We start from the raw sequence: 144,179 nt of genomic DNA, 5'->3' as shown, positions 1-144,179 counted from the left end.
GTGGACCACAACTAAGATTTCCATCCGTGCCCGGGTCGGTCCCCACCCTACCCACAGCTTTGATGCAAACGCCATATGGAGGAGGATGTTTGTGTGGCAGTGAAGACAGCCAAGCCTAGCAATGTGTGTGTGTGTGTGTGTGTGTGTGTGTGTGTGTGTGTGTGTGTCAGAACTCTAGATAAACATCTTAATTGGGTTTCGATGGCCTTCGCCCTCTGCTTCTGTGCTCTCCTCAGGATCGGCGTATTGAAGAGCTCACTCTGCTGCTGAAGCAGTGCAGACAGTTCAGAGAGGTCACTCACCCCAGGCCAGGTAATCAGATTACTCCTCAGCACAGCCCCCCCCCGCTACAGTGGTTCCACGGTCCTCGTGGACGTAAGCAGCTGCACTTCCTGTCTTCCTGACTTCTTCCTCTTTGTTGCTGCAGCGCCACCTGCTGTTGGCACGGTGTCCAACGGCAGGACTCCATCCACCAGCAGCGAGGAGGAACTGCAGGAGCCGATGAAGAGGAGCGACTCTGCCGGTGCCAAATCCGAGGATTTAAAGTCTGAAGTGGGTACAGATGGCCCAGCTCCCATCCAGTTTCACTTTGATCTTTGAAGCAGGAGAAACTTGCTGTCTTTCGCCGTCGCAGGTGTCGCATGCTTCCACATCCAGTTCTTCCTCTCCACACACGTCTTCATCAGCACAGAAAGACGGCGACTTCAGGTGAGGAAGCAGCTGGTTCCGATAGATCGTCGCTGTCATCGGGGGATTTTGGGGAGATAACTGATGTTTATTTACAGGATAGAAACACCGACGTCACCACACCTGAGCAACGGAACTTCACAGAAGGTACTTTCCTAATCAGGAAGAGAAAAGTTGCATTTCTCTGGACATTGTTCCTCTTTTATGACGTTCTTGAATAAATTAGTTGCAAAAACCAAATCTGGTTAGTTGAAGTTTAAGGCCGTTCGGCCTTTGATATTTACATCTCTTGATATAATTCACTGACCCCTGATCCTCACCGGAGCAGCACAGTTCCCTCTTTTGTGCAGGATTTGGCAAAGATACGATTCTCCCTCTGGGTTGTTTGTGTCTGTGTGGTTTGTGCAGAGTTGCCCGAGCGACAGCAAACATCAGACGCTGCCCAGAAATTCATCTCCGAGCGAACAAAACGGGAGCAGCAGCAGTGAGAGCCGGAGTCAAAGGTCTCCAGAGGGGAGCGAAGACGGAGACTCCAGCCAGAGTAAATCAGCTCAGGCTCTTAGTGAAGGCAGATCCATGCTACAGGCCACCCCGTAGCATGGAGGGGCCCCCTCATGCTACAGGTGTGGCCCCTCCATGCTACAGGTGTGGCCCCCTCATGCTACGGGCCTGGCCCCCTCCATGCTACGGGCGTGGCCCCTCCATGCTACAGGCCTGGCCCCCTCCATGCTACAGGCGTGGCCCCTCCATGCTACAGGTGTGGCCCCCTCATGCTACGGGCCTGGCCCCCCCATGCTACAGGTGTGGCCCCCTCATGCTACAGGTGTGGCCCCTCCATGCTACAGGTGTGGCCCCCTCATGCTTCGGGCCCGGCCCCCTCCATGCTACAGGCGTGGCCCCCTCATGCTACAGGCGTGGCCCCCTCATGCTACAGGCGTGGCCCCCTCATGCTAAAAGGCGCGGCCCCCCTCCATGCTACGGGCCCGCCCCCTCATGCTACAGGGCTGGCCCCCTCATGCTACGGTGCCCAGGCCCCCTCCATGCTACACGGCCCGGCCCCCTCATGCTACCTTGCGTGCCCCCTCATGCTACGTGCCCGGCCCCCTCCATGCTACTGGCCCGTCCCCCTCATGCTACAGGCGTGGCCCCCACCCTCCCCCCCCCCTCCATCTACGCAGCTGGCCCCCTCATGCTACTTCCTGGCCCCCCTCCATGCTTACAGGCCTGGCCCCCTCATGCTACGGGCCCTTCCCCCTCCCTTCTGTCGGGCGTGGCCCCTCCATGCTACGGGCGTTGGCCCTCCATGCTACAGGCTTGGCCCCTCCATGCTACGGCCGGCCCCTCATGCCTACAGGCGTGGCCCCCTCTGTACGGGCCGGCCCCCTCCATGCTACGGGCCCGCCCCCTCCATGCTACAGGCCTGGCCCCCTCATGCTAAGGCGTGGCCACCCTCATGCTACGGCGTGGCCCCCTCATGCTTACGGGCGTGCCCCCTCATGCTACGGGCCTGGCCCCCTCCATGCTACAGGCCTGGACCCCTCATGCTACGGCCTGGCCCCCTCCATGCTACGGCCCGGCCCCCTCCATGCTACGGGCGTGGCCCCCTCATGCTACGGGCCCGGCCCCCTCCATGCTACGCTGGCCCCTCCATGCTACGGGCCCGGCCCCCTCATGCTACTGCCTGCCCCTCCATGTTAAAGGCGTGCCCCCCCCCTCCTGTGGAGCAGCGTCCCATCAGCAAAGCTCTCGTGTTTGAGCTTTGATCACAGCTGTAATTGCTGAGAGTTGAGGGAGAGCAGCTGGATGAGCTCTGGAAACACACCCTGTCTGGTCTGCTGGACCACATCCCTCCCCCAGCCTCCCCCAGCCTCTCTTAGTCTCACCCAGCCTCTCAGCCCCCCCCAGCCTCTCTTAGCCTCCCCCAGCCTCCCCCAGCCTCCCCCAGCCTCTCTTAGTCTCCCCCAGCCTCCCCCAGCCTCTCTTAGCCTCCCCCAGCCTCTCCCAGCCTCCCCCAGCCTCCCCCAGCCTCTCTTAGCCTCCCCCAGCCTCTCAACCTCACCCAGCCCCCCCCAGCCTCTCTTAGTCTCACCCAGCCCCCCCCAGCCCCCCCCAGCCTCCCCCAGCCTCACCACTCTCAGCCTCCATTTCAGCAACGTTCTCTGAAAGGTAAATTTGAGCTGTCTGAAGCTGCTTTTTTCTCCTTTTGAAGAAGCTGATGAGGCCAGGTCCAGCAGCAGCTCCCCGCTTCACTGTGAGCCCAACGTGCACAGTGGTCCCAGATCTGTGGGGTCGCCTGAGTACATGAAGACCAACAGCAGCTTCAGGAGACTCTGGGGAAAGTGAGCGAAGCATCAGCACGTCATTACGTCATTTCCTGCCGTGTTTCGCTGATACCGACTATTCCAGACTCCGGAGAACCCAGTCTGGAGGATTCCAGTCTGCAGATCCAGAGGCTGCTCCGTTCAAAAGAGGGGGACTCCGAGCAACAGCAGGACCCAGACTGACCCGGACTCCTGAAGCCTCTGCATCCTCACGGTACAACCGTGCTTCCCTTTACGTGGACGGATTATTTATTAGGGTGAATATTTTGATTACTAACACAAATGTCTGTGTTTCTTCTCAGTGACATGAGCGTTCCGTTCAGTCAGTGGACCAAGGAGCAGGTGTGTGGCTGGCTGGAGGACTTTGGACTGGGCCAGTATGTCAATCTGACCAGACAGTGGGTGGAGAGCGGGCAGACGCTGCTGTCGGCCACGCCTCAGGATTTGGAAAAGGTCAGAGAGTAAAATCCATAAAATAATACGGAGGTGGAGGATTCAAAAGCTTCACTGGGTCGGGAGAGTCTGAGACCGAGACAGACGTGCAGCCTTTTCTGACCCCAGGAGATGAGGATGAGGAACCCGCTGCACAGGAAGAAGCTGCAACTGGCTCTGAGAGCGTTTTCCACCAAGACGGTGGAGAAGTCCTCCGAGCTGGACTACATCTGGGTCGCCCGTGAGGCTCTTTCTTATTGTTTCTTTCTATAATTGTGCAAATTCATCCATGTGAATGTTTTCTCTTGCAGCATTTGAACTTTCAATACAAATCAACAGGTAAACTGAATTTATTTCTGATTTCAGGTTGGTTAGATGACATTGGGCTGCCACAGTATAAAGACCAGTTCCATGAAGCCCGAGTAGACGGCCGAATGATCCAGTACCTCACAGTGGTGAGGACCCCCCCCCCCCCCCACCCCCCACCCCATTCAACGCCTACCCTACTGCTATTTTTCTTCCTGTGCTTTCAGAATGACCTGTTGAGTCTAAAGGTCACCAGTCAGCTCCATCATCTCAGCATTAAATGTGCCATCCACGTCCTTCATGCCAACAAGTTCAACCCAAACTGTCTCCGCCGCAGACCAGGGGAGGAGGTACTTCCGGCGTTCTGTTCTGTTACGTTGTGATTACACCTTTTAGCCACAAGATGGCGACAGACGCACATTATTTTTTCCAAATTCTTGTGTAAAGAGCATTAATATCTTTTTTTTTAAGTGAATATGTGTCTTCCATGTTTTTATAGATGGGATTTGAAACGTTACATAACAAAATTCCTCCAATTATATTGTCTAAAGTCTTTAGTCTGACTTTTACTCCACCAAAATGCAAACATCAAAATATATAAAGAAATAAAATAACATTATGGTCAGGGTGGGGTTGCAAAATTTCAGTCCAAATTGTCCTTCAAAAGATCAGTTACATCACAGGCAGATCCTCTTAAATCAGGTCAGAGTCTTACCCTAAAAAATTAGGAAAAGGCTCTTGGGCCAAAAAAATAAAAAATAAAAATAAGCAGAAAGATGAGCTTAAAAACAGTTCATCATGGAAATGTTTCACAACACAAAGTTTTTGGGTGTTGAACTGATATTCCGTGTGAATACTGTTCTCCTCTCTCCTCCAGAGGAACCCCTCCCCTTCAGAGGTGGTGCAGTGGTCCAACCACCGTGTGATGGAGTGGCTCAGGTCGGTGGATCTGGCAGAATTCGCTCCTAACCTGCGGGGCAGCGGCGTTCATGGCGGCCTGATTGTAAGCGCTGAACACGGAGAGACTTTCTTCTTTTAAACGTGTCTGGAAACCCGTTGGCCACCAGCACCCCCCTTTGCTCCTCCACAGATCCTGGAACCCCGGTTCAGCTCGGAGACTTTGGCCCTGCTGTTAAATATTCCTCCCCAGAAGACGCTCTTACGCCGTCACCTCGCCACAGCCTTTTCTGCCCTGGTGGGAGCTCAGGCAGCGCAGGAGAAGAGAGAGTACGCCAACGCCACGGGTCATATACCCCTCACCACCACCGCCAAAGTAAAGGTAAAGCCCCCACCTGAGACTGCAGATCTTCGGCTTTTGTCTTGATTGATGTTTGAATATCTTTCGCTTCCAGCCAAAGAAGCTGGGCTTCACTCAGTTCAGCCACCTGAGGAAGAGGAAACAGGACGATTCTCTGGATTACATCTGCCCCATGGACACTGGAGCTGTGGCGGTGAACGGCGGCTCTCCTCCCCCCTCCGCAGCTCTCAAAGGCCTCAGCCCCCCCAGACAGGCGGACCAGCAGGAGGACGAGGTGGAGACAGGAGCTCAAACAGGCTCCAAACATTAAGGGATCCACATCTGCAGTGACGTGATGGATGGTGACGTCATGAACGCTGCTCCCTGCATTCCTGATGAGAGCTTTAATCCAGCCTGTTTAATTTCATGTTTTATATCTAAGACCCTGGTTGGGATATGGATGACCTTGTGTTTTGGTTCTGGAATGACTGGACACTATCAACCCTCTGCAACATTCTCTTGGAAAACGTGTCTCTCTTTCTTTAAGCTGGACTGGAAAAAGAATTCTGATGAATAAATAATGTCGAAGCCGCTGGTGTTATTATGGTGGTAAATGTGCCTGCGACTCTCTCAGATATGCTAATTTAAAGCTAAGGTCAGTCTTTTTAAAAGAAAACAGTTACAGAAATGCATACAACTGTGTTGATTTAAACACCCTGTTTTCATCCAAGAGTTTGCCACATAGAAGATGGAGCTAAATTCTCCTTTGTTGAAATTGTTGAATTTTATTCCTCATATTTCCACATAGTGACTGTAAGAGTAAAATGAAACATGCATGTTTTATATCTCACGTTTATTTTATAGTTGCTGTGATTTGCCATCGAAATTCTACTTTTACAAGCTTGAATTATAAATGGTTTGGGGATAAAAAAGTTGTATTCCTGGACGTTTAAATTACGTGTAGTTACCACTTTCACCAGCAGGCGTCAGTGTTGACCAGCGATCGATGGGGTTGAAGCTTCACGAGGAAAAATGATTATTTACCAAACAGTTCGTGTTTCAGCTTTAACAAATGTCATTTCATTTGGACCTTGTGGGTCTGTAGATTTAGACTTGGGGGTGAGAATGCAGTTTCCAGTCAGTGACGCCATGTGGGCAGCTGGATATCATTCTAACCGGTCTTTCAGCTGGACAGTTGAGACCGTGGGTATCAGGCCAGCACAAAACACACAATTTGTATCACCTCATCCATCACAGTAAAACTCTACTTCCAAATGAGCCCTCAAGAGTTGGAGAGTTTACAATGAATGAAGTAGGATCCAGTTTTTTGTTAGTCAGACCAGGAAAAATGTAACAAACAACTCAAACATGGCTGAAAATACTTAGTGTTGCTCACAGCTAATGAGCTCACAGAGATTCAAGCACCTTCGATAATTCCTGTAATGTTATTCACTTACTAATGGCTGACATGTTGAGACCTATTATTTGTGTCAACCTCTCTCATTATACGTTAGTAAATTGTAAATTGCTCCATCGGCAAATGTGGTATAACTGACATCTTACCTTGAATTATAATCTCAGTTCCCTTAATTAAGTGAAAATGACTCTGACAGTTATTGCTTCCCGGCTACTTGCTATTGGCGGTGTGAGAAACAAAAATGCAGGATATTACAGTTTATACTGGATAAATCACTGTTTAAAGAAAGGTTTTGCCAACAGTAGCACGTTATTAGCCCGCAAGGACACTCGGTTTGGATGCATCACGCTGAAATGGTGGCGGACGTCAGGTTTTAATGCGTCCAGGGTTGAAACTTCCGGAGACTTTTCTGCTGTCGCTGAGACCACAGCAGTGAGTGTGTCCGTGCCTGATCTGTGGACCCCCCCGGGCCCCTCTGGAGCGCCCCTCCTGCTTGTATACAGCGCCACTGCTCGTCGGGGTCATCAACCGGACACCAGCTTGCCTCCCAAAGCTGCCTCTAAAGCCGCGTCCGTCCCAGCCTGTCCCGACAAGGCCCGCCACAACGATGACCACGTCACCCAGCAATGGCGGAGCGGCCGGCGAGGCCACCCTCAAGAGGAGCATTCAGCCGTCCGCTTCTGCTCCGTCAAACCTCAGAACCCGCCGACGACCAGGCTGCGTTCGTCCGTTCGCTTCAGCAACAGTTTGATGCTCTTTGAGGGTCTTTCACAGCCATTTTGGAGGAGCTGAGGACCCATTTCCTGTAGCACGTAGCATCACTGTCCAATGTCAAACTCCAACAGAGAAACAAGTCTTCAGTCATGTTTGAGTGTTCGGATCCAACGAGGCTTGAGCGCTTGTGTCAAAGCTGCCGTCTCTGCTTCGCTTTCAACGATTTTTCAAAGGATCTGAGAGACGCTGGAGAGTTGCAGCTTTGTTTCTGTCCAGACTGACAGGAGACGCTTTACTGGGGACTTCAGCAGTCCTCCATGTCTGATGGGTGGCACCACGACAGGACAGAAGCAGGTTCTGTTCCCCCGGGTCATCGTCACAGCTGACCCAGAATGACACCCATCCCATCATATCTGAGCAGAACACCTCTGCTGGGGGGGGCACCCTGCCATTAAAGCATGTTAGCATCGTGGACCAGGGCAGAAGAAATACAGAAAATGATGTAAATGAATCTTCAATCGCAAAATTAAACTTGAAATAAATTCATACATTAAAAAATGACCTCACAAGCTGAAACTCCTGGATTTCATTTAGCTTTATTAATATCTGTAGCCTCTCTTGGACTAATCTCCAGCTCAGAGAGAAGCTGGGTGTCGACTGGGATGAAGCCAGCAGATATTTTGCTTAGACGTCTTCAAGAAGGTAAATACGCTGCAGTGTGAAATCCAGCCACTAGATGTCAGCAGATCTTTGATTGTAGCGCTTAAAAAAATCACAAGCATGTGCTTCTAAAGAAATATAAACCCCCCCCAAAGTGTGCAAAAATGTAGCTTTACAAGGCAAATAATACAAAGCTGCAGTGATGACAATCTAAGGTGAAAATAATTATGTTCTGGCTGCGCGGCCCTCGCTGGCGCTGGACTGGATCTGCTGGATTGCTCCCAGCCGACACCAACGCCAGAGATTTCTGGCAACAAAACTGTGGACAGAGTAACTGTTGGTTCCGTGTCCACCAGAGTCCACCGAAACCACATGAGCCCCGGTTCTATGCTCGCCCACGAGAGGGGACAAGAGGAGACGCAGGCAGGAGCAAGCGCAAGGTTGAGACCGAGCAAATCAACGTGGCCTTCCCCTTTAAAAAGGTTGTGTTATCATTATGAATTAATTAGGACTCTGGTTAGGTCGTGTCTTCCCTTCTGAACACCAGAACCCCTTCATGGTGTCATTGGAAACACAAACAGACGCAGATTAGCTGCAACTTTCCTCGTACATGATTAATGAAGTGGGCTCATATGTTTCAAGGCAGCCTTTAAATTCATGAATTCATTATATGATGACCTCATGGTGTAATTACAATGAATGTGTTGGGAGAGACACAACCCAAACGCTGTTTAGAGCAACCAAAGCATCCCATTTGGACAATATTGTAAAAAGAAATATTAAAGGAAAAAACCAAACAAACCCAACCACCGCGCTTCATTTTCATTGCTGACAAAAATGGTCTCTGATGAATTGGCACTTAATTACTGCTTGATTAGCATAATTATGCATGTTAATAGCATCTCAAATGAATTGCAGTTGTCAGGAGGGAGGAAGCATCTGCAGCGGTGGCAGCCTGATACATATTTTCTCCTCTCCAACAGCGTTGTCTAACTCTTCCCCTTAAGTGTTCGCCATTAATCACAACCAACTTCGTTTCCTTTGGAGTGAAATTTGGCATTTTGGGATAATTGGGCCATTATGGCACACTTGTCAAATCTGTAATAGGAGGCTAACGAGGCCCCGTGTGTAGCGTTCACAGATGACGGCGGAACGCTTGCATTGAATAGCATGGCGGCTACAGATACGGACACGTGAGGACTGTGCACGCTCCAAATGGACATATGTTTCTTTCATGTTATTGCTGTGCAATGCAGACTGACGGCTGTTGTCTGTTGTTGGGAAGTTGTTGTGTGAGGTGGAATCTGTCGATGTCCACTTCATCAAGCCTGGGCCAAGCAAGGAACCAAGAAGGCACCCGTTAGCGATGTCAGGTGACTGAGAAGATGATACCAAAGACTGATACCGAAGGACCTCAGCGGTGCTCTGAAGGCGTCCTGGCAGCTCCCACCACCACCAGAGCACCTTCCCTGTGTCGTCCACACTGGGAATTAAACCCTCGGCTTCCCCTACAAACTGAGCTGAACAACCTACTGCTGGGTAAAATAGCCAGCCTAGCTTTAAGATCACATCAAAGAAAAATGCCTGGCCAGAGACGGGAAGGATGAATAAGAGCTGCACTGGGTCACATGGGCACCCCCTGGAACACCCAAGAACTGTCTGAATAACCTTTAGGGTGCGGATTTGAGTTCCTTATCCTGCAGGAATCGATAGCGTGATGGATTGCATGGGAACCCTCCGGTGTGGTTTGCATGGCAGATTCTAAAGATGACACAACCAATTTGGTGGCGAACATTTCCTCCACTGTCACCTCATCTGGCTCCTTGTTATTGGCAGCTGGGCAGAAGGTCGCAGGGGACGTGGGGAGAGGGAAGGAGGAGGCTCAAGGTTACAGGTGGCAGTTGGTAGATCATATAGATTGGGAGAAGGAGCTGATCTGAACCAACTCTGACATGTTTGACTTGGAACTCTCCTCATCACAGCAGTGTTATTTTCCAAATGATCCTCTCTTGTGCTCCTGAAAGCAGCTGCTATCTCAAAGAGGTTCCAATCAGCCCATCAATTGACACATTTGGCCTTCTGTTAATATTTAACTGAACGTGTTTAAAGGGGAGCGATACTGGCTCGCCCTCATTTGTGCCTGTAATCAGCCTGACCACTGGCCTGTGTGACAGGCGCTGCTGTATTGGATATTAACTCAGTGACGCATGGCGCTCTGTCATTCCCTCAGACAGCCTCTTAATACCCTAATGGATCATTTACATTATTGATGAGCCAACCCCGCGCCGCCTCCAAAACAGACTATTTAAAGGGAATAATTTCATGCAAACTACATATCGATGCCCTCGTGATCAATCGGCCCTTGTTTTGTGTGGTAATAATATGCAGCTACTTCAGTGGGACATACGTCTTGCTGGTGGGGGGTCAGGCTCTGGGGTTCTGCAGAGACGGAAGAGGTTGGCCTGTTGGGCTCCATGACCTGGTGTGGTGACGTCTTGTTTGGTACCATCAAGCATCTTTTGTCTGAATGAACTTGGACTTTGATTTGTTTTGTCTGGCTCACCCCGCTGTGGGGCTCTACGGGTGCAACGATCCTCCACAGCCTCCCAACCAGGACAGGTGTGTGCCCACCTGTACAGGTGTGACACCTAGAAGAAGGTACTGCAGACGACACAAGCGTGTGGGCTCCAGGGCATCCTCCCGTGGAACTCTGGGCCACCTCCTCAGGGCACAGATCTTGTCCAGGTCTGGCCTGTGCTCAACACATTGTAGGAATTATAGGGAAGGATTTGGAATCTAGAGCTGAACTGTGTGAGCGACCGAGCGCCCATCCCAGGATGGATCCACAGAGCAGGACCCTGTCCTCCACACTGTATGCTGGGGTTCATGCTGGGCCACAGGAGATGGTAGCCATCGCCCCCGCCTGGACGAGCTGGCTTTAAGACCGTGTTATGGTCCTTTTTACGCCTCCACCAGCAGCTGTTGTGTCTCCCACCACCGCTGACATCTGGCAGATGAGGTATCCTGGCACACACTTTGAATCTTTTTTTCTTCTGGGGGTTCATCCTCTGCATCGGTGCTGTGGAATGCAGACTGCAGGGGCTGGGACCAAACAACCCTCCCTCAGTTCACTGGAGCAACTGCTCCATTGTGCTCCCTTTCATCCCAAAGCCTCTCTGCTTCCATCTTTGCAGCTGCAGCACGAAAGGAAAAAGAGGAATTAATGCAGCTAAGTGGGCGTTTCGCTCACCTGAAGGAAAAGGATGAAGGATGGAGGAGTCACAGCAGGCCTTCGTCCATCTAGCACCTGCATCTGGTGACGGAGAGAGCTGAATGGTGAGGAGAACAAATCCCACTCAGACACACGGAGGTGTCCACACGCCTGACGACACACCTGACGACACACCTCCGTGTGCTCCACACACCTGACGACACACCTGACGACACGCCTGACGACACGCCTGACGACACGCCTGACGACACACCTGACGACACACCTGACGACACGCCTGACGACACACCTCCGTGTGCTCCACACACCTGACGACACACCTGACGACACACCTCCGTGTGCTCCACACACCTGACGACACACCTGACGACACACCTCCGTGTGCTCCACACACCTGACGACACACCTCCATGTGCTCCACACACCTGACGACACACCTCCGTGTGCTCCACACACCTGACGACACACCTCTGTGTGCTCCACACACCTGACGACACACCTCCATGTGCTCCACACACCTGACGACACACCTGACGACACACCTCCGTGTGCTCCACACACCTGACGACACACCTCTGTGTGCTCCACACACCTGACGACACACCTGACGACACACCTCCGTGTGCTCCACACACCTGACGACACACCTCTGTGTGCTCCACACACCTGACGACACACCTGACGACACACCTCCGTGTGTTCCACACACCTGACGACACACCTCTGTGTGCTCCACACACCTGACGACACGCCTGACGACACACCTGACGACACGCCTGACGACACGCCTGACGACACGCCTGACGACACCTCTGTGCTCCCCGTGTTGTCATTGTGTGGCCGTGTTTCTGCGTTGTTGCTGTTGTCTTTAATGACGGACACTGATTAGTGGAGCGGATCCATACGTTGCAGCTGAATGGAAACAATAAGCATTGTGTCACTCATTGATGTTTTGTTCACACCTTATTTTTCACTTGAACATAAAAAATGGGTTTAAGAACATAACCGGACTTTTGCGTCATTCCCAGTGGCAGCAGCGCAGCATGGAGCACAGCCAGGCACAGTCCAGAACTTTCGGAGATTACGCAATTCACATTATTTATTAGTAACCGATTTCCCTCTTGGTTTAGGACTTGTGTGATAAGATAAAAGGACAACAACAGCAGGTTAGTGGAATTAAAACCACTGTATTACTGAATGGACCTTTTATTTTCTATAAATCCTCCCCCCCCGAAAAAAAATTTGCATTATCTAATGTTATTTCAGGAATATTTTGGACACCTTCAGAAGGTTTAAGAAGATAAATGAAAGGAATAAACATTGGACCTTCCAGAAATGGTCATGAGGGACATCCCTCTTTTCCATGATGCAATAATCAATATTTTCATCAATTGCATTTGTTGTGGGCCGAGTGATGCAAATGGGGTCTGCCAGCGACGTTATTGTGCTCTGACAAATTGGGGAGGGTGTTAGCGTGCGAGGAGAATGCCTGTCTCCGGCAGAATAGCAGGCAGCAGCCAGCCACACAGAGGATTTGTCTTTCTGATTGACCGGCGTCATGCTTAAATGGTTATCAATCTCGTGATTTCTAAGAGCCATTCCTAAAGAATCAACTCCTCAGAGACCCACTGTTCGGAGCACCGAGGTGGGGCTCTTAACCCCCAACAAAAGCCTTGTTTTCTGGAGAGGCCGTGGCACGGAGATTGATTATTATTCCCTGTATGGTCTGTGAGGAGACACTGGGGACATGCTTGTCTGCGTATCATCATTTATATCTACAATATGACCTACAAGCTACGTGGATGTCACCACTTCCTATTCAGTCCAAGACGGATGACCAATATAAATCATTTAAGACAGAATACACCTGCGTGGTTCCTGGTTCCTCAGCCTGGTACCAGCTAATGTCCCTTTGTACCACTCAGGAAAATGCACCTCTCAGGTCTTTTGGCTGAAGGTATGCAGACGGACACGTGCTTCCTCAGATCATTTGGTTTGTCTTTAATTAAAGTCCTCTGTAGAGGTCGGCCTCTGGACTGAGCACTTCTCACTGGTAGCTACTTCAGACCCCAGTCAGAGTCCGTCCTCCATCTGACCCGTCCTGAACACTTCAGACCAAACTACAACGTCAGAAATGTCCCACATTTGGCATAAAAACTACAAATGCTGTCTAAAAATTGCCAGTGTTGGGGTAGAATGGTGCTCCTGCCAGTTGGGAAAGGAGCCCAGAGCCATGGAGAAATGACAGACCCAGGTTTATACAAGACGACCCTGCTCACAGGTGTAAGAGCTCCTTCTGCCCACATCGTCAGGGGCGACCAGGTTGATGGTCTCTCTCTGCTGCTTTGTGTTGTCATCACGATCTAAAGTTCTGACTGTCGGCCTCCACAAGCGGACGCCGTTCGCCTGGAAGGATCGATGTAGCCAATTCAAGATGGGACAGAGAGTCTCAGCAGGATGAGGAGTCAGGATGAGGGTGAACAAGGCAGAAAGAGCCACGACAGTTGTGGTCGGTGGGAAAATGGCGTCCGGCGTGTATTCCGAGGTCGTTCGGCAAACGGCAGCGGAGGCCAGACGGCTGCTCTGATGGCTGAGGAGAAAAAAGGGGCACGCTGTAAATGGAAAATTAGCAGCGAGCGTCGTCAACATTAATTAGCGCCCCTCCTCACCACTGTCCATTAGCCTGACATGATGACAGGAGGAGGGAGAAGCAGCCATGGCGACGCTGGCAGCCGTCGCCTCTGATCAGATAAACCCGGTTTTCCTTTTGTTTTGATGCCTGATTACAAAATGATTAGCCAGCGTGTCTGTCTCCTCCGTACCCTTCACCCCCGCCGCTTGACTGACAGCTGAAGTGATACGATGGTGGCTGTTTAAGCTGTGTACCGCCCTAAAACACACACACATGCACGCACACATACACACACAGACACACACGCACACAGAAAAACACACACACAGGCAAACACACACACACACACACACACAGAAACACGCACACAGGCAAACACACACACACGCACACACAGAAACACACACACACACACACGCACAGACACACACGCACACACAGAAAACACACACACACACCACACACACACACACAGAACACACACACACACACAGACACACACACACACGCAAACACACACACACACAGCATCTCTGTGCTGCTGTGATGCTTTTGCACTATTGTTTCACATCTCAGGTGTTTTCTGGATCCTCACCGAAACATTAAATCAGGAACTGAACCAACAACGTTCCACAGTTTATGACAGTAACCACGAGGACGACGTGCACGGTCTGATTGTGTAGATTGTGCACGTTCCCTAAATGAGGTTAAATAAGAAGAATTGCATTCGTGATCTCTTCTCATATAAAGTAACGCACAACCGCTCGGCTCCCAACAGCAGCGTGGAGGGAGGCTGTCAGTGATCCAGTGGGTTCCCCCGGTGATCCGGAGAGATCCCGAGAGGCTGTGGGTGTGTGACAGGGTGAACAGTCCTGTCACGCTGCTGGGGTTGATCATTCACCATCAGCCTGCAACTGACACCAGTTTTACACCGCTGAGATAAGACACACAGCTCTTCTCCACACAGCAAACGTCACCCAGGCGTTAGCATCATGCGGCCTGCTCTGGGAGCCACGGGGGGCGTATGGAGCCGTGCACGTGTTTGATCATCGCCACGCTGATGAGACTGTGTGTGTGTGTGTGTGGGAGTGGGAGCAGATCTAACGAACACATTTGATCCCCAGAGCTGATGAAATAATGGATGGTGGCCGTGCGATTACCTGTTCAGATAAGAGCAGGTGGAGCAGAGGATGCCCTTGTGTTGGTGTCAGTAGCAGCAGGAATGTCCATTGATCTCCCCTGAGGCTGGAGCCGCTCATATTTTGATAAGGACCTGATAAAAGCACGATAAAGGCTTAATCTTCAATCTTTGCCTGTATTGATTTACTGCCTGTGTGTGCAAATGGCATGTTGCCACCTTCTCCCGTCCCAAATCACTTCTTGGAAGGTTCGAGGATTCTCAGCATTGTTGTTCGACACAAAGACACGAGCGCCCGTATTAATGCAGACGTGCACGTTGACACTCGCTGTGTTTGGATCAGACCAGTTAAATACTAAAATATGCAGATTGGAGCAAGGCAGGAAGGTAATTTGCACATTAGTGAGTGTGTGTGTGGATGGTGTACGTGTGTGTGTGTGTGTGTGTGTGTGTGTGTGTTGGTGTGAGTGGATGGTGTACATGGGTGTGTGTGTGTGATAGTGTGTGTGTGGTGTGTGTGTGTGTGTGTGATAGTGTGTGTGTGTGTGTGTGATAGTGTGTGTGTGTGTGTGTGTGTGTGTGGTGTGTGTGTGTGTGATAGTGTGTGTGTGTTTGTGTGTGTGTGATAGTGTGTGTTTGTGTGATAGTGTGTGTGTGTTTGTGTGATAGTGTGTGTGTGTGTGTGAGAGTGTGTGTTTGTGTGTGTGTGTGATAGTGTGTGTGTGTGTGTGTGAGTGTGTGTTTGTGTGATAGTGTGTGTGTGTGTGTGTGTGAGGACTGCACAGCCTCTCCGTCCCTGATTAATCAGGTCCGGGCAAAAGAAGATGGAATTTTTTAAACAGGTATGAAAGTGTGTTTGCGGCTCTTTACGGCTGCGTTTTAGTGCCTTGCTCATAATGACTCATCATAAACCTGATGATGTTTAGTGTCAGTCCATATAAAACAAAATTTGACAGTACATCATAAAATCAGGACAATTACTGCCTGCTCCCGCTTTTATTTTGCCCACTTAACGTCATAAAGTTGGAATGTTTAACCTGGTTGTTGAGGAGCAGATAAATGTGCTGCAACACAGCGACGGATGCACGTTGAGGCAAAAAGCCCAAATCCGCCCCCACGCATCACCACGCCATAATCTGTGATAACTGGTGGGCACATGATAACTGCGTGTTGACCTCTGGGAGGCTCGGCAGCAGCACTCACAGCGCGTCAGGTCCCGCCGAAAACCACCATTAACCCCATCGTTACTGGACGAAATCGAAGGGCGACGGCGGCAGCGGCGGCTGACGCCGCGCAACTTCGTCCCTGGAACTTTCAGCCTTGGAGAAGCTGATTAAAAGACCAAAGAATGTGTATTTTGTCAGATTCTCCGAGCTTTTCTAATGTGATGCTCTAAATCCGAGACCATATTCCTGCCTTATAAATCACCTTTGAAACCGGCCCTGATGTAAAATCCATAATATGAACATCATGCTTAGAACCATATTTAAACATTCAGGAGCAGCGCCACAATTGCCTGTTAGCATGCATTTTGCATTTATTTACCAATTAAAAATGCATTTGGTATGGATTTGAAAGTCCTGTGCAAAGCTGCAGTGCTCCTGTAAACAGATTACACTCCTGTGGGACAGCGTGGTATTGAATGACTAAATAGGCCTTCTATGATTTATGATAATACACAAGAGAAACAAGCCCTTGGCAACTCCGACTGGGGACGGAGATATTAGCATACTGCCGCTATCGATGCTTTTGACGTTAAAAGTTAACACAGCTTAAGATTTGGGTGAGATGTTTTGTCATTTAACCACAAAAATTGCATTATTGTGCTGATTAGAGGTGCACAGAGCTGAGAGCACACACTCACACACACACACACACACCCACCCACACACACACACACACACACACACACACACACACACACACACACACACACACAAGAGGGTTAAAATACTGCAAGTTTGTCTTTTCTTTAAAGGGAGATGAGAACCGACTTTAACATGCGCCCCGATGGGCCCTGATCTCCATCTGCAACACGGGGCCCCGTCACTGAGAGGCGGCGAGGTGTTCTTTAACGCCTCTTTCATTTCAGCTGACGGGCTGAACGCTCCTCTGAGCGGGGGGAGATTTGGGGCATCACTATATGTGACAGAGGAGATTACGGAGATAATCCGCTGGGTCCACTGGGGAATCATCTGGTCTTCATCTTGCTCTTATTAGCTGCTTCACACTCAGTCGGTGTAATTAAGCAATTTAAACCTTTGTGATTTAGTTTCTGTATTCAGTTGAGCAGTTGGACTAAATATCTCTTATTCTGCAGCGGGGCTATGCTTCGCTCTAAGACCGAGCTATTATCCGTTTAGCTGTGGGGTTCCCAGACTTTAGAATCACTAGTCGTGTAGTTTTGTAATACTACAGACCTCTCTAATTACCAGGGTTCTGGCTGATGCAGAGCAGGTTTCTGTTCTTTAGTTCTGTTCACTTGGTCTAAAGCTACACTGTTTCTGTGAGTTCTCTCTGTCGGCACCTCCTACCTGCCTTTAAAGCTTCACTGCAGCAGGAATTCATTGAGAAATCCTCCCTGGATGCCATTAAGGCCGGCAGGAAGGCAGCAGCACATCCTAACGTGATTAGAACCAGGGCGTTTCCTCCAGGTGGCCCTCCTCTGAGAACCTTTGAAATCTAATTTGATTTTATCAGACAGTAAAAACTCTTGTACAGGTCAGTAAGTGTAAGTCGCATGATTACGACGCTGTACTCTGATAAGCTATGAATGATCATGTGACCTTTGCCCTCAAATGATCGTGTGTTTATGGCACAAACGTTAGATTCCTCCCACCAACAGCTTTAAAAGCAGGCGACATCTCAGACCCTCCTCCTCCATTTATGCTTTGAATAAATCAAAAGTATCAAAGAAATGATCCTCCATTAAACAGGATCTGTTTACAGTCGGCTTTTGTTTTCCAGATTTTTTCCTCTAAGGTGAGAAAGTAACCTCGGCTCCTCGGCACCTTCGGGCATTTTGGTGAAATTCAGACTTGCAGAAATGTGCACGGAGCTCTGTAAATAAAGCTTGAACAGAAAACAGATTTAAAGCCAAACGCAGATGCACCCAGTTGGTCAGAGGAGCCGAGCAGCTGGGACGGGACGGGTCCGATGGTTCGGCGGTGGCAGGACCAATACCCCTCTCTGATTGGATCAGAGCCGCTCCGGCCCGCTGCCAGCTCCTGAAGGAAGCCCAGCTGCCGAGGCCTGATGGACGCGAGCGTTTCTAAGCACGGCCGTAGGAACAGAAGATTTCCATGTACATATGAGGACAACATTAGCAACAAGCACACGAGAATATTGCCAGATTAATAACGTTCCAATTATACTGGAAGTGATATTGATTGGCTACACAGAAATGAATGTTTTCCAGCCAAAGTGAACGTGGGACGGAGCTGAGATTGGATTCGCCGTCAGACTCGGAGCGTTTTTTTCCCTGCTGGAATAACAATATTTGCCCAAATCAATAACGCGGGTTTGGGGAAACGAATGCAGACCACCTGAGAGAAATGAGACGAGACGCGAGGAGGGAAGACAGAAGAAGCAAATAAGGTCGTTTGTATTGAAGAGCAGGTTTTTCATCAAGAACGAGCCCACGTTGGCGCTGCTTCTTCACAGGGATAAACGAAACGCTCCGTACTCGCTCATGCTTCCAGGCCTTTTCTCCTGCTCCCCCCTCCAGGTCCGTATCTCTCCTCTGTTCATCAACATTATTGTTCCCTTTTCAGATCTTAATTAAAGCACACCACCCCCACCCCACAAGTTCTAAGGCTCCTGTGCAGCGGGATTATGGGATTACACAGTTTGGGGCCGGGCCTGTGAAAGCCTCTGTAGCAACCAGCGGGCAGCCGAGGAGGCCGGTGGCGCACAGGAATTCGACCCGGAATTTGTCAGGGAGACCGACGGAGCCGAGGCCTTTTGTGAGCAGCGCAGGAGGTTCCTGATGTACAGCAAAAAAAATGATTATCCGCGTAGTCCCTGAAAGAATTCCATTAAGTTGGAATGCCGATACCGCGCGTGTGTTTGTGTGAGTTCCTGCTCGCGTCCTTAAGAGTGGCAGAATTAATAAGACTATTACCTCAACAATTACCGCTCGCGCAGCCACCTGGATTCATTTCTGTGGAAATCCAATGCCACTAATTAAAACAGTTGCCATCGTTCCGCCGTGAGAGCGATTATCTCCGAAGATACATTCCCCATCGAACTGCAGAGGCAATTTTACGAGTTGGAAAACTGAGAGCAATTATTTTAACAAGCGTAAAGCGTTTTCAATCGAGCAGCGGCCTCGGCTGATCTAATATTAGCGCTCGTCCTGCGAGCACAAAAGTGGTTGGAGAAAACGAGGCTCCCTCGTCAGCGGCTGTAAAGCCGGAGGTGTCGGCCTCCCGCTGCAGCTCTCTGTGTGGCCACAGACTGTCTGACCACAGCCCATGTAGCAACCATTCCACAGGACACACACTAAGCCACACACACCAGAGCGCAGCAGCGTGTGCCGCGGCAGCGCTCGCTATGCTAATGACTCACCGACACACAATCTGTTACGCTTTTGGTTTGACTTTAGTCTTTCAGAGCTGACGAACCTCCAGAAACTCTGCAGAAAGTCGTGAATGGAAAGTGATGAAACGAAGATGGAAGCCACCCCCCCCACCTCAATCCCCTTTTACCATCACACGAAAGGGTTTTTAACGACCCGAGTTTTTGGGGTTTGGGTTCTTGTTCAGTAAAATTTAATACACACTGTAAAAAGTTCTGAGCACAAAAACTTGTGCGTTTTTTGCTTGAATGGGTTTTACAATTGACCACACTGTAGCAGAGTATAATGCAGGATTCCCGATCACAATAAACCGATTCAGGCTGAGCAATTTTCCAAACTTGTGCAATAGGAACACACACAGACTTACACATTCCCTCTCCCTCTGTCACCAACTCACATCAACCTCTCTCTAGACAGTCTTTGTAGGACCTTATACAACCACAGATGCTAATTTTACCTCTATTTGAAAGGGTAACAGTATGACAAATGTGTAACATGTGTTTTTATTTCTTAAATCCGTTAAATGCAACACTGTTTCCTGTCCTTCTGACCTATGACCTATGGGCCAGCGTTCCATCCAGCCACTTGTGATTGTGATTGATCGAGATTCTTGTGCCGCACACATATGGAAAAGAAATACGTAACAGGCTGTTTATCTGACTGTTTCTACAGTCTCCCGCACATCTGGGCCTTAAATTACAGCTGCTGGAAATGAACAGAAATTTACAGTGAACTTGACAGGATTTTAGCCTGGGCGTGCAGCCCAGTCCCAGCGCCTCACACAGCCATGGAGCCCTGAACACACATGGGGGCCATTATTGGTAAAGTAGCTGTGGTGGCACCAGGGAATCATTTTGAAAAGTGTGTGCGTGTGTCTGTGTGCATTGTGGAACATGCGGCATGCGTGTGTACATTTACTGGCCATTATCGTCCCCTCCCGTCTCAAGTGAGCGGCGGTGAGAAAGTGTGCTGTGGCGAGGAGGAGATGCCGGGAGATTATTGTGCCGGTTAAATCCCAAACTCTCCCACCCACTCACTGCTCCTTGAAAAAGGATTATCTTTTCAAGGCACTCGTGTAAAACACACACACACGCACTCACACACACACACACACACACACACACACACACACACACAACACACACACACACACACACACACACACAGTGTGTCTCAGCTGTGATTTGGCAGTCAAACACGACCACATGTGTTTATTGTGGCGGCAGATCATAATGGAACTTAGCACGTTTGTGTAGTCGTCTGAAAGTGCTTGAACGATCGGCTAAAAGTCTAAGAACAATGTTAAATGAGGCTCTGACCTGAAAACCCGCATTCGCAAATCCCCAAAAGTCAACACATAACGCTAAAAAGCAACCAGATGTGAAGGGGTGACAGCCGCCTGGGCTCTGGCGCTGGCGTGCAGCCCCGCTCCTTCGCCGCCGCTTGCTCGTGGCTCTGGGCTGCAGACGGGACGACTCCTTGCAGAGTTGGAGGAATTAGGCTGCGGTTCCGCAGCGAACCTCGGCCGGCCCCGGTCATGTGCTAAACCCAGACTTGACTTATGGCTCCAGACCAGAGCTCGGCTCTACGGACTGGAGAGAAGAACCACCATTTAGAAACGCTCCCTCACACACACGGCAGGAGATCACGTGTCCATGCGTTCATCTCCCTCCACCAGTTTTAGACGGGACACGGTCCAGTCCCGTCCTGTCCAGTCTGCCGTCTGCACTTTTGTGGTCAAGCCGCAGATATTCTCCTGACGTCTCCAGCCCATAACGCTCAGGGAGACTCCCAAGTAGCACAGCGATGAGTGGGCTGGTTGGAGAACACACTCTCACACTCTCCCTGTCAAATCTTGCAGCCTGTTTTTTCATAATTTGCTGCGGAACAGTGAAAATAATCATTGGCAGCATAGTGGAAACAAATTTCATTTTATTTCCTCTGGAGGCTGAAGGTCTTAATGAAGTCAGGACATAAAGAGTCAAACCTCGACGTTGGCGCTGCCCTCTGCACACCCGCAGCACTGGTTTAATGTTCGCTCCTCGTTACGTCTTCGCATGGCTCCCGTCAGAGTTTTTGATGAAAGAGTCCAGGATCTGATGGGCTTTCAGGCTAACTTACGGTTAGCACTCAATAATAACGTGCTATGAATTTAGCTGTATTCTGCAGACAGTGAAGGCGTTTGTTTGTCTCGATGCACGACAGAGAATCACTCACCATCTCTGATAAGATTTACTGTTTAATTTGCAGTGTACAGTCATTTATTGATCCGGGGAAGCTTATTAAACATCCCTTCCACATCCCAGCACTGCGTATCCATCATCTCTCACAAGAGCAGCAGGTTCCTTTGAGAAATCTATGATTTTGTCAGTTACGCTGTGGGACTTAAAGAATGCCCTGCCTCCGTACACAGCTGCGGTGTGTAATAAACAGCGAAAGTTCTCGAGGCTTGAGGACATTCTCCTGCTTGTATATGCAGGATCTCCTTCACTGGGCTGGTTCTTTCAGGCTAGTCTGAATAAAGCGTCCTTTAAGGCGTCGTCGAGCGTTTGCTGTGATCGTAGAATAAACTGGGGCCGAACTGGGAACGCTCGACAGGAGCTAAGGTCAAGATTCTGAGGCGCCGCTTCAGATGTGTGTAATGCAATCTGGAAGGAGCATCAAGGTAGTAAAGTTGATAAATCTGTGAATATGATGAATCCCACCGCAGGGATCCCACTCGTCACGGCTGATTCAGCATTTAGCACTTAAACCAATCTACTGGAGTTAAAGAACGCATCCTATCGTTGGCTTCAGGCCATCACTGACTCATCCTCGCCGCCCATTTTTTTGGATTTCCCAACACCCACAGCGCCGTTCTACGGCTTCATTCCAACACTTTTATTGACCATCATCTGTCTTGTTTAAAGCGGGCACGCATTAGAGACGGGGGCCGCTGCTGGAAAATTGCCCCAGTTTGATAATGGGGCGAGCACGAATAAGGCTGACAGGGGCGGGTGGGTGGGCTCGGGTAAAAAAGACCCAGTAATTAAACCGTACAGGTGATTCATTCCAGACTGACGCGGCGCACGAGAACCTGACAACGCGGGCAGAGGAGATGGAGCCTAATTGCAAATGCTGACGGGAGCCCAAATGGATTGTTCTGGCCGGGGTGTCCGCCGTTGCAGGGGTCTTGCTGGGACGATGAGTTTGTCTATGAGAGCTTTTAGCGCCTTTACTTTATGCCTTTCTGCATGTGTAAATACAAATATGTCAACATCGTTTACCTCCCGTTCGTTACACACGACTAATAGTTCTCTTCTCTTGACCTTCTGGTCACACACTTTTATGGGCAAAAACCTCGATATACAAGAATAAAACCAGATAGATGCAGGTTCACGTTCAGCCAACCCATAATGTCCAAGCAGAAGCGATGGAGCGGTCAGGTCATGAGGGAAGTTCTGGTAAATATCTCTGCGAGGCAGGTTAATGTCTTGCACGCTGCCATCATGACTGCGTGATTCAGTGGGTATTGAACCTTGATCTGAAATGGCCTAATATCATTAACTCGGCTGCTCGTTGTGTTTACAACCTGACAGTGGCGATCTTGTGACCAGCGTGAGGAGATGCCATTGTAAACAGTTAATGACTCCACATTTCTAGTGCGTGGAGACATTTGTCCCAAGTTTTCAGCCTTTTTTCCCTGCAGGAAGTGATGCATTAATCCATTATTCCTGAATAGTTCATATTTAGGTAAATGCTCACAGACCTTTTTATTCCTGCTCACCCTGCTGCTCCCAACGATGAATTCATGCCATTTCAGCTGTGAGCTACAGCGACTAAACAGCATATTGATAAAAGTTAAAGGCCAAAACACAAAAAGCCGTTACAGAATAAGTGCTTTCAGATGCAGAGGACAACTCATACATGGAGTCCCATTAAAAGTGAAGGATTTACGTTAATCCCTCATCATACAGACTATACGATGACGCTAGGCCCTAATCAGTGGAATCCATCGTCCATTTCCAGTGTTTGTGGATCGGCAGGGGTGTCCTGGAATTCCGCTGCTGTAACCTTGGGTGCGTATCCGTGTGCGCTGCACCTCTTATTACCAGGAAATACATCTGCACTCATTTCACGCTCAGGTGAAACCGTCTCACATGAAATCTGTCAGATTAGTTTGTTCTTCAGACTGACAGCGTCTGAGGACGGACGACGCGGTTCTTTGAACAGCAGACTGGAGGGGAATATTGGATTTCAAACTTCTGCCCCGTGGAAGCTTTTTCCAGACCTTTAAATCCACATAACCAGTAAAAGTGATTTCAGCCCCATTTTGTGTTGTGCCACTCCAGGTTCTTCTTGCAGACATTAATCATTCCCAGGAAAAAAAGAAAGCCTAACTGGAAAATGTCTTCCGAATTCAGCAACAACTTTAGACCGGATAGAGAAGCGTGCTGAGATGTGCGAATCCCTTTTATTTGGCAAATAATTAATTCAATAGACTGATTTCTTTACCTTTTAGGTATTTATGACCTTGATAGTGGGCAGATTAAAGAGAGGAGTATCTGTTAAATGTGAAATTATATGCTAGTGGAGCGGCGTAGCTACATCGCCAGTCACCCCAGAGTAAACAAACGAGTTCAGCAAGCAGAGGAGGGATTACCATATCTCCACTTAACTTATTTTATCCTGTGAGAATCATCAATATTAAAGGGTAAGGAGAGGGAGAGAAACTGCTGAGGTGGGCTTTTAGCAGCAGGGTGAACCACTGTGTTTAAGGAGAGAGATAAATGAGAGATCTCTCCGGAATCTACAAAGAGAGTAAACAGTCTTTTTATCTTTTCTCCACACAAGGTCTCCTCATTTCAGATGTTTCCTGTCACCACCATTCCCCCCGTTCTCGCCCTCTCCTCTGGTTCCAGAGCTACCAGAGTCACCTCAAGGGTCACTTTGCTGGGTTTTCATTTTCCCTCCACAGATATGGTGCAAATATTTACCCTTCTGATCATTTGCAGCTTATGCTCTTATTGAATGTTTCTGATTATTGTTGTTATTAATTGCGTGGTGGCGGTGCTTTGCAGCTCGCTGCACTTTCCACACTTAACGAGGGCGGCTGCATCGGAGCGCTGACCTGTGTTTGTGTGCCTTTGGGCTAAACGCCACTGATTATGCTGCGTCCGCCTGTCATCCCAAGCGTGCGCAGTGAAATGCCGCCTCGGGGTCGGCAGAATCAGCAGGGTGCCGCTGACAGGTAGCTGACCGTCCGGAGGAGGAAGCAGACTGCTGATCCACAGAATTAACTTGTGTTTACTTCACCTGTCAGTCAACCAATCTTTGGAATCTTGTTTTTGATATAAGGCTCACATGCACATCCCCAACTTGTGTGTGTGTGTGTGTGTGTGTGAGATGTCTCCTCTCCTGTAAACACGTGCACGCTCTCGGGCTCCTGAGCGCTGAAGGTGGCCCCAGCTACCCTCTGTGAACTCAGCTCCAGTCTCCAGCTGATATTACTTATCAATACGTTACTGGCGGCCATTAAAACTTTAAGGGTTCATGATTAGATGCAAGAAAAGCCCCAAAAAACAAAGGAGGTTCTTCATCAGGTAAAAGCCTGTGATGTTGTAAAAACCGACTTTAAAGGGCTTTATTTGGCGATATAAAAGTCCTCCTGGTGTGCGTCTCTGTGGGGTCTTAAAGCTGTGAGGAAGCAGCTTCTGTGCTGCGGTGTTCTGCCAGCTCGAACAGCCTTAAGCCACAAACATTACAATTGTGGTGAGCCCTGTTTGCAGCCCAGAAAACATCAAGGGAAGCTTAATGCCTCATCCTGCATTAAGTGGATGATTATGCCAGTGAATGAATTTAGATTTTAAGCCTCAAATATCAGGAAAATACACAGAGTGCCTGAACTTATCTCAAGTAGGGCTGTGATGCATGTGGAGAGCCATGTTCATGTGCTCATGTGAACCAGACTTCTGTGTGGCTACATGGAAACTTGACAGTAGGGCGTAGCTGCATGGTGAACACCAAAAGATCAAAGGCACACTTGATCCTGGAACCATTCATGTCGGGTTTACCGTTGGAACCAGGAACAATGAGAGCCTCCACAAAGTGTTTGGCCATTTCACGCAGCGGCCATCTTGGTTTTTTCCCAGCGGTGGGTGTGTTTGCATATTCAATCAATGGTCAAAATGTTGGATCCCTCAACCAGGGGTCAAGTTAGCAACTGCGTGCGCAGACTTCCTAATCCTGAGAATGCCAGCTTGTGTCGGCGGTGCATGTTTATGGACGTCTGTGTATAGATGTTGCTAACAGTGCTAAGAGTGGGGTTGACATGGGCCATGTGGAGTAGACTGTGTCTTCTGGCATCATCTCCATGTCTTCTGACCACTGTCATGACAGAGAAGCCACAATGATGAGAGATTTTAGCATTGTGGTTACGGTAACAAGAGTAGACCACAAACAACGCCCTCCATCCCTCCCTGTCCAAGCCTCCTTCTTGTTTTTCCCATTATATGTTCTCTTACTCACTTAATATACTTTCCTTCCCCTTGACTTTTGGTGTCTGCTTCCTCTGAAACAACCACTGAAGCCCTTGAGGCTCTGGTCAGTCAGGGGCCATGCGAGGTTGAGCTAAAGGATGAGCTACGTACACTAAAAGCGCATGAGAAAGCCGTTTGTGGTGGCCTGGAAACAATGACTTCATATAAACCTCTGCGGCAGCGCTGACATCATGGTCTGAATACACACAAAACTGACATAACTGTAGGTCTGAAATCTCAGTCTAAGTACTAATTCTTAGGATTAGGAATCACTTTGAGCAGCAAGAAAAAGATGTGCCGTGTGTTTTATGTGAGCATACACAGCTGACTGCAGCAACTAATGGTTAACTACCTTGAAAAAGGTACTTTTTGGACATTTCTTGGACATGTAATATACCATGAGGGTTTGTACCCTAATAAGTTTATTCATTTTACATTATACTGCATGCTAACATAATTGTGCAGGTACATTTATCAGTTTATGTCCCTCAGTATGTCCCTTGTCTTCTTGTCCTTATTATTTGTGGACCATGCTTGAGGGAAGTTCCACTTTGGCCCAGCATCATGTCCCATTTGGCCTGGTTATGATGGAAAAGCCTAGTGGCGACCACATAATGACCACTGTCTGAGGGCCTTGCTAATTTTTCATGTTCAAACACGTCCCGAACTAGAGCTAATGCACGGTTTGTCCGAGGCCTTTGAGGCTCGTAAAACGACTTCAGCGGTGCTCCACTGTAGCACAATCAACATTAGCTGTGGTGTTTGTCTACCAGGCTGCTTTTCTCAGAGGAAGTCTTGTAACGAGAACGAGAAAGTTCTTACCCGAAATGCCTTTGTTGTGGTTTTGCTGTCTGACAAGAAAGGGCTGTTCTCTTCTCCTCTATGAACCTGGACTTTTTTGGGTCTTCTTATGAAAACCTGTTCCTGCCTTTCAGAATGCAGAATTTTGATGGTATTCATAACCCCAAAGGAAATAACTTGAGGCATGGTGGCATGTCAACTGTTGAGCTCTACAGTCAATTTAAAATACATTTTTCAAGTAAAGGACTTTAGAGTTTCTTTACTAAAAGCAGTGTAAAAAGTTGCTAAATGTCCTCATGCTGTAGGTTAAGTTTACTGGATGTATTTGCCTGAATGGAATGTGTGAGTTCCTAAAAAGGAAAGGCTGCCTCTCGGAGTCGCGCCTCAATTCAGTAAATAAAGTAAAAACAAAAAAAGATCCAACCAGAAGTAAACAGTGATGGATTTTTGTTACTCTGGTGGCTGGAAATCTAATGCAAACATGACGCAAAAGAGGGCAATCTAAAAAGACCGTTGGAAAAAGCAGGGATAGCTGACACCGCTCCGAGGGTTGTGGCTTCCTGGTAGCTGCCAGAGTGGAGACAAACCTAGTAATTCGCCCAAATTTCACTCTGTTAATTCCTGGCATACAGTTTATAACAGACAGACGTAACACACAAACAAGCAGCAGCAAATTCACGCGTGTAAGCATGATTTACATTACAATTTATGTTCCTTTTTTTGTTGCCCCTTTATAAATCAGCTTACATGTGACCCAAAAGGTTGGGTTTGGAGTTGTAACACGTAAAATGTAACACGTGGCTTATTTGGCAGATGTAGATCTACATCTATGCTCGTTTGTGTAGTTGTTAGCAGTATAAACTCAAAAGTTGTGAACAAGTTTGCGTGACATAGAGAACATTTCTTGGGTTTGACCTCAGATACTTTGATGGATCACCATGTATCCCATGGTGCTAAGATAGGTGGGACACTTCCTCTGGTTGGAACTGACCACATATTTGAATTTCTTTAAAATATCCCTGGTTGTTGGTGCCATTGTCGTGGTCCCCGATGGGTCCACTCACTGGGACTCGAGGGCCAAAAAAATGTGTAGAGCAAACAAATATTGAACTAATATTGAGCCCACACTGGTCAGATGATTCTAACCAGGCTGGCACTAACTCCACCATCTGACGTTCTGCATTATAGGAAAAATAAACTATGATAATGCCTGAAAGGCACTTCCTCCCTTCATTTGAGCGATGTCAGCGGCGTGTAATGTGGTGTAATTTTATGAATGGCCAGTGGAGGAAGCGGAGCTGTCAGTGCCCTGTCTCCTGCACAGGCGGCTCCTGCATTTGTCAGAGCTTAAGTAGTTTTCCAACAGTACATTGACCTTGAGTGCCCGGTATCGATTTCCTGTGGTGTCGCGCTGAGGGGTCATTACTGCGCGGGCCCCTGCCATGTGGTGTGATCGGGAACAGATTCCTGAAATCCCGTTGCAATGGTGATGGATCGCCGGCCTCTGAAGACCATCAATCCTCACACAGCGTAACCAGGGTGACAACCGCACTGAATTTATCCTCATACAAGCCGCAGACGTGACAAAGACGGGCGACGCACTTAATGTTGTGAAGGAAACTTCGACACAGCTGGAAACAAACCCACTCGGTCACGCGGCCCGCTACGTCTGACCTTAGCGGGCCGTCGTATCAACGTCTCGCCTCCTTTAACTCATCCCTGACAGCCCTTCTTCCTATTTACAGGGCACTTGCGATTAGAAGGAGGATAAAATTTAGATTGCTGCTGTGACAAGATGATGTATGAGTGGATAAGAGTGTGTCCACATATAGTTGTTTAGCTCCATACAATCGTCCCCACAGTAGCAGCATTACGTATAAATGTCCTCTCTCTCACACTCTGACATTGGGAGGATGGCCTCATGGTTTTAGACCTAAGCACACCTCATCTTTCAACATGACTGGTCTATCTAGCAGCATCAGCTTTGTCTAAGCAGGCTACTGGTGCGCAGCTAATGTGGGTGCCTGGAAGGCTTTTAAAACACATGTATTCCATATGTGAGGCGAGCTCACCTCCGGGTCTTTGCATGTGGACTTTGAGTGTTCTCCCATTGCCTGTGTGGGTGTTGTCGAGTTTCCTCCTACAACCCAGACATGAACATGACCCTGATCAGGACTGAGGCCACTTTCACATCAGGGTAGGCAAGAGGACTTGTTTCGATAGGGAATGAACAATTCAACACCTTCAGTCACTCTTGGTTCTTTTTTAAACCCTCATGTGAGGGCAGTACTGAGCTTGGTGAACTATCCAAGGAAAGGAGGTCTGATCCCAACAAACAGCTCCGATGTGAGCGCACGCTACGTTGTGGTTGGTGCAACACGGGCAAATGAATATAGCAGCAAATGCCAAAACTGAATGACAAACTCAACCGGTCGCAGATGACAGGAAGTCATGTGATGCCCCAAACTTTGCAAAGTGGACACAACATAAAATGCCAGAGGAAATGAGCTGCTGGTTAGACAAACATGGCTGGTTAAGGAAAAAAGTATCTTTTGACAAGATTCATAAACAAGTTCATGACTAGCTCCATTTAATTTGTAGGGATAAATTCGATTTAGCAATACCATCATCAAATAAAACAAGAGACAGCTACAGTGCCTTACACCTTTCCACGGCTCCACCCCTCTGTAATTAATAAAAGATCAAAGTTATTATTTCTACCTAGAATGTTTTATGTCTCTGTTCATTGTTGCTTTTTAAAAAAATCCTTCTCTTTTTAATCATGTCGCATATTTGCTATAACGGTCATATTCTCCCCGGGTAACAAGTGTAATTTTCTTCTGCTATTGTCTCAGATGGAGTAATCTCTGGTGCCTTCTAGACCGGCTCAGGTCCTCCTGTGAAGGCCCCATGTGGAGGAGAGGGGCTTACGAGCTTTAGCCACCAGGGAAACAGCACTCCCTCTGCACAATGCTCCTTTTCACAGAGTTCCTTCAGAGACGTCACAGAAACACACCGAGAGGCAGAGCCAGAGGTTTAACACACACACACACACGCACACTTACACACACAGACACACACACACACAGACAGACCATCCACTCACACACACACACACACACACACACACACACACACACACACACACCACACACACACACACACAAAAGTAGCAACTAGAGCCCCAAACTTCTCCGTATGCAGATGCTTTACTTCCAACATCCTCACACTAAGACTCGGATTAGGTGGCATCAAAGGATCAAGACTGTAATCAATCGATTGCTCGTTTTAATCTCGGTTTTTGCAGTAAAAGTAAAACTTGAAACTCTCGTGGTGCAGTAAAGATGCTATAACATTCATGCTTCCAATACTTGTAAATATTAATAGCTCTTTTTAATTTCCTCATTAAAACAGTTGTCTACAGTATGGTATTGAAAACAGTTGGAGAGCATTAAAGCTGTGATTGTATGTCCTTTTAAATGCAAATGCACACATTTTCACTCTTATTTGAGAGGTTCTCCTTTGATCTGATCAGTTGGACGCTGAACTCGCCTCCTCTCCACAGTTTGATGGAGAGCCAAGGAAGACAGGACTAATCTATCCAGGCACAAACGATGGTCCAGGCTGTGCCCCAGAGCAGCGAGCTTTGATAAGAAATGTCTCTGAGTGATCGCTTAAACTATTGATTGGCTCTTGGATGACGTTCCACGGTCGGAAAAATAAGGACAAATGAGTGAGCTGAACATATTACTACCCATTCTGTGCAGGGGCCCATCTTCTCACGTAGCACTTAAACAATGCAGCTGTAGTGGCACCGAGTTTGCATAATTGTGTTCATTTTGTGGTTTTAGCATGGTACAGTAACTACATAAATAAAGACGAGGGACTGGAGGGTTGCAGTGGTTCTTCCTGTTTCCAGTTGTGGTGTCCTTGTCTGTGGTCTGGTTCTGGCTGCACTGGCCGTTGAGCATAACTTAGCCTGGGAGGTGCAGATCATCCAGAAAGAAATAGAACTGAGAACTATTCGCTATTTTAACATTTTCATTTGAAACGTTGGCCGCAAACCCATGTTGCTCTCCACCGATTTCATGCTCCCTCCTGCCCTCAACAATGACAGTGCCACTGTTTGCACTACTTCTTCCCGGGGGTGTAATCGTTTACTTCCTGCAGGTATAGATTAGTTATCAGACTCTAATTGGGGGTGGGAGTGGGGGCTGGGGGAGATTTCTGCAGCCATCAGATGTTCAAAGCCATGATGGAAAAGGCAGAGGGTAAATGAGGGACGAGCTTTAGCACTGAGTGTTTGCCGTCTACATGCTCCCTCTGACAGAGCGGTGAAATAAGAGACCTTGTCTCTGGGACCCTTATTTAAAAGAGCAGAGGGGCAACATTAGATTGGGAGCACCATCTGTTTATTCCATCTCCTAGGTTCTCTCTGACCTACATGTCTTCCACTGCGAGGGAGACTTTCCTGCTTTCTGTCTCTCAGGATTCCAGCTCTGTCTGCACGGCCTCCACGGAATAACGTGGGCAGCTCGGCCGCAGCTCCCTCTGTGCCGGAGCGTGGAACAGAACCCGGATGGAAAGGGAACCGACAGTTAATGGGCACTTGGAGAATGATAAAAAAAATGTTCCTCTGGAGAGGCAGTGGTTTGGAAATCTCTCAGCGGGACTCGGCCTTGTGAGCGCCCCGTAGTTTCTGTTTCTTTGTGTTTTCACTTGTGAGCTCAGTGGACTGTTGAGACGGTCCAATAACAGCTGAAAGAATGAATGTAAATATACCTTCCTGCCGCACCTGCGACTCTTTCAGGGTTTTCTCATCCTCATCACCTCCGTGCTGGTTGTTTTCACACTAAGGTTTGCCCACTCGGTCTTCTTTAAGTTCTCCGATGGGTTCTGGCCGGGCCCCAGGGCTCATACTTTGAGAGTGGAGTCTGCCACCAAAGAAACTGATCAAGTGAACAATTCTCTGTTTCTGAGCATGTGAATATCTGCTGGAACACGCGAGTGTCGACACAGCTGATGACGCCTGACCTCTCAGCCCGTGTTCGCCGTGCTTCCTGCCACAGAGGACAGCGGGAGGTGTTGGTGCTGTTGCTCAGGGGGAAAGACATGTGCGCCGGTGGGAGGGAGGAAATTTGCAGCGGGAGGCAGAAGTGTCCGATGCGACCCCCTCAGCAGAAGCCTCCGACTCTAAAGACTATCAGATTGACTGGCCACTGCGTCCCTGTGGGTAGCCATCAGCACGTCCCTAATCAGGGTCCAACACTAATGAGAATACAACTAATGACCAAATAATGTGTGTGTATGCAGTCATTGGTTACTGGGTCAGGATGGCAGAAATCCATCTGAAAGGAAAGTAAACTTAGCCGCAGAAAGCAGGCGAATGCAGCTTTCAAGACGCATTAGGAGCCAATTTAAAGAGGAATATCGAAAAATAATGTGGTCATTTGTTTGCATGTTTTTTTCCTCCATGAGTTTTCACATTAAAAAATTGCTTCAGGTTTATTTATTTTATTTCCTTAAACTATGTGATTATTCAAAAAAAGTAAAATAAAGACAGCAATCGAAACACACCGACTGTGACCTCAGGCTGTGGTCGTCAGGGTTTGGTGCTATCTGGGCCTAATTTCCACTTTAGTGATGCTCAAGCAATTAATTAGGCAAAATACAAAAATAAATGCATGATACTATGTAACTAAAAGTAAAACCTATTAATCTGTTTTATCTAGAAGACTGCAGTCTGAATCTGCTGCCAAAATAAGCAGCACCGGGTACTGAAACTATAGATATCCAGAATCTCACCATCATCACCATCTTCATCTCATCCTCTGAGGATTTCTTTAGACCAGTTAAAAATTAGAAATGTTTGGTCTTAAATAGACCACCAGGAACAACCTTCTCTAGTATGTCTGATGTCCCCCTGGTAGGACCAGACACCCATTAAGAAAGGCCCCGGATGGCCGTTTGGCAGCCTCCGATACACATCTAAGAGCAGCGGATGGTGCTCGAAATGGGCTCTTTCCTCACTGATTGCATGTCATCTGCGGAGTAGATTAGACAGCGGGCAGCAGGGTCTTCGGAGGAGCAGCATGCTGACTTCTGCCACGGAGGAGAGCAGGAGGCGAGGAAGAGGAGAGCAGGAGGAGAGGAGGAGGCGAGGAGGAGGAGAGGAGTCATCCATCACTGCGTCTTGTGAAAGCCCTCTGCATTGGGAGCGGGTAATGACTGCTTTGCTAAGTCTTTGGATGGAACACTGGGGTGGATCTGGTCTTTCTCCTGGGGAAAACGCCAAGATTTGCGAGTGGACATGATTTTTCTTTTTTTTAGTGGCGTGATTAGAAAAACGGCCAAATGTAAAATGCGTCAAAACTTTGGGGGGTGGCGGGTGAGAGGAGTTAGCACTGGATGAATGATGAGGTCCTCAAGTTTTAGTGAGTGCTGCGCTCTTGTTCAGCTGGATTGTATTTGCCTGCACTTGCAGGGGCCAGTAGGGGGAAGGGAAACAGAAGATTTATGTCCTCCTGTGACACACGCTGCTCTGGGTCTCATGTTAATGGAAAATGAGATGTTTAAGAGTCTGGCAGAGGAATAGAGCTCTCTTTAAATCCTCCACTTGTCAGCCAGTGTAACAGCATTATAAGTATAGTCCAGCAGGATAATGCTATTAATGACAGCGATATGTCATGTTTTCGGCAGACTTTCACGCTTCTTTTACTTTGCGACTATGCAGCCGTCAGCCGGTTCAAGCACAGCTTACAGGACGCCGCGGATACTCGTGTCAGACCAAAGGCTTCACGTATCACACGGGAAACAAATTTGATATGGCCTGAAGGAGCCCAAGAAGTGAAAGAAAAAGTGTTTCCCCGCATGTCAACTGATGACTATTCAGCAAGCTGCGCTTGGTTGACATCGCCACGTCTTCCCACTCCCCACATCTACACTGAAACGAGTCTGAGACCCACAGACTCACAATGCTTTTACCAAAGCTCTGTGGGAAAGTGCATTTGGCCATAACTTCCCAAACAAGCATGGACAATTCCAGACTTTTCAGCCATCACAGTTACCCTTTGTCTGACATTCCCACAATGCCCACATGTTTCAGATGCCTCCCTCTTGCTGGTTTCTTAGATTCTAAAGAGACTCGATGCCCTCTGTTGTGAGCTCGGCTTCTTGAGGGAAGATTAGAGGACGACACAGAGCTGAGAACAATTATACCTTCAGTCCCTTTACCTTCTTAAGTAAACCAATAAATAAAGAATGGACCTGAAGACAGAACCACAAAGGAAACCTGCTGTTATACATGTTTTTGTTGATTCCCAATAATTTCCTTATTCAGAATAAAGAGTGTTCATGTTATCTCATCAGCAACGGCCTCGGTACCATCATCAAGTTTGCAATTGACTGCCTAGAGATGCTTATCACCACCGGACGTCCCCTTTTGACACTTCGACCCCGATCCAGACACGACCACCAGCCCATCCCTAAAAACAACAGCAGAGAGGATGAAAGCAGAGCTGGGTAAACCCACAGAAGCCTCTCTTCCTCTTGAGCCCCCCCCCCCCCCCAGCCATGCTTCCCGGCTGAGAGACTGCAGCAGGATTTAGTCCGGGACAGGACGGACGTTCTCTAATCTGAGCTCCGGCACCTCGTTGGGATGAGCCAGAGGCACAGAAAGAAACGTGAAATGACAACATGAAAAATCATTCAGCTGATTTAGCTCGTGTCATATTTTCCTGATTTTGGCACAATCATCATTTATTTTGGAGGGGTTGTGAGAGCAAGTGAAGCCTGACGGAACGATGTTTTTCACATGGCTCTTATCTGGTGATTTGTAACATAATAGCCTTCAGATTACGCTGTTTGTACACCACACAAAGCTTCCCCATTAAATCTCATCAAACATAACAGCCCATATCATGTCGTCTCTGCCGCACGCTCCTCAGAGATACGCGCCGCCTCTCCTCGCCTCTCCGGTCTGGACCTGCTCCAGAATCCTCCAGAAAAGCTAAATTTGCGTAACAAGATCTGGACCCTCAGACGCGCGCCTGCCACAGCAAATTGGCTTCACAGTGAGAAGAGAGTGGAGGGGATGGGGGGTGGCTGCAAAGCTAGCACGTGGAGGTAATCCTAGCCCTCATGGCCTGGAGGGACCGGACCCCCCCATGCTCAACTTTTGGCTCCAGCCCAGATTGTGTAGACAAACAACAAGTCTTCTTCAGTTAGACACTTTTCTCTCTGGGGAGGCAGAGCGTGGTGCTCGGTGGGGTGGTTTCTTTGAATATTTGTCAAGGCGTTTACTCAACTGTGACATGGAATTATTTCTTAACCTAGTGAACCTCAGCAGGAGACGTGCCTTCTAAAACCGGGAGTACCGGCAGAAGCTTCCCTGATTTATCAGCTCCAAGCAACAGAAGCCAGCTCCAAGTCCTTTAGCTTCTGTTAGCATGGATTGGACGGGGTTGTCTGAGACACTGTTCAGTGTCTGTGAATTGAGCAACATTTCAAAGGGCCAAGCACGCTCTTTCCAGTCATGAATTTTCAGAGAGGCTGTTGGAACAGTCGAATACGCTCTCACAATTCCGACTTCTCTGCAATCGAGCGCCTCTGTCCGCCGCCTGCCTTTCTTGCTGTTTCTGTCTGGCAGCAGGTGGAGGGGTGAGGAGAACGTCTCCCAGAGGTGTGAATCTCGGCTGGCTGCACATTTCATGCACGTCCTCCAAAATCAGAACTTCCAATTCACCTCTACAGGATTACACGTCTCTGTCCGTGTTTTTCTGCTCAGCAGAGGTGAAAATGAACTCAGTTTTCCAACTGCCAACAACAAAAAAACACACAAACAAACAAATCAACAAACTGGAAATCGCTCTGCAGTAGTGATCAAGAAGGGAAACACCCCACTGCTGTCAGAGGAGATGTTGCGTGACCGACGACATGTTGATGAGCCCGTAGTTGTCCACTGGCCTGCCGGTCCCGGCCGGTTTACCTCTGCATCTACAGTACAACACATTTACATGTCTGATGCAACAGGCGGCACTTTCTCCCACCCTCCTCCCCCTTTCTCCTCCTCCTTTTCCATCAGCAGGAGGGTCCCCCTGCATGAGCTTGGTCCTGCTTGATTTCTTCTTTTTCTTGATGTTTTCGTCTTAGTCAGGCTCGGAGCTCCTCTAAAACAGAATTTAACAGATGCTATATGAATAAAGTTGACTTGAAATGAACAGAGTGAGGTAAGAACGGACCAGTTGCATTCGCCGGGATAATATGGATTAAATCAAGACTTAATTTTGCTCCTTTAATCACTTGAGACAGTTTCAACCCTGAGTCTTTTTCCATAGATGGAGGCACTCAGGGTCAGTAGGGAGGGAGACCAGGTTGTGTGAGCGGGGGGGGATTGGGGGGCTGAGTGCAGTGTTCAGACGACCTCTGTCGCCTTGATGCTGATTGGTTTTATTTGTGGGTTGCAAATCGCACTGTTGTTTCACACCCGCTCCATTTACACTTGCAACATGTGTGAAGCCTCACTGCGACAGAGACTGGATCCAGTTATTGCCACCAGCTGCAGAGAGCAAAGAAACACGAGCTGAGAGGTTGCAGCCGTTACTGTAAAGTTAACCCTTCCCGTCCCCGCTAGAAATATGGTTCTGAGATCCAACCTTGATGAAGAGTTTCTCCCCAGAACAGAACACAACGAGTTAAGGCAGAGACTTCCTGTGTTGGCTGTGCTCCCAGAAGAGGACATGCCTCTGCATGCAGGGATGCAGGCTGTGAAACATCTGTGCAGCAGTGTAGACACACACACGCACACACTCTCACACACACGCACACACACACTCTCACACACACACACACACACACACACACACACACACACACACAGCCACACATAGAGCTATATAACATGAACAGAAACAGCCCCACACATTTGCTTTCTAATACTTTAGGATAACAGCCTGTATAGATGTTTGTATTCCTCCCAGCTGCAGACTCCAGGGGTTGTGGATGCTGTTGGGGACTCTTATTGTCTGTAAATGAGAGTTTAGAGTGTCAATTGAATAGATCCTACAGTCCAATAAAACATGGTCTGATTATAATTGGTAAGCTATTGATTTTAATATTAAAGCTGTTACAGCACTGAGAAGGTAATCAGATTACGACCAGATGATATCTGCATCTGACTTTGTGTTCTTCTGATCCATACGAATATAATTTTCTTATTAAAATTGTTAGTCTAGTGATTCTCAAACAAAGGCAATGTGGCCCACAGAGGTCCACAGAGGCCCACAGAGGTCCACGGTGGCCCACAGAGGTCCACAGTGGCCCACAGAGGTCCACAGAGGTCCACAGTGGCCCACAGAGGTCCATCATGTCTTCCTTGACGCTCAGGTTTAAAATAGTGCAGAAACATCTCCAATCTCAGAAAAGGAATATTGCCACGACTCCCCCAAAGCACCGCACAATACAATCTGAAGCAAACTTTCCTGGTGGAGGCATTTAAAAAAGTGGGAATCTCTAAGACTAATCCTCATGTTTGCGTGGCTTTGGATGATATTTTTAAGAGACGACTGAAAGATGAACCCCCTTTAGACTGCAGGCTGAGCCGTTCTGCCTCTCTGCTCTCCAAATGTGAGTGATGTGTTGCAGGGTGCAACAAGGGCCCTTTGTTTGTGCAAGAGCCGCCGTGCCAGACAGGCTGCATGGCACGAGAGCAGAGCCGTGCCCTGGAGGAGCCGGCGAAATGAAAATCAGGACACTTGAAAGCGGCGGCGTGAGACAGCTGTTATGCAGACATGGAGTGAAACTGAGAAACCTGAGCGGCGGCGGTTTTACAGCATGAGTGCGTTTCTTTCACCCTTTCATTTAAATGAATTAGCAACTACAGGTCAGCTCAGGCTGTCCACTCTTCCTTTCTTATTTAGTTGACTTTGAATCCCTCCTTTGTTTCTCCGCTGATGACATAGTTCACTTGTGCCCACAGGCTGTGCGTGGAATTACCACCCCAACGCCGCCACTCGCTCACCTCCTACTGCAGGTGTGTCTGACAGAGTCAGCGCTCTTTTGTTTTTTGTTCTCTTCACCCATTATTTTACTCTTCCAGGAAAGGTACGCCTGGAACTGCCAGTAAAGCATCAAACGCAGATGTCACCCCTCCCTCGTGCCGCTCAACAGACGGACGTTACGGGTTCACACAGCCAAAGAGGATGTCTCTAGGTCAGACAAGCGCAGCCCAGAGGCTGCGGCATCATTTACGGATCCTCACAACTTCCTTTCGGCAGAAACGTCGCGCTGCAAGTGAGAAAAAACCAACAATGTGGTTCCCCGACAGCACGAGCTGCTGTGTGTTGAGCTCCACGGCCTGCCTTCCTCTCACTCCTTCGCCACAATGAGTGAATTCACACGCGCACACACACACACACACACTCTAACATTGCTATCTTTCATAGACACAATGCATTAGCCAGCTCCTCATCCTAACCCTCTCAGAAACTCCCCAACCTCGAGCCTAACATGAAATGTAACCTCAACCTTAAAACCACGTCTTAACCCTGAAAACACTCCTATGACGTTGTGGAGCCCAGCAGAACGGTCCATACGTGAGCAGAATCAGGATTGTGGTCTTCAAAATGAAGTACAGACACACACTGAAACACACACCATTGCTTTCCATGCTGATATGTGATGTTTTGCTTGGGTTTCAGTTTCACCTGCTTTCTCATAGCAGCTTTTGCTTCACTGAGTGTTTGTCTGATCTTACTGACCTCTTTCTGAATCTGTGGTGGACAATGTAGCTCAAGACCTCCGTTGCAAGTCTAAACTGAGTGTTTGTGTAGCAGCCAAAGCTATAAAGATGTTGTTCTGGAAGCAAAGCTTAGGGGAAAAAGACACGTTTTGTTTGGATCTATGTGACTGTGATGGTAAGTGAACATGGCAGTGATCAGTGGAGTAAGCTATCAGACCTTCCGTGCACCCCTCCTCACCCCGACTGACAAGCGTAATTTGATGGCACTCGTAACAGGGTTAGAAAGCAATTAGCATCGCAGCCCGTCGCTACAACAAGCGCAGAGAGTCCACCTGTGGGTCACTTTTTAATTTGGAGAAGTGCTCAGTGCTCAGCGCAGGACCCTGACTTTAATATACTCAGTCGATGGTAAATCCTGTTAACGCCAGCTCCACAGACTGCCCCACTGGCCAATATCCATCTAATCCACTGGTTAGAAGCTTGCCAAGCAACACAACAAATTATTAGACTGTTATCTGGCCTAGGATTAAAATCCCAGGTCACTCACATAAAAAAGAGGTAAAGAGAAAGACGTGGGAGGGCCTATCGGAGAGGGACGAGGCGGTGATGGGGGAGGGTGTTTAATTAAAGCGACTGAGCCGTGCTGTTTGTTGAAGGACTAATTGTGTTTCCCCCCGAGGACGCTGTTTCCTTTAGGATCTTCTCCAAATTGCACTGGATGGTAAAGCCTTCAGAAAAGAATAAATATGCACTGAGAAAATTTTCTCTGTATCCTTGTTTCTTAGAAGGTGTGTTTGTTTTAATTAGACCAGCATTCTTGCCTCGCTCGGCCACACCGCTGTCCCCTCTTTCCCCGGGGAGTGTGCTAATCATGTAAATGACAGCAGAGTACTTGACCCAGAATGATCTTTGACCTCTCATTAAAGCAGCCTTGGTTCCTTTTCCTGGCTGTGGCTCCTTTAGCCCAGATTTCAGACTTTGCAGGCGGTGACAGTAACTGTGCCCTTGAGCTAAGGCCCCTGACCCAGTACCCAGGAAGTGCCTGTGAGAACTCAGGGTGAGAGGTTCAGTACTTGATTTTCATTTAAATGTGCAGTTTGCATCCTTGAAAAAGAAAGAAACACTTTTTGTCATATTTGTTAAAACTGCCTCTATGAACAGAGAGTAGCAAAAGAGTAAATGATCTGTGTAAAAAAAACAAAACACCCCTCTCTTGCCCTGTTTTACACCTCAAAACAAAGCAAAAACAACCAATCAGGGACCGAAAGTGTGACTGACGCGTCACTTATTTCTCATGTACTCAGACTTCAAACTTAACATTTAGCTAGCAGTCCATTACGGATACTTCCTGCTGGCTTGTATTCAGTGATGCTAGCTCAGTATTGCTAGCACTGCTGGGTATGCTGTCTCTGGGAAGACTACTGTAACGCTAACACTTTCCTAATCGCTTACCTTGAGCAACACAAGACAGAGGTGGCAGGTTTTTGAGGATGACCATGGTATATCCGGAAACCAGCTAGCATTGGTTGGGAAACATGTTCGTGCACGCAACCATCTCTCTCACGAGGGGCACGGCTTCGGTCAGAGACTCGAGGGGGGTGGGGGTTGATCAGTGAAGTGAGGCTACATTTAAATCTTGCGAGCAGTTTTAAAACTGCAACCTGCACCTCTAAAGTGCAGGCGTGCTTTTTCAGGAAACTTGTTGAAAGGTTAAATCCATAAAATGTGTTTAGAAATCTCACCTCGCATAGCTGAGCGCTATAAATCTCAAACCAACAAACTCATGGCGCCTGTTTTAGGACTTCATATAGCATCTGCATGAAGGTTTAGTCAATAAAAAAACAAATAGCAAAGATTGAAACACTAAACATGAAAAGTTTGCCCCAAAAACCGGAGCGCACCAAGGCAGCGTGTTCTGTTTATTGTATAAAACTACTAATATTAATAAAGTCTGTAACAAAGACCAATGATCATTCATTCATTCATTCATTCATTCATTCATTCATTAAAGGCTAAACCTACCAGAGAGGAACGATACTGAGTAACGCGTTCGGATGGTGAAATCATATATGAATACTGTTGTCACTTTTTCCAGACTAAATAAACATGTAAATAAGATTTCTCACTGCCATAGAATCAATACATTGACCTGTGAGAGAACTTTGCTTTGTGTGAAATGACAAAACAGTCCGAAATGTCGAAGAAAGTAAATAAACTAGGGAAGGAAAATCGAAAATGGAGTTCTGTAATGTCTCAGAAGTGAATGATGACACAGGATAACAACTTGTGTTATACCGGAGGGCGTGCTCGCTCCCAGCCCAGCAGCCAATCAGCACACACCAAGCTGTCGCTAGGCAGCTTAGACCAGTCGGGTTTGCAAAAGTCCAGGGACAAAACTAAACCTCTGGCCCCAGCCTAACCAAACAAAGGAGCAGAGGCACCGTCCCACACTGGACAATGACGCAGTGTATTTCGGACATGTGCGAATGTGAGACAGAAAGCTAATCGAGATGTCCAAATTAGCTCTTTGTGCTGAGGATGCCACGTTATCCATTTGCAAGTCACGCTCCTGGCCTCAGGCCAACAGTTACTAGCTGTGATGAGCTCGTCAAAGAGCCCAAATGTCAGCTTTTTCTTTAGTTACATTTAAATGTTCCTTTTGCAAAGGCAGCATTTGAACCAAGCAGCATTTATTCTATCCTGCGATTAAAACCCCGACCGTGCACAATCATGCAGAAATCGAATGTACAAGTAAGCAAAAAACGTACAAAAGCAGAAACGGCCCGAGCGTGTTTGGACAGCTAACCATAAATCTTTGCATTAAAAGTTCCTCCTGTTGTACGTTGAGGTTGGCCTCTCTCCGGGTCCACCTAGCAGCCAGGCTGCCCGGAATTCCGCCTTTCCCAGGACCCTGAAGGGGCCGTGAGGAAGCTGTCGCCAGCCCGCTCTCCCAGCAGGGGGTCGCACATCAAAAAGTGCCGGTTATCTTTTCATCGTCGCCGACTTGAAGTGAAGTTAAAGAAAAAGCCGTCACCGCCTGGTATCCAGGAAAGGGAGCAGCAGACACAGACGGCACACAAATGTTCTTCTGAAGGAGGGCTCACGAGGACGGGTCCGATTCCTACAGAACTTCCTGCCGACGGCTTCAGTGCAGGAAACATTTCAGTTTGTTGTTCTGCTGGTGGGTTCAGAAGGGTTCTGTTGACAAAAGTGCCGCACAGGCCATTATGACATTATGGGATGTGATTCGGACTGGTGTTCCAAAGAAACTGGTGTCTTAAAGAGACTGAAAAGATGAATGGAACATTGAGGGTTCCATCAAAGACAACGTCATTTCCTTTGATAAAATGCTGTTTTCTAACAGCACGTCGGGTCTCCGTGATTCCAAAGATGGATCGAATCATCCGGGTCGAAAATATTCTGATGAAAAAAATCACAAGAATGCTGAGAAAAAATCAAATGAAAATTCCAAGACCTGACTCATTTTTTGTACATTTACGATTCCCTGAAGGTTAAAGATCAACGGGACCGAACCTGAAGCAGAACCAGAGGGACGGAGGAACGAAGAGGCTCCAAAGAGGCTCGCCCTTGTGTGCGAACACTGGAGCCCATTGTCTTCGAGAGTAGGTGTTTCGGTCTGGATTGGTGGGCCCGGTGCCCTAATTGCTGCTCGGAATGTCAGCCTGGCCAGAGGATGTGCCCCGACAACTGGGCATCATTGTCCCGGCTCGCTCCGACACCACAGCGCCGGAGTCACGAACCAAATTAAGAAGATGAGCTTTTATTAGCCGAGATAGGCCCCGTGTCTCCATGGGAACAGAGGGCTGTTTGACCAACTGCGCTGACTGCTTGCATGTGATGTCTGCAGCCAACATTAAGTTACTCCTCCAGCGTACGTGCACAGTGCGCCTGTGTGTCCGCGCACGGATCCGAGTGTGAACTGGCAGCACAATGAGGAGCGTTCACACGCTAATAACCGCACATGACTGCGCTTTATGATATTCCTCACTTATCGATGCTGCCTGATGATGCTGCCTCGCTGCTCGGTTTCAGACCCGAGCGAGTCCTCGGTGCTGTGACGCAGCGTTGGGAACCCGCCCGGCGCCGCAGCAGAACTGTAGCAGAGCTGTGAGGTGGCTTCACACGAGGTCTCCCACTTTCTGCTCTCTCTCCCTCTGTCTCCCCTGTGTCTGTCTGCGTCTCTGTCAGACACGCCGGGAGACTCATTGTTCAGCAGGAAATGCTCTCCCCATACAGCCCGCTGGCGTGTATACTCTAGATTTAACCTTATAATAGCGTCACCAGCATTTAACCAACCAGCATCCGCTTGCTTTATGTTGAGGCCCCGCTGCCAACACAAAATAGACTTTGACACGGCCGGCTAAGCTCCCTCAGAAAAGCTCCACAGAAACACAGGATGAGATCGAGCGTTTTCTTTTAAACGTTCTCTCCGCGTCTTTATTTTGACAGTTGGATTTAAGCCTGCAAGACACCCAAGAGGAGATTTGCTTTGGGCTGGGAACGGCGTGAGGCCCGCCGGAGGAGCGGCGGCGTGCTCATAAAGACGAACACGTATTTACGCCGATACACACACACGCGTCGGCTGCCTCTGAAACGCTCCGTCAGAGAGCGGCACCATGGACGGTGCAGGTGTGGCAGAATGTGGAGGGACTTTCCCAAAGCTGTGAACGGTGCCGGCTGTAATGGCGGCGACGTGTTGAGAGGAAGGGGCTTTACTGGCCGAGCAGCACACCTGCCCCATAAATACGGCTTCAATTCGTCCTCAGCGGCTCCCTCCTCATCATTCTCTACTCTTAATATCTTTTAGCTAAACAGACTAGCTAACCCCCCTCGCAGGCCCCCCTTGACTGGCCTTTGGTCTGAGAACGGGTCGGATCCCCCCAGTAACTCCCCTTTCATCAGGAGTCGCTCTGCACTTCACTCAATTAAGCCGGTAATTAAATGTTCTTCAAATGACTTCATTTAATCATCTTCATTTGGGACTTGTGAAGAGCTTCCGTTTTTCTTTTATTAAGCCGGTTGCTCCGTTCAACACGGAGCACCTCGCGGTCCCAGTCAGATTACATGTTCAGCAGGTTAGAAGCAGAACAACAGCAAAATCAGTATTATTATTATCGGTGTCATCATCATCATCATCACCATCATCACCACCATCATCATCATCACCATCACCATCATCACCACCATCATCACCATCACCATCATCATCATCACCACCACACCATCATCACCATCATCATCACCATCACCATCAGCACCATCACCATCATCATCACCATCACCACCATCACCACCATCATCACCACCATCATCACCATCATCATCATCACCATCACCATCAAATCATCAACCATCATCATCACCATCATCATCAACATCATCATCACCATCATCCCCACCACCATCATCACCATCATCACCATCACCATCATCCCCACCACCATCATCACCACCACCACCATCATCAACCATCACCATCATCACCACCCTCATCATCCACCATCACAAACCATCACCATCATCACCACCATCATCATCACCATCACCATCACCATCATCATCACCCTCACCCTCACCATCATCACCATCATCACCACCACCATCATCATCATCATCACCATCATCATCACCACCATCATCATCACCATCACCATCATCATCACCCTCACCCTCACCATCATCACCATCATCACCACCATCATCATCACATCACCACCACCATCACCATCATCACCATCATCACCACCACCACCATCATCATCATCATCACCATCATCATCATCATCATCAGGTCAGGCCTGACGCCGGTCATGGTCGCTCCATCACCCGGACCTTTGATTTGCCATTCCAGAGCTCACAGTCATGGACTCGGTCTGATCGGACACGGAGGATCCGAATCATCTGCCAGGGGCCCGGACTCACCCTCAGGGCTCCAAGGTCGTCCTGGCAGAGGTGTCGACGGTGCGACGAATGCCTCAAATATCATCGCAAATCCTGCAATTGGAAATGGCGCAGAGATTTAAGGTGGCGGGACACTGCGGCGAGAGAGAAGCAGCGCTGGTGTGCACAGTCCCACGTGCACAGTCCCACGTAATAAATGTAATAATCACGTGTTGGTGAAATAACTGTAAATCATTGATGACCCTACAAGGCAAGAGTTATTTTTAAAAGGGGATTCATCAATATTCTCCAGGGGTTCATGAGGAAAGGTCAGAAACTCTCTCATTGAGCATGCGCACGCACGTCCCCGTGCACAGGTTTGCAGGGCTCCGTTTCTGTCCTCAGATCTGTTTTGTGATCCTCTGAACTTCCCGTTGTGATTTGTGCTTCGATACAGAGCAACTCCGGAGGCGTCATCAGCTGAATCGAAGCTTTATTTTGGGGTTGTAGCTCCTCTCTGCTCAGGCGGCGCTTGTCGACCCTGCAGCTGTTATCAGAGCGGTCAGACGGCCGCGGCTCCTGTGTATCACCCCGTCAATGGGGCCTATCGGCATATTTGACAAAGACTGTGTTGGACACAATAAGGAGGCGGTCTCATTAAGTTCAGCGTAACGGCCGCCGAGCAGATGAGGAACGAGTCGGGAAACATCGTAGATTACACCCATGAGTTAATTAACAACAAAAGCAAAACGATCAGAGCGGCGCGGCGCGGCGGCCTGCTGGTGGACGACACACACGTCCTCATGTGAAGCCTTTCAGCCCCCAGCAGCCTGTTTCATGTCCCCAACAATGGGGGGGGGTCACGAGACAGAACAAACTCTCTGAATGTGAAATCATACTGTGGTGAGGGTGTCGGGTTCAGAGGGCGGGGGAGGGGGGCAAGGGAGTCCACACACAGCCCAGCCAGAGGGTGTCTCTCCATGCACAATAAGTTACTCAGGTTTGTGCACATGCGAGTGTGCACGTGTTTGCAAGGGTCATAGGCTGAGTGGTGTGAAAGCGTGGAGGACATCTGCAGGAGATAAGGGCGAAGCTATGCAACAGTTAAACTGCTCTACACATTAACCACGCACATGACAGTTCACCCATACATTATGTTGGTGTGGAGGTGATTATGGCTGATTACAAACGCCGCCTCCGCTGCCATCCCGCTCTCAGCGCGCCGTGCACGGCGACCACAGCGCCCGTTTGGGTTTCATTAGTGACCCTCGTGGCAATTCCATTCAAGCCGCACCAGGGGGGCAAATGATGACAGTGATGACGAAATCAAAACTGTCACCGGGGCAACGGCTGATAGCAGCAGGGCGTGTTTGCCCTGTTCGCTGCACGGCTGCGTCTTAGCAACCGCCATCTTCGACGGCTAGCAGCTGTCCAAAGGCCTTTGCCTTCAACAGCAGGACGCAGCAGAAGTTAGAGCGCTCCGGTGAGAAGCGCTGGTATGCATGGAGGCTGGTCAGGTGGCGCACACATGCACGCGCACACATGCACGCGCACACATGCACACGCACGGTCTGACACACAGCCAACAACTCAGTGACCTGTGATCCCTCCACTCGGGCTCCTCTGCCACTTTGGGCCAACGCTCCGTGTCTCCTGTGTCACTAATGAAATGGTTACACGTGTTTATCGGTCCACAAAAGTCATCTCTGGAGAAGGTTGCTGTGATGGAATTTAAATGTAAAAGTTATGAAGAACTTTATGCTAAATTTTGTTCGGTTAACTTCCTGTTCCTTCCTTTTATCCAGGACAGAGAGGACAAGTGCTACTGATGTCATTCAGTAATCATATTCAGTCATGTCTCATCATTCAATCAGTAAATCGTTGCATATTTAACATGCATCCGGTTGAACCGTCCCCCCCGTGCCGCCGCATCGATGAGGACCACGGCTAAACAATTCTACTGCCTTTGATATTTTAATAACTCGCTGCTTTGCATTGTATCTTCTGCCCCGAAGCAAAGACGATGGACTTATGGGAAGCGAGCGATAAAGAGATGAAAGCCTCTAACTCACCATTTTACAGCTGCAGATGCATCAGGACGCAGGAGCAACGTGTAAAGCAACAACTGGACTGAAGACGCCTTCTGGATAGAAGGTGAAACGTCTTCAAAGGAGAAGAAAAACAGTCCAGTTGACACAGAAAACTAACTTGGATATAAGGCGAAAACTGATATCAAGGAAAAAAGTTGTTGTTGCTTTTGAAATTCATCAGACACCTGGTGTCAAGTCTGGAAGGTTCCACAACAAAGCAAATAAAACACCTGAAAGTCTGGACACACACACACACACACACACACACACACACACACACACACACACACACACACACACACACACACCCATCCCCAGCCCGTTGTATCACACTACGGGCTGCATGTGGACACCATGTAGATCTCTGGAAGCTGGGTGTCATCAATAACTTCAGAGGCACAAAACCAGCTAAATTAGGTGCAACCACTTCCCTCTGTCATGACTAATGAGCTCGCCTTCATTTGAGTATTAATCTCGCTCGGCTGTGGCCGTCTTCTGGGGAACAGACTGCTGCTGAGCCTTCCTGGGGGCGGGTACGCCCCAGCAGGAGAGGAGCACAAACACCGGTCCTGCTGGACCTGAGCTGGAGCCGCAGAAGAAGCCTGCATTTACCTGGAGATATTCAAATCTAGCTTATCAGGCCACACGATAAGAATGACACTGTGTATTTTATCAGCATGAGTGTATATGTTTTTTTAAGATACCACATTCAGTTGGGCTGATACGATATCGCAGCCACACGTAAGAGTTTAAGGACATAGAAATATCCAGATCGTCCGTTGCAACTTTTGCAACAAATGGGCCTCGAATGTGCACATTGGCAGTCCAGGAGTGCAAAATAGTCCCAATAGTGAAATCATACACTCTCTCTCTCTCTCTCTCTCTCTCTCTCTCTCTCACACACACACACACACACACACAGAAAGAGAGAGGGAGAGCGGAGAGAGAGAGAGACTGTAATTGTAGGTTTTGTCCCAGGAAAACCATGGCTACTTTTTCAGCAGCGTGTCAAAAAGACCACAGAAATCATCGCCCCCTGAATGCAGCGCAGCTCCAGGAGAGTTCACTCTGTCAACACAACACTACACTTATATTTAATGGGATGTTTTTTGTGCTTTATGGCTGAAAAAAATGTTAGTGTTCCAACAAAATTCAGTTAAACTATGTTAAAAAGTCATCTGCAATGGTACAGTCTGTATTAATGAACTCTCAATGCCTGATGTTTCTCTTATATGAGTCCGTTTAGACCTCTGACCTGAGATAACGTGCATTATGGGCTGTTTCAGTGTGCAGATAGAGTGTGTTTTCTAATGGCTGTTAGACATATATCAGTTGGAACACCGGGTTCACTGACACCCACTGTCAAGTCTTCTTCCTCGCAAAATAATTATCTAACAGTTTCGACCTTCACATGCCGAAAGAAGCAAAATCAAACGTGTTTACTCACTCCCGGGGAGCGCGTGACAAAGGAACCGCATGCACAGGCGCGTCCAAAAGGTGGCAGTGTTGAGTTTTATAATGGTGCGCGGAGGCCGGACGAAAATCTGTTCATCCAATTCGAATTACAGGTCTGTTTTACCGCTATTTGTCCGGAGGAATCGCACAAACGTCACACAATGAGCGCTAACTGACATTTTTAACACTTAAAATTCTTCAAGATGCTTTAAACGCTAATTTAAAAAAGTGTTCTTGTGCAAAGAAAAGCTTTCCACACATGTGCTGCTTTAAAACAAACTTGTCATCCGTGTTTCGGACTGTGCTTGTTTGATGTTCAGTACAGGTATTGGGTCGAGGAAACTGTTAAAAAGCACAAGTGTGCCGAGTGTGAATCCCAGCTGACAGTCAGCTGACGGCCTGTGACAGTTGCGAAAAGTTTGGCTTCCGCGGCCTGCTGATATGTTAATTAGTTCTCGCTGTGCGCGACCCTATTGGCTCACCGTCCGAGTCCGTGACGTCAGGGCCGCTCTACTCTTTAAACTCATCCGCCGTGTTCGCTGGAAAAAAGCGGCCCAGCAGTCAGCGGCGTGTGACGCGCGAAGCTGCACGACGCTCTCGCTCTCGCTCTCCTTCTCCTGCTTCTTCTGCTCTCCGCCTGCGCAATGTGCTCACGAAGACCCCGTAAAGTGTTAAATGTTTGAAATCCAAAAGCGCCGAATTGCACATGCTGAGAGAGGACCCCGCTGCTGGTACGCGCGGCACCGCTGCGTCTGTGCGCTAGAGTCTGAGGAGAAAAAAAACTCTTCTGCAAGTCCGCGGCTGCGAGAAGGACGCTGAGTTTTTTTTTCTTTCTTATTCTTTTTTTTTTTTTTCAAACAGTGTCAAGACAAACGGTTCAAAACATCAAACTGGCTCACGTTTGTCCCAGTCAACCCAGTTTGACAGCTGCGCTTCACCCAGTTTGGAGGACTGTCAGCAGCAAGAGGATGGCATCAGAGCTGGCAATGAGCAACTCCGACCTGCCCACCAGTCCCCTGGCCATGGAATATGTTAATGACTTCGATCTGATGAAGTTTGAAGTGAAAAAGGAGCCGGTGGAGCCCGATCGCAACATCAGCCAGTGCAGTCGCCTTATCGCCGGGGGATCCTTGTCTTCCACCCCGATGAGCACGCCGTGCAGCTCAGTGCCCCCTTCCCCAAGCTTCTCAGCACCCAGTCCGGGCTCGGGGAGCGAGCAGAAGACACACATAGAGGATTTCTACTGGATGTCCGGTTACCAACAGCAGTTGAATCCAGAAGCGCTGGGCTTCAGCCCTGAAGACGCGGTCGAGGCGCTGATCAACAGCAGTCACCCGCTCCAGTCGTTCGATGGCTACGCCCGGGGCCAGCAGTTCTCCGGAGCAGCCGGTGCTGGAGGCGCCATGGCCGGCGAAGAGATGGGGTCCGCAGCGGCGGTAGTGTCGGCAGTCATCGCCGCGGCGGCGGCTCAGAACGGAGGGCAGCACCACCATCACCATCACCACCACCACGGCAACGGCCACCACCAGGTACCCGGCGTCCAGTCCAACGGCACTTCTGGGACAGTTCACCCACACATGCGCATGGACGACCGGTTCTCCGACGAGCAGCTGGTCACCATGTCCGTGCGGGAGCTCAACCGGCAGCTGCGGGGGGTCAACAAGGAAGAGGTGATTCGGTTGAAACAGAAAAGGAGGACCCTAAAGAACAGAGGCTACGCTCAGTCCTGCCGGTACAAGCGGGTCCAGCAGCGGCACATCCTGGAGGGAGAGAAGACGCAGCTCATCCAGCAGGTCGATCACCTCAAACAGGAGATCTCCAGGCTGGTCCGGGAGAGAGACGCGTACAAAGAAAAGTATGAGAAGCTGATCAGCAACGGTTTCAGAGAAAACGGATCGAGCAGCGACAACAACCCCTCATCCCCGGAGTTTTTCATGTGAGTCCTCGGCATTATCGTGACAGATCGCAGCTCATTTACTCACCCAACATCGCGACGCTTCTCATTCTAAAACTTTTTTTTTTTTCATTTGGCGAAAACGCCTTTGACCAAGTTAATCAGCTCTTTTTTCCCCCCATTTTATTTTATTTTTCCCCGAAAACGAGTTTGACCAAGTCTGTGACTTTTATATCCTTTGAGGGTTTTGTCCTTTTCATTTTAGAACATTTTCAGGTAAAAAGCCGCATTTCCTTCGTAGCCACGAGCTTTTCCCCGGTAGATTTGCAGTGTTTGATCAAAGTTGATCCAACTTTTGTGCCGCTGTAGCCGAAGCATGCGACAGAAATAACTCCACAAGTCGCGGTTGTGTCCCCCGACTGTCCCCCGGACACTGTACAGCCCCCACCCGCCGGACCCGCAACCACCCTGTCTTTCTAAAACTTTTTTTTTTTTTTTTTTTGAACTTGGAACCTACCCTTTCAGCGCCACCTCATCTCGTGCGTTCTGCGTGTTATTTGAACAAGGAGAAAAAAAGAATGCATCACAACCTCCTCGTCGTTCTTAAAGCACGTGTTTGAGCGGCCTGCATGCTGGACATGCACGGTTCATTTCAGCCTTTCTTTCCCTTCATGTGCTTGAAGAGCTCGGGTGACTCCAGCATTCATACTTCATTTACGAACTCCTCACTTTTTTGGGACGCAACAAAAAAGTGACAGGATCCCCCCCCCCCCCCCCCCCCCCCCACCCCCCATGCAAGTTGGTTTCAGCTGCGTTCAAGTGCGCCGCCGTCGCCGCCTTCGCGCCGCAGTAAACGCGCTGCATGTGCGTTCCTGGTGGTTGATCTTCGGGGGATCCTGGGGGAGGGAAGGGGGGGAGGGGGGGGAGGAGAAAACACACCTGACTGTTTAAGAAGCCTTCAGTCGCCCCCCCGGAACTTTAGTCTGTTGCTTAAACCCTCTGTTGTTATTTAAAAGATGTTTCCTTGAAACTTTTGAAAACGTTTGAATGACATTTTTACCCCTTTATTTTTTTATTATTTTTTTTGAAGGGGGGGGGGGGGGTAATTTAAGTTTTGTGATGCATCCCCCACTCAAATATTAAATTACAGGTAATTTTCTAAAGGATGATGCAGCCAAAAAAGCATTTTGTGAATCATTTCCATCAGGTTTTAGTGCGTCCAGAACAGAGCTCTGACTTGGTTACACAGCTTTTGGAATTTCATTTTCATTTCCAAGTTTGGGTCACAGATCAAAGGATTCCTCACTGAAATGATCCACACAAAAAGAAACATGATGTGGCCTTTTTACCAGGTGGGAGTCTGTGTTCTCCGCTCTCCGCGTCCTCCTCGCAACATTTTCATACTTTATCATCACTTCACCGCAGAGTTTCCCTGTTTTTGTCTGAAACATTTTCAATATTTACGTGGCAATAACCATTAATATAATCAATAATGTCTGGACATTGTTAGACTGCCAGGGATTGACACCCTGCATGTACAGTAATGAGAGCTACATTTGCCAATGAATCTGGAATATATGTTAATTAACCTTCTATCTTATATATAGTATATATAAATATATATATTTTGCTGTGCAAAATTATTTCACTCACTAACCATATGTGATGTTCATATGTGCTCATTTTGTTTTTTCCATTTCATACAATTAAATGATATGCAATAAATGTATGTAACTGTCTTCAGTGAGTCATTTTTCTTTTTGCTTTATTCTGACAGTTTTAAAAAACAAACAAACAAAATGACGGAATCATCTCCTGGAGTTCATATTGAAGCCTAAAGAGCGGTAACGTGCACGGCCAAGCGCTCGTTTCTGAACGATCGGATCATTTTCGGCCGTCTGGTGCTCGTGACACCAGACAGGCCTGATAACGCCACGCGGCTGCTGTTGAACGTGCGTTTCTACTCTGGGCGTGCGAGAGCAGCCGCTCGGGAGAGATTTCACTTTATCATTTCACTTTATCATTCAATCAAATTCATTGTGGTGAAATTTGATTTTTGCATCTTCTGTTTCATCACATCTTTGTGATTATGGAGCCCAGAATGAGTCAAACACCAGCTCTAATTATATCCTATTATATAGAATTTGACCTCTAGAGTGTGTGTGTGTGTGTGTGTGTGTGTGTGTGTGTGTGTGTGTGTGTGTAAATCTCCCTGCATGCCTCTGAATTTCAATTAGGCATGAATGTAAATTTGTGTCTTTGACTGACATTTTGACCTCCTGACACCCCCCCCCCCCCCCCCCCCACCCCCCGCTCCACGTGACCTCCTCCATCCGTCCGTTTTGTGTTTCCTGCTCCGTGTTTGTGATATTTCGTCTGTTCGGTTTGTCTCGTTTCACCCTGCTGTTGTCTTCAGCAGGCCTGGACGTTGTCCTGGAGCGGACATGTCCTGGGGGGGGGGGGGGGGGGGGTTGTGGAGAGTTATGTGAGGCATGTGAGGGGGCGCTGTGGAAGGTGCCAGCGTGCTGCAGCGAGGCCGCCGTCACATCTGGATCTCTCGCTTTGACTCCTCCTCGACGTCTCTGAACGGGACGTTTACTTTGTAAGTTTCTGGGACGAGGTGTAACCTCGCGGGCTCTCGGTCTCCGTCCCGGAACCGTTTGTTTGTTGAAAGAGGGAGAGAAAGGTGCCAGAATACACTGTGAAGGTTTCTGAGAACAGGTTCAGTCTGGATTTGTCAGCTCTTTCTGCAACTTAGCTACACTTTAGAGCACAAAGGGCGCCTTTGACAAAGCAGAGCCACACAATCCGCCAACCAAGCACTGGCTGATACTGTGTTATTACTGTGTTATTACACAGTTTTACATTCCAGCAGACATAACAATTATACATTTGACACTCAACGTACGCGCGTGCACGCAGCATCTGCCCGCGATGACGTGCTCCAGAGCTTGAGAAAGCGCTGTTACCGGAGGTGTGACTTCCTCTGACTGGCCCAGAGTGAGGTGAGAGACTGAGACAATAGTCGCGGCTCGGGCGGAATTAAACGATTTTGCCGATGATTAATAGTCGCGCGGGCCAGCGGCGAGCGCGGCTGCACAGATGATAAATCGCGAGCGCGGCTGCAGTCAGCTGGGCCAGTTCTGGGTCTCAGCACGCGCACAGCACACAATTTAGAGCGAAACCACTTTCTGTCTTCCTCAATTCATCTAATTACAACTATTTGACGGAAGCAGGGGTTTTATTCGTGCAATCTTTCATTTTAACTACAACAATGTGTCGAATCACTTCAGGTGGAAAGTAACCCCCCCCCCCCCCCCCACACACACACACACACACACACACACACACCACACACACACGAAAGCATTTCTATGTTTGTCCTGATTCGGAGGCTGTTTCATCTGAGCCGTGTGTGTTGGGCTGGTGCCACTTTATTTAATGTGTTCAGTGGTCAAGGTGTCCATTTCGATTTCAAACACACACACACACACACACACACACACACACACACACACACACACACACAGTGTTGTGACATTTACATGACTCCAATACTCGTCTGCGAGAGATAAATGACATTTGTGCGGAGACAGATCTGATTTCCAAAATGCATTTGCTGTTCCATCCACCAGTGCTCAGCTCATGGAAGTGTTAAATGTATTGATTTTCCATTGATGCGCTCATATGGAATAGAGGTGCGATGCATGCTGACAGCGTGGTGGAGGATGCCGTTCACTGTGTGTGTGTGTGTGTGTGTGTGCTGTTAACTTTTGAGGGAGAGGTCATATTATAATGCACGCTGCTCCTCTCAAAGTCACCAGAGTAATCCCTGCCCTGGGGAGTCCATGTTCATTTCCTCTGCCCACAACACTCTGAATAAGTCGCACACGTACATCCGACCCTGAACACCACACGCAAACATTTTCCCTTCTTCATCGTGTATTTTCACGCTGTCTGTCGCTGCATCTTGTCCATGTGCATCAAATCGTGGCTGGAACAGCTGTCGAATTCCCCGGAAATGGAACCCGTGTCTCCGCAGGAGCAGCAGCGCTCGGCTGGCAGTTTTCCCGCTCGCACACTTTGCTTCATCGTCCTGTTTCACAGCCGCCGCCTCATCATCACGCTCAGATGGAAGCTCGGAGAGGAGAATAGAGGCAGGCCCGAGCAGAGGATCTTCCTCTCCTGTTGATTTTTACATTCTCTTTTATTTTTAGGCCTTTTTTGCATCGCATGCGACACAACAGGAAGTTCAGAGAACGTTTGTGCTCGTTGGCCTCAGAACAGGAAGGTCAGGACAGACGCCGATAGCATTTTAAAAAGATGTCGTCTCCTATTTTACATTGACTTTTAACTGCTCTAATCTTAAAGTTTGCTTTAGTGTTTTGAGTCTGGAGGCTTTTGTGGCAAATTCCAGGGTCTAGATAATCAAACGACACAGATAATTGGCTGGCAGCAGAGCGGCAGCAGGTCACAAATACAGGAACCCCTCTCACCTTCCAGAAAAGGCGAGAGAAGAAGCATCAACCAGACATCAGGGATCAGTTAGATGCCCCTTTCATCAGAGAACACCTTGCTCTTTCTATACGTTTCCGTCTTTCTCGGCGGCAGAAAGTCACAGCAGGCTTCAAATAGACGTTAAGCGGATGTGCGCGGTGTCATTAGAGAGTTGTCCTTGAAAGACTGGCTGCAGGATATGTTGGTAATGAGGTGCTTGGGACTTGCTGGGTAATTTTATATGTCTGTAAATGGACCCAAACTAAAGAGGCTGTGACTTAAATAAATGCAGCGCCAACTTCCGAGGTAAGCTGTGACAAAGAGGAAAGGCTTGGGGAGAGGCAGGTGGATTTCCAGTTTAGGAATTCCACGTGGGAAATGACGGATTCTGCTGCTCCCGGAACGTCGAGGGGATAAAACACACACGGCGACTTGAATGAAACGTTTTTCCGTCCACGCTTTGTCACACTGTTACGCTCCAGGAATTTCCGACATGCGTTTGTCTCTTTTTCCACCCTGCCGTTAAGATCCGCCCTGGTTGTCACTCGCATGTCGCCACGCCGTCCCGCCTGTTGTGGCGAGGTGCCTGCCTCGCAGATGTTTTCCCCTCAGCTCGCCATTGACGGCCGGAGTTGTGTGGCATTTGTTCGAAACCCCGGTGATTGGAAGTTTCCTTCGCTGCAGTACGTGCGGGTGAAATGTTTCCGCGATTGTCATTTTCCGTGGTGGTTTCAGGCCCCGGCGTGGCCCAAATGCTACGCTAGGTTTTCATGTGCGACGCGACTCGTGAATCTTTGATGTGACTTCATAAAAAGTAAAGGTTTTTGCCGTGTTTTCGGGGCGCGGCGCTCCACGGTAATGGGCAGCGTTCGAGTTTCGTCTGCTGTGGTTACACTGTTTTGATGCATGACTCTGCTGTAGAAGCCATTTGCATGCAAATTTTTTACATTTCCTTGTGCGTCAGACGCTCACTATGATACATATACCGCCTTCTCCCCAACAGTCAAGGTGAGAGCGAATCTCTCAGGATGGATCTACTTGTATCTTTACGACTCTTTGTGCACGGGCGTGTGTCTGACGGGCTGGTAGCGAGTGCCGCGTCCGAGAGAGAGAGACAGAGGAAGCGGCGACGGGGACGACATCTGTTTATGCCTCCCTGCTCATTTATCTCCTCTCACGCTCTTGTGTCCAATCCTGTGTTTTCTCCTTTAGGTCATCGAGAAAATTCCTCCATCTGTGAGTCCTGGCGCCGCTCTTCCGTGCCCACGGCTCCGTGAGGTAAAGCACTTTTCCTTCCCCTTTGTAACGCCATCCCAAACATAAACATCGCTGGCCTTGTTTTTATTTTCCATTATGTACCTGGACGATGAAAACCACATTAATTATTCATTAATATTCATTTAATGCTTCGATTAAATCAGAGCGGATGCAGTAAAGACTTGTACAGCACATTGCGAGACTTCCGTAATGGCGCTCCGATTATTATTCCTGTTTCTTGCTCTGTCATCGTGAGCACGGCGTCGTGTTTTGTTCAGGGAGAGTAACAAACGCACAAAGACAGAACCCTCTTCCTGCAGAACGGACAGTTGACTCCTCTCCTGGTTGTGGGCGATGCTATTCTCCCCACCTGAACCCTCACCCAGTCCTAGATCTGCCGACCGGCTCCACCTGCAGAGGAAGAGCCGTCGCACGACAAGGACAAATCATCTTTAGATGAAGTGCTTTAAGTGCTCTCATCCTCCTCCCACCTCGTCCCTGCCAACGAGATGCCCTCTGCTCAGTGCCGAGGGGCGTCGAGCAGAAACAACGGCGAGTGACTGATGTCGTAGGATCGACAGTAGAAAACCACGGGGGGTGGGGGCGCTATCCATCACCCCCTCGTCATGTCGCAGCGTGACAACTCGCCGGCAGGTGCTCGGCGACGGTGTGGCCGGGTCAGTTTGAGTCGCGGCACGGTTGCAGGCGGAGTCTTTGTTCTATTCAAATCCACACATAAGGTGGGACGTGTGTGTGTGTGTGTGTGTGTGTGTGTGTTGTGTGTGTGTGGTGGGGGGGGGGGGGGGGGTGCAGATGAGCAGTCTGGCCACGTAGCTCCAGGAGGACAGGCTGAATGATGGAGAAGGAGAGCCAGGTCTAAGCGTCCTTGCCTGGGGAGTGTCCCGATGTGGCTGGGACTGCCGAGGCACCAGAGCCTGGTGGCTCCTGCGCTAAAGCGGGAGAGAAGAAGAACAGACGTGGCGTTAATGTCGTGTCGGCAGAGCCAGAGTGTGTCGCCCGCGACCTGTGGCCCCTCGGGGGCTCCCCGTGTAAAAAGACACCCAAGTTCAGAGCCCAGCTGGAGGCTGAAGGACCTCAGGAAGATAGAGCATCAGGTGCGTGCATGTGGAAGCGTAAATATAGACCGCGGAATGTGTGTGACCGAGTGTGTCATCACATCAGCGTGCTATAACAGCTAGGAAAGGCCACCGACCATGAGGGCGCTGCGTGGAAGGGTACGGATGGAAACGGGCTGAGAAAGGTCACCCACCCCCCCACCCAGAGCAATCCTCATCACACCGGTCCTGTTTCTCTCCGCTCTTTCAGCGCTACATGCTAACAGTGGGGGTTAATGTTCTTCTTATCACAGAGTGCTCTATTCCTGGGTGCCAGGATGTGGGAGTCGGCCATAGAGGGCAGATGTAATCGATCCAAATTGACCTGTCGTGCGGAGGAGAAAATGAATGTGACAGCGGAGGCCATAAAGGGAGATGGGGCATCAAAGAAGTGCTCCGTGTGGGTCAGAAGTGGAGGGATGAGTTATTCAAAAACACGCCTCGCCTTCTCCTTCGCCCTGCTCCACTCGTCTCTTAGAAAGGAGTGAGAAACTAGAGACTGCGTCAGAGCGGCAGACTTTATTTAGCTGCAGCGTCCAAAGACGCTGTGGTGTAAAAATACAGATCTCCATGTACAGCAAGAGATGAGCAAGGCAAGAAAGAAAGAAAGAAGGAAAGAAAGGAAGGAAGAAAGGAAGGATTTATGGCTGCTTGTTTGTGAAATGAGCTAGCTTTAGCCCACTTTGCTAATTATTTTCCTGTGGCAGAGTTCTCAGCACAGCCTGAACAGATGCTCAGCGGTAAACGCTTAGTCAGCCCGACTCCGGGTTTGAGACGGTAACGGCCTCTGGTGGACTGTTGGGAAGGCGGTGCAACACGGGGGCAAATCACTGTTGGGGCGAAAGTGCGGAGAAACGGGCAAGTCAATCATCTCCGATCAGTCAAAGGTTGAGGTGAAAAGTCCCACTGTTGAGGGCGGGTCGTCAACATAGCACTGCTGGAGAAGAGTGGTTGAGCCATGTCAAATAAAGATATGTCAGGAAGCGTGTGTGTGTGTGTGTGTGTGTGTGTGTGTGTGTGTGTGTGTGTGTGTGTGTGTGTGTGTGTGTGTGATGGAGAGAGAGATGGAGAGAGAGATTTGGACTGCGAGTGATTCATTCTTCAGCTCTTCCTCCTTTCTCTTCCCTGCTCTTCCTTCCATACAAACGGAGCCTCCTTCCCCTTCACCCCTGCTCCCGAGCTCGCCTTCCCCCTCTGCCGCTCTCCGCACCTGCTTCCCTCCTGCTCTCTGCTCCCTCTCCAAACGTCACCCCCCTCCACTCCTCCATGCCTATTCTCCCCCTCGTTAGCTTGATGAATGGCTTCACTGCAGGGAAAGTGCTGATTTTCATCCCTCTGTCTGATTTTTGCTGGCTGTTATTAATTTCAAACACTCAGAGAAAAGCGAGCGAGTCAATAAATAAGGAAATGAACACACTTCATGGTGCCACGCCGCCGATCCCGCAGTCACTCACCCGAGATACGGGTCTTTGAGGAGGCTAGGTCTGCATTTATCCAGATATTCCACCCTTTTATGGATTCGTAACTCACTTTGCTGTTTTCTCAGCTATGGTTGAGTCATGTTGTGTTCGGGGGTGTCGGACTCTCAGCAGGGGGTGTCCACTCTCAGCCTTTCACCTTTCACCTTGTTCAAGAGGTTCGGTCATGACACAAGGGACAGGTTTCTTATATTTAACTCATATTTAAGGGCACATTATTTTCCCTTTTAGCTCCTCTTGCTCCACCTCATCATGAATGGAATCCAGGCCAGTTGATTCCCATGATGATCCCACTGACAGACCAATTACAGCTCCAGACATCATCTTATTCACAAACTATTAAGATAAGCAGTCTGCAGGGGTCTGTTCATGCATCTGAGACACCCACGTATGCACCCAGGGGTGGGGGGTGCTGGCATGTGGGTGCATCTGAATTTTTGTAATAGTTCACAAAACATTTTGAGTTTTATAAAAGAAACCCCTCCAAAAAAATAAAAATAAAAATGGGCTGCATATCACTCAGCAGCAGGATCAGCAGGATCAGCAGCAGCAGGATCAGCAGCAGGGTCAGCAGCAGCAGGGTCATCAGCAGGATCACAGCAGCAGCGCAGGATCAGCAGCAGGAGCAGGATCAGCAGCAGGGTCAGCAGCAGGATCAGCAGCAGGATCAGCAGCAGCAGCAGCACAGATCAGATCAGCAGGAGCAGGATCAGGATCAGCAGGAGCAGGATCAGGATCAGCAGGAGCAGGATCAGCAGCAGGAGCAGGATCAGCAGCAGCAGGATCAGCAGCAGCAGCAGATCAGCAGCAGCAGGATCAGCAGCAGCAGGGTCAGCAGCAGCAGCAGGGTCAGCAGAGCAGAATCAGCAGCAGGATCAGGAGCAGGATCAGCAGCAGGAGCAGGATCAGCAGCAGCAGGATCAGCAGCAGCAGGATCAGCAGCAGCAGGATCAGCAGCAGCAGGTCAGCAGCAGCAGCAGGGTCAGCAGCAGGATCAGCAGCAGCAGAAGGAGCAGGATCAGCAGCAGGAGCAGGATCAGCAGCAGGATCAGGATCAGCAGCAGCAGGATCAGCAGCAGGAGCCAGCAGGGTCAGCAGCAGGATCAGCAGCAGGATCAGGAGCAGGATCAGGATCAGCAGCAGGATCAGGATCAGGATCAGCAGCAGGATCAGGAGCAGGATCAGCAGCAGGATCAGCAGCAGGATCAGGATCAGCAGCAGGATCAGCAGCAGGATCAGCATCAGCAGCAGGATCAGGATCAGCAGCAGGATCAGCAGCAGGATCAGGATCAGCAGCAGGATCAGCAGCAGGATCAGCAGCAGATCAGGATCAGCAGCAGGATCAGCAGCAGCAGGATCAGCAGCAGGATCAGCAGCAGGATCAGCAGCAGGATCAGGATCAGCAGCAGGATCAGGATCAGCAGCAGGTCAGCAGGATCAGCAGCAGGATCAGGATCAGCACAGGGATCAGGATCAGCAGCAGGATCAGCAGCAGGATCAGCAGTGGATCCCCTGCATCTGCGTCATGGCATCAGACTGTTGTGTTACCGTTAGATCATCGGAGTGAATATTCGAGGTCACCAGACCAGGAATGCTGCTTCCATTGGGAAGCTCGGCTCCACCGATCACATGATCGTCCCTCAGACTGGTGACGTCATCACTGTGGCACAGACGACTCACGATGATGCTCTGCTTCTGGTTTCTGTATCGAACAAACACCTCCGGCTCCGCGGAGCTCCGGTTCCTGGTTCCCGGTTCCTGCTCGGGCTGTGACCTGGCGGCCAGAGTGGAGCGGCGAGGCCACAGACGACGGGCTCTGGTTGCGAGCAGCGCCCAGCAGTGTAGGGTGACATTATGGGAAGCGCCGCCACACAGACGCAATAGCCAGAAAGAGAACCTTCGCCAGCTTCAACTTCTGCCTGCTTGAGTTACACTGATGACCCCTGACAGAAGCCATGATAGGACCAGGGCGTCCCAGTGGACACCAACCATGTCCACAGGAGCGGCCCCGTGTTTACTTTCCGCTCTGAGGTCGCGCGGCGTTTGACTCCGCTCAGCCAAGGCTGCAAACATGTTTCCTGTTATGTCCTGAAAAGCAGCAGGTCACAGCAGGGGGACAACAAACCAATTCAGATGAAGCTGCCTCATCGTGCGCGAGCGTGGGAGGCGCCGGGACGGGAGGGGGGAGGGAGGGAGGGGGGGGAGGGAGGGTCACTGCCGTCTCCCCGACCTTTGACCCCCTGACACACGGTGACGCTCCAGGTAACAAATCCGTGTTGTAACCGTTCGTCTCTCAAGCCTCCAGTCGGTCCGTTACCGTTATGATTCAGACAATAAGTCTCAAGTCCTGCCCCCCCCCCCCCCACCCGTCGTGTCCCCGGGTCCAAATTAGACATGCGTCAAGCACAGGAGCCCTGCTGGAATGAGACAGGGCGGAGCGACTCTCATTCCCCTTCCCTGTCTCTTGATAGTATCCCTAATGGACCTCTCTCCCGGTGGCAGGTCGCCGTGGCAACATTCACCTACTATTGCTTTAATGAGACGTGTGTGTGTGTGTGTGTGTGTTGTGTGTGTGTGTGTGTGTGTGTGTCTCTGAAGAGAGCTGTTAGCGATCCTCGTGGCCCTGTTTATCTCCACACTAGTGTTGGAGCAGAGGCAGGTCAGAGGCAGGGCGGCTCGTATCCGTCTCCATTCCCACGGCTGCTGTCTCCCAGGCACAGTGGTCACAGCGGGATGAAAAGACTATGGATTTTTTTCCTCCTCCTGTTCCTCCTCCTGTTCGTCCTCCACCTCCTCCTCCACCTCCTCCTCCTCTTGTTCCTCTTCCTCCTCTTGTTCCGTTCCTCCTCCTCCTCTTGTTCCGGTTCCTCCTCCTGTTCCTCCTGTTCCTCCTCCTCCTCCTTCCTCCTCCTCCTCCTCCTCCTGTTCCTCCTCCTCCTTTTCCTCCTCCTCCTCCTCCTCCTCCTGTTCCTCCTCCTCCTGTTCCTCCTGTTCCTCCTCCTCCTGTTCCTCCTCCTCTTCCTCCTCCTCCTCCTGTTCCTCCTCCTCCTCCTGTTCCTCCTCCTCCTCCTCCCTGCACCCGCCAGAGTGGGAAGATTAGACAGGAGATGAGCTCAGACTTGCCCATTCAAAGCGGCTCTAAGCCGACACCAGAAGCAGCCGACCCATGTGTGCAGCTTCACGCAAACTGAGCACACACACACACACACCACACACACACACCACACACACACACACACACACCACACACACACACACACACACACACACAGGAATTAGAAGTGTAACAATCCAGCTTTATTGGATTTGATACAATTTTTGGGATGTTTTCATGAACATGAAAACTTGAAAAAACATTATCTCAAATATTTAATCATTTTACTCAAATTAATGATGGAAATGTTAACAAAGAAGAGGAGATGTGGGCGAGCTGGGGAGCGTAATTAGCCAGAGATCCAAAGTTGATGGTGTATGTGACTATTTACTTTGACGCGCTCCGGTGGAGGGACGGCACCAAGAACCCGACTGTGTAAATTACAGGACGGCTGAGTCCCATCAGAACCTGGTCGTGGGGAGGTGTCAGAACAGTGAAGACAGACGTGAAGAGGGAGGAAACATTCAGCCAACGTGCTAGAATAATGATACAGAAATGGAAATGTGGGTTTGACTCCTGCTGAGGAGCGCACGTGTGGATCATAGTGATACAAGGAGTTTTATTTGTTGTAAATTATTATTTAAACAGCATAAAATTTGATTTTTGGAGTCAAAGCCACCGCTAACAGGTGCCCTATAGGTGAAATTAAACTTGTCTCTATCATCCATAAAAGCTTCTAAAATAATGTTTTTAACGGTCTCTGCATCAGAAATGTTCAGCTTGACATGAAATCAGGTTTCCAGGCAGAACTCTCCTCTCAGTCTAACGGCCTGAACAGACTCGCTGTCGTGAGAATCCTCGGGTCTGTGGCCCATCGGGGGGGTTTGGGGGCTCTGGAAGTGCAAAGGTTGTGCAACTGCTGCTCACACACACACATGAACCCATCATCCCCTGAGATGAAGCTATTTCCCCAAGACGGCTCTTAGTTCCTCAATGCGCCGTCAGTGGTGGACTCCTCGGTCAAACCGTCAACACTCTTCGTGCTAATTGAAGCTAAGTGACAACTGACTCACGACTTTCTGCTGCTTTTCTCAAAACAAGCTGGGTGGCAGTTACAACGTGACGAGCCGCCTCGTGGTTCTGATGACTGCGAAGTTCTGCGTGGCGGCTCGCCTCCAGGGCGGCGGATGCTGCGGACGGTTGGTCGACTGCGGCTTCTCGCAAATCCTCCCCAAACTGCTGCCGTCAGCAAGCAGAAAAAAATCAAAAAGAAGAACGCATGGGGGCAAAAGTTGAGACCGAGCGCACGTCTGCTGCCCTGGATTGGCCCCCGTGACGCCTCGCTCCGTGCACGCCGTCAGTCTGAAGGCGGGGTCACGCGTCTGCACGTGCAGGTTTGCTGAAAAACACAAAAGAAACGATACAAAGTAACAAATGTGTCGCGAATCCCGAATAATCTGTCCTCGCCTCTGTCCTGCTCACCTTCGGAATGTGGAGCGTTTGGGCCGATACTGTGGTTGCCATGGACACACTGAGGGCAACAATCCAGTAAACAGGAGGTGGATGCAATGACAGAAGCAGGACGCCACACCAATGGCGTCCCCAACACACACGACCCGACTGGGCAGCATTTAATGTTTCGCTGAACACTTGATGATGAACCCGTCTTCGTGGGCCGTTCCGGTTCTGTTTTCCCGCTCTCGTCGCGTGTGTGTTTTGGGAACGCATCATTCCTGTGGACTCAGAGCAGAAACAGTGCAGCACAGAGAGGTTTCGTACGCTTGGCACGGCGCCGCGCACACACTGCGTTAGCGCTGTAAATAGCCGGAGTGTGTCGTGCTTCTCCGCTGTGTTTGGACCTATTTTAGAGCTGACACAGGAAATAGGGCCATTCTGACAGCCCCCTGCCAGCCGGTACTGCACACAGCAGCCCCGGAACCTTCTGTTCCACACACATGCACGCACAAACATGCGTCTGCTTGTACACACACACACACACACACACACACACACACACAGCTGACTTCCTACATTAGACTTTTGCTCATCCCTCTTTTCTTCCAGTTTTTGCTCCAGTTTGACTGGAAAGACCTTGAACAAAAGTCCCGACCCAGCTTCTCTCCTGCACTCCAGCCCCCCTGATGGGGGGGGGCTGAGGGTCTTTCAACTCCACCATTGAGCTGGAGACCTGCAGCAGAAAGCAGAGTTTAGATTTAATTCTGCCCCCTCCCCCCCGGTTTATTTTTTAGTATCACGTACAGCGTAATTTAATTCGGGGGCTTTGTTACTCATTAATTTGCTGAATATTCTGTGGGGCTGGGAGATAAGGGAGAATGGACCAGGAGAGCCCGATGAAGCTGCGCCTCTATGACGTGACAGTTAGCTCATTTAGAGGCTGTTAGCATGCAGACATAAATACCTCTTCAAAGGCTGTTGCAGAGTCCCACTCAACATCCTCTCATTTTGGGCCGGGAAGATAAATTCTGCAGCCTTCCTGCGTAATTATGTGCGCGGCCATGTGCCTTTACAGCTTGCCTAACAGTTGGAAATTATCTCCCGGAAATGAAGTCCAATTAATCGTGGCACTTTGCAGGCTCGCACGTGTGCAGAAGCGCTGTATTGAAACTTAGCAGGAAATTGACTGCTGTTGGAATATTTATTAAATTAAGTCGCTGGGCGAGAGAAGGCCGTGCAATCCACCGCCGGCTCGGCTGGAGGAGCGCACCTACGGTCGGATCTAAAAAGCTGCGGCTATTATTGGAAACAACGGTATTTTTAGGGTCACCGCACAGAACGTGTCGCGCCACGTGTAGCTGCACGATGCGGCCTGCTGAGTCAGCGCTGTAACAGAATAGCACCTTTTGTGTTTGTCCCCGGGTGTCTGGGTGTTCTGCCCACATCTACTGCCCACAAATAACCCATTCATCACTGTTTCTATTTTATTTTTGAAAATTACCTTAACATCCACTAAATAACGTGTTTGGCACCTGCTGGGATTTCGGACGCTGACGCTGGGAGGCCTAAAGGACACAGAGAGCTGCATTTGTCAGGAGGTGAGAGGACACGAGGATGTCTGAAAGGTCGTTTCACCGCGCCCACAGCTCAGGTTAGCGTTAGCATCGGACCCGAGCTGCCATCATAAACGGCCGGCACCTCCGCCCTCATCCTCCAGCTAAATGAACATAATCCACCTGCTGTTTCGGACCCATGGAATATTTAAAAGTAGCAGGTTGTCCGTTTTCTCCCAGTGAAATGGTGTTTTCACTGTTCTGGACATTTGACAGCAGAGTTGCGGCTGAATTTAGTGCAGATTTAGGGACGGGGCCTTCAAATAAAGGCAGAGTTCAGCCCCTCTTCAGCGGTTCAGATGTGTGTGGGGCCCTCTGCCTGCATGTGGAGGCCCACTTGTTCGTTCCATGGGGTCATTTTGTTCTGCTTGGCTACCTGTAACAGCCTGCGTCTGTGTGCGTGTCTGTCGCCCGCCGGCCTCCCCGCGTTACGGCCGACAGTAGAGCCATTCGCCACACAAATGGCAGCCGAGTGGCGTGAGCGTCAGCTGGAACGTGCGCTCGTCAGACAGCGGCTATGCTATTAGCGAGCGCTAACAGTTTTGTTATTAGAAAATAAACGGTGCGCTGCAAAAGCCTGAGCGTTAGCAGCGCCGAGCCATCTGGGCCCGACAGCTGTGTGCAGCCACCATCATGGCCGAGCGGCTAACGGCCATATCTGAAATCGCCACATTTAACTGCAGCATTTCGGCGCTCATTGTGTCTCCGTCAGCATCTCCTCCACTGCTTCTCACTCCCTCTTTCACACACTTGCACACACACGTGCGCACTCATGTCAGCGGCTGCGCACCTTTTCGAGAGGCTAATTCTGCTTCATTTTGCTGAAGAAAGCTTATTTATTCTCTCACACTAATATTTGGTAACTTGCTTTTGAACAACAGAAGAGGAAAGTCTGAGCAGCATCTGCAGATAGGAAGCAGCGAGTTTCAGTAGCTCAGGAAGAACGTGCACGCGGCTTCGTCTGCGTCTGCAGAGATAATTTCAGCTTTCTGCGTGTGTGTTTTTGCTCCTCCATCACACAGCTTTGCGGGGCTTTATTTAAACAGATAACCTGCTACCAGAAGCCCCCAGCTACCCCAGAATCTTCTCACTCTTCTTCTTGCCTCTCGGGTTTTTGCAACAAACCCCAATGTAAGGACCCCCCCCCCCCCCAGAAATGAATACTCTTAGTGCAGACGCTGCAGAAAAACACAGCCTGCAGAAAGAAACCCCCCCCCCCGATTCAAACAGGCCACCTCCTTCAAGGGGTGCGTCTCTGCTCAGCCTAATCTCCGTGCACACTTATCTCCCTTATATTTAGGGCTGTCGCTACCAAGTGGCGTGAAGGACTCTGGAATCTATTTCACATATAGATGCACAGGGATGGCGTCCAGGAGGAGGAGAGAACCACGGCTCCGGTTCCTCTTTCACTGACCTTTTTGTTGCCGCGCCGTTATTACCCGCTGCCAATTTCCCCCGGTAATGAACCATTTGAAAGTTGTTTTTTCAGAAAAGAACATAATAAATAAAGATAAAAATGTCAACATCAGTGGAGCACGTGTTGGCCAAAGTGGACGCAGAAACCCTGGTTCACCTGGTCAACTAGGGTTAACCTGGTTCAGGGTTGGAACCGCAGGGTTGGTGGTTCACATCCTGGGACGGCTGGTGGGCTAGGGTGCCCCTGAGCAAGGCACCCAATCCCCATTGGTCCCTGGGAGAGTGTTGCCCACAGCTGTGTGTTCTCTACTGGTGTGTGTTGGCAGGGTTAAACACAGAGGTCACGTTCATTATCACCAACATACTTCACATTCTATTCAACATCGCTGCAGACCCAACGTTCGCTGTGCTAATGTGGCCGCGATTCTACACGTGCGCAGATTTAAAAGAACAAAACGAATCAGATTCACCGAGCATTGAGAGAAAAGTGTGATAACAATCGTGGTTGGAAGAATATCGATCATCTCGTGATGATCAGGTGAATCATTTGATCTTTTATTGTAAACAGAACCTTGCTTTCATCGTGAAACGTTTCCACGTGTCGTCGCATGGAGGAAGGCGTCGTGAGGACGCTGTTATCAGCAGCCCAACAGCGTTGAGGAGTTTCGCTGCCCCTGAGGTTTTTCAAAGGCATCCTTTCTATTTGATGGTGATGTTTTCATGTAAAGAACGTCTGACGCACGTGTGTTTGTTTGTGTGCGCGGTTGCTGCTTTTGGCTCCAGATTGACCACAAATCAAAGGTGCAGGTTCACGAGTACCACATAAGAGCGCAGAAATAAAGCTGCCAATCAGTCTTGAGATCAAACAGCCCACCCCCTCCCTCTGAAAGCGCCCCTCCGGGGGGGCCGGGGGGGCTCTGTGGCCCAGCGTGGCGTACGTCTCAGAGCAAACGCATCACGATTTCTCTTCTGAAGGACCAGAAACAGAGGTTGAGTGATTTCAGCACACGGGTGGACGTATTTGACGGTCTCCACGGAGACCAGAGCTAAAGTGCTGCAAAGACAACAGATAATGAGGCTGGGAGGACGCTGAGAAACGGCGATGATGAGAGATCTGTGTCACCGGGCTGGCTGTGGGCCAGGAGCTAATGCAGACTGTGAACCTTCAGGCTGAGACGGGCCGGCGTGCTGCTAATCTGACAGCCAGATTACAGCTGGGAATCTGCCACCAGATCGGATCCAGAACACTTCAGCTTCCGCGTATTGTAGCGCTGCACGGACGCTCGTTTCCTCCTTTTCCTCACGGCAAAGGTCGCGACACCTAAAGCAGCCAGCCGTTAAAAGGTGTGTCACATTTTTATGGAGGTGGAACTGTGTGTCTTTTAGGTCGATGGTCCGATAATGAAATAAATGGGTTCCTGTCTGTCTCAGGTCCAGATGATCTGAGGCCCAGCAGCACCAACGTAAAGGTTCCTCTTCATGTTCTGTGCTTCAGAAGCAGAACTGCCTGCACTTTTCTCTGCACCTTTTATTCTTCAACTCAATCCCACCAGGAACACCTTCTTTTTTTACACAATTAATAATAGTGGCAGAATAAAAGACGGTGTTATTTATAGCAGCCGTGACAGTAATTCCTTATTTCCCCGCAGCCAAATTGATCTGAGAGGGAAATGTTGGCTCATCTTCACCATTGTTCCCTCAGTACAAACTCACCCGCAAAGACAAAAGCACCTCTCCGCTTGTGTTACGTCAGGATAATTCTCCAAAGTTGTTCAAGTTCTCAAAGACGATGGACCCGATAAACGTGCAGAGAGCGCGCATGTGGGCATGGAAAGGTGAGGGGTGTGTGTGTGTGTGTGTGTGTGTGTGTGTGTGTGTGTGTGTGTGTCGCGGACGCTGCGTGCAGAAGATGTTATTACATAAATGGACTATGCAAGACAGACTTTGATATTATCATAATTAAAAGTGAGCGGCACCATATGGTGAGGAAGAGGAAACAATCACACTGAAAGCTTCCCAGTGAACACAGAAGACATGAAATGCTCATTTTTCAGGCAGAAGAATGGACGAAGCCTAAACGGGCGCTTTTCAATAACCTTCCCGTCTCCTCGCCCAACGCCTGGTCAGAGCCCCGGACCGGTGAGGCTGGGCTACTTTATGCTCCAGGAATAGTGGAGTCATGTGGCCGCTCTGCGGGATCTGTTCCCCCGGCAGGAAGCTGTTATATGGTTACAGTTATTTTTGTTGTCTGTCTGGGGATAGTTTTTACAGCGCTCAGAGGATCGATAATTGTCATAAAAGGACCTCGTCACCCGGTGCCCTCTTTGGGCAGGACAGCCAGGTGGTGTGTGTAGGTTATGGAGGTGTGTGTGTGTGTGTGTGTGTGTGTGTGTGTGTGTGTGTGTGCGTGTGCGCATTAGTGTAACAGTGCTGGCAGATTGTTCATTCATGCTGTCATAGACAGGCGGGACGACCTGGGTTGCAGGTTCTGTGACCGTGTGGAGTTCTGCAGCATTGGCTTTGAAGATCACAGTTTAACCCGTCCAGTTGTCTTTGGTGTCTGCCACAAACTACATCCAAACTACCCCCCCCCCCCCCCACACACACACACCCTCCTGTGGGTCTGTACTGTCGATGTGGAACACAGCCCCGGAGATGTCGGCAGCCCCGGGCTCTCAGAGAGGAGGTCCTTTAACAGAGAAGGCAACGGAAGCCGGCACCCAGCTAATTGGTTCCTGCGTTAGCGGCAAATAGAGACGTGTCGGAGTCAGCACTTTAGTTCCTGCTTTCCCTCCCGTTCTTCCCTCCTTCTCCCGGTCTGGCAGGCACAGATCCAGCTGGTCTGATGGTCGTGATGTCGCTGGATGTCTGGACGAGGATTTGAAGGCAGCGGTGACGCTACACAGCTTTTCTGCTTCAGGAAAAAGAAACCGAACTCCCATCTGTTATTGTCGCGTTGTGTCCTTTTGTGTGTCCGATCCACAGTCTGTTCCAGATGAAGGTCAGTACAGGACGTGGCGGTTTAGCTCCGCCCACCCCACACAGCCGATGGCCCAAATGACAGAGACGCTGCAGTCTCGTCTAGATAATCACAGCTTATTGGCGTGTGTGTGTGTGTGTGTGTGTGTGTGTACACGCTGAGAGGAGCAGTACGTGCACCCTGCTGAGCAGGGGTGAGCCGGAGGAAAACAGGCCGTTTGCAGCTCTGATCACAGAGTAAATGTGTGGTCAACCACAGGCTGCTGCTGTGTGTTTATCACGGCAGGACCTTCAGCTCAGACAAATCTCATCCTACGTCCTCCTGTTCTTCCCAGAAAGGGGTAAAAGTAGAACGTTTGTTTGATTTTTTTTGTTCTTAGAGGTGTTGGGAAACACACGAGTGCACGTATGTTTCCACCATCTTGTGTTCACCAGAACCAGCGTTAGGGAGGACCAACTGCTGAGATGAAGCCTGACGAGACATGTCCAACATCTCCGAGGCCTCCTCCTGCTGACCCCCCCCCCCCACTCCGTCCCACTGCATTAAAGATTGATGGAGCTGTAAGTGAAGGCTGGAGCCTGTCTCCTCCTGTGGTCTGGGCCTGCTCTCTGCTCCGGCTCCTCTCCGCTCTGCTCCCTCTGCCTCGCTGTAGTTGTGTGAAAGCGGTTGAATGAAGCCGTCCGCAGCGAGCGCTTCTCAGAATAGGCCGACACGTCACATCACAACAAGCTGAGTGATAAATGCACCCCGCTGCCTGTGGCCAGTCGTACAGAGGTAGATTTGACTTCCTGGAAACGACTGCGTGTGTATTTGATTTGTGTATCTGCATGTCGGCGTACGTGAGGTGCATTTATGTAATGCATTATGAATGTCACCACAGAGCAAAGATATATGAAAGGAAGTGGTAGGAGAAGCCAGATGGCAACGCTTTCCTTCCGTTAGCGGGGCATGTGTGCATACGCGTGTTTGGGTGGTGCAAGAATGCAAGAGGTCACTTACAAAGATGCAAAAAGAGCCATAATTAATAGAACAGCAGCAGATCGGAAGAAGAGGATTCAATCAGCCCTTATGATGATAATAATCAACTCATTCCACCCAGTAATAACTGATTCAGAACCTTTTCCTAGGAGGTCTGGCCCAGTCCTGGTGTGACAGTAAACACGTCTATAGCGTGTTATTTGAGCTGGTTAAGAGTGTGAGGATGTGAGAGAAAAAGATCCGTCTGCATGCGAGCGTTGAAGGTAGAGGCGCGAGCACGGATGTGTTTCATGCATCCGCCAGTGCGGTGTGTTTGTGGGCGTGTACGCGAGAGAGGAGCCGACTCACGGCACTTTCAGTCATGTCTCCCACATGTAGCCGTGAAGGTGTCGCGTTTGGGTGCACGCTCTTCGTGCATGTTTGGGGCGTCCTGAAAAAGCCCGCCTCGGTCCGGTCGGCTGCTGTGACCCCTCCTAAAGCCTCGGCAGCAAAGCGCAGCAGCAGCATCCTGAGATGTGACAAACACACTCCAGGAAATAAGCCCACTGTGATACAGGCTGGAAATTGAATAAAACGACTACGACTGCAATAAAAATCCTCCAAACCAACGTTTTAGGCTTTCTGGCTCGAGAACAATTACAGTGATAGAATCACCGCAGCAGAGCCACACTTAAGGATCCTCATTAATTTCAGAAGGCCATTCATCTGCTACGAGGAAGCAATATCACATGATAATAATTGTACGGAATAATAACAGCTGTGAGCGATGGCAAATGGGGATGAATAAATAAGACTGACTAAATAAATGATCAGTGATTGTTTGGCTCTAAGTGCTGTTGCTGTGCATCCTGATTTAGATGAAGCCCTCAGCCATCCCTCAGTGGAGCTATGGTCCTAACGGAAGAGAAATGGCTAAAAAGCCCCATTCTTCTTCATACCTTCAATATTCAATGAGAGTGCTAATTGCACCTCGCTGAGAGAAAGAAGAAAAGGGAGGGAGGCAGCGCAGAGAAGGAGGGATCTACTGGCTAATGGTCCGTAGGGGGAAAATAAAGGAGGAGGGGAAAAGAGGGATTTCAAAAGTTAGACATATCCTCAGGAGGTTCCTTTCTCTGTGTTTTTACCTGTGCGTCTCTTAGCTATAATGCTAATGCTCATTAGCCAGTCTGTGTGATATCCCCTGAATTACGGCGACTGTTTGGGGGCCGTCACCGGGAGCGCTCTGGTGCAGAGAGCACCCTGTGATTACACACTAGCTTCACCGCTATCAACCAGAAAAAAACCTTTTTTTTTTTTTCTTCCAAAAAATCTTTAGTTTTACCTCAAAAGTTAGTAGGAATACATTTGCTCAAGGTGCAGCCACTGAGCAAGAACTGGGGATGCATACGCATTAAAAAGTCTCTGCGTGGATAAAAAGCCAGCGCAGCGTTTTAACCTGCACTCAGGCGCCGTAGCTTTCCGCTTTCTCTTTGCTGGAGTATTAGAACAGTTAGTCCTGATCTCTGGATCTCCTTCCTGAGATAAACAAAAGAGGTTTAAACAAAGAGACGAGAGAGGAAAAATAAAAACAGAAAGGATTCCTAAATAAAGGTGCACAGACAGTAAAACGTGAGGGCAGATTTAACGTCTTTTACGAATGAATCTGGGGACCACAGGGGACGGTGTCCCAGACTGCCCCCCCCGCTGTCCCCTAGAATTGGGCGGGCGAAATACTGCCGAGGAGAGCGTTTTCTCATAAATCACACCATCCGCCAAACAAAGCAATAAAGATGTTTATTTGCATTATTGATAGTAAGGTATCGCCTCGGGTGAGCTTAGAGCAGGAAGTGTGTGTGTGTGCGTGTGTTTGATTCTTAGAGCTGCGTGTTCACTCAGGTGGGGGCTGACCAAGAAAAACATATTCTGGCTGACATCCGTGTAGACGTGCAGATGATCAGAGATCAGCTGAATGTCTGAGTCCAAGCGTGAAAGTTCGTGCTGGCGGATACGGAATTCTGGAATAGATGTGCAGACTTTATGGGGGGCTGAGTGTCTGTCTCTGCATCCCAGCTCAGTCTTTTTATGTTCCAGTTGTGCCTTCAGGGATCATTTACAACTCTCGACAATTTTATAACAGCCCATTCAGTGCTATTTATATTGATCACAGGGGCTGCCAAAGTCAGGCTCGGAATACAGACTTTTCCAGAGTCCCACTCTCATTCCTCCTCTCAGCTGTGGTTCTTATAGCTTGACTTCCATTATAGTTTCTGTCTTTCCCCCACAAACAAGTGTGAAATCTCTCTTGAAATGAGGTTGAAGTCCGTGTTTCCTGGCCCCGGCTCGGCGTTGAGCTGGTGGGCCTGCTAATTAAAGAGCAACCCAAGCCCGGCTCTGTCTCAGTATGAAGCTCAGCTGGTCAGTCAGCAGCATTCCAGCTTAAGCTCCGGCCTGGTAGACTCATTAAGGCCAAACCTAAGTGCTTAGTTTGTGGCTGTGAGGCGCGTGTGCGATGTGTCGCAGCGTGTATGTGCGAGTGTGTAATGAACGAGTACAGGCCTGACCCCTCTTCTGCTGTAACTCAAGTCGGTCCACTGGAACCCAAACTGGACTCTTGGCTCGATACGCGTGGCCTTCAAGCATTCGGCGTTTAATCTGAGGAGGAGTGTGAAGGGCTTCCGTGTCAGACGCGCTCCTTTCCGAGATATTTCCGTACGTGCAGCAGTGTTTGAAATGTGAAAATATTAATAATTTAAGACGAGCAGGACACACTGAAGCAACTGGAAAAAGGTGCTTCTGCTCCGTCCGGTTCACATGAACACTAATTTTACCTTCATCCAAGTGATGACAAATATGAAATGACTTTCTGGTGTTCCAGGGAGGACTGGGATTGAGGGACTACCTGCGTTTGTTATCTTAATGTGCAGCTCTTGGCTGGACATGAGCAGAGTGCACAGAGGTGGGGGGGATTTGCGGGCAGTGACGTGCTTGATGGACTGAGAGAGCACTGCATCCTGGGCCTGGCAGCTTTATGAGCCCAGCGAGACCATAAAGACTCAGGTTGTGCAGGCTCTTGTGCTGCTCCCCGGGTTAAGGTTAGAAAAGCACACAGGGTAGAGGAGAGGATGTGTGTTTGGTCAGAGTTCAGGCTTATCTGAGCTCTGCTTTCCCACTCACAGCAGCCGCGGCGACAAAGGTTAGCTCAGTTACAGAGCGGGGCGTAACACAAACCGGCTTCGACGCCGCAAAATAAAAACAGAAAAAGAGCGACGCCACATTAGCAGGACTGCACACGAGCGGGCGCGGGATGACTGGAAGAAAGGACGATTTCCTGCTTTTCACATACCTGCGACGCGCCGCTGACAGATGGATGGGTCAGCGTTTGTTTTAGCGGCCAGGTCTTGGGATGACACGAGGAAGCACTGAAAGAGCTGTATCAGTGTTTAGACAGATACCGCTGGGCCTGGAAGACACCCGCTACCCCCAGGCCTTCAGGGCGAGAGCCACCGCGTATACGTCCTGCTTACACATCAGACAGAAACAGCAAATCATTTGGACGCATCACATGACGACAGGCACAAGGTACAGGCGCTTCTTGAGACCCATCACCAGGTCCATTTTATCCCTAACAAATACCATTAGACAGACCGCTGTTTCCACAGCCAATTATTTTTTACTGTGTGTGTTTGCCCTTGTTTTCATAGCTCTCTTTGTGACTGGAGGTGGCCCACTTGGCAGGAAGTTTAGCAGTGTTTTATGGAGTAATCCTCATTGTCTCAGCCTCTTCGTGCTACGGACCTAATGAGAGCAGGTTGGGGAGGAGAAGGAGATCAGGCAGCGAACACAGACGTGTTTGGACACAATGGGAACGTGCAGGCCTGTACGGGCCCCTGTTGTTACTGAGGACCTGCTGATGGAGAACAGGGTTTTCACCCTCCCAAACGGGGAGCGATTAGGACCTTCACACCTAAAGCCGAGGCCTCTAACAAGATGAGCAGCTGAAAGAGAGAAAGGACGAAACGTGTGAGCGTGCAAAGCCGTCAGTGGCTCCAAAACTGTTCCGTTTGTCGCGGCTGAACAACAGCGCCGACGTGAGTCAGTGACAGCGCGACCTCTCGCTGTTTGTGAGGCCTGTGAGCGAGCGTTCCCCTCACAGCCTCTGACAGTAAAGTGTGAATCATCGGCCGTTTCATCACAGTAGATCACTGTCGTCAGAGCGATCGAATGGGCGTTGTAGCTATTCCAGGCTGGTTTTCCAGTAACGACGCACCGCAACACTTTCTCACAGTTCTCTGCAGACCTTAGTCAAAAGAATCGGCTGTTCTGAGGACTAGAAATACACATTTCTGTGTTGCTCAGTAGTGTTTTCATGGCCACTTAGTATATATTTACATGTGATACATATATACACACACACAAACACACATACATCTATCTATATCTTCCACTATCTACATATATACAGTATATACACACGTATATATCATAATCAGGTCTTCCCTCTAGTTAAAAGGCACTCGCATTTGTTGCTGACATCATGTGTGACGGTGTGAACGCTGGTGCGCGACCACAGCTCATCTGCCTGCTTCTAAGCCCAGTTACAAAGTTGGGGGGGGGTTCAAAGAAAACCTGTGGTGACGGTGGGTACACGGGAGCTCAGATGTGTGTGCAAATGTTATCTTCACGGGTGAATGTGCGTGTTCTCACAGATCTTCACATGCGAAGCCACCATCCGTGCTGGGGTCTCAGAAACGGAATGAATTAGGCTGTAAAGGTTTGATGGTGTTGCTCACCAGAACGTGAGAAACAGTTGAAAATGCACATTTCTGGGTTCTGCTGAGCAACTTTAGGTGATAAATGGTGCTTTTCAAAACACTTCCATGACATTAAAACAGCTGAATTTACATTGTAACCCAGAAAATCTGCCAATGGTTCCAACAGTGTGCGCAGGTCCTGTTGAAGTGTGCAAGAATTCTGGAAAAGAGTTTTATTTCTTCTTATGGTTTTTTTGTGCAAGGACAGGTGTGTGCGTGGCTGAAGTTGTGCGCCAATAAACAATACGTTGATACAGAAATGAATTAGCAGAACCGGCCTCACATTGCAAACTGTCTTAGCGCCATGTGCAGCGCTGCTGTCAGGAAGCACGTAAGGAAACAAACCACCTGTCCAAAGTGCCGTGCAAATGAAAAATAAAACCTCCAGTTTATTTTACCATTAATGGTCTAATCAGCCTCTCGAAGGGTGTGTGTGTGTGTGTGTGTGTGTGTGTGTGCGCGCGCGCGCGTGTGCGGGTGTAAATAAAAGCAGAATTAAAGGGACCAAAAAAAAGAAGCAGGAATAAAATGCGCCAAGTGGCTGCAAAACAAAATCAAACCTCAGTGGGATGAAGCAAAATAATCACTATTTTAATTACCAAAGTATGACCAGAGATTCTGTTGGGTTTCTCCCGTTTCCAACATTACAACAGATGGTCAATATTGATTTCAATCTGGACCGGATCTGTCGCATCCTTAACATAAGCTTATTTATATCCAGCCTTTATATAGAGAGTGATTTGGATTTCTAGAGTCTAGAATTTACCCTCCAATCGCTCATTTCTTGTCTTACAGTTGTGTTTGTTTTCCTCTTTAATGTGACAGTTTGATACAAGCCGCACTTTCCCAGCATTGCGGAAAGAATGGTATCTATTTCTGTTCCTTCCTGCCGCGGCTGCGAGAAAGCATCCATATCTTACCAGAACCCATCGCGGGTCTCCCTAGACCCGTATCTCTGACAGTCGCACAGTGAGAGGCTGCTTCCTGCTTGGTTTGCCCAGTCAGTACCAGGCCTGTCTTACCGGCTGCTCTGACATGTTCCCATGTGAACTTTGACCCTGCTTAAATGAAACTGCTGCGAACAGCCTCACAGGAAATCATGCTCTGAACCTGTGGCCTCGGAGAGGGTTAAACATGAAACATCAAACCAAGGCTTACCTTTATTTAGAAAAAAAGTGCTAAATTCTGAATCAAAAAAAAAAAAAAATGCAGATTCTGCTTGTATCACAACCTACACACATCTGAAGTGCAAACCTGCTCTTCCCCCTTTCAGCCTTGCTTTCACTTTGACTGTCCTCCTGTTCTGAAGACTGTAAACCGCCACCCTCCCACTCTGAGGGTGGAAACAGTACGAAATACAACGAAAACACGGTCCTGTGTCAGCGCAGTCACGGCTGCGGCAGCCGCTAGTAGGTGATGCCGGTAAGTCTAATTTTGAGTGTGGAGTCGGATGCTGTGATGTTTCATATCCGGCCGGCTTCTCCTGCAGCCCAGGTGGGATTAACTGGAAAATTATCTGTTGGAGAAATCTGTTGAGGGAAAAGCGGAAGAGGACTAGTTGTTGAGGACTGGTGCATTGCTGAGTGGGGGCGCGAGGGAGAGTGTCTGAGATTGGAAAATAAAGAAGGAGGAGCGACAGCACTGCAGAGCAGCGACTGTCTAAGAAAGTGAGCGTAGAGGCATCTCCATCAGCCCTAATAGAAACATGCACTGGCCCATTACGGGAAGATGTTTGAGAATAAATCATCTAACATGGCCCTTTTCAAAGCATTACCCTGTCAAATCGAATCCAGCCCACCTCAGTGCCCCCCCCCCCATCCTCGGTAAGCAAAGCCGTTTGCTGCCTCAGGCAAGGGCTGGGAAGGCAAGAGCAAAGTCACAGCAGCGCCGCGTCACCACCACAGCGGCTCCACTCAGGCTGCGCATGTGGCAGGAGCTGGCCCACATTGTGAAGCGTGAACCTTTGGGGTTAACTCTGAACCACGAGGGGCACATTCAAATTTCAAACTCATCTGGCTTTTTGGAGAGCAAGAAGGGAAACAGCCTGGTAGAAGTCAATGCATCTGCTGCCGTGACCACTGAGAGGGGGCCGTATTCCCGTCTCCTCTGTGGCCACGTGTGGTTTCCACCACACAATGCGTCCCCTCTCCTCCTGGGAACCATCCCACCAACCTCTGCGGCAAAACACGGATGAAACCCCAGCAGAGTTTTACAGGCGCACGCTGACTTTGCATGAAGAGATGATAGACTCAGACGTTGTAGCAGGGCTATGTGCACTTTTGTTTTAATGTGCATGTTTTGAAAATGGGAATGACCATTGCACCGGCTTGGCAGGGTTTCTGATAGATGAGAACTGCTTAGTACGGGTTTGCGCTTCCGTTCTCACTTAAGGACAAGCCCCATTGATCGGTGGGCTGTGGGGCGACGAGCCCTATGTGATTTTCCACGGCTCCCTCCAGTGCTGAAGCAGGCTTCTGCTCCCTGTGAGAGGGCTCAGCCTGCTGACTGACAGCGCTGGATCAGGGATAGTGTGTCTTCCCTCAGTGCCAGCACAGCTAGAAGTGATAAATACTGGCAATCTGATCCAGAGACAAGAGACGCCTCTGCCTCCGACAGAGTTCAAACTTAATGCACTTCTCTTCTTTTCAGCCAAGTCCAGGAAAGCTTGGCTGGGGCTCGCCGCGCCTGCCGTGGCCGGGCCAGGTAGACGTAAGCGAAGGCGAGCAGCTGTCGCCCAGTTGCTAATCCCCAGTCCATCACCATTTCAATCTGCCTGGGCCTTTCGTTCCCATTATTCCTAAAGCCTCTCCTATTCAGTATTCCCATTACACCCACAGGACAGAGACATTCTCTCAGGTCTGGAATATTTATGGGAAGTTTATTTTATCTGTATTTGTTATTATTATTTAGCATTATTGCTACTCTTGTGCAAATAGTGCCCATAGATTTCCAAGTCCCTGCCCTTGCGGTAATGGCAATGTAAACATGGGAAAGTAATTTGAATTCTAACAAAGTGGAGATTAGCTGGCGACAGTTTGTGGCACGGACGATTATTTCTAAAATAATCCTGTTTTGATATGCATCTGTGTCCTGGCAGGAATTTTCAATTTGTTTTCCCATTGCTGCATGTAAACAAGCTCCAGTGTCTCCTTATCGTGGCATTGCATGGTCGAGGAAGAGCCCCCCCCCACCGCCCAGCCCCCCCACAACCTGTCTCCTCCGTGCTGCGTCTGGTTGGAGTTGCCGGGCTGCTTGTCTGGGTTTCAACAAGTCTCTTTATCAAAAAGTAGGTGGGGGGGGGGGGGGGGGGGGGGTTATGTGTGTACCTGCAAGTCATTTGCAAACATGAAGTCCTCAAAATGCAGCCTGAATGTGTTCTGCTTGAGGGCTTCTCTCCGCTCCCCGTCTGAATAGGCAAATGTGCAGCATGGCAAAATGGCCTCCTGTCTGCCAAAGCAGCCATCCCACCAACGGGCCTGGGGCGGCCGATAAAGTTTTATACTTTTGATTGTCAACGACGGGGAAAGGAATCCACTATTTACTCGCATCACGAAAAAAAAATCCACTTTCACTTAATACAAACTCCACTCCCAAAATAAGGATAAATGCTTTATAGCAAATATTTGTAGTCAGGTGATTTGGTTTTTTTAGGGGGGTTATTCTTTTCACCTGCCTGTAAAAGTGGAACACCACATAAACTTATCAGAGAGAGAGAAAACAGCTGTTTACCTGCCTGCCTCGCCCACAGACACAGAGGCGGAGACCAATTTATCATTTGCTGATTGATTGCTTCTGCATGAAGCTAATCAGCATGTAGCTTCTCGCTTCTCAATGTTTATGGGGATTATGGGAGGATAAATGTGGTAATCCCCCATGTTGTGCAGGACTTCCAATTATCCCGCCGCTTCACAAAAGATAAGGTCACCATAGATTTAACCTATTAATTCATTATAAACCCTCTGACATCAGTCCACTGGTAATTTCACAAAAGTTGGGCCCCACTTTAACCAGTACGCTGAATCTGAAGTCAGGGATGCTAACGCCTGATGCAGGAGCATCAACCCTAACCCTAACCCTGGCAGACAGAGGTGAACGTCTCGCCCATGTTGGCGGTCCGGATCGATTGGGGAACGGATGGCTTACATGCAGAGATCGTTAGCGCCCCACCCCAGGTAAAGCCCTGTGACTCAGGGCGCCGCACCAGCTGCAGGTACCCGCTCAACCGCGTCCTTGGACCCAGTGCAACTCCCCGCCTCCAAATTGAATGGGAGGGTCTTTGATCCAGCCTGGGAAGTTTAGGTAGTTGCCGGGAATTACGTATCAAACTTTTTGAAAAAAAAAAAAGTCTTATTGACAAAGATGGCTTGAATATTAAACCTCTTCTTTCCAATCCATTAAAAGCAAGCGAGATGGGAAGGTGCAGACTGGCCTGGCTGGCAGTGCTAGTCACCTCCATATCCCCCCTCATTAATCTACTCTAATACATCCACAGCAAAGAGCTGCTTTCCCAGGCAAGAGCAAGCAGGCCTTAAATTACAATACAGAGGAGTGGAATCATTACTACTTTTAATGTTCCCAATCTAATTGAGGCATTAATTTAAGTAGAGTCTCCAGTGGGGATTATTCATAACTGCTTTTTAATTTAGAAGGCTGAGCAGCGGAAATATTCCCTGGATCGGAGGCAAACTCTGTTTTCTTGGTGCAGCAGGACGCACACGGCGGCGGAGCAGCGGCGTTTAACAACCACACCGTTCCAAACGCAGCTCCGCTTTGGTTCCCTTTTAATAGCAAAGAGCAGGAAATTCTGCAGAGTGTGGCAGTTGGACAAAAATACCATCTTATATCAATTTTCTACCCGAGTGACTTCGACTTTAAGCTAATTAACCCACAGGCCTTGCTCAAAAATAACTTTTGTTTAATTAGTCTGTTGTGTTCTCTCTTTACATTTTACACATGCGCTGCAAATCAGAAAGCCACAGGTTAAATGCACGAGGCGCCCCGTCCCTACGATAAGCATGAGCCGAGGCTTCCTCCCTGGGAGGGGAGGAATTCTCCACGCGAGGGCCGGTTCACTGCAAATAACATTTACATTTCAAAGAAAATGAGGAGCCACAGTCGTTTCCTGTTGAGGGTTTAGGAACACTTCAGCTCCAAGGCTGCTACAGGTTCTGCAAGAAGGGAGAAAATGGTGCAAAAAGCAACAGATTTTGTTCTGTGAGGATGTTTCACGCCTGAAACTCCAGAGTTGAACATTTTCACTTGTTGCAAAGGTTTTGGACAGACAGTCTTTACACCCCCCAGCACGTGTGTTGGACAACATTTCCATAGATTCTGACGGCCTTGTGTTAACCACACACCCTGAACACACCTTTGAACCAATCAGACACCAGACTGGAAAAAAGTTTTACTTAAATCCTTTTTTGAGAAGCTGCAAGAACTCCCTAACCAACCACGCAAGAACAAAATTATGGATTTTGTTTGTCTGAGAGCAAGAAATCTCTTGGTGAATACCTGATAGCCTTTACCGGTACCCGGAGTGGACCCCAACTCAGTGTGAAGGTTTTGGTTTTATTCAATTTTTCTGAGAAAAGTTCTGTTTCTTTGTCTTCTGTCCCACATCTGTCACCCCTGGCGACATGTGTTGGTGATTCTAGGTTTGTTTTTTTTTTTTTTTTTTTTTAAAATCCAACTCTATTTATGTGATTCAACTCATTCACTGAATCACGGCGGCCGAGCGGGGCGGATCAGAACCGGAAGTGCATCTCGAACCACAGCAGTTCAGTGAGGAGAGAAGCCCCTTCACACACATACACACCCACACACACACACCGCCCTCGGGGACGTAAGGCACACTGATACCATGGTCGTCCCCCTATGGCACTAGAACCAGGCGGTGCGTGCCATCTGGATCTGGGAGGAGGGTTTGTTAGAGGGGTGTTGAAACCGAATGGTACATGCTTCGACCGTGTGTGTGACCATCTGGCTTGGCATACTGTGTATCAGTAACTCTGAGCAGGGCTGCACAAGAAAAGAGGCGGTGGGGAGACGGATGGATAGAGACAGAGGGGGAGATCGCTGCAGGGTTAAAAGCAGCCAGAGCTCAGTGGCACCGCTTTGATAGATGTGTTCTGAGCATCCCCCCCCTTACTGAGAAGACTAACTCAGCCCGTTTAAGCACTCGTGCACAGTCTCATCTCCACCAACTCTTCCAGTTACATTCTGATGAATCAGCAATTTATAAAATACATTAAATGATCCCTTATTTGTGATAAAGAGCTTCAAAAAAATATTTTTACCACAGGGACAAAATTCTGATTGTTTCATACGCAGTAAAAAACAATTTATTTTTCAAACTAAAGCTTTAAAATACCACAGAAAATAAGAGTGATGGATGAGGTGAGTCTTTACCCGACTCACCTCTGGACTCATCCAGTATCAGCAGCTCCTCACGCGTCTCCATCACACAGTCACATTAACTGATCTGTGGTTCCATCGAGTTAAAAACGGGAAACATCACCGCTATAAGTCTCATTAATTTGCCGGAACAACCACAAAAAAAGACGGGTAAAGAGAGGGAGAGACCGAAGAGGAACCCGACCTCCAGCTGTGGGAAGGCCGCCGGCAGCAGGCGCGTTTCAGGTCTCCGAGCTGCACGCCGTCTTCAAACGGCGCTGGCCGAGATGCAGCGGGAGAAAAGGAGACAGGACGGGATGAAAAGACAGAAGCCAGGATTTATCTGAGGTTCCTACATGTGGCCCCACTCATGTCTGCATCAGGCCAAGCGTGGTGTCCATATCCCCTTAATATTTCATAGGTTCCTTCAAAGAGTTCCTGCTGCCCTCCGTATGGGCCCAGCGTAAGGATCCAGACGTCCTACCTGGTATCCTGAAACTGTATAAAGTTACCACACACACACACGCACGCACGATCAAAAGGACTTGGTCAGCATTTTACAACATTTCTAGACAACCTGGCACGAGGAGCGCCAGACAAACAAACAGATTTCCCCCAACACGCGTGAGCTGCAGACGGGCATTAGCATGTAGAACCTCTCCTTCAAAAAATACGTGATGAAATGAGTGCGGTTCTGAAGGGCACCGAGGGAAGGGGATCGGGTTCCTAAACACATCGTAGATTTTGCAGGATTGTAAAGTCACTCTTTCTGATGTCAAACTTCTGAAGGCCTGCACACACCTCCTCCAGCCCCCGACCCACAGAAGCCAAGCGAATGGGCTGGCCATTAACCATTTAGAAGTGGGGGCCAGCATTTTAATGAAAACCAGGCTGCGGACCGGCACCGGACCGGACCGCTCTGTTTCTGATTACTGCAGCAGCACAGATACATTTATAGGGCTGGATGTGGTGAAATGTGTGCTGATGCACTCGCACTGGGGGGGGGGGGGGCACCTTTCAGTTTAGAATGATGGCGAACACATGGCATCCTTCAGAACCAGACTCTAGAGTAGGTAATGAGCTGTGTGCTGTACGGACCGGCACAGGGACAGCTTGAATCATACGTAACCCTTCCGGATGCTGCTGACAGGTAACAGGGAGGGCCCCCCCTCACCTGTGTTGAGTCATGTGGGGGTCGAGGCCCCGCCTGAACAGGTAACCTGAGCGGAACCAACAGAAGGTGGCACGGCCCAGATTCTTCTCCGCTAGCAGCTTTGAGTTTCACAAAATTCGATGCGACGTCCATGCGCGCGAGCAAAGAAAACGCTGGTGACAATCGGAAGAGTTCAGCGTGTGTCTGAGAGGGAGAGAAGAAAAACGTGGTACATGTGTTAATTATCCGTCTAAACTCGCTTTAAATGAGATGAAGTGATGAAAACCACTTGACACATGTCCTGAATTCCTGTCGTTACCCTGGAATTTGGCCCCGACTCGTACTCAAACACAGCGTGGCGTCATTTTCCTACTCGGTGGCCATCAAATGATGGTGGAACCTGTGTGGAAATGTTCTATTTCCTGCAGTTATTCAAGTTACGGTCGCGATCGTGGATTCTTTTATCACATTTCCTTAGACGATGCTGCTTTTTACACGACATTTTGCTCCTCGTCCATTTCTTTTTTCGGATGCCGTGAATAAGAGGAGAATGAAGGTGCCGGGGTCATAACCACGCCGCCATCCCATAACCAGAAACGACGGAGCGTGTGGCGGCGTCGCAGCCCGTCCAGAGATGCTCCGCTCGGGTCCCCCGGGCCAAGCGCCAAGTGGCTGAGAGGACTTGTTCAGAAGACATGCCTTTGTAAACACACATGAATCTTTTGTGCTGCTCCGCCGTCACGCCGCCCTCTCCCTGCACACTCAATAAACTGTTTGTTCCGAGTGTCTCTCTCGCCTTCATGCACTCTGCGTCGCTTCGGCTCCCCGTGCCAAGGATATGAAGCGCCACTCTCGCCCGCTTTTCCTCTGCGACGGGAGGCCGCTCAGAGCGTCCTCGCCGCCGTTGTTTCAGTCCGTTTCCCTCCGAACGCTTTTATCGTTTCTTCCAAGCGCCGCGTCGGGGGAGAATCAAAGATCTGTTGCTAGTTTGATGCTGCTAAAACCCAAACCCCGGAGATACGTGCAGTTAATATGTGAAACATGCAGCGAATTAGAAAGAACAGGGTGGCGGCTCGGGTGACGGAGGACGTGCCTGTGAGTAGAGACGATAAGGTCATGTACCGCGGCAGGGATACCTCCTCTCCGCTTACCTCGCTAGTTACAGAATTCATGTTAAGATGCTTGCCTCTTCTGTCTTTGAGGCTTGGATATTACCACAGTAAATTAAGGCATCACTTTTTGAGCGTTTTAGACATTTTGAGGGAGCAGCTGTTGCTAAATTAGGCTCCATCCTCAAAGACAGGACAAGGAAACTGAGCCTGTTTCCATTTTGACATTCCTGTTTTGTCTGGTTTCAGGTTTGTCTTCCATGTTTAATCACAATGCGGCCTGAAGGCCGGTCCATGACCCGCCCATTTGATGTGCGCAAGCTACATTTGTTGGTTGAAAACTAGTTTTAGCCGCTATATTTGCAGCGTCTGGATTTAACCCTTAGTGGTCACATGGGTGTGATTATCTCCTGACCTGAACTCTCTCTTCTCCTGTCCTGTTCAAGGCTTTAGGTCCACGCTGCTCCTTGACCCTTGCTAAAGTAAGCTGCTTTTAATTCATCAATGGACAGAAGTTAATTGCTGTGTCACAACGTCACACATGCAACAGAGCCGTTATTTTGTGGGGTGTAAGGGTAAGAAGATTAGAGGGACCAGATGTCTGAATGTTTGGATTTAGCTCAGACAAGCTCGGCTCAGACTGACAGTGAGAGAAATATGAAACAGCCTTTATGACAGTACCTGCTGGTGGGCGTCCGGTAACCTCAGGTCGACAGCCCTGATTTGAGCCTGGGAACCCCAACCAACAGGTCCAAATCAGTTTTTCGAGAAGAGAACCAACACATAATTCTATCAAAAGAGATGTGATGACTGTTCTCTTCTCAGAAGCCCAAATATTAAATACAAACTGAGCTGACAGAACATAAATCTTGCATTGGATGTGATGATGCTTGTTGGAGCCACGATTTACTTTGTATTCATCTAATTTTTAGATGGGTTTAGATGGGGTTTAACCTAGGGATCTTAAGAATCTGAATATATGCAACACACAGGCCACAGTTTTCTGAGGCTGTAAGTTACAGCAATGCTCGTAAATACAGCAGGTTAGCGTGTGGTCGGCTGACATCAGTTGTTTTGGTCTTCCAGATGTCTGTGGAGATACAGGCAGTTTTAGTGGGGACCCTCCAGATCCAGGGTCTGTGAGGCACATCTGTCCTGAGATCAGCAGCGTTTGATCAGAAGCGTGGGGGCCTGTGGCTGACGCCCAACAGATACAGGAGACAGAGCATTTGAAACTGTCCACAGGCCAGAGATATCACATGTATCTCTCACCCCCCTCTTTAAATCCCCAAACCTTTAGCTGCCATCTTTACCATCCATTGTAACACCCCCCCCCCCCCCCATTCGCCTCTCCGTGTCGTTAGACGTGGCTGCAAACTTGAGATGCCACATTAGATTTGCTTCTTTTAGCACCGTGGCCGGTTTTGTTACTCCGTCATCTTGTTTCTCTGTGATGTAGCACCCCCCCCCCGGGCTACATTAGCCTGTGTTGTGGGCATGTCAGTATGTCCTTGTGTGGAGGGAGCATCTCATCTCAGATTGATATGGGGGTGGTCTCTGGATGGTTTAGATGACCAGGTAACTTGTGTAAACCGGAACATCGCTGAAAACGCAACATTTTGCACACAGTTCAAAGGTAGTCTTGGAATAAAGTGGGAAACAACTTTAGGACTCTAATGACTGGTTGGGACTGGTTTGTATGGTTGCACTGTTAAGATGAGGATGGCGCCACGTTCTCATCGCTTCCTTCTCATTTCCCCGTGCAGCACATGTGCCCATCTCTTTCTGACTTCATTGGTTGGGGAAGGGGTGATTTTCCCTCTCGAGAGGAGCACGACACAGCTCAGAGCAGAGAGCGTTTGAAATCGCTGTCCCGCCTCTGAATTTCTCCGTCTGTGTTTTCTGTTAGTATTGGAGCTGACAGCCTGTCAGTAGAGGAAGGGCTTTGAACCTGAGGGCTCCTCTATTTTCCTAAGGCTAATCGCTACTTCAGGACAGGGGGGTGGGGGAGGACTGCCCCCCTAAACAAACAGTTGCTGCTGTAAAGATAGGGTCAGCCCCTAACGATATAGGTCAGTGGGGTTTTTACAGCAAGGCCTTTGTGGAGACAGATGCCAGAGATAGACAAATAGCAGGACGTTAGCTGTCAGCAGCAACAACAGCTACAGCAGCAGCAGAGTAGCAGCAGAGTAACAGTAGTAACAGTAGCAGCAGCAGAGTAACAGCAGCAGTAGCAGCAGAGTAACAGTAGCAGTAGCAGCAGAGTAACAACAGCAGCAGAGTAGCAGTAGAGTAACAACAGCAGTAGAGTAACAGTAGCAGTAGAGTAGCAGTAGAGTAACAACAGCAGTAGAGTAACAACAGCAGTAGAGTAACAACAGCAGTAGAGTAGCAGCAGAGTAACAACAGCAGCAGAGTAACAACAGCAGTAGAGTAACAGTAGCAGTAGAGTAACAACAGCAGTAACAGTAGCAGCAGAGTAACAACATCAGTAGAGTAACAGTAGCAGTAGAGTAACAACAGCAGTAACAGTAGCAGCAGAGTAACAACATCAGTAGAGTAGCAGCAGAGTAACAACAGCAGTAGAGTAGCAGCAGCAGTAGCAGCAGAGTAACAACAGCAGCAGCAGTAGCAGCAGAGTAACAGTAGCAGTAGAGTAGCAGTAGCAGTAGAGTAACAACAGCAGCAGCAGTAGCAGCAGAGTAACAGTAGCAGCAGAGTAACAACAGCAGCAGCAGTAGCAGCAGAGTAACAGTAGCAGCAGAGTAACAGTAGCAGCAGAGTAACACAGCAGTAGCAGCAGCAGCAGCAGAGTAACAACAGCAGCAGTAGCAGCAGCAGGTCAGGCTGCGCTTTAATAGCTGCTTGTTGCAGGAGAGGAAAATGACTGCAATGATGTACAAACGGTGGCCTGAGCCCTGGCTGGTGTCTCCACTCCCCCCCCCCCCCCACCCCCACACACACCCCTGTCTTTAAATGATTTGTCAACACAACAAGCAGATATTTTGGGGACAGTCAAGCTTTGATTTTTTCCTACGGCAGCATAATCATTTCACCTGCATGAGGTTTTTATTTGGTGACCGCTTCAAGGGTCTTTTTTCTGCCTGAGGAGCCACAATCTCCCCCTCCACGTGCTCGCACCTTTAACGGCTTCTTAAATGTCACAGAATGTCAGGCAGGGGGATAAAAGCAGAGGACCTCCTCCCAGTCGCCCGTGATCCTCAGTGGCTTCCTGCTCCGCCACAGGGCTGCTGGGCAGGGCGCGCACGCACTCAGGTGTGGCCCAGATTTTTACCGGTCCAGTGGCGACATGATTTAATGCATTTGCTCCTAAAGAGGCGAGTGAGCGGAGCTGCTTGTCGGGGGACGATCTGGCTGAGAGCACAGCGTGCCCTTACAGCTGTCCCCTCTCTGCCTGCTACTTAGGAGAACATCACTCCGACGCTGAGGCCTTCTCCGCAGCGTGCCGTCCAGCTCCCTCACAGAGAGCATCATATATTTTTTTCCCCTCTTTGTTTCCAACTGGTTTGAAGTCAGGCTAAGATGGCCGTGTATTCCCCGAGGAGCGGACCACTGCCGCGATGAAATGAGCATCAACACTACTCGATTTTCCATTGAGCTAACCAGGCAGCTCATCTCCATTAGTGTTTGTCTAACCAGCTCCAGGATCTCCTCAGCTGTGATCTCCCCACAAGCCAGCTGGGTGTTATGTGTGTGTGTGTGTGTGTGTGTGTGTGTGTGGTGTGTGTGTGTGTTGTGTGTGTGTGTGTTGTGTGTGTGTGTGTGTGTGTGTGTGTGGACACACGCCTGTGTGATTTCTGTGAGAAGAGCTCAGTGCTCTGAGCCCTACAGCTGTAACAGATCTGAGTGTAAGGCCATAATGGGGCTCCGTTAAGCTCAACAGCGTGAGCCTGTATCAATTACGCTGCGGCAGCGATACAGACGCAGCGTGCAGCCTTCAAAGACAAAGACTTGCGACCGCCCAGTGCCTCAGTTCCCCTGGCCACAAAGTCAGCTGGGTAACTTTCAGAAAACACACCCTCGAAGAGACACTGATAACAACGGCATGACTCCATTATGAATATACAAATTTGGGCCCTGACTGCACATCACACGAGCTTTATGTATCACTACGACACGCTGGACGTTCTAGAGAGAGAAGGAGGGAGCAGCGAAGACCACGGTCTCACATCTCGGGAGGAAATCTCTGTGCTCTCCGCAGAACTCTTTTGAACTGAGTGGACATATGGATCTAGTTGCTGACCTGGAGACCAGCAGTATGGATGAGCTATAATCCATGTAGATCTGTCTCTCCACGTAACCTTCTTCTCGATACCTTTGTACCGCTGCCTTCAATACGGCTCCAAAAGCCAGCAGATTTCTCAGAGGAGCTCAGCAGTGGAGGGAGTCTGAAGGTAAAACGGTGATGCCCAAGATGCACCGTGTTTTCCAAGACTCCTGCAATAACTGTCAGCTATTCAGCAGTGTGTGTGTGTGTGTGTGTGTGTGTGTGCGCACGCGCCGCTTGTGCGCGTGTGTTTGAGAGAGAGAGAATGTGCAAATGAATGAAGGTAAATGGCAGGGTATGAAGCCCTTCCCATCGTAATTTCACACTTGTCAGCTTCTGTGAAAAAACTTCACCTTTATGTGAGCAGAGCAGTGCCAGAAAATGTAAAGACGTCTTTGTGTTGTGGGCAGACGCATGTTTTCCTTTCTTTTGCTTTGAATAACACAGAATTTACGGCCCTTTCATTCCTGCTGATGGAGGTCCAGCTAAACACTCCAGGAACTGACTCAGTTTCAAGTATTGAGCTCTTCACCTGTAAATGCAGCAGAAGCTGCTGGAACTGCGTCCAGACACTAATAAACAATATGAGACAGCACCCAAATGGAGCCCTTCATACACGTTAGGACAAAGGCGCCACATTGATGGCTGTCCTCTTCTATTGCCAGATAGAGTCAGACAAGGATGAGCTGAGCAGATGATCAGAACATATTAAAATACACCTTTTGGTGCCATCTTGGTTCCCCAACTCTGACCCTTAATGTCAGGGACCCATCCTTTGTCTTCATAAGTCATAATTATATTATGTCCCCATAGCGAAATTGTGTGACCATAAATATACAGGACCCAGAGTGTCAGGCAATGACAAGAACTACAACCTTAATCTGGTGAGAAAGGACCCCTGAGCAAAGGCCCAGCTTCTGACGTGCAGCCAACCACAGTGTGGGTCAAATGAGGGTCTTCCCACACTTTATTGAAGAACTTTGGATTGAGAGTAGGGTTAGGGTGGATGAAATTATGCATTATAAATGATGGCTTGATGTGAAGTGTTTCATTAATAATCCTCATACATCAGTCAGGACCCAGAGGTACTGAGGAGGATGAAAGGCTGCCGTGGTTCCTGCCAGGCTGCACATCCGATCATTATGATCCAGTTTCTTTAGGAATTTATTCTGAGAATATATCAGGTTCACAGGCTTAACTGGGAGGACAAAGAAACGTAAAAACGCAGTTTGTCGCAGTTTGATCTGATTCCCACTTCTCTGAACCCGTGTTTGCAGTTAGGGTTTGATTAAACATCATTGCAAGGCAAAGTGAACCACAAGCAGTGTGTGTGTGTGTGTGTGTGTGTTCCATTTTCCCCACAGAAAGGGTAACTTGGTGTCCAAACTATAAGGATATTACTCTTTTCAATTTTCCCACTTTTGTTATTTTTATTTCCAAAGTGCAGTGAGCAGGTAATAAACCTGAAACCAGAAAATCAAGGTTTCACTCATGTGCATATAAGCACAACTTTCCAGTATTTACATACACATTGCATCATATTCAAATATCAGCAGCAAATGAAATCTTGAAACACATTAATAACATTCAAAGTAGCAAATCCCAAGCATTTATGTACGTCTGAAAGGCAAATGTGATATAGCCCAGCAGCCCCAATAGCCTCTGTCTCTCCAGAGGAAACACAGCTGGACTACAGCTCCCAGAAACCACTGGGCAAACCAGGAAGTAGACATCCTCGCTACAAGCTGGTCAAACAATCAAACATTCCAAAGCAAGGGAAAAAGCAACCTGAACAAACATTAAAGCTTCAGAAAGACGGTCAAACACCAAATCCATCTCCGTCAACAACATCACAATATCAATATTTAAGTTTAGGAGCATGGAGACAATGACAGTACCACAACTATACCAAACAAACCCAAGACTTATCCAGAACTTATCATTAGCTTTACCAAGTAGACCCAACAGCTCCGCAGGAGCCACCATGACAGCAGATGACACAGCCAGCAGAAAGTAAGAAACTCAATAAAACTCACCCATCAGCCGGACACCAGGTGAGAATGTGGACAGGTAGCAACTGAAATCTCCCGCTTCCTTTTCAACCAGTCAGAAGGGTCACATGGGCACAAAGTGCAGACACTATTTAAAGTGACAGCGCTCATTAAACTAGCCTAGCTACCAAGGATGTATCGGCCTTTTAGTCAATGAAACCATTTTATCCCTTAGAGGGAAATAATTAGAGAGAAGAATTAAATAAATAATTAAGGAAAATTAAAGATGAAATAGGACAATTCCACAAAACACAACAGTGTGTGTGTGTGTGTGTGTGTGTGTGCAGGCCTCAGCAACATCTCTGCTGTACCCGTAACACGTCGTTAAATGAGCTACCTGCTAGCACAACTCTCAACTCTCTGTAATGACGAGCTGCCTGAGGGAAAATGGTCGTCCTAAAAAAGGATTTGATTGTGAACTTGAGGAGTTTTAGAATTGCACATTTGTGTTCAAGCAGCCACTGCAGAACCCTGTAGAAAGAAAAGTTAGCTTCAGTCCTGGTCCTGTAACATTGTGCACGTCAGTAAACACTGAACACAATGAAAAGAACAAGCAGAAAATGACAGAAATTCTGTCCAGCTGAAAACCTTTGGTTGGGTTTGTGTGTGTAGGCACATGTGTGTGTGTGTGTGTGTGTGTGTGTGTGTGTGTGTGTGTGTGTGTGTGTTAGAGAAGGGCCGATGAAGCAGAGCGCAGGTAAGTAGATGAACGCTATGAGAGCTTCTCAGGGGCCCTTAAACAAGCAGATTAAAGTGGTCCTGTTTTCTGATCGGGCACAGGGAGAACACTCTAAACAGCCACTGAGGAATTGGGCGGCTTCTGGGAAACCTCTCAGCTCCAGCACTGGGCCGTGTCTCCCACTAAATAATACAGAGAAAAGAACAGGCCGTAAACAGCAAGGAACAAATGTTTGCGTGCGTGCGGCCATCCATCCTGCAGCCACGGCCACACTGGCTCTCACACAGGTACACAAAGAGGTGCGACACACCAGTGAGCATTATTCACATAGCTGCCGCTGCCAGGAACCAGGAGCAAACAGCCAAACACACACGCCGTGTGCACTGCAGTCTCCAGGAGGCAGAGCAGCAGATAATGAATGGGCCCCTCACACAGGCTCCGCAGAAGTGTCACCGCTGACTCCAGGACAAGAAAAAAATGTGTTTTCAGCGAAGGAAAAAAGGGGAAAATGACCTTATTCCTTCTTTGTGTTCGCTATTGTGGCGGCCAAACAAAGATGAGCTTAAATTTAGCCCCCCATGATGTCAACACAAACACCTGATGTAAAGTTCACCTTTAATTAGGTTCCCCCTCCCCTCACAACCCCCCCCCCCCCAAAGTTCATTTCAATTAGTCCCACCTCGGCCCCGTGCTCGGGTCTTAGCGATTTGTCAATGCCTCAACTTCTCCGCATCGCAGCGTTAAAATGTTTGTGTGTTCTATGTTTGCATGCATGCAACTGTTTATGGTGTGTGTGTGTGTGTGTGGGGGGGGGGTCTCTTGCCCTTGACATTTCCTTCTTGGTCTTATGATGAATTGCAGCGAGGTGTTCACAGATCTCAGCGTTGTTCCCAAACTCACACTGAGCACTGAGGCGTCATAAAAATAACTGCTCCAGATCTTTCTTTGTGTTCCCTAAAATGTTTGTCAGAAATAATAATTCTGCATTAAAAAGCCTCTGATTCTTCTGCTCGGACCAAAACAAAGAGTCAGAAAGCAGAGCGACGCGGCCTGTGTGTCACCTGCGTGACCCTGAAGACGTCTCCTGCGTCCAGTCACTCGGATCGGAATCTACCTTTGGAACCTTTGGAATTTGTCTAAAGATGTTCTGAAGTTTTAAGCGAAGGATCAGGAAGTTCTGAAAAGTAAACATGTTTTCTCTCAGCGAAGATGAAGAGCGACTCTGTTGACGTTCTGCGGCTGTCGCCGCGCGTCCTCCCCGTGTTTCTGCCTCCGGCAGCGTTCCGCAGGTGCTTAGGCTCTCTTGTTTGCACACAATCCGACTGTGATTATTGCCCCCTTCGGGATTCCGCCGCACCGGTGCGTCTTTTTCACAAAGCGGCTTCATTTGCATAGATTTTGCCAAGAAACTCTGAAGATTTGATGACGAGTCCAAGATAAGCAATCACGGCGTCGGCTTAAGCGATATTAAAGCTAACCGCCAAGCAAGATGGCTGAGGGAATGTTCAGAATAAATTGGGCTCAAGCAGCATTTTCACAATTTCTGGGATTTGTTTTGGATAATAAGACCTGACTAAAGTTACCACATATTTAAAAATAACCTTAACATTTAAACCTGTTTTAGAAAGCGTCTTGCTTGAGTAGATCCCTTAAATCCCATCAGGACCCCGGAACACGTCTGGAAACGTTAGCATGATGACGCATTCAAAACCAAGAGCAAATGGATGTTTTTAATGAGGCCCCGTGTTTGACTGTGCGCTTTATTTCTGCAGACGGTAGAAAAGGTTTCTCGATTTCTTTATTTATTTCACCATTTGGTTGTTGGGACTTTTTTCTGCTGAACCCAGCTGCCCGGGCCCCGCCATGCAGAAAGGCCCAATATGGCTACGTCTGAAAATCGCAGTCCGGGGGCCGCGAGGAATAAAGCGGGAGGAGAGGCGCCCAGCAGAATCCAGCAGGATCCAGCAGAATCCAGCAGACGATGGCTCCCAGCGGGCGTCATTTGGGAGCGCAGAGGCTGCTTTTCCTCCGCGGTCGCTCTGGTTTTTGCTGCGTGGTGAGCAGGTTGGAAGGCTCAACCCCGACACGGCTGCTGACACAAACACTCAGGGAGAGCTTTAACAGCTCTCTTAACATGGCACCTGTTATTGAGCCATCAGGCGGGGGGGGGGGGGGGGGGGGCAGAACAACAGGGTGCGTCTGAATGCTGGAACGCCTGGAACTCAATTGTAATTTCAGGGCAGCCGCAGACCTGAGGGCTGCTGGGGAGGCGGAAAAGCCCCTGATCTCCTCCGGCTGTGTTGACAGCACAGCGTACTTTAGCACTTTAATCATTAACGACGCTCCGGTTAAACTCGTTCTAATCAAACCCAACATATGCCGTCGATCCGCTGGATGTTTGGCTGTCGACAGCTGGAACAGCTGCATGTTGCTACATCAGACTTGAGACGCGTCTCTCAATTTTTGGGAGGGGGGGCATCAAGTGATTAAGACACAGATTTTGTCTCAGTAATTCTACTGCATTAATAAATTATTAATAATTAATGTTGACTTTTAGATTCAGTCAGCCTAAAGTGTTCTGTTATGTAATAGATGGTTACCAAAATAAAAGCTTATTCTCTTATTGTAAATATAGAGACCTTTACTCAAATATTTCTCCTTTCCTACCCTAAAGTCCCACAAACCCCATTGAGATGTCACCGTTTGGATCCATTGTTCTTCAGTAGTTGGAATTACAGTTTCTATTTTAAAAAATCTGTTTTTTTGTGTGAGTTCCGACGTCGTAAAATGAGCTAATAGCAAGAGAAGGAGGCCGTCAAAATCCTTTTTAACGAGTCAAGAGGAGGAAGAATGCGAGCTCTTGTTTTCCGCGCCTCGCTCGGCGCTCATCCGTTGGAGCGGCCGTCCTCTGCAGGGCCTCGGATTGTGTGTGTGTGTGTGACGATGGTTGTAATCAATCCATAATAAAATAACAAAACATAAATCTGATTGTGTTGTTCCAACAATTTTAATAACGCAGATTTAAATATTGCCGCGTGCGCCGGAGTGATTTATCGATGAAAAAGTGCCATCGAGTTTATATCCACCACCTTCCTGGTCGGCGGCCAATAATACCATTAACTGCATTGTACAGAGTCATTATGTGATGAGAAACACAATAATAATCGCAGGACTACAAACGCCCAATTTCTCCCATTGAGCTAATCACTTTTCCCTGCATTATTAGCCCCCCCATCCCATCCAGCCCCCATCCCGCCCTCGCTCACTTTGTCATAAATCCTGCGAGAGGCTGGGGTGTAAATCCCTCAAGCTGAATTAGCATTGTAATTTCTAGTATCTGCGTAGGCTTTGCCTGGGACCTATTCATCTGCTGGGGACAGGTGCTATAGAAACACTACGCTGGGGATGGGGGGCTGGGGACCCCACCCAGGTCAGATCTCGTGTGGAGAGGAAGCCAGGGTTGATGAACAGTAGATATGAAGTCATGGTCATTTAGAGAAGAGCTCCTGAAGCCTCTAATCAGCGTGACGGATGAACACTTGAACGCTTTCTTGTCTTTTATTCGTGGGCTCTCATCACGGAGGACGGCTGCAGGCCTGTCAACGCTCGGCGTCTGCGGGGAAATAATCTGACGTTACGAGCTTGTCGCCGCCAAACGATGACTAGAGAGAGGGAAAGAAGGCAGAGACTGACGGGAGCGGGAGGGGGGGGCGATCAATCCAGCAGCCCCGTCTCCATCATGTCATCACCTGTCAGCATAGATACAAGAATAAAGGTTTGGAGAGACCTTCCGGAGCTACGCTGCAATCAATACTGTGGAAATGTTTACCCAGACGTCACTGACGTGTGTGACGGGGTTAAACGCCACCAGCCCACATGCACAACCCCCCCCCCCCCCCACCCCACCCCTGGAAATGAACACGGGAGCGAGGGGAGACGAAGCCAGAGCTGCTGGTGACAGCGTGGAAAAGGCTGGTCCACGTTGGCCTGAGGCGCTGCAGAAAGCCGGTTTTACCGTCATCGTGGCATCAACCGTTTAAGATAAGCTGCTGTGGTGGCGTTTCAGAGAAGTTCCACCTTTACGCTTAAAATGTGTGAACCTCCTGCCAGCGAGCTGGTGGGTGGGTTCAGAGCGCGGCTGCCTCCTGCACGTCCCAAAAGCCTTCTTTATTTGGAACACAAAAGAACAATAACCAGGTTACAACTATCGGCAGAGTGGAACGGCGTCTCTGGCCCGTGGAAAGAGGAGCGTGATGGTGATTCCATCTCTGCGCCACCACAGGACGGAAACTTCACTTCACTTCAAAAAAGTGATGTCACAGGTGAAACGAAGACAGAATGAGCCTCTTTGGTTTCTTTTCTTTAATTCTCAAGCCAGCGTGTATGTGTGGGAGGGGATCGTTACATGACTGATGGCACCCATCAGCATAGTGCACGTGTTGTAAAACTGTCGACCGCCGGCAGATTGATTGACACGGTCAGGCCTTAAATCAGGGCTGCAGAGAGGGCGGGAGCGGAGCTCTAAACACATCGTAACGCCACACATGGAGAGATGAAACAGGTGCATTCAAGAAGCTGTTTTTGGTTCTCATCAAACCTGGAGTGAAGCTGTAATACAAACGCCAAGCGGCGCTAAGAAAAGCTGATATATGGCGAAGGAGCGCTCCCACGTAATCTCCAGCAGCTGTTGATTCAAAGGGGAAAACTTTATTCGGGCCAGATGGCCTCAGTCAGTGGCAGAGCGAGAGAGCTGACTCCGTGGGCTCCAGCCATGTGTTTTTCCTCCTGACAGAAATTAAAACGGTCGTTTGTTTGTCACCGCTCACTACACAGCTTAAAATGTAGCAATGAAACGTTGCTTGGCGATAATGCACCATAATTACTCAAAACGCCTGTTCTGGATCTGCAGCAGAGGGGCGACAGAAGGAGCGTTTTACTCCCATTAGATTAACCGAATGGAGAGAAGGAGGCTGCTCAGAACCCCCCAAAATCACAACAGCAACTTAAAAAAAGGCTGCTTGTCTTCTTGCTCTATAAAAGGGACGATCCGTGTGTCACATGACCCCCCGCCGCTCCACACCTCAGTGATAAAGGAGCGCTGGATGGTAGCTTGAACCTGAGTATCTCTGCCTCCAATCAGCTGTAACAAGCTGTAGTGGCGCAGCGGAACAAGCACCAGAGTGTGATAAATGTATTTATTTTAGCGGTCTGATGGGTATTGATCTCCTCCGAAGCTCTTCCACAGGCTGCCATTGGTGGACTCGGGACAGGAAGAGCGTAGGCGCTTCGTCACCGCCGCACACATCTTCCACCGCACAAATGAGGTGAGCAGCGCCGGAAGGTTAACAGCGGCCTCTGACTGCCAGTTCCACCTAAAATCAGTCATTTATCGAAAGGCCGAGGCGGTCCCAGCCACCGGTGCGGAGATGAAAAAGCAAAGAATGACAGAAGTTGAGTCACGGCGATCTGAAACTGACACCGTGAGCAGAAAAAGTAGTAACCTGCTCTTCTTTTGGTGACGTTTCCGTGAATCCGGCGTGAGTAGGCTGGAGGCTGACGCTGGAGTGAGACGTGACCCGTGGCGTTTGACTCAGTCCACCGCTTGAATCACACACAGAAGAATTCTGACGGCCCAAAATGTCACAGGCCCTGTTTGTGTAGTTTCTGTTGCCTTATCTGCACTTTCATCCCCTCGTTTCGCTCCCTTCACTTCAGGCCGTGACTCACTGCCAAACTCTGTTCAGATCCTGCCAAAATATTCAGCTGTTGTCTTTTTTCTCAATAATACAAATGATTTCCACAGATCTTCGATACGATGAGATAATCTTGTTCATCGTGCAGGTTTGAAATGAATGCAAACTTTCACCAACCCTGTAGCAGAGAAATCATAAGTGTGCGACCTAAACACACACAGAGCACAATTAAAGGAGGACAAATGCATCGTGCTGGTCTGAGCTCAGTGCTGATTGCTGAGAGCCGCTGGTTTCACCGTGAGGTTGACAGTGCAGAGACTGTTAAATGGGACAGCAGATTGCGAAAGACCGAATGAGCGCGCTGCCGTTGTCTCTGCGGTTTGGTCTATAAACAAGGGATCTGATTGGGTAATCAGTGACTCCATTCGGGGCACTTTAACAGTAAATTTACCCCAATGAAATGGAGACAGCGGTCCGGAAAAACCGCCACCTAGCTCGTACGATAGGACGTCAGAAAATCAGAAAGTTCTCATTCTAGTAGTTACGTGGTTACGGACGCTCGCGGTCTTTCTGGGGCCTCAGATTAGAGAAGCTACTGAAAAACAGAGCTGATGTTGTTGCTCTTACAGTGAACTATGAGAGGACTGTGCACACCGACAACCGCCCACATTTTAATCCACAAGTTTTGATCCACTTTAAGCGTCTGTTATTTTACTGTTCAAAGATGCTACATGTGTATTTTTGTCTGGGCCATTTTATAAAAATGCTGTGCATCATCATGCTAAAGCTGCTCAGGGCTACGTTCCCGTGACGCTGCTGCTATTGTGTTGTCTGCGCGCCTGTTCCAGTAACCCTGCAGCAGATTTCCAATATCCCGAGTGTGTTTTTCCATTTTTCATAGATCAAGAGTTCACTGGCTTTTTAGATGAAGAGTTATCAATATCATCACAGGCATCAGCAAAATCAGAGAGTGACACGTCGCCACGCGCTCCTTCCTGGTGCCAGCATCAATAATTCATCCCCAGCTCATACACTAACTTTATTTTTCAATGCATAATTGAGGCCTGCAGAGTTTCTTCGGCCATTTATACGTCCAGCAGTTTTTACACAATAAAGGGAGATGTCCATTAAGCTTTTAACATCTTAGCTTTTATTTTCCATACTGTGGGAGACAGAGGGGACGGGGTGTGCCGGGGTGTGTGTGTGTGTGTGTGTTCCTGTTTTAACCCCTGTTGTGTTAGAGGAGGCTGGTGTGTTTAGGAGTTGTTTTCTGCAAAAGCCGAAGAGGATAAATGATCTCAGAGTGATGCGGTGACGATACGAGCAGTTACAGACTCCACATATAAAAAGTGTGGTTTAGAGAGGAAGCGTGTGTGTGTGTGTGTGTGTGTGTGTGTGTGTGTGTGTGTGTGTGTGTGTGTGTGTGTGTGTGTGTGTGTGCGCCAACATCTCTGCAGTACATATGAAGTGTGTTTAAATATTTTGACAGCATGCTACTTTAAACTAAAAGCCTCCTCTGTCCTCAGACAATATGAACAGTTTCACTGTGCAAAATCTTCTGCACTAATATATTATATAATTAGGATTTATTATTTTAATTACACCTTAATCTCTAAACACACAGGTGCCAGGGTTACAACTCTCTCAAGTCAGGCTGCAAATTTCCTGTTTGCAAATATTTATTGAGGAGAGCATCCTGAGAGGGCCATAAAGGGGAAGGGCAATCATTAAAGAGCCACGAAGAGCCTCCAGGATCTGCCCCGCTGTCGCTGCGAGCAACACGGACCAACGAGCCGCTAATCAATTAGTTACCCCCGTATCAACAACTGTCGCGGCAGCGATATGGTTCTTTAAAAAACAACCAACGTAATTTCTCTGAAGACAAAAAGCTCCTGATATTTGTGAACGCACGACTGCTCCTGATTGCTTCATGCTTTAACGACACACCGGAGAGCATGTTTCAGGCTGTGAAGCTAATCAAGCTCAAGAGGGCAAATAACAGAGCAGAATGCTGTGAATATTTCTTCTTTCTACAAATTACTTCATCTCCCACTGGCACTCAAACAGCATCATAGCTAATTTGACAGCAGTGCAATAATAAAGGATCATACTTCTAGATTACTGTCCTTATATTGCATCGGCATCGGGGGGGGGGCAGCGTGGCCTTTTTGGTTCTTCAGCACTAATTACATGTAATAGGGAAGAAAAAGTGTAATTAATAATAAACTATAACTAAACCCATAAATGTCTGTTATTAACAGAGGTCACACATCCCTCTGGTTAGAAGTTTGACCACGGCAGGATTAATAGTGGCCACTCACGCGTCACCAAGTATCTGCAGCTCTTCAGTGTGACATTTGAACAAATATCCATTGATGTTCGGTGCATCAGGAGCCCCGAAGTTCAAAATGTGGTTGTTGAGCAGCAGGTAAAATGAAACGTTCTACTTCCTGACTGCGTGCTCATGTGGGGTGAACTCGCTGAATCGGGATGGTTGTTAAATATGAAACGATGGCGCTCTTTATGCTTTAAGGTTGTGCTGGAGATGAGTTTAACACGGAAACCCCAGGAGCTTAACAAGCATCACCTCAGCTCAAGACTCTTTTAACTGCACTTCCAGATCTAAATATACATGAATGTTGGGTCACTGGGAGTCTGAATTAAAGGGGCGCGTGCGTCTGTGTCTGTGTGAAAGAGAGCGACAGAATAATCTATGCAGCAAGCAGTGTGTGCACGGCTTGGGCCTGACATCAAGGTTGCTGGTTTAATTGAGGCTGTGCTGGACCGGGGCTGAGAGAGCAAGCAGAGGAGCATCGATAAACTATGAAATGGTTCCAATATGCCCAGTCGATGGAGCTTTGTGAGCAGCTCCCGTGGGCCTTTGATTTTCCTCTCAAACAACAATCCCGAACCTCCGCTCTTCAAAGACAAACTCCATCTTTGCTGTTATTGTTGTTGTTGCCCCCCCCCCCCGTGTTTGACTGATGTCACTGGGGTCGATTTTATCCACGTCCATAAAGGCTCTCCCACACTTGGATCACCCAGGAGACGGCTCCTGTTGGTCTGTGCAATGGCAACAACAACCAATAAAGGTCAATCTCCCATGGTAATGGCCAATTGGGTTTGTTCCCATTATTGGCTCTCTAAGCAGTGGTCAACAGATGGAGGGCTGGCATCACCCACACAACTAACTCTCCAAACCTTTAGGGGGCTTGGCTGCGACTCCCCCTCAGCGCGTGTTGTCCTGTACATCAGTCCTTCGCGTGCGGCTCTTGCATAAGGAGATCCGTCGCTGGAGCGTCAGAGGAGCGCTGCCAGGGAGGGATAACCGTCTAACCGTTTCAGCTAATTGCCTCATTAATGATTCACCGGTGTTAGGCTGCTCCAGCACTTCGCTGTGGGGAGCAAATTGTTCTGATTGGTTTGCCTCTGTCAATTATTGATGAGGCAGTGAGCTGAAGTGCTAACACCTGGCTTTGGAGGTCCAAATGGCCCCACATTCCCATCAAATACTCTGTTATCACACACCCTGGGAGCACATTTGGTGTTGAAGGGCCCAGTCCCAGCTTTGCTGTCGAGGGAGGGCGGATGAAGCTACGCCCGGCGGCAATGGCACTGATCTTGGTTGTGAGGATATTGGCTCAACGCTGTTAAAAGAAGGTGGACATAACAGAGACATGGAGCTGGGGGGCAGGTATTAATGTGGGGCGACAGAAGTAGCTGCTCGAAAACAAACAAAAGCAGGAAGCGTCTGAGCCGAGAGCCATAACCAATATTTAGCCACTCCTGGGCGTCGATGCCCTTCTGCTCTTACTTGGCTTATAAGTTCTTCACATTCTAGATGATGACTTTTAACATTGGTTTTAGCTCTGAAAAAAACTGTTTTCTGGGAAATTTCACACACAATGTTTGAAACTGTACATATCATGATTTAAAATGTATATATGTAAAAGCAGAGCTTTTATCAATCCAAGAGTTGGGATTCACTGTAATTATCGCTGCTCTGCTTGATTTGGAGATAAAATATTCTTTTGAAATGACAAGAAAGTCTTCTGCAGGATGGTCCACATCCCACATCAGCGCCCTGTCCAGCAGAATCCGTCCGTAGTTTCAAGAGAAACAGAAAAAATGAATAACTTTTACAAGATTCTTCCACTGGACTGACGGGTTTGCACTGTTTCCAGATCTGTGGAGAATCAAATGTTGTCTCGTCGGGTGTAGACACCCACCTTTACCACCCTCTGCTATTGGACCTGCAGAAAGTCCTGACAGAGCTCCACTCTGGTCCTCCTTTCCTCCACCCTGGGCTCCAAGCTGCAGGAATGCTCCCGGACGGGTGACGAAGAAACCCCAAAAGAGCAGAAAAGATCTCTGATTGTACTTTAAGAACACTGACCCGGCGCGACCACCGCGCTGGATTTACCCCTCATCTCTTTGGCCTTAATTGAAGCTGAAGAAGAGCCCCCCCATGCTGACGCCACTGTCACTCTGGATCTCAGCCAAGTCGTCTTTGCCACGTCCACTCACAGGGTGGTCACTCCGTCTCTGTTTTTACACTGGCGCTTGTGACAGCAGAGCCCCCCCAGCCCCCGAAAAACACTGGCTGTGATTCACTATGCGTCACCTTCGAACCCTGCATGGCGGGAGGGGGGGAGGGGGGGTTTAGGCCCGAAACAAGGGTCCTCAGTAGTCCGCTGTCTCATCGTGAACTCTGCGTGAGTGTTTGTGTGTCTGTGCACAGTCGTGGATGAATTATGATCTGAGTCACACTTTGATGACTGATCTTCCTTGTTCCTCTCCTTGCTTGCCCCCCCCCCCAGTTCCACAGATGACCTACCTGAAGGATGGCTGATGACATCACAGCGGATGACCGAATTGCACGAAGACTCCTGCAAAGCACAACGCTCCAAAACCCCACTCCAATGAAGAACAAGAGAGACGACCCCTGAGACACCTCGACACCCCCACAGCGCCGTTCTCAAAGGCCTCCCACCACCCCCCTGTTCCCCTGTGATCTTTTACCTCCAGCTTTTTGCTACAAAATACAGAAAAAACAAAAAATGACAAAAGCCCCTGAGATAATTGACATCAGAGAAAGACACAGCAAGGACTATTTTTTTGGCAGCAGGATCAGCGATGCATGTTACTGTAAATAGACTATAAAAAGGTCCTATTGTTACTGCTAACATGGGAAACAGGCAAGTTGTTCTCGATTTCGTAAACCTTCATGGTGTAGATAGCGTACTCACAGTATTACTATTGTTATTATATCTCCAGAGACCAATGTAATTACCATTCCCTTTATGATTTTCTTGTGCAGTTATTTGGACTGTAAGCACTGGACCTTGTATTCTTCTTCTCCTTCGCCCCATGATGATCTGGTCTTCCTCTCTAATACTCTCAAAACTACTTGTAAATAGAGATGAATGATATCAGCATGGACCACGCTGTTATGTATATTCACGGCTACCCTAATCAGTCAAAACTCTCAATATGTAGATGTTTTAGACAGCCTTTTTAAAGTACTAGAAGGTTTGTTTTCTGCTAGTTGAAGAGGTATTCTGAGGTATGTAAACGCTCTTTCTACGTATTGGAATAGATGCTTAGTGATGTTAGCCGCTGTTTATCGAACCATATTATTTTAATATAGTATGTTGGAGGAGACTTGGAGGCAGCATTTACAGGTTCTGGGTAGAGTGAAGCAGGCAATTCCCCTCAAAAGTCCAAATCATTTTAACATGAGTCTTGTTTGAGACGTCTTCATATCTGCCTTTTATTCTTTTCTAAAGCAATATTTCCTTCCGTCTGCCAGCGGGAGGAGCTGCTCTCAGGAGGAGCAGATCCTTTTAAAAGTTTGTTTTTCGGCAGCGGAACCTTCATCTGCTACCGACTGAAAAGAACCACGGAGCAGACTGAGGGCGGATGAACTGAGAACATCGCACGTCACCCATTTAGAGGCGACGACAATGCAAACCTTTGCATGGACACCAAGGAGAACAGTGGATTACCGAGCATGTCACCTTCGTCGCCGTGCATCCCGCTCTACCTCTCAACGCTGCGGCGCCGTCCTCGGTCCACGGGTCTGCTGCATCCCCAGATCCTCTCGAGGACAGCGTCACCCACCCATGTGGGGGCGGGGCACTCTGACAGCATCGTACTCACACACGGTCACAAACAGGTGCAGCCCAACTGAACCTGCTGTGTGCACACTGCTGTGTGCACTGCATCATCTCAGACGCTAACGTGCATGTGCGTGGAAATGGAGCAACGCCATTATCCATCAGGGTTGCTGTAGGAGTCGTCAGTGGATTGTTGCTCTAAACCGGTGCAGGCGCTCAGTTTGTTTTACATCTGCACTTTTCTTTGGATTGACACTTTATTCTGAAGGTGCTCCTACCTGGCCACTGATGTCAGGCAGGGCCTGGGCCCAGTGAGCGTGGGCAGGGGAAGCGAGCAGGGGGAGGGCAAACTGGGGCGCTCTAATTAAGTGGCGACACACAAAGTGGCACGGGGCATCCTGCCAGCAACTGTCCATTCATCCCGTGTCAGAAGAATTCATACATCTCAATGAGTCTATGCACTGCCAGAGAGGTCCGAGAGCCACAAAGGGAGGCGACGTTTGGCTGAGAGGACTTGGCCACACTGACCAAAAGTTGTGTTGAACAATCCTCCCACTCTGGCCGACTTTAGCCTATTCTGAGAGGAATCCACTTTGGAGACTCCGCCCACCCTAAAAACACACGTTTAACCGCGCTTTGATTGCGCTCACGGAGATTCTTGCTAAGATTTGGATGTTCACAGATGTTTCAGGTTGATGTGTCTGTGTCTTTAAAAGCTTTTTTCCTGGCAGTGACCCTGCACAGTGAGCGTGAACATGCGTAGGATATAGAAGCTATAATACCCGATGGTATACACGAGACATGAAGGCACATCCTCTGGATTTTCTCCCTCATGCATACATACGCCATGCTAATCTAAATGGCGAGGCTGTGTGTAAACAGATCGTCGACATAATGGGATTGTTCAGTGTGCAAACAATAAGCTGTTAGCGTAATCACAGGTCAAAGATATATTACCCAGAGGGCTTTGCTGTAGGTATATTAACATGATGGATATGTGAGAGGGGAGGGGCAGGGATGCAGAGGATATGGATCTCCACCGCTTCAGATTTACTCCCCTTTGGGGCCTGTTCACCACCTTCCTCTCCTCTACCTCCTCCTTTGACCCCCCCCCCCCACCGCCCACACACACACACACCACACACACACACACACACACCACCCACTGATGTTTCCACAGCACTTGGTTCCTGTGGTTATTTCATGTTCTCTTTAAATTCACCTTCTGATCATCTCCACCTCAGTACGCAGCGTAGGTCTACAATTAACCAGCTGCATAATCGTGTTTGATTAAACTATGAGTTTTCCCGTTGAGGCGATTCACTCATGCCTGTAAACAAGACCAGTGGAGGGACACTGAGACAATTTCAACGTTATTGTCTCCACTTTATCACCCAAAGCGCAGCGCTTTAATGTCTAATGGAATAACAGCACACAAGCAGCGAGTTAAGATGAATCCTGAGGAGAGTCCACGCCCATTATCAACTTATCTCTGTTTCTTCTGATCGTCCTCTAAATACGTCCATGAAGTCCCGTCTGAATGGGCCATTAGCACTAACATTGCTGTGTCCAACGTGTTCTGGACCACTGGTGCAGAATCACTGGTGAAAAACTAAACCAGAGGCCATCAAACATCATGTAGGGTTCCTATAGATGGATAGAAGATGCGTCAACACGCAACAATGGCTCAGGAAATCTGATACATCAACACCTGCAAACACATTTAAAATCAATAAATTGACCCCAGGTTGGTAATTAGCAGAATCTGCTCAATCTTCTCAAGAGACACTCAATTTGGTGATACTTCATCACACACACACACACACACACACACACACACACACACACACACACACACACACATCTCTCTGTCTGTCTCTGACACATGCCAGCACAAAAACACCCCCTTCTTGCGTGTGCAGGCCTGGTGGGTCCCTGCTTAACTGTGACCCCGAGTTAGTCATTTGCGGTCTGTGTGAAGGGTCAAAGGTGAAAGGATTACAGTAAGCCTCAAGCCCAGCTAACTAGTGTTTACAGAGTATTTAAAACCAAATGTTGCATGCACATTGATCGTGATTTGAGCAACTTTAAGAAAGAGAGTAAGAGCAGACGAGGGCAGGCCTGTTTGTCACACAGCTGATAGCAAAGGTGAGAAAATAGCTTCTAAAACCTCATTCCGACCTCATTTTGGCCCGTACGCTAATGTGTCTCCAACGAAGATTTGGAAATGGGTCGATGGGAAAACCAGATTAAGCCAAAAACCTCGAAAACAGAGCAAATGCTCTTGGACAGCTTCAGCGTGATACCGCCGGAAAAGGCCGCAAAGTAAATCTCGACCATCGGAGTAGGAAAGGGATGCATGCTAGTCCGTTAGCAACCAGGAGCCGTGCTGAATTTGACTCCGCTTTAGAGATAATCATCCAATGTTTTAAGAGGCTATTAACCTTTTATTAACCCGCACAACTACAGAAATGAGTAAAATACAAATATTCATATCATGTAGCTTTTCCGCTCAGTCGGTGTGCCATCTGAGCCTGGTTCTGCTGGGGGGGAGCAGCGTGGTTTTGAGCGTGTTCAGAAGAAGGGAGATTAAAGAGGAGCTGCTGGGATGTGTGCTGTTCTCCCTGCTGTGAACCGGGTGTAATCCTTCACTTTTAGAGAAGTGAAAAGTTTGCAGAGTCCAGAAAGTTGAGCGCGCATCCCTTCTGTCCCCCTCCCACAGAGTGGAGAGTGTGACACAGCAGGGGGCAACCATATGTCATCAAAGGACTCTTCAAAGCTTTTTCTCTTTTGTCCGCGCGCTGGTGCCGTATCGCCGTGCACACCTGACAAAGGCAGGAGAAACGATTATGCAGCTCAATGAGCAAACAAGGGGAAATAGGAAAAACTGTGGAACGCATAAATTGCCTTTTAGGGGCCACATATTTCCTTTTCTGGATTTGCATTCCTATTTTCCTGCGCACTGTTTTTATTCATTTCAAATACGGTGCTGGTGCACAATTAAAACTGTCGCTCCCCTCACAATGAGCCTCGGCTCTGCTACCAAAGGTTCATTTGAGATCGGCCCTTATTTCAATTGTGCCCCAGTAAATGTCCACATTATCTCCCACATGGGCTTTGATGAGGGGGAGACTCCATTATTGTCAGAGGGGTCATAAGCTGCGGTAACGGCTTCTGGGGTCTTATTGCTATGGCGATCAGCCCCTTGCCACTTGGCCTCTGTGACCTCAGTCAAAGATAAGCTTTATGGGAGAGCACATTAACATGCTCCTGCAGTCAGTCTCCCCCTTTTTTCAAAGGCAGTCCAGTGAAATAAAGCTTTTATGGACCCCCATTGAGGGGCCGAAAGTGCCGCTGATTGTCTGCATTAGACAGTGAGTGAAAATAAAGAGGCGGCTCACACAAAACCGTGACGTTGTACGGTGGAATGGGGTCATCAGCCAGATGAAGAGGCGAGCGAAGCTGGACCATCAAGGTCTCGACCCGTCCTGGAGTCAGTTATTTACATTGAACATACGTAGCAAATGTGCGTCAAACGTTTCTCGAAAAGTCAAAAGTGCTGGTCGATGTGATCTCACTCCTCGACTCTAACGGTGCCGTTATCTCCGTCTTCCAATCTTGTCCTCCTTTACTGTTATTTTCATTCCAGTGTTACGTTGGTGTAGGTCTGCCAGCGCGGGGGGGACTGAGATCAAAATAAATAATTAAGCACCCAGACGTCACCGCGCGCCTACTTCCACCCCGACCACGGGTGAGAGATCCTTTCACCAGGTCCTGGATGGATAGTGATAGCCCCGTGTCTGTGCACACATCTGGGAGCCTCGGTCGTCCCTGGCAGATCGAGGGAAGAGAAAGATGTAGCTCCAGCCTAATGTCCTTCTCTGGCGCTGTGCACGCTCTCCCCTATTTGCTTTTCCCTTCACGGCACAGTTAACATCGTAAATTAACCTTTTCCAGCCCCCCCCCCCCCCCGCTTAGACAGCCTTAGACAAAAGGGGAAAAAATAGATTGTCGTTACGCAATGCAGCAGCACCGGTCAGAGACGAAGCCGCTGGAGGAACGGGCTTTTTTTTAACTCCCTTTTCTTTCCTTTTTTTTGCAACCCCAGTTAATAAACAACACATTTGCTCCTTCTAACAGATATTCTATTTGATGTGCATGTCCTCTACACTCTGCAAATCGATATAGCTACGCTTTCTGTTCCCCATCCAAGAAATGGAAATGAAACACATGAAAGGAAACGTGCGGTTGATCCTTCTCTTCTTCATTCGAGTCTGTAAATAGGATGTAAATAAGAAAACAGCTATGCATGCTAATATACAAGCAATTTGTTCAGGTACTTTTGTAATCCAGACTTCTCATATGGCATGTAACGATAAAGAGGAAAGAAAAAAGAAAAAAATCAAACACGGAAAAAGAGTAAATTGTGGTTTGTAAACGACTTCGACGCCGGTAAATAAATGTCCTTACTCGTAATGTTTTCTTACTGATACCTAATGCATTAGCCTGCCATTTACTACAGTGCTGTGCTCATGTTATCTTTTTTATGTTTCATAAGGTTGAGCTGAGGCAAACTGGAGCATAAAGGACTATAAGAGGGCTGAGAGGACGAGAAGAAGGATGCTTGTCTGTCATACTGCGTTTTTATCGTCTCTGCATGTTTACATGCATAAATTAATGACATGTCCTCAGTAAATAGGACGCCACGTCAAAGCATTGCTTCAGTCCAAGACACCAGCCCGTCCACCAGGACACCGACCTGACATGACGCGCGATTACGCCTCAAACCAAATTGCTGAAATTGGCATTTCTAAATATTAAAGTTTTTTTTTTTTTAAGAAAAAAAACTATGTCCACCGAAAAGAGAAATGTCGCCATGCCAAAATTGCCTCCGCCCAGCAACTCAAATGTGACCTTTTATGACAACGCTGACCGAGTGAGATGTTTTTTGGGGTTTTAAGAGAATTTATTTTCAACCCTGTGGAAACCACGTTAACTCACCAGGCGCTCGTGGTAGTTGGAAGTGTCGAATTTTTACCCTGTACTAAAGATATTTTAAATTTAATAAATAATTATTGTACCAAGAATGATGTGTGGTTTCGGCTGGACCCGGAAAGAAGTGTTTCAGCTGCTCCATCATTTGGAAGGTGGAAATAAATGTTGGCTCCAATAACGACGGAGGGGGGAGGAAACGTGACAATTACACACCGAAGAAAAGGCCGTTAAATCACGACACGTAAAGAGCCTGCACTCCATTTAATTTAGTTATTTTGCCAAGTGAAGGCTTTTGTTTGATATTTGATGTTGACATTTGCGTCTTTAAAATAAGGATTAAAAACAGGCCCCAGGAGGACGTCCATGTCTGTCCCAGAGAAGAAGAGTCGTGTGTCTCCACTCATTATATCTGCAGTAGTCTCTGAAACAATGACCTTTGACCTGCGGCTCCCAGCAGCGACAGACAGAAGACAGAGGTTAAGTTTCACTTCACCTTGGTCTTGGTCGGAGAGATTTTCCTCGTCTCACCACAGATCCTCTGTTCAACCCTTCAGGTATTTGATGCTTTATTAATAGTTGTTGCGAGGGTCATTCGACTCTCCTCATTAATTAAAAGGAGGTGGAGATTTTCTTCTCCCCCTTTTTTAGCTTTAGTTTACAAGGACTGATTCAATTAGCTGTTTCATGATGACCCGAGGCTCAATCAATCGGCAGTAACAGCAGCTTCAGCCTCTTCCCTGCTCCGGTATCAGCCTCACCGGTACACATATAATGAGGATTTATATTATATTAATTAATGCGGGGACACCCCCATTCCTCTCCCAGGGGGGTTATAGAGCAAAGAAAGAAGGACTCACTTTACTCTCCCCTGCTGTAACGTAGATAAACAAAGTAAGTGACAGTCTCTCATCACTCACGAGGTTGTGTGTGTGTGAGTGTGTATCTGTGTGTGTGAGGGTGTGTCTGTGTCTGTGAGTGTGTGTCTGTGTGAGTGGGGGATGGTGTTTTGTGGGTTTTAAGGTGGTTGCTGAGATGCGAGCGCTGGCCTCTCCAGGCATGGGTGGAGGTAATGGCGGCAGATACAACCCGTGCATGTGTGTGTTTTGTGAAGGTATACCAAGAAAGAAAGAAAGAAAGAAGAAAGAAAAGAAAGAAAGAAAGAAAGAAAGAAAAAGAAAGAAAGAAAAAGAAAGAAAGAAAGAAAGAAAGAAGAAAGAAAGAAAAAGAAAGAAAGAAAGGAAGGAAGGAAGGAGGAAGGAGGGGGAGGTGTAATGACCCAAATGAGAAGGACTTGTGCAGACTCTGTGAAACTATCTCATTCTGCAGGCTCCGCTAGCCTCGTTCTCATGTTCAGAGTGGGCAGACTGATCTGGGAATGCAATTATTTTCACCTATAAAAGGCAACATATGCCAAGATCATAAAAGTTCTTATTAGACAGTAATTTATTAAAGCTAGTCGTAGAGATGGAGAGAGGTAGGTCACGAGCTATAATACGAGCACGCCGCGTCTCGCCGAGGAGCCGAGTGCCGGCGAGATGAAATACCACAGGTGTCAGAGGAGGGTTCTGCAGCGCGGCGTGAGGAGGAAAAGTTCTGTTTTTACAAGATGCTCAGGAAATTGAGAACATTTACCACAGCCGCATCATGTCAGTCTCCATTCATCTTGCCTTTGACTGCAGGCCAACGCGTATTGGAGTGTGTAATTAAGCGCAGTAGTATCTCATTTCACACACGCATATGCTGTACATCACACATTAGTGGAACCTTTTCTTCCTCCTGGCGTGTCGCCTTTCGGAGGTAGACCCGAGACGTTCGGCGTCCTCCCATCGGCGCAGCTGCCAGGAAGCAGAGCTGGCATCCTCCTAAACAGATGACTGATCTGACTGTTTGTTCTGGGGCTGTAAATGTTTAAATCACCGCTGAGCTCCAAATGAGCAATAACAGGCCATCATTGTGATCGCCACAATGCCGAAGGCGGTGGATTAGACCGCATTGAGGAACTTATCAGCATCTTCTCATTATCTAATAAGAGACGGTGGCATCACGTTCTGCACAGAAGAATGGGTGCACGCCTCTAGCGCGGCGCCGCTGCGGCTCCAAAGGAAGCAGGCGGATCTTCGCTATTGTCTGAGCTTATTGTAATGGTAAAATACAGGTTTTATTTTGTTAATGTAAACAATTGTAAATGACGCTACTTTCACACAAGAGCGGGGTTTTTGTATCCTCCACTGTGATAAATACCATCACAAATGGGGTTGGACAAAAGGAGAGCGGAACAGAGAGGCGCAGGCAGCCGCGGTTTGTGAACGCCTATTGTGCAATCTGCCAATGCAGTTACATGTTTGTCCTCTTTCACTTTGACAACCACCTCCTGACAACAGGCTCGCAGAAAACAAACAGAAGCCAGCGCGCGCACACACACACACACACCACACACACACACACACACACACACACACACACACACACACACACACCACACACTGAAATCTTTGGAATTTTAAAACTACAACACTCCTCATGCATAAATGAGGGGATTTCTTGCCATTTGATTCGTATAATTATCTCTGTTTGTGACGCATCTTTAAAAGTCGGCGCTCTCCTAACTGTGAAGAAAACAGGTCCCGTAATTATGCCAAAATTTGAGCGCGTATCGACGGGATGGCAGACAGACCTTTCCCATAACCCCGGTGTTGTGTTCAATCACATATCGACGTAAACTTGGTCAAGGTTGTGCAGGCCAGCTGGGCAGCCTGTCGAACATGTCCAGACCATGTCCGCCGCATTGTCCAAGAGAGCTTTAATCCCTTGTTTGCATTGAGATCAATGCGATATTGATCACAGACTAATCATATGATCGTATTAATATCAGATGACATTGATTTCTCTGCTCTTCTGGTACAGAATGGGAATAGCGTTTTCCTCGTGGCGGAGCTTTTATTCCACCACATTTGCACACATTCTCACTGTCACGCCTTCGTCCCGTCACTTTCTTTTCCGAACGTTCCAAAGCAACATAAACCTCCAGTTCAGGTGTGCAAACCTGAAGGAGGCTTGTGCACTCCATTCAGCGCCCCCCCCCCACCCCTTCCCCTCTTAAATGCATCCCATCAGGTTTGGAGGGACAGTGTTGGAAGTTTAAGAGGACGTGCTTCAACACCAGGAGCTGCAGCTAAAGCTGTGTTAGCGCACATCCTCCTACCAGCTGGGAGCTAAAACCGATGTTCTGCACCGTCCTGAGCTGTAAAGAGCTGCGACAAAATCGAAGACGGAAACTAGATTATCCTCAATGTCAAGAAGAGCGAGACATCAAAGGGAAGACGAAGCTGATCTCAGAAAGCTCTGTAGTCCAACAATTCCAGCTGATTTCACCTTGAACATCCCTCAGCGCCACACTTAATACCAACACTAACTCTAATTGGGGGACAAGAGTAATTCTTTATTACCCTTTTATAAATTCTGTAGTAACATCACGCTTGAATTTTGAATTACCCTGCTGGATTAAACTAGAGATCAGATTCAAGAGAAGAGCAAAAGCTTCCATGACTGAAGCTCATGCAGAGTTGCAGATTTCAGGGGTGTTTCTCAGCATGTGTCGCGCAGGTCACATGACTATATGATACCGGGAGAACATGTGCTGTCGGTGTTACGTGGGAGGCGTGTTTCACATTCGCCCACCTACTTTCTCATTAATCAAATCAAGATAAGAAAGAAACAGAAACTTGAGAAGTGTGACTGTTATTTAAATGGGAAACGATGACAGGAAGTGCCCGTTTTAAATGAAAATAACTTTTTTTGTCTTGTTTGTGATTGCTGCGACTTTTGTGTGGTTGTTTGTGTTCTCAGAGTTTTGAGTGATTCTCCATAACTCAGATTTCTTCAAAATGGCAGAGCAGAAGTGCATCTCCTGACCTTCAGATGCATTAGAGAACAACATGTCGTCAGTCTCTGCTGCACTCGGAGGATCTTTTAGCTAATTTAGTGATTAATACATTTAACACCTCTTAATAATTTCATTCAGACCTGTGATTGAAATCCCGGCGAGTCGGGCCAAATGCAGCAGGGGGCAGATGAGGATGTGCGAGACGGTCCATCTGGGAACGGCCAAAAAGACAGAGAGAGAGAGAGAGAGAGAGGAGAGAGAGAGAGAGAGAGAGAGAGAGAGAGAGAGCCTCCCCCGAGGACCAGACATCAGTCTATTACCACCGTGACCTTTTGCTTCCGCTGGATGTGCCATTAGAGAAGGAATCTTAAAGTAAAGCCCTGATTAACACACTTGGCCAACATGTTAAAAGACAAAAATGGAAAAGGAAAAAAAAACATGTTCATTAGGAAAATGTTCTGCATTATTAATGTTAGTGAAGCTGAGCTAAGTGGACCTCAGAGCTTTACAGATTCTTGATTTAACCAGAGGTGATTGCTGCTGAGTCTGGACCGTAACAACACGAGTCTACAACACTGCCACGCCGAGATTTACGGGAAACTGACTAATGAATCTGCAGTGAAAAGTCTTGACTTTTATTGCGCTTATTACTTTTTTAAACTTACTGCCGTTCTGAGTTATGACCGCAACTATTTAATATTTTAAACAGCCACAGAAAACTGCATGCCCAAATTCTCAATAGCCTTAAAATAAATGTCGGGTTCTTTAGACATTCAAGTGTGCTTTGCTCACCACAAGAACAGGCGACAAGCAGGTCGAACAATGTCCCAGTTCTCTAACAGCACGAGGTCAAGAGCTTCTTTGTGAAACTAGTGACATATACCGGAGGTGAATGTGAGAAAGAAACGCACGATGTAAACCAGGGTAACCTGTGGGAACGAGTCGAGTCAAACCTGGTGACAGATATCTCGTAGGCGGGGCGAGTTCAGCTCTGAACCGAAGCTGAGGAGTCCTGCACAGGCGACGACTCGGCCTTCTTCGGTTTCTGGTAAAACACAGGAAGACGCTGAGACGATGTCACGGAGCCTGAGAACAGTCATGAGGTGAGATATGAATGAATTCTGAATCAGCATCCCCCTAAAGCAGCAATTAAAAGGCACCTTGCTTTCACGTGTGTGTGTGTGTGGTGTGTGTGTGTGTGTGTGGGGGGGGGGGTCCTTCTTTTTTTCACATCACAAGAAAAGCCTCCAAACCCTTTGATGTGCAACGTGGAATGGAATCATGTTCACCTTTGCATTACATTCAGATTGGATTTAAATGGGACTTTGCCCCCTCTCACCTTGGGGTCCACATCTCCTGATAAGCTCATTTGTGGTGGCTCCAGCCTCCCCTTTGCCCACTGAGAAAATGCAACGACCTTGCGTCTTTCTGCTCCGGCCCGCGTGCTCAACCGTGCCTCTCCAAACTCCCAATGACCCCCGCCGTGGAAGGTCAAGACGCATCCTCCTCACGTTCTTTTTTCATCTCCTCAGAACAGCCAACTCATGCGGCAGTGGGATGCAGAGCTGCACACAGAAAGACCTCCAGACGACCTTGGACGGCCTGTTCCAATCTATACAGCCAGCAGGTGATGCTTATCTGTTGTAGGGCAGGAAGGAGTCTCCTCTAATTGTGTGATGCCACATATTGTCAAGGCAGACAAAGGGAGTCTATTAAGTTCCTGACATGAGGTACAGGTGAAGCACACAGAAGAATGTGAGTGCGTGTCAAGCCGTAGCCAGCTGGCCCGGGTTCTGAGTGCTACGCACGCGCCACATTAATGAGCGCAGCATATCTTCAGATCCCTCCCCAGCGTTGTCATTATTTCCTTACATGGCTGAGGAGGGAGCCAATATTCCCCTTCAAATTAACCCACGACCAAATGCACCAGTGGTGTAAACTGTGGGCTGGGCTTTTCTCCTTCCAGTTCAAACCAGTTTGAACAGCCATCTAAAATATCCCTGGCCCATCAACAGCCCAACGTGTCCAACACGGCCAGAGGTCTGTGGTGGGCCACCGAAGGCTCAAATGATCCGGCCTGGACTTCTGCAAGCCCAGTGTGCCCCCACAGGAAGCGACATCCGCTTAAAATAAATGCCGGTAGAGTTCCAAATAAATGCCTGTTTGAAATGAAATATCAAGCCACCACTTGTGTGGGTGAGCCAGCAGGACTGGAGCACATTTCTGCAGAACAACCTTTTACAGATGAACGTACTGTTGGGGGGAATTCACTTCCTGGGTGGTGCAGGTCAGAGGTCACGCGCTGCCGCTTTGTAAGCGGAGACGATTAGCAGCCACGCGGCTCTGCAAACCGTGACCCTTCCCAACAGGGTCCAGCTGGAGGAGGCCGAGCCCGCTTTTATTCGACCGCTCTGCAGCATTTCTCAGCACTTCTACTCTGCTTGCAGTCGGGGGAAAAGACTCCATGTTGAAATTTGTCATACAAAACACACGTGTGTCTGCTCAGACACGTGCGTCTGTGATTTCATTCACACAAATGGAAAGTTTCAAAAGGAAGTTTTCAAAACTGTTCCTCAGTTTCCAGGTGTTTGCGGTAGGGGGCTGAAGCACCATGGCAGCAGTGACGGCCCCCAGTCTTCTAAGGCATGATGCTACAAGCTCTGCTGATCCTCCCAGGCTTTGTCGGGTTGGACAGGGAGTCGGTGGTCACCACATTTCCAGGTCTCCCCAGAGATGTTTGCTGGGGTTCAGCTGAGGGAATTGCTGTGTTGCCCTGGCTGTGTGTCGGGGGTCATTGTCTTGTTGGAAGCAGAAGCTTCAGACTAATCTGAGCATGTCTCTGTACCTCAGCTTTCCATTTCTGACCAGAGGAGAACCCTAGCTTCTCGCTAGCTTCTTGGCCCAGACCAGTGGTGTTCTGCAGCCACCTACTACAAACCTCTTCTTGCTCACATCTCTTAACGAGACCCTTTCCCACAGAATGCTGAGATGATGGAGGCATGCGATATGACCACCTGAGCTCTGGAGGCGGTTCTTTTCTCTTCATGGCTTCATGTCTGGGAACTTTCTGTTTGACCGCAGATGGGTCTGAAATCTTTTAGATGATCTGGTAAACTAAAGTAATCATGATTTGTTTTAATTACCCTTTATTTTATGTAATTAGTTTTGGTTTCACTGGTCTGAGGTGCTTAATAAGTGTTTTATTTCACCACTATTATCTTATCGGCAGCTTTTCCTCTGCCGATTGCTGATGAATTTAGGCTGGTGTTCTGGCCCTGAGTGTCTCTTAGCTACTTATCCCTCCTTTAATTACCTGCTTCCACCTGTACAGACAGGAGTGGAGAGGTTTTCCCCTCTCGCTGACAAACACAGCCGGCTTTGAGATGTCAGCTGCTCTCATAAACAGGCCAGTGACAGTTTCCTCCTGTCACCACTCCGACTTCCTATACAAACATAACCTCATTAAAACCGCCACCCCGGTCCATGGGCGGGCCTCCCGGTCCTCCCCTCCAATTAAGAGGAGTAAGGGCTGTCGTCCTGACGATTCCCACTTTGAGTTAAAATCCAATGTGTTCTGGGGGCTAACGCCATGTGTCAAAACATAATTATGATCTCACCATTACCTCTGTCCAAACGAGATGAGGAAGAACGAGTAAGAAGGAATGAATGGGAGAGAGGAGACACTCGGGGTCGGCGAATAGGAGCAGCAGAGAGAATAATTAACCGAGAGGGATAATGAGAATATTTGACCGCACAACGTTATCACCCCTCCTCCTGGAAAGCGTGCTGTCAAACCCCACACGGGGTTTTCTGTGTACATCTGGTCGGGACAAGGGCGTCAGTGCAGGCAGAAGAACGCACGTGTGGTTTGTCTGCAGCGATCAATCGCCGCCTCTGATTCCCAGCGTGAAAAATGAAACATTTCATGTTCTTCTTCACATTTACTTATACTCGCAGTTCCTACCAAAGCAACGGGGTAAAAAGGGGAGAGAGGGGGAGGCGAAGACGCCGGAGGGAGGTCACAGAGGAGCCTGACACTAAAGGCCACCCCCTGTCTGCTCGGCACCGTGTTCCAGCGAGCTCACTGTGACCCGGCAAAAGGAAAACCGCAGGAGGAAACACGGGGCGAGTCGGCGCTCCGTCGCAGCTGCCATCCGTTGATAACCGACGGGCGATCTCGCCTCCTCTTGATTTAAAGCCGTCAGTTCAACGTTCGTTTCGGATACCTTCAGGCGTGGGGAGGTGTCTTATCTTTTACTTGTCAACAACCTTGGCCCCGCCTCTGCCCTTCCTTTCACTTATCCCGTAGGACGGGGGAGCGGCGCGGAGACTGGAGCCGGAAACAGACAGGTGTTCAGGTGTGTGATGTCTGACATGTTCACGCAGCGTGAGATCATCACAGGGAGGAGGCAGGTTTGACAGCAGCGTCTCCCTGACCATGATTACATTATCTCGGAGCGCTGCTGAAGGTCACGGGAGACGCCTGCTGCAAACGCAAACACTCATGAGACTTTGACACGAAAGGAATGGAAATGAATGTCACCCATCACACTGGGATTGGCTCTTATTACACTGTTACACATCTGGACAATGGGATCTGCTTTCATTTGATTACAACATGCTTTGTGTTGTAATTACAAGTGGTATCGAATGTGAGGTGTGGATGAAATATATTTCAATTAATCGCACAAATAAAAAGTTAATTTCTTATAGAATAAAAACAATAAAATGTCCCCATGAAATAAATCCCATCCTTATTTTTCTGGGGTCAGACAACAAAGCACGTTTGGATTTCTCCAACTGGCACAGCATTGAAACCCAAAGGATAAACCAGGTCTGGAGGACAGCAGGCTTAAGGTCAGCGGCACGGATGCAAAAATAATAACGCCACCGCAGTCAGATGGAAGTAGCATGATATAATAGCTCCTTCATCTCCAGAGCATTAAGAGTCAGTCTTGGCTGCAAATGAAGGGCTGCTCCCAGTGAATATGAAATATTTGTCTGGGACAATGAATTATACAAATCTTGGCACAATGATACAATTATCTACCGGTTTTTGGTGTTTCTTTTGTGCAGCTCTTTTCTTGGATACCAACAAACCAAGCAGAGCACAACGATAAACATGAGAAGCATAGAGATGTCAGTTACAGTGGCTACGGAGCCATTATGTGGCCTTTCGCCTGTGGCAGTCTGACTGGGGGGGGACGCTGGGATAAATGGGCCCAGTGTTTGTAATGGAGAGGAGTGTGGCTGCTAGCCAGGGATTTGAGTTAGGGGGCCATGTCCTGGAGAGCAACACTTCACACTCCTGCCAACTGGGGCTGCTCGTGCAGTGAATGGCGTGGGGGGGGGGGCTCTGGTTCTCCCCCATCTCCTCACAAATGCATGCCCGTTCCGTCATGCCTGTGTGGTCACGTGTTCGAGGGGCAATGATTAAGGAGAGTCACACCCCTCTGTCCTCCTCCACCGTGTAGGACTGCCCTGTCTTCGCATGCATTTCGGCTTCATCTCCAGGGTCGCCATGGCGACCTTGAAGTACCACATAGCGGGGGCACCCGGACTCCCTTCGCAGAAGGCTTTATTGAGCTTGAAACAGTGATCGACCTGCCAGTGGGCCGCCACCTTAACAGGCACGGTCTCATACGGGCAATCCAGAAACACAAAGAGGCGGTGGACTGGAGTGAGCGAGCGGACGTTTCGGAGCGGGTGGACAGGTCCGGCTGAGTGGACGCTTTCACGCGTTCATGCACCGCTGCTCCAGTGGCATAATGAGGTGTGACGCATCAGACTAAGTGGCTAATGGGGTGTGAAGTCATTAGAAGACTGGCTGTATCTTTCTGCCTCTGCCTGTCTCTAACTCAATCTCATCTCCGTCCTCTTCCGCCGGTGCGCCTGCGTCTTTGGTTTCTTCCCTGCAAAAAGTGACAGAACGCGCTGCCTTTTGCACCACTTGACATGGGTTTTTTTTGTCACTTTTGTGTCCTTTGTAAAGGTAAAGATGAAAGAGTGGAAGCAGCGACATGAAAACAAGCATTTGATCAGGCACGAGCAAGTGGCCTCCCGTGTTGTGGCTCTTTTCTTCATGAAAGCGCAGAGGAGACGCCCATCTGTTCCCAGGGATCAGACGGAGCTGTAAACAGCTTTAAGAATAGCGAACAGACTGAAAAGACTGAAACTAAATATCTCTGTCCTGCTGTCATTTTTTTTTTTTTTTTTCGCATTTGGCTGCTTCTAATCCTCCTTTACTCTTGATCACCAGAGCAGTTGCGTGGTTGTCAGTATGCAGCCTTTAACCCACCGGGCCAAGTGCAGAATCAAAACGAGTGTTAAAGTATGCCAGGCATGTGATTTAAAAAAGAAAGCTTCAGGCTTTGCATTAGGTTTCTATCCCCATATAGTCCAGGTGAGAGCTGCACAGGTTCAGATAGTTATGCAGTATTTGGGTTTTGTGTGTGAAGCAGCATGTCTGCAACGGCGCTAACCCCCCGTCGCACCTTCATTAACCTTTGCAGCACAGTGCACGTTCACACTCCCACTGGGTTCTCAGTAGATGCGGAATCCTCCCACACATCTACAGCTGTGCCAGATTAAGATTATGAACTGGAACATTTTCAAAATTAGCAGAGCCGCTTTTGTAATTTCTTTTCCACATTAACACACCTGAAACCCATAAATACAGCAACAGATGAATCACTTTGAACCCATATTAAATTGGCCTTTGCTACTGTTTCTCATCCTGAATTGAAGTAATTTTCCTTTTAGTGAAACATTTTTAAAGAACATAATATAAAGTGCGTTGAAGGTCCAGATATGTGTGTTTGTGTTCACACACACGGCTGCCTGATGGCCCAGCCGCCAGTGACAAACAAAAACTATTGGAAGACGGCGAAAGGTGATCTTCCTCATTGTTCCAGGTTAACTTTCATAGTCTATCATGTATTCAATTTCCCCACGGGGATGAATAAAGTACATCTTAATCTTAATTGTACCATTAAGGTCAGGGGCTGTAACACGAGAGTGATTCCTACACCGGGTCAGGGCAATAGCTCTGCCCAGGGAGCTGGTCCCCCCACCAGGACGGAGATTAGACGGACAGATTAGACTGGGAGCTTTCACAGACTGCAGAATTCAACAGGTTCACGGTCCAGACTTCTCACCGCTCCCATCAGACCTCGTCAGCATTCCACTTTGGGACCAAACCTGTGATTTTGCATGTTTTGGCCCATTTACAACATTTTGAACGCTCGGGTTAAAAGAAGACAGTGATAGCTCAGTCTGTTGGGAGCTGCACGGAGAACCAGAGGGTTAGAAATACATATATATAAATATGTGTGTGTGTGTGTGTGTGTGTGTGTGTGTGTGTGTGTGTGTGGTGTGTGTGTGTGTGTGTGTGTGTGAAAAGGCACTTCTAGAGACTATTTTAATGTGTGAGTTTTGGTCAAGGGTTACTCCATGATTCCTCACAGAGAGACTAGATGCTAAAGAGATCCCATCTAGAGTGATACGGTGAAGAAGAAGAAGGTAAACCATCCAGTTCTGTTTCAATGCACATCTAAATTAGCCTCGAATCAAAACACATAGTATCTTGTCCATGAATGCACATAAACTTGGAGGTTCAACTTCAAAAAAGAGTTTGGGAATTGTGTAAGACACAAATAAAACAGGCAACAATTTGTTGGATGAATTATCACATCGCACTGTTGTTATGGACAAGCTGTTAACAAGTTAAAAACAACTCCACCTTTGCCCTTTGGCAGGTGGCTGGAAGCCCCTTGTGTTGTGTGTACGACCCCGTGGCAGGGGACAGTATGGTTTTAAGGCGTGGGCCTCTGCTTGGGACGCCTGGTCTACAGCAACAGTGGGGGGGGGCGTCTGTGATCATGTGGTATTCTCACGTACGGTTTGGTTTTGGTTGCTTTTGGGATGGCGGGCCTTCAGAACTACCCCTCTATGGAGAGCAGGGCAGCTGTGTTCCTCGCCACCTGGCGCCGGGGCTGGCATGGAGATTTGGGAATCAAGTCTTACAATAAATGACACCATTACAGCGGCTAACACACTCGTCACATGCACACGCATGCATCCTTGCAATTTGGTGTTTTTCTTGTCTGACACAAGATAAATAGAGACTAAAATTTGGATTCACAGCTGCAACAGGAATACCTCAATCAAATTAGGGTAAATAGCATATGATCACTAAAACCGGCGAAGATATCAGCGGCATTCTCATGTCGGGTCATCTGTAAACAACCACTGCGGTGGAACAGCGGTGCAGCCATGTTTCCCCCCAGGAATTCTGATTTTAGAAAAAGAAAGGTGGGAAACGGGAGACACACTAAACTGGGATGAAATCAGGGACGCCACAGAGCTCAGTGGTGGCACCCGCTGGGGAGACAGATACTGCTAAAATATCGAATAATACCTCGGAGAGGCGAGGCAGACGATATGAACTGTCGGTTTTGCCAAAGAAGTTACCTTTCGTCGAACCACTTCATTTCCCCTTTAAATGACTCCCTCTCACACTTCCATTACACCGATAGTTACCTCCTAATGTCACATGTCGTTCTGCGATGTTCATGGTCATATCAGGCCAGGGGAAATTCACCTGCCATAACAGTCTTTTGGCCATCCATATGTCAGAAAGATGCACCGTGGCCTGGTCGTTGCTAAGGGGTCAATCTCTCAACCCTAATGGTCTCCGAGTCATGTGACTGAGAAGTACCCTGGAACACTCGTTACAGTAGACAGGAGATGGAAATGATTATCAGGAGGTCAATTTATGCACGGCGGAGGCAGCATGACAGAGTGAGAGGTCAGAGCTCGTCCATATCTCCGGGCATTAAAGATTGACATGCAGAATCTGAGAAGCCCCCGCACTACCCCACACCTCACCACACACGCGCGCTCCTCCATTTAAATATCTGACAGACGATGAAAGTGCAGCCATTAAAATGTCCGCGGAGCGCTTGAGGAATGAAATGGGGAGATAAAAGAATCCCCCTGGGTAATCAACAGGACTATGAATTAGCTGAGAGTTTTAGATGGCGAGTGTGTGTGTGTGTGTGTGTGTGTGCTGGGGGGGGCAGGATAGGGCGCATTTTTACCTCATTTGCTGTTCATTCCTTCTGAAAACAGGAGTCCAGGGAGGATACCAGCATCTGTCCAACCAGAGGTCACAGTAGAGCCTGGCAGCCACCGTAGGAGGCTAAGTCCATTAGCCTAGCGTCCATCTGCAACCTCTCCTGGCAAAAGGCAAGATGTGAACTATACATTTGTGGTGCGTTTTAAAGCCACAGTAAATAACTGGTCCAACATCTGCTCCATCTCCAGTAGCAGCAGACTTTGCAGAATCCTTTGGCAACTTGAAGGTGCCAGCTAGATTTTACTGTATCTACTGTATATGTAGGTCGCAGTGCGCTGCTTCAGGAACCATTTATCTGATGAGGAAGGGCTCCCTGTGGAGGTGTTCCGGGAACATTTCACTGGGATTAAACCCAAGGACATACCTGGATGGGGATTATTCCAGCTCGTCCCGGGATGTCGGTAGACCTGGAAGGTCTGCTGAAGAAAAGGGACGCCTGAACCAGCATAAGCACCTTTGAGCCGACCAGCATAAGCTGTGGAAAATCAATGGTTTAGCCGGCGCCTTCCTCCACCTATCAGGTTTTCTTTCCACCTTTTCTTTTTCTACTGATGAACGTTTATTTTTCAGAAAATGAGATTTCACATGGGGGAAATGAATGCTGGAATCTGAGCTTAGATTTTTGCCTTCAATTTAGTTTTTCTAGTTATTTAACAGTGCATGTAAGGTGAAGGTCCCTTGAATTTTATTTTATTTTAGTTGCATCTTATCATGTTTTATTGCCTATTTTAAGCTGTAATGCATAGAGAGCACCATATCTGGCTGGAATGCAATTTAAAGCAGACATGATAGCATTCAGCTTGCTAAGAATGTACATATTGTGCATCCTGAGCTGTGGTCCATTATGAATATTTTGCATGGGGAACCGGCACCGTTGAGCTATCAGAGGGACAAAAGAAAACTACATTTCCTGCTGCTGTTCATCATGCGATGAGATAGCAGTGTGGTATAAGTGTGTATAACATACATAATAGGTAATGTGTGAATGCGAATGCAGGTCGGCCCAGAGCATCGTGGGAGCGAGCGGTCCATTCCACCCAAACACTCAGGTACCAGCATCCTTTGCCAGAAGGAGCCATTCACGCGCACATTAGTTTTTCACGTCATCACCATCCAACAAATGTTAACATGCAAACGTCACAATGTTCAAAAGGCATTTCATTTTTAATAACATGCTTAATTATTAAGCTGGATTAACCAGGAGCTTCCCTGGAGAATGCATTGAAGTATGTATGATATGTGAGAAATGTAATAGCTGAGATAAACACTTCCAACTCCTTAGCCATTACCCTTACTCTGTTATCAAGCCTTGATGCTAATGTCAGGATTTTATGGAGCAGAATTCTGGAGGGACAAGTCTTCTCATGTCCACCAATTCAGTGGTCTTCTGAAATTTGCATGTTTGTCTTTGAGTTGATTAAAAAGAAAAATCCAAACCTGCCACATGCAGAGTCAGAGCGGTTTGCCTGTCCCACCGAACGGGATTTGATCCGATTCTTCTTGGCCTCAGAGCTTTCCAGCGTAGTTCAACCCGGCTGATCAGAAGCACATGCACATGCAGACTCCAGCTCCAGGCAGCCTGCAGCAAACTGATCTTTGGCTGGAATCCACTTGGACCTGCAGTCAGGTGCTTGTTAGCAAAGGACCGTCGTGCAGTTAGTGCATAAATACAAAACATTAAAGACGCGTATCACACAATTTACATCTTCGTTTCAATCTCACACAAGTCATCATTTGTATCTACATGAATTCAGTGTTTGACAGCTTTTGTAATATATCTGACAGATGTTATGAAAAGGTCGAAGGACACCAGTGTGGACACAAAATAGTGCAATAAAACACACACACACACACATCCATACACACACTACAGTAATCCAACATGGATTAGCTCCTCTAACAGAAGAAAAACAATTCCAAAGGCCGTTAATTATTACATTCATCTCCATAAAACATATTATTGTAATGTGTAAAAATCCAGAAGACTGAAAATCCTGTCAGAATTGCATCCTAGTGTTTGTCAAAAATATGTTTTTATTGATAATTCTTGAATCCCTTAAAGACTCTTAAGTCATTTAATATGTAGTTTTAAAACTATGAAGGAAATGACATCACAGCAGTTGTTTTTTCATATATATTTAAAAAGTACATGAGGGCTACTTTATTTGAAATATAGCCACTTAAAATAGGATTTAAGAATTTCATTTCATGAAAAAAAAAAAAGCTTGGTGGAAATTTCACCGAAGCACGAAACACCGGAGGAAAGCTCCATCAAGCAAATTCTGGCCTTTTTGTGCCTAAAAACAGTCGTTCATGGGAGAGTAAATTCCACCATCACACAGTGGATGACAAAACAACCCAACAGTAAAATGCGTTTGTCATAAATACATTTAAAAAAGGACAAAATGCACATGTTTGAGCAGCAGCTTAGGTCTTGGAGTTGAAGCCCGTCTCTGGGGTGGGCTGGCCTGATGCGGGCTGAGGAGGAGGACGGAGGTGAAGGGGTGAGGAGAGGAGCAGGCGCTGCTACAGCGGCCTCTGTCCCAGGCCAGGCTGGCTGTGCTGCAGCACCACGCTGATAAGACTGTAATAGTCCTCCTTAGAGGACCCAGGGCTCCACTCCCCTTATTAGTCATTTATCACACCTGGCAGCCTCAGTGAACCATAATTACTCTTCCCTTATCCCCCTGCACTGTCATGTCGGTGAGAGCGAGTGTGGAGGGGGGCAGAGAAATGGCTGTGAGAAGTGGCGTTAAAGCGAGAGCAGGAGGAGAGGAGGAGGGCGAAAGTACCCATGAAAAACACTCGTGAAAGGATGGAGTGTGAACTTTCAGGAAGAATAATATGCAGAAAAATCAACCTAAGAGACATAAAAAAAATGGAGGAAGAAAAAAAAAGCAGTGGTGTGTGGACCTTTTCAAATACCTTCTTTAATACCCCATGTAACGATGGAAAGGAATGTAATCTCAGAAGTAAAACCCGAACACAGGCCGCTCTTTGTGCTGCAAATGAGAACCAGTTGTTCTGACCACAGATCTTTACAAAATATTTGACACGGCAGGAATTAAAAAGAAAAGCAGAGACTGGCCCGCTAAAGCAACAAACCAGCCCCCGCGGCCCTGAAGGGTCGCTCGCTAACGCTCCGTCTGGATGCTGAGAGATGCTGAGCAGATTCCTGCCTGATCCGCGTCGGCTTTCACCGGGAACGACCAAGTCGTGCCCTCGACAGGAAGTGACAGGAAACTCTCTGATCCACACTTTGAATGGACTCCAGCCCCCATATATGAAGGACTGAGACCTACAAATCACCCCCAATGTCACTGTCATTAAATGAAACCCAAATAGGATTTTTCATCACCCACCACTCATTTGGACCCGGCCCCACCCCTCCTGCTCTCTTACACCGATACACCGAGTGAACTGCAGGCACATTTTCTCTGCAGGATTTACGCTGCTGCCACGTGCCTGGCTGTCTCCAAAGTGCCCCGCTTGACACCGTAAGTAGATCCAGATGTGGGCCACATGCTTCCAATCCCGACTGGTGTTCTGCCTACTACATCCCAGACCGCCGAACCCTTAACTGGAATCACCTCTCTCTCCAGTCAGGGGTTACGCTAAAAGTGATTTTAGTGCCCGGTAGTATTGAGCAACGCTGCTGCGACCGCTTATGGGATTTAATGATGTGAAAAAGAGATTTTCCCAGTTATTAAATAAGGTTATCAATAGTTACACAATGGCCATTAAATTCAATAATGGGCAATATTACAACTTCTATTTAAATCTTTATTTAAATGTTGGGGATAATTGGATTACAATACACAAGCCAGATTTAACTAGTTGGGTCAATCAGGCCAGTCAGAGTGCTGATATGCATACAGGCAACAACTCAAGTAGTCAATGAAATTAAGGCATTGGTTATTGATCACCGACCGCAGAATCCTCTTACTTTAATCTGCATTGTTAATTGTGGCCTATATAAGATCTTCTAAGATCATGTTTGGAGGCACTTTTCACAGAAGAGACCTGAACACCAAATGAATGATTGCTTTCCTTTTAGATTCTGTTAAGCTGCATTTTTGCCCAGTCAAGCCCGTCTCATCTGCAGTGGTCAATTTAATTGATTGGTCAGTGAATCACAACCTCTGAGCGCTCCAACTCTCCACGGCGACGCGCTTTAACGCTGTTCTTTATTTATTTGTACGACTAATGTCAGCACACAGTGCAGCCGGGATGAGTCAGGAGGACCTTCCACGCTCACTTTTACTGGCTTGACTGGTGCAGCTTGACTGGTGCAGCTTGACTGGTGCAGCTTGACTGGTGCAGCTTGACTGGTGCAGCTTTGGCCGAGGTGTGCGCTGAACGTGCACGGTCGTGCACTGAGAGCCTGAGATGTGGCGTGCTGTTCCAGTAGAAACGTGATTCTGCCATTTTTAGAAGCCAGTTTTGGACGTTTTCTTCTGTAACCTAAGACCGTTCTCTATGCCAATAGAGCAACGTTGGTGGATGTAATCTATTACTTCCTGAGCCCACTCTGGCTCTCCTGCACAGATGGAGACGGCAGCAGAACCCACCCAGCTCGGTCCAGATGTGAACGGCGCAGGAACAGAGGCGCTGTAGCAGGAAGGCGAAGGGGAGGGAAACGAGATGAGTTTTACTATCATTAAAAACCTGCCAAACAGATGTGTGAGTCTCAGAGGGGAAACATCTGGACCGTATTCTCCCACTAACAATGAAAGGTGAGAAAATTAAGAATTCTCTTGGCTTTTTAAGAATCGGCGTCGCTGTTTTCCTCAAGTTTAATTGGCATTTAATGGAGCCACTTCCTTAATATCTACTGGGTTATAAAACAAAGCTGTAATGGTGTGAAAATGACTCGCAGGGAAACACCGTAAAGAGGACGTGATGTACGGGCCATCGGTGCCCACAACATCAAAAACATGGCTTCTGTCCCAAAAACGATTTAAAACCACACCCGTGGGGGTGTTAAGCCTTTTTGTTAAAACCTGAGGTACATTAGTGTGACCTGATTAGTGACATGATTAGTTTCCTAAAGTCATTCATTTTTTAAAATAATTTTATATATTTTCTATTCTTCAATTATTAGTATCATAAATGTATTATTCTTACTTATTGTTCTTCTTCTATCTTTGCATTCCTGAATGTCTTTTCCTCTGTGTTTTTGCTGCTGTTTCGCTGTAAATTTCCACGTTGTGGGACAAATAAAGGAAAAAGTCCAGGTTTTCAGTGTGAAATTCATTTCACCTCCAGGTCGCTGCACTTTCCATGTTACCATCGCTGGAAAGTCTGATCGTAAAACGTCTGCTTGGAGTTTTATCAGACTCTGCTCTTAATAACTGCACTTGTAGATTTCCAAGCTTAAACAAAAATAGAGGCGTTAACGGCAGAAAGCTCCATCAAAGGTCCCAGTGGAAGACGAGAGGCTTCAAACAAATGCTTGATAATTGTTAGTGAAAATAACCTGTTAGTTCTCATATTGAAAATAACCTATAATGTTTTACTGTAGAGTGTGTGTGTGTGTGTGTGTGTGTGTGTGTGTGTGTGTGTGTGTGTGTGTGTACAAGCTATGCTGTGAGGACCGATATACATATTTAACCTGCAAACTGAGGTCACTTTCAGAAAGTGAGGACTTTTTTGTCCATCTGTCCGTCAGTTGAGGGTTTAGACTCGGTTTTAAAGGTAATTAAAGGTTAAATTTGAGTAATTTGTAACTAGAAGGACTGTAGAAATCTGCACTGATGTCTGTGGGCGATACATCAGGTAATTAAAGGACTATAGAACTGAACTGTTGGAAACACATTAAACATTGCACGGAATTTTGATAAACACGAACCCGAGCGCGTGAATGTCAAATGCTTGATCACCTCGGGGATACCCACTGAGTGCGACATGCAAGCCCATATGCATGAGGTCATTACTGAGAGGAGCTCCTCCCCAAAGGTTGTTCAAGGTCAACTGCTTCTCTCTGCTAGCCAGCAGTTAAGAAAGACTCAATGTGCCGGGAAATTTGTGAAAATTCTACACTAAAACCTAAACCACTCCATTCTGTGGTGACTTCCTTCACCCTCCTCATGCATGTCCGCTCTGTGAAGGCTCCTCATATGTACTGTCTATAGTAGTGCTTTACACAAGCACAGCATCTACTCCACGAGGACATGCCACATGGACAGGCACCAGTCGCACAAATGAAGGTGAAAATTCCGTCTCTCTCTCGGTCCCACACTCAGCACGTCGGTGTCACCTCCTCAGTCTGTAGCACCCCCTCCTGCCCCCACCCGGTTTGGTCCTACACTCATGTATTTACGACTTCCTCTGCAATCTCTGCGTCTCTTGCACACTTATGTGGGCCATTAATCAGCCATTGAAAAGGACAGTGGACAGGAGGAGGGAGAGATGGAAAAAGGGAGGCCTTCGCCATCATCAGAGTGAGCGCTTAAAGACCCACCTGAGAGCTTTAAAACAGACCTGCTGGAAATATTAGCCAGCGCAGGGAGATAGGGTGTACGGCAGCACGCAAGATTAGCCCCCAGTGAAACAGGAAGTCATCAGATTTAGGTTGGCTTATTGGCGTTCCACCGGCTCTATACAGACAAAATAAATATAAATTGCTTGTTACTTGTCCCAGGTAAATTATTGCTGTTTGATGGAACAAAACGTGTAATTGATATCTTCTCTATTATCAGGGAAAATGCTTTCCATGTGACAGTCAAAGTGTTCTGGGCTGTTTGAAAGGGCGACATTGGCCACACATACAAAGTGAATATCATTTCTCAATCAAAGTGCTTAAATTAAGAGATTGATTGAACCCAATCTCCTCCAAAAAGGTGGCTGAAAGTTTTGGTTCGAATACTTAGACAGGCAACTTGATCACACTCCGGTGGGTTCCTCTCAGGGTACCGAGAGACGGGAGAGCAAGTTGCTCATATGTTCATGCCCCAACAAAAATGGAGGACCGCCGTTTGTTTAATTATGCCATGAAGTCGCTTTAGATGTTACCCTCTTGTCCAACTCTCTCACACTTTAGACAGCTGACTGATTGATTCACTCTCAGGACAACCTCCAAATATGAAGGCAATTCCCAACACTGGCACCAAGTTTTCTTGAAAGGGATGCAGCGTTTATAAGAAGCCCTGTTATCCTTGTTACATTTTTTTTTACAGTTATCATATTTTCAGCACAGCGTTCGAGGCCCTTTGTTCTTACTGTGATTCTTCTTCTTTTATTCCTTAAACGTGCATTGAACATAACTGTTTTTCTCGCCTGCACTCATCTGATCTTTTTTCTCCTGATAGAACTTGGATCATTTCCTGTTACAGTCTCCGTTAGGCCTGACGCCGGAGTCAGCTTTAAAGGAAAACCGGCACTTTCAGCTAAAGGGAGGAATGTCGTTACACTATGAGTCCCTAAGAAGACGGCGGTAGAGGGAGGGAGGTTATCAGGCCTCATCAGTGAGGAAAGTAACCCGCCCACCCCCCACCACCACCACTTCTCCCCCCAGACTGTACGTCCATCAGGCTTCATTACTCTAATGGCAGAGGCAGCGATTAAGGCTTCCTGCCTGCAGACCCCTTTTGTTTGTCTGCTTGTGTTTCACCTTAACAAAGACAGTCTGCAGGATGTCTGTAGTGAGGCTGCCCCTCCTTTGTGGGGCGTGTGGGGCTTGCCGACCCTGTTGGACCTCTGAGTTTTGCAAGCACAGAGTGGGTTATCTATCTTTGAAAGGGGGGAAGCCAGGAACTGCTCAGGTCCTGCACACACACTGATAATAAGGTTAGCGAGGCATGTTGGTGCAACAACAACGCACGCCTTGGCCTCCATCTGCGCTCCTATTAAGAGGCTGCACACTGTTTGTCAAACGCGGCACGTGACGGGTGGAACAATATGCAACAACACGAAGGAACTAATAAATTAGGAGTGCTAGACATCAACGCTGCACTGGTTTATAGAAAACATCAGCAAGGCTTTATGAGTTTATCTTGTCAAAATTAAGCAAGATGAGCTGATAAAGACTTGGGGAATTTTTTTTTTTTTTAGTGGAAGTCCCAGCAAAACTGTGAGGCTGAATGTGGTCTCTGGTGTCCGTTGCCAGTCCCAGTCTATAGGTGGAGTGTAAACATTCATTGGTCTTTGTAAGACATTCCTGAAGCTACCGTCTCTCAGCTCTGCCCAGTCTTCTTCAGTTTCACTCACTTCTGTCTTCTTTCTTGCCACTTCATCCATAATGGATGGCACTTTGGGTTTCTGTCCCCAGCAGTCTATCAGAAAATGTAACTTTAGGTCACAGGGACAGACGCCTTTTTCAGGGACGGCTCGAAGGAATTGTGTGACCATTAAACAATCAGCCTGGAGATGATATGAATGCTGAATATCTGAGGAAAAAAAGTCAACTTATCTGGTGTGATGTGGCTGCAAAGTAGGACAATTTTTCACGTAAAAAAACTCCTTTTGGTTTGCGTGAGTGAGCGTTTTTAACAATGCTCAAGACTTTTTCTGGTGAATAATGCTGGAATTTGTGCATAAAGTTGAATTTAATATCCAATCATCAGATGTGGCTCAACATGAAACCTCCAGAGGATCACCATTATTCTTATGAAATAAATATCAGGTAAATGTTTACGGCTTTTTAATATCCGCCAATGATGATCCGGAATTCAAAATGCAAAAATGAGCAAACAAACAGCTTCTACAATGGAGGCATCAGGTGAAAAATGCCCTAAACTACGTTGTGACTGTCACGGACAAATGCTCATTGTGGCGTGGCCTCATGGCACCTCAGGAGGGCCAACAACTGCCAGATGTTTGAAAATGTGAAAAAGGAAAAAAGATGACCATGCAGAACAATGGCTGCCATGGGAGACAGTCGGAAAACAACACGTCCACAGAAAACAAGTAAACAAGCACGCAACATACACGAGGACCATGTGTAAACACGGCGCTCTGTCTGTCTGTCCCACATCTGGGCTGCCATCAGCAGAGGCCAGGACCTGTGCACAGCTGCTCTCCCCGTGCCGTCAGTGGGCTTCACCAGGCGGGGGCCCTCCCAGAGGCCTGCGTTGGGAGGCCTGGATGCGGTCTGACATCTGGACTGCACAGGAGGCCATCATTCCCATTCGCTGATGTTTTCTAACTTGCTGCTTCTCCTGCCGTATCACTCCATCTATTTCTGCCTCTGCGAGTCCCACTTTGTCCTTCGCCTCTCATTTCTCTCGCCTTCGACGGAGGAGCCCACAGGTCGCAGTCACAGGGGGAAAGGATGATGAAGAGCTCCAGAGCCGAGCCAGCTGACTCTCCCCTCGCTGCCTTCATCCTGTGCTCTATCTCACATCTCCCTCTTCCCTCCTTTCTCCTCGTATTTACTGGGTTCACCTCCTCCCTCGGTTCAGCCTGCCAGCACTATTGAGTGAGGGAGCTGAGGGACAGCTTCACCTGCACGAAGGAGACTTCGCAATGAACGCGGGCACGTCACAGGAGCCTTATGGTCATTAATCAGTTGTGCGTGTCACCGTCTGTTAATTTCATGAATAAGAATTCATGCCCTTCTCTTGTCGTTCCTCAAACAACTCTGTTTGTCTTTTCTGGGTGCAGAAGGCTTGGATATCCACATAGAGCAGCGAAAGTGCCACATCATAGCAGGGACGCCCTTTGTAGAGGCACACAAGTGATTAATGATATTCAAATCTTTGTCCTTTCTTGACCTCTCGTGAAGGTGCGCAGTCTTCCGCCTCGACTTCACCTAATGAGCGCGGCATCGTGAGCGGCACCGTCTTTGTTTTCACTCTCAGAAGAGGCAGAACTTATGCTTAAGCCTCCAAAATGCTTTAAAGGGCTGCCATAACCTTCTGTTATTCTTCTAGTTCTTTGTACTTGTCTCTTGCTTGATAAGGCCTGCCAGCCGCCAAGGTCAACGGAGACGGGAGCGAGTGGGGGGGGGGGGGTGTTCCTCTGGTGTAAATGGATAGTTCTCTCTCTCTCTAGATGAAGAGAGGAAGAACCTCATCAAAAAATGTTGTCTTCACACCACGGCGAGACCACATTCAAGTCAGATGAATGAGAATTGTCATGCGCAAAATCCTAATTACAAGCCTGCATATTCCCTGCAGCACCGCGGAGCCGCTTTATCGGGCACCCATTGGGTTGTTCCCGCGTGGAAGCTCGGGGAGGATCCTTCCAGTGTTCCTCTTGTCTGCAATCTGTGATTGCTGTATTCCAAGGGGGGCATCGGGGCTGAAAGGACCAAATTCAACAAACCTAATTATCATGCCTTAATTAGTATCAGGGGTAAACCTTGGTGGGACACCTGCAGACTTAATTTATATCCTGACAAGCTGGGAACAAGTGTTAATGTGCTGTATTTATGATAATACCCCAAAGTGTGCAGGAGGAGCAGAAGGAAGCTCACCCCCAGTCTTCCAGAGCAACGTGAAAGGCAGGTAATTACAGGGAAGGTCCAGGAGTGCTCAGGGAGCACCCAGGTCCCAGGGCTGATACACTGCCATAAAATAGACATAAACAAATATAAAGACAAAATAGGATCGACAGTGAATCAAAACTGGGGGAACTGTTTTCAGCTTTTTGTGTGTTGTGTCATGCAATTATGAAGACACACACACACACAAATCACATCACCTCAGCAGAGACATGGTAGCCAGCACAGAAAACTCTGCTGGTCCCAAATAAACGGGCCAATCGCCGCCCCACTAGTCATAAATAGATCTGCCATTTGTTACTGGAAGGCTACCTTTGCATTCAGAGAAATAGGTTAACAGAGCAGGGACGAAACCTGGAAAATTGTGCACGTGGTAGTGTGTCATTACCTTATTGTTAACCACTGCAGACTTCCGCATGGCCCCATCAAGGCTTTGCAAACCCAATCAGAGACCTATTTCTGCTAACTGACTGTTCTGGTCACCTCAAATGTGGAAATATGTTAAACATCACTCAACGTGCACGCAGCACCGCTGCACGCACACACGCCATTTCTCATGTAACCTCACAAAGGAGGACGTGTGTAGTTTCTTGTGGGCTATCTGAGTGTGTTTTTTTAGCGCTGCCTTTCATATTTCTTGTAATATTTACTGGAGAAAATGTTGGACAGTTTTCCCACAGAGGTTTTTTTTTATGTTCTGCTGAGAAAAGGACGATTTCACACCGATGTCAACAAGCTGGTGTTATGACTATGTCAACGTCACATTTTTAGAACAGGCAACTTTCGACTGGACCACATGAAAGTGTTGCATGTTGTTTCCGTATGTCAGGGACTGGCCTCTTTTCATGGCTTTGACTTTGGCTCAGACTAATCATACATCACAAGGGGAAGAACCATGAGCAGTTCTCATGAGGCTGTAGCTGCTTGAGCGGGATTAGTCCAGTTTTATTTGTCTCAGAGTGACGGGTTTTATATTTATTTATTGGTCATTTTGGTTCTTTGAGGTTGAACTCATACATTTGGTTTTGGCTCAAAGTGAGTGACAAGAGGTCATTAGAGATCTCAAGCAACTCTGTTTGTGTGTGTGTGTGTGCGTGTGTGTTTGTGCATTCCTAGTGTGGTTTGAATCTGGATGATTCTGGGATGTGGGTGTTTAAAGGATGGGAGACATTGGCAGGGAGGCGTGTTTGTGAAGGTATTTTGCTGTCGGCATGATGGAAAAGCTAAACCCAGAAGTTTTTTTGTTTTTTGTCATTTTTTGTGTTTTCTAGGGGGACCATCCAAACCACCAAAGCCCTAAACTAGCCTTCAGTGCTGAACCTTTGGGAGGAAAATGATGTAATTTAGATGTCATGAGGGTTTCAGTGTAGCGCCAAAGTTAATTTGCTTGAATTACTGCAAAGAGATTCAACACGTTGAGGTTATTTAATACCTGTGAATCATGTTTGCTGTTTTATCAAAGCATTTACTGCTGTCAAGAAGTGCAACCTCAGTTCTTCTGTTGTAACGAGTCACACGTTCCCTCACAGGACACTCTCCACTCAGCCTGACGTGCATGTTTTTGGACCGTGGGAGGAAACTATAGAAACTGGAAAACACCCACATAGGGCCTGGAGAACACCCAAACTCTTCTCTGTCACAGCTGCCATCCAGTACAATGTGGCACAACTGAATAAAACAATTAATGAACTGGATTTATCCTTTATATGTAAAGTATTATGACAATATTATTAGGTTTGGTTGAGTACAACCAGCTCAGGAACTCCAATATTCACGTTAACTGAATAAAGATTAAGTATCGTTATTGAGCAGGTTGTTATTCGTACCTTCTGATTTTTACCTGTGACTGAATTGGATCTGATCTGATTGAAAGCAGTTTTGAAAGGACATTTCTTTCTGCGGTGCATCTGACCGCGCAGCCCTTCTGAGCGCCCGTTACGCCTGTGCAAAGCAGCAGTCCTCGTCTCAGGTACTGACAGGTAGCCCTCCAGGCCCCACCCTGGCCGCTCACCATAGCAAGTGATCGGGCAGGCAAACAGAAGGCTTCCGTCCACATGAACGCTTTAACAGCCATATCTGCTGTTGTTCTTCCTCTCAGCTTATCACCAAGAAAGACTTCGGGGGCCGTGAACCATGCAAAGAGCTTAGACAACATGACCCACTCTGTCTCGTGAGATCAAGATAAGTCCTCGGCCTACATCTCTTTAAGAAGGAAACAAAGCCGCGCCGCCTCCTCGCCCGGGGTTAGCGTCAGCCCGCTTCTGCGAGATGGAGAGAAGATTGTCTCTGCAAACAGAGGAGAGGTTTACAGTCTCCGTCCGGGGCTGTTAGAGCCGATACCACAGGGAGAAGAGCAGAGATCACGATCACTCCTCCACATGACTGGTTCCATGTCAATAGTACACACACACACACACACACACACACACACACACACCACACACACACACACACACAGACTCAACACCTGCTTGCTGAAGGAGCACTCAGTTAATCCCAACATTAATTATTGACTCTGAGTTTAATTTGAAAGTCAGACGCACAGTAAGCCAGGGGACCCTCCTTTAAATAATGTATAGGAGCCATTCGAAGGTAATCATATTGTCATTGATTAATATACGTCGCGGCGGCGGCGTACCTGATGCGTGTTTGAGCTAGCTGATGTTGGTGATAGAGCTGAGCGCTGGGAGCACAGTGTCAGGCCAGGAGCCTCTCTGGGGTCTCCTGCTCCTTGTCTGATGCTTTAATCACAGCGTAGGAGCTGCGGCGGTGCGTCAGGGCGCACGCCATCAGCCCACTGGATAACACCGGAAGCCTCAAAGCAGTCATGCCTACAAAGAAAAGGTTAGGGAGCAAGAGCAAATGCAATTGACAGCCAGAGAGTCTGCCCAGTTGTCGAAATAAATCACATCCACATTTTCAGCGAAGGTTGAAATTAAATTTCCATAATTCCTTTTTGGCTAAAGTGGTGAGAAAAAAAAACTTCTCTGGCCCACGAGGGAAAGAAGGACGCTGATCTGAAGCAGCACTGTGTTATATGGTGGAAGAGGCAGATCACACCTGGAGCCTGAAGCACCGGGAGGGTAATGAATTCCCTCCTGTTGACACGTAAATGCAGAGGCCGTGTCGCTCTAAATTTACTGTAGGCTGCAACACGGGCCATGAAAAATTCATCGGCGGTTGTTGCCGAGGCGCCATGAAAAGAGCGCCGTTCGGAGGGATGGAGCAATTATGCGCTTAAAATCTCAACTGTCTGGACGGAGCACATGTGTCTGACTAGATGCAAACTCAGACATATACGAAACACACATACACACACACACTCTCTCTCACACACACATTCAGTTTTTATCAGATAGGTAAACAAATCCAGTCCAAGGCTCTCCTCCTCCAGGAGATTGTGAAAGCCTTGGCAAGCATGAGTGAATATGTTGTTTTTGTTAATACATAAAGATTAGGGAAAGAGTCTCTGGGCTCCACACTCATCTCTCTCTGTCTGTTTCTCTCTCTCTCTTTCCCTCCCCTCTCCTTTCATCCTCCCCCAGCATATCTCTCCTCGTCTGGCAGGAGAGGTGGTCTTGTCAGACAGCTTCTCTCCCACGTACCGCGCAGCTCTGAGACGGTGCGGAGCAAAGCGTCTGGGTGCAGCGAGGCTTCTGTCTCTCTTTCTTAAAACCTTCTGGCTGCTAGAAAATACACCCTGACAGCAGGGCGATGTGTTGGGCTGTCGGCTTGACAGCAGAGGAAGAGCAGCCTGCACCAGATACAACACAGCACCAGAGGCGGATGCTTAGGCAATCCAAGAAAACCTCAGTGATTAAGAAATAACACCGTACCAGTGAGGAGGGACAATCGGCTCGTTGCCTTTTTTCCCCCAACCGCAGCGAAATGATACCAAGCAAATAATAAGGAAATGGTGACCTAACTGAAATGAGCGGTGTTTGAGAGGTCGCTCTCTTATCTGGAGCTTGTGGTCGACTGGAGGTGGAGGCAGGCGTGAATGTAGGGCATCAGATGGGACGCCACCTTTCTCCTCATCCCAGTTACACGCTGGCGGGTTCAGCTGGAGATCGGCTGTAAACTTTTTTTAAAATCTCTATTTGCCTTTTAAAAAAGAGCTGGTTGGAAATGTTTCCATCTATGGGGCATCCTGGATGCTCATGGTAGATAAAGCACTGACAAGAACTTCATCTTCAACTCCGAGCGGAGTCCTCTGACCGCGTGGCGAGCTCAACGGGCCTGTGAGGCCGCTCCTGAATGAGAAGCATTTGATCAGATCCTCCAACCTGGGCACTAAAAGACCAAATCACATCAGAGGCGACACAGGCTGCACATAAATATGTTCTCCAGTGCACAATGGTGCTGTGGCGAGCGCCACATCTGAGCGGCGTTGCAGGAGCTCCGCCACTCATTGGGGTCACAGAAGCCGCATGGAGCAGCAGAGCGCAGCCGGCGTAATCTAATCGCCATCGTATTACCTTGTGAAGTAAAAGGCATCTCTTTTCAGGATCATGCAGGAGCGGGACTGGCGATGGCGTTGGCTGAGGCCTGTGTGTGCGCATCTAAACGGATTTAAAACAGACTAGTATCATTTATGATGCACTCATAGTGTAGCTACGTCAGAGGGACTCAGTGATCCAAGTCTCACATTTCCATCTCAATAACAGGATCCAAGATGTGGAAAACAAAGATGAGCTGCTGAACTGATGAGGTAACAGGTGTTAAAAGAAGAAAAAGGTCCTCAAAGTTTCCTGAAGCTACAGGTGATCATGTGACTTTGATTGATTTGACAAACAATGATCTGTAGTATCAGCTTCTGCCGGCGACGGTGGGCTGGTCTGGTCATCTCGATATCATGGACGTTTACTCCACTGCTCCCCTCACACAGGCCTCTTTGGAACATCATGCCGATCTGGTGTCAGCTCCAGTTAAGGTCTGCGGACCTCTGCAGCCCTGTCAGAGCAGGAGCGATTGTCTCTTCCTCCAAATGCTCATGAAGACGTATCTCTTCTGGGAGCACCTTCTCTCCTCACAGCACTCAACGTTCAGCACTCATGTAAGTTGCTTTGGACAAAAGCATCTGCTAAATGACTAAACTGTGAATATAATGTCATTTCACAGACTGTGAATGGGACTCTTCCTCCGTCAGTGGGTGGGGAAGGAACGCAGCACAGGGCAGAATAATCCTGAATTACATATTAACTGTAAATGTTCTCAACAAGCTCCCAAAGAATCAAAATGGAAAAGTTCAATTACATTCATTTATTTTGGTAAACTGTATCAAAAATGACAGAATTTGCAGAAGTTGCAGAACAGTTCTCCTGCAGGGAGGTTTCCAGCAGGTTTCCATCGTTTGAGACGTTCCGGACAAACAAACTCTTTTCCCCCCACAGAGAAAGAGATGATTTACGAGGATGTTAAATACTGAGGTGAGCTTGATAAAATCCTGATGCAGAGGAGTCAGGACCTCAGATGAGAAGTGAAAAGTTCTAACTGATTATTGATGGCAACTATTCTTACCTGTTTTTACCCATGATGACCCACATAAAACAATTTATTTCCCTGTAATTTAAATAATTTTCATTCATTCAACCAAATATGGTTGGGTCCATGGACCAGCAGTGTCCCCGATGGTGACGCCTGCCTGCACCTCCACTCAGCCGCTCTCACCTCCACCTTCATTAGTGGACGACACCTTCAGCTTATGGTTGGAGCTGCGGCCGTGTCTGTGGCATAATGAAATTTACAAAGAGGAGCCACTTGGTATGCCAGCGATGCAGCAGCGGGTCCCCTCGCTCACTGGAAACCACACGCTCGCTTTTATAGATTGCATAATGGCTTGCATGAAAATGGTTTCACACTAACATAAATCAAATGTCAAAATACAACCGGAGCAAGACAATTCCCGCAGTGCACATACGGACACACACGTTCAGTGGGGCACACACACACACACACACTCAGAAGAGTCAGCCATGTAAGGAAATCACAGCCCTGCTTATGCAGATGCGTGTACAGCTTGATAGCATACATAATAATTTATTAAGAAATGTTAAATATTCATCAATATTAAATTAATCATTTATAGGAGGTCTTTAAATTAAAGGGTGCCCTTGAAGTTTTAGATGTGAGGAGTGTCTTTAGCAAAGCGGCAATCCCCTGCGGACATTTGAAATCTCTGATGTACAACACGTGGACGGCGACTGTATAATGAACCCCCTCTTTGATGCTGTCTCTCACGCAGCAAAACACACAAACGCTGGAACAAACGTCCCTCCAAAAGTCATTAATTGCTGATGCCGTAGTTAATGTTGTTTTCCGCATCTGGGAAAGGGAAAAGACTGCTGGAAAGGAGTGGGACGGAAAAATGTACCTGATGTGATGATAAAAGGTTGCGTTTTTTAGCTAAAACATGGAACCACGTGACCATTTCTGCTGACTTGATTCAACCTTAGATGGCTGACCACCATCTGATGGTCGACGTGACTGAAGCACTATGGGAGGGTGAAGGATCCCGCACGGCTCCGGGGAAAGATGTCATCAGGCGCTTCACATATGCAGCCGTGAAGGCAGCAGAGAGGAAGGACGCGGCTCGCTGCCAGGCCCAACCGGCTGGCGAGGCCGCGTGACACACGGTGGTTTGGTGCCAACCACACCTGGGCCCGCTTAGACGCCACGCACCCCAAGGCACACTGAGGTCACTTGGGTACCGCTCTTGTCCTTCTCCTCCCCCATCACCCCCGATGAAGGTTCTTTTGGAAAAACCCTCCAGATGGAGCAACGTGCTACAAGAAGCATGCTTGACTGGCTGCTCTGTGAAGGGCAGCACTTTTAAAGACACAAAAACCCATTTTCTGCGGGTACAGGAGCAGCACTCATCCTCTGTACGATGCAACGCCACAGTTTAACTAATATGCTGGACAACGTGGGAGTTTAGGATCGGCAAAACCACCATGTAGAGGGGTCACAATTGACAAGTGCAGCTGCTCTTCCACTCTCAAAGCTTAACAGTGGATATCAAATAGAAATATCAGGTCCAGCCACACTTGCGTGTGTTGGAGCCGGATAATCACGCATGTGCCTCAAGGGCTCAAACGCTCTTTTGTGGAAAAGGCTCTCAGGTCTCATCCTGATCTGATTATTTTATTGATAGCAGCTAGGAGGCGGCAGGTCTTCAGATAAAAGGCTTAGCTCCGATTTATTCCCTTGTACAAATCCTTTGTGTCAGCACGGGTCATATTTGTCTCAGGTTTTTAAAATGTAGAGCAGTGAATGAAATGAAAAGCAAAGACTAGACGGGAACGACGGCAGGAAAACCCTCATGTGTGCAGCCGAAGCTTCAGCATAAATCAGACTGAAGTCCCTGGAAAGAGGAATGTAGGAGAACACTGCGCCCAGTATGAAAATAGCATCACCCAGGGCTACTTCTGATTGAATGTTTTATCACAGACAATCCTGAGTGGCGCAAAAAAAAGGAAACTTATTCATTCATCCTGCTCAAGCATTGTAACAAGCATGTAATTCCTCAGAGATTTCACCGTTTCACAGCGCTTTGATTTGTCATATTATTCACGTCTTTTCATCCCTCTTTCTTCCTGCTCTTCTGCTCTTGTGTGTGGTGGGTATCGCGTGCTGTAATTCAGCTTTTTATAACCTCCACTTACCTATTGGGTGTCTGCCGGGGGGGGTGCCACGGCCACGCGAGTTCATCACTCTGCTCCGGTAAAAGGATACAGTAAGTGTATGTCTACGGCGGCAGAGGAAGGGCACGGAGATCCATCTGCTAAACATATAATGGATCATGGAGGTGTCTGAGATGAATAGGCCGGCAAAAAAAGAGCAGGGATATACATTACATCCATTTAATCATCCATGCATGTTGGGAGTCGTCCCCGCTGCCTTCGGAGCATCGCTGCAGCTGATTATATATGAAGCTGCCAACAAGCGGATGTAGTAAAGCTTTTTCATTCGCACAAAAAGCAAAGAATGCCTTCACATGGACGTGTAGATAAAGAGGAGGCTCGTTGAGAGTAAAGTGCCGTTCTGCCTGTTTCTGAAGCGAGCCTCCAGGAGAAACCTGAAGGCAGAGGAACTTTGTGGTGTCAAAGGTGAGAGTTCATCGGAGAAGTAAGGTGAGAAGTCAGGATATCGCAGTTTTCACAGCTGTGAGCCAGAAGATCCTGAATTATCTATCCTGTAAGAGGAAGCAGGTCATTAAACGGGGACAGCAGAGCATGGAAAAGCGATAACACGCTCATTGAAGTTCAGTCATGATACTTTCTCCTTTAATCTCAGGGTTAAACTCACAACTTTTGGAAAACAGAAAAAGAAATTGTGAGAAACTGAGTCATTCTGGGTAAATATGCATGAAAATAAGAGAAGTTGTGAGACAACACTAGCGTAGCCGACGCTGCTGGGATGTGTGATTGTGATTCTAGAGCAGGGCGCATCAAACATATCAAACGTTCAAATCCAGCCGGCCTGTTTCTGACCCTCCAAATGAAACGTGATTAGTCCAGACGGAGGAGAGACGGGCAAACAGGAAGTGGTTACCGATGTTGTTAACCGATGTTAACTTTATCAATCAAAGAGGTTTAACTGAGCTTTTATCCAGGTTCAGGCCGTTGTTCCTCACAAATATAAAACAAGTGTTTGGTTTTCTTTTGTTTCTTACACTGAAGCTCCTATTGACAAGTTTCATACAAACCTGATCTGTTGGAAGAGCTTTTAACGTCATCATCCTGCATCCGACTTCCCTGGATGAAAGTAAAAGCCATTTCCTTTCGGTGTCCCCCTCCTCTGAGTGGCAGCGGAGCCCCTCTCACCTCCGTGTCGTCAGGGAAGCCCTGGGATAGAGGTGAGGGAAGAAGGGAAGCTGAAAGGCAGGCCGGTGAAAAACGAGGGTGTCACAGCATTGTTGCAAGGTTAGCACACCCGCTAATGGAGCTGCGCCGAGGGCCGTGCACCCCGAGGACCCACCCTGCCGAGAGGGGCAAGTACAAGCCCAAGATAAACTACTGCGGGGGCATGGCACTGCCCCAAGCCCCTCTACTGCCCTCTAAGCACTTTCACACACACACACACAAACACACACACACACACACATCCTTTCCAGCACCATCTCATGCTGGCTTTGACAGCAGGATTCCCTGTTTATATAAGGATCAGCTGTCATATCATTTTATTCCTACTTTTGTATCTACAATTCGAAACGTATTTGGAGTCCAAAATAAATGAAGACATCCTTGGATGAGGACTGATCAGCCCCGTGTGGACAGCGTGGACAGCGTGGACAGAGGAGGAGGGGGACATATGGCTGATGGCTCCTGCTGTGTGACTCCCACCACTGAACGGTCACTGGTGGGGGGTGGGGGGTGGGGGGGGGGGGGGGGACTCCCTGGAAGATCTCCTGCTCACATGAGACTGGGTTGACAGGGAGGACTGGGTTTGACAGCGTGACAACCATATTAATGAGCAGTTATTGTGAGGGAGGGGGGGAAGGAAGAGACATGTTTCCCAGAAGGGTTTGAAGGAGACCGACTTCCTGCCAGGAGAGCAGAAGAATGCTGACAGCTTCCTGTTGGCTGCTCACAAGTGATTCTGATTGGACGAGGGGATAACGGCTGGGTCGGGAGTGAGCTCGGACTGCTATGAAAATGATGTTTTTCATTCACTGGTCGAAACGCACGAGAGTGTGTGACATAAACAAAAAATTAGAATTTTGCAAAAGAAAATGTGAATACCTGAATATCCATAATATGCTCATAACGGGAACTGGGAATATTGAAACTGACTTTATTTGATAAGTGTTAACCAGAACACGGACTGTGTTGTGCACGTTAGAGGATCTTTATTCCTCCTTAACTGACACTGACTGGCACCTCACACCTCCTAATTTTGGTCACTTTACAGCACACACACACGATTTAATGGAGGAACTCTTTAAACACACTCTTGTGCTGCGGTTGCACTCTGGAGCTGTGGCGTCGCTGCTGCTGTTCACATCACCGCTTTGCCTTAAATAAATCAGCCCCTTCTTAAAAAGTGGGCGTCTCTATCTGCATGTGCCTGCACACACACACACACACACACATATAAAGTCAGTTTGTAGCAGACGGGACCGTCCCGCCTGACACCCAGCAGAGAAGGACCTGTCCTACAAGCTTCACCAAAGCCCCCACCGTTGATCCAACAAAGCCCCTCTTATTCGGAGCGGCAGACAGGGGCCCAGAGGGAGAAAACCTCAAAGACTTTAACAACACCTCAAACCCCAGCCTCCACGACGGCTTGTTTCTTTCATTACTGAGCTCAAACTGGGGCCCTGTGGGTGCCAGTGTGGGCATGCCCGTATAAAAGCCTCTGCCCACACATTATCGCTCATATGGCACCGACACCCGCAGGCATTATTACGTGGAATTTTCCAGTAGCAGCATCTCATCACCCAGCGTAATGTGTTTCCATGTGTGGTGGCAATTAAACCACCCAAATCCTGAAGTGGTACCAGGAGCTCCACTGGCTCCTGTGTGCACGGGCCAGCTCGGCTCCAGCCTAATGAAAACAACAGATACGTCCAGATGAAGCTGCAGTCGTCATTATAATGGAACTAAATGGGTCATGTAGCGCGTTACGTTTGGCTGAATAATGTGAATGAAAGATAATTTACAGGAAACATGTGAAAAGAGGCAGGTATTAAAAATCACCTGGATCCTATTTACTTATTCAGTTAATTGATATAAACTTGAACCTAAGTTCACTTAAACACACTTATTTTTATTTATTTTTTAGTTCTTCCCTCTGCTCATTATTTTACCAGACGTCAGTTACCAAATAAAACTCTGTATAAATTAAATAACAAACACAAGCGTCAAAGTTTGAAAAGGTTTTCCAGCAATATTGAACAAGATTCCATGAGAGAATCGCCCACAGAACGCGACGCAGCGTGATTCCGATAACTTCCCCCTCACCTGGTAGCTCATGAGCAACGAGCCTCACCAATACTGAAAATGGACAACAATCCATCTTTGGGCGAGCAGATGAGGCCGAAGGCGCGCTGGCTTCGGTCGCTCCGCGCGACATCCATCACAATCCGACCGCGTCAGACGCCGGGGACGCGGACGCGGACGCTGTGGTGTTTACGTGGAAGATGCTAAATAAGCCCAGTTAAAAAGAGGCAGGCGAATTAACAGCAGAGGAATAACTGAGCATGAAAGACGTCTCTCATCCCAAACTGTAGCTCTGCAGCGAGCTGAAGCTGGCAAAAGGGAAGCCGATGTGAGGACAGTGGGGTTAATAGTCCAGGACAGAGACGCCTGGCACTAGCATGTTATAATAATACACTTGGCAGCTAGAACGGTGTCAACCGCTTAATTCCCCCTGGGAGTGAAGGACACAGTCTAATCTGTATTCAGTCCTGACATTGTCCACATCTGATATGGAACATTAGCCCCTAACTCTCTCTATAGACTAGCGTCCTTCGGTTTATATTACTTTATGTTAATAGGGGGGAGAAAAAACTGCATGTGCCGTCGTTTGTCATTGTTAGCGGGGTGCTCCTGGAGTCTGCTTCAAATGCATTTGTTTAGTAGCAAAGGGGGGCGAAGGTAAACCTGGCTGCCCCTGGGACCGGCGACTGCCCCAGCCCCATTGATCTTTGGGCTGGGCAGCCCCCCCCCCACCCCCCAGAGTCACAGAGGAGGAGCCTTTTGGTAACGTAACACCTTGAAGCAACGAGCAACACCCAAAAACCAAAGGAGATCAAAGAAAAGCTCCTGAAAGATCTGGAAGAATCACTTTTCTACATCAAAACAAGTTGGCAAAAACAATTATTTAGAGAGGAAATGAAAGCGGCAGCGACATGATTAAACATGTTTGGAGCAGTTGCTCTACAAGAGATGAACTCCGGTTCCGCTGCTGCTCACCAGACTGCAGCTCATTTGAATAAAATAAAATCAGGAACGTCTGCGGAGCTGGCAGAGGGAATATTGTTTAAATCTGACAATATTCTCCGGCTTCTGTTGGAATTAATTCAGCTAATTGTCTTCAGCCCAATTAGAGTCTATTCCCCTCTGTAGTCTGGTGAAACAGTGCCGAGCTAATTGGATTAAATCTTTATCATTTCCTGGGAAACGCGGAGGGAAGGGGGAATATGAAGCTATGCCGCTGCCTTTTTTAATTAAATCTAACCTAATGACTGCGCCGTTATTAACATCCGACTTCTCTGCGTTTCCGTGCTGCACACACAGCTCAGAATTTAATAGTTGTTTTTTTTTACGCAGCCAGTTTACTGAAACACAAATCCCGGTCCACGATGAGGTCTGTGTGGATCCCATCAACCACCGCACAGGTTATCCTGGTTCGCTTCCCATTGATCACTGGCAGCCAATAACGGGATGAGAGCGCCTCACTGTAAAAGTGTGTGTAAAATACAGTAACATGCGCGTCTGTGTGTGCGCGGCAGCATCCTCATCCTCTTAAATGTCAATAGTAACGGATGGCTTCCAGCCCAGGATGCTTCTGAGCCTCTTAAACTGCTTTATTTACGTGTCAAGTGGGGCCGGTTGTGTGGAGAACGCAGACGCGCTCCACAAATCAGCACCGAAACCAGAGGCAGCTTACAGGGAAACGCTGAAAATGATCAACGCCACCGATCGATCGCAGGATGTATGATCTGTCAGGAAGGTCACGTGTGCACGGGAATATTTTGCAGTGCATTTTTTATTTTATTTTTTTTGCCAAAGTGACCTCTGACCTTACCTAGAATATAAAATCCATTTGTGTTTAAACTAATTAAAACTATCATCCATACTTGTGGATAAACTGCTTGATAATGTTTCAGATCCTTATCAGAAAAGGAATCCCCCCCCCCCCGCCCCCGGTCATTTTGGTGGGAATGCGTTGTTGTTTTTTCCAAAATCGTGGAGACGGGATCAAAGATCCTTCAGTGGAAAGTGGGATCTTTTCCCAGGGTGGCCGGTGCTCACACGTATTCACAAGTGCATCCAACCTCTGCGATTCAGATCCAAACTGCTTCTATTTTAATCTGCACATTTGATCCATCCGTCCCGGGACAGATCCAGTTGATTTATATGTACTCAGCACTGTCAATATGTACTGTGCACGCATCCACTCAGTACATAACAACCATATGTGCAACAGCCTCCTGAACACTCAGCATCTTTGCTTTAGATTGTAGAGCCACTGTATTGATTCAAGGTTGACCCCCCCCCCCCCCCCCCCCCTTTAAAAGCAGCCTGGTCCTGTGTCCAGTGCTGCTCTGCTCTCAGGATTGTTTCCCCGCAGCCTCCGAGGGAGACGAGCAGAGGAGCATCTGGAAAAGCAAACAGAGCCCAGCAGCAGCTGGGTGATCTACAGCCGACGGGGGAGCGCTGCACATGATGGTGGAGGGGGGGCCGAAGGACGGCCACGGGGGGGGGGGGGATGCTTCATACTGGACTCATGAAAATATAATGGGCAGGAGCCAACGAGCAAGTGCAAACACACACACACACATATACACACACACACATACTCACATACATATACATACACATACATATACACACACATACTTACTTACATACACACATACATATACACACACACACACACACTTACATATACACACACACACACATACATACTTACATACATATACATACTCTCTCTCTCACACACACACACACTTACTTACATATACACACACACATACATATACACACACACACACATACATATACACGCACACACACACATACATATACACGCACACACACACATACATACTTACTCACATACAATTAAAGGCTGTTG

At 48.2% G+C, this 144,179-nt stretch overlaps 2 protein-coding genes and 2 long non-coding RNA genes across 9 annotated transcripts in view; 3 read left to right on the top strand and 1 right to left on the bottom strand.

The window, feature by feature from the left end:
- ppfibp2a (PPFIA binding protein 2a) overlaps positions 1 to 5,575 on the top strand; it is a 12,470-nt gene extending 6,895 nt beyond the window's left edge. For all 6 annotated transcript variants that reach the window (XM_057025242.1, XM_057025241.1, XM_057025247.1 and 3 more), the window contains 14 exons: positions 237 to 312; positions 428 to 552; positions 635 to 708; positions 786 to 834; positions 1,096 to 1,228; positions 2,897 to 3,026; positions 3,094 to 3,222; positions 3,311 to 3,461; positions 3,570 to 3,681; positions 3,807 to 3,895; positions 3,974 to 4,096; positions 4,624 to 4,749; positions 4,837 to 5,025; positions 5,099 to 5,575. In XM_057025242.1, the coding sequence (XP_056881222.1) occupies positions 237 to 312; positions 428 to 552; positions 635 to 708; positions 786 to 834; positions 1,096 to 1,228; positions 2,897 to 3,026; positions 3,094 to 3,222; positions 3,311 to 3,461; positions 3,570 to 3,681; positions 3,807 to 3,895; positions 3,974 to 4,096; positions 4,624 to 4,749; positions 4,837 to 5,025; positions 5,099 to 5,314 (1,722 nt within the window). In that variant the 3' untranslated portion in view covers positions 5,315 to 5,575. The remainder of the gene's footprint in view (positions 1 to 236; positions 313 to 427; positions 553 to 634; positions 709 to 785; positions 835 to 1,095; positions 1,229 to 2,896; positions 3,027 to 3,093; positions 3,223 to 3,310; positions 3,462 to 3,569; positions 3,682 to 3,806; positions 3,896 to 3,973; positions 4,097 to 4,623; positions 4,750 to 4,836; positions 5,026 to 5,098) is intronic.
- Positions 5,576 to 48,401: 42,826 nt separating this feature from the next.
- mafa (MAF bZIP transcription factor a) lies at positions 48,402 to 106,996 on the top strand. The gene is made up of 3 exons (XM_057019577.1): positions 48,402 to 49,793; positions 55,461 to 55,526; positions 100,611 to 106,996. The coding sequence occupies exons 1-2, from the start codon at positions 48,826 to 48,828 to the stop codon at positions 55,486 to 55,488; spliced, it is 996 nt and encodes a 331-aa protein (XP_056875557.1). The 5' UTR covers positions 48,402 to 48,825; the 3' UTR covers positions 55,489 to 55,526; positions 100,611 to 106,996.
- Positions 61,374 to 62,822, bottom strand: LOC130517602 (uncharacterized). The gene is made up of 2 exons (XR_008947753.1): positions 62,675 to 62,822; positions 61,374 to 62,591 (listed from the first exon to the last, which is right to left on the bottom strand). It is a non-coding gene; the product is annotated as an uncharacterized LOC130517602 (long non-coding RNA).
- Positions 106,997 to 116,309: 9,313 nt separating the features above from the next.
- LOC130517135 (uncharacterized) lies at positions 116,310 to 121,366 on the top strand. The gene is made up of 2 exons (XR_008947643.1): positions 116,310 to 116,560; positions 119,920 to 121,366. It is a non-coding gene; the product is annotated as an uncharacterized LOC130517135 (long non-coding RNA).
- The last annotated feature ends 22,813 nt before the right edge of the window (positions 121,367 to 144,179 follow it).

Source organism: Takifugu flavidus, chromosome 2, assembly GCF_003711565.1.
Source record: "Takifugu flavidus isolate HTHZ2018 chromosome 2, ASM371156v2, whole genome shotgun sequence".
Lineage (NCBI taxonomy): Eukaryota > Metazoa > Chordata > Actinopteri > Tetraodontiformes > Tetraodontidae > Takifugu > Takifugu flavidus.
Note: the sequence above shows the minus strand (reverse complement) of the source record. Positions and strands in the feature narration are given on the sequence as shown.

Coding starts and splice junctions, on each gene's coding strand:
- mafa (XM_057019577.1), top strand. CDS start 48,826: ATGGCATCAGAGCTGGCAATGAGCAACTCCGACCTGCCCACCAGTCCC. Junction 49,794..55,460: donor TCATCCCCGGAGTTTTTCAT/GTGAGTCCTCGG, acceptor TTTCTCCTTTAG/GTCATCGAGAAAATTCCTCC.